The 144,179-nt window shown below is 43.4% G+C and overlaps 1 protein-coding gene and 1 pseudogene across 2 annotated transcripts; one reads left to right on the top strand and one right to left on the bottom strand.

Annotated features, from left to right (window-relative positions):
* Window positions 1-10,893: 10,893 nt before the first annotated feature.
* On the top strand, window positions 10,894-10,998 carry LOC129700633 (U2 spliceosomal RNA; annotated as a pseudogene).
* A 23,227-nt stretch (window positions 10,999-34,225) lies between these two features.
* Window positions 34,226-87,836, bottom strand: egln3 (egl-9 family hypoxia-inducible factor 3). Of its 2 annotated transcripts, none has more exons than XM_055640565.1 (5): window positions 86,400-87,836; window positions 40,911-41,030; window positions 39,327-39,463; window positions 35,265-35,338; window positions 34,226-35,173 (listed from the first exon to the last, which is right to left on the bottom strand). In XM_055640565.1, exons 1-5 carry the CDS (start codon window positions 87,663-87,665, stop codon window positions 35,136-35,138), a joined length of 1,635 nt encoding a protein of 544 aa, XP_055496540.1. In that variant the 5' UTR covers window positions 87,666-87,836; the 3' UTR covers window positions 34,226-35,135. The 2 variants fall into 2 exon arrangements, with proteins under 2 accessions (XP_055496540.1, XP_055496541.1); XM_055640566.1 differs by lacking the exon at window positions 86,400-87,836 and adding an exon at window positions 65,815-66,437.
* Window positions 87,837-144,179: the final 56,343 nt, after the last annotated feature.

Raw genomic sequence — 144,179 nt, 5'->3', positions numbered from 1 at the left:
TAGGCATGAACTGAATCTTCTCGGCTGTGGCCGGCGGTGCTGAGAGTAGCCACCAGCCATCAGCAATAGGTGTGGATGTAGCAGTCCGAGACATGCCGATAGGGGGAGCAGCCAGCCAATTTACGCCGCGGCTGGGCAGCGCTCACTACCAAAGATCCTATAGCGGAGGCTGCAAAGCGATAGGATCTTTGCTCACTACCCCCCTCCTTCCCACAGAACTGAGCCCCCATAGTCCACCCTGAGAATGGGATATCCCGTTCACTGCATGGGAATCCATGGTGTGCAGTAAAGCACATCCAGCAAGATCCCACATCTGCAACAGGGAGAGCGCGAGTACTGATGTTGGGCACAGGAGGAATCCCAGCAATTCGGAACACAGTGTGTAGGAAGGTACTGCAGATGCTGGTTTACCGAAGATAGACACAAAATGCTGGAGTAACTCGGCAGGTCGGGCAGCATCTCTGGAGAAAAGGTATGGGTGATGTTCCGGTTGGGAACCCCTCTTAAAACTGAAAGGGGAGGGAGGGGGCTGGAGGCGAGAAAGGGCCAGAACTTATACCTCGATTCCATCCTATTTCCCCCCCCCCCCCCCCCCCTTGTCCAATTCCTTCCCACCTATATCCAAGACACCTCACAAGACCTTTGACTCTAATAACGTTTGGTTTCCAGGCCCCGTTCCCTCATCTTTACCTTAAGGACCCTGTTTCTTCCTTGACCGCGGACCCAGCCAATTTCCCTCTACGAACACTCTCTTCTGCCTCCCAGAATTGGTCTTCACCCTTAACAACTTCTCCTTCGAATCCTCCCACTTCCTCCAGTTGCAACTTTGGTCACTCGCATGGACCTCAGCAATGCCTGCCTTTTTGTTGGGTTACATTGAACAGTTCCTGTTCCAGGCGTACACTGGCCCTATCCCCAACTCTATCTCTGCTACATTGATGGGTGGTGCATAGTCCCTAATGTGTCGGACAGGGCTAGTATACGGTGATTGCTGGACGGCACGGCCTCAGTGGGCCGAAGGGCCTGTGTGTCTAAACTAAACTAAGTTTTTATGTCCAAGTGTGTAGGAAGAAACTGCAAATGCTGGTTTACACTGCAGATATACACAAAATGCTGGTGTAACTCAGTGGGACAGGCAGCATTCCTTCCTACTCTCCAGAGATGCTGCCTGTCCGGCTGAGTTACTCCAGCATTCTGTGCCAATCTTTATTGTGCAAGTGGTCCAGTGCAGACTGGAGAGCCAGTGAGAACGCATCCTCCGTTGACCTGTTGTGGCGCGAGGCAAATTGTAGTGGGTCCAGGTTCTCCAGAGTTATAAGGCAGCAGCTGTTCCCCACTGTGCCACCAATGGTATTAGCTACAAGCAGAGCTTGGACAAACTTGGATTGTTTTCACTGGACGTTGAGAGAACAATCAAGTGCATAATGAGAGACATTAATAGGGTAGACAGAACCAATTTCCCAGGGTGAAAATGACAAATGCTATGTCAAAGGGCAGCTCTGTGGAGCAGCTAATGGAGTTGCTGCCTCATAGCGCCAGAGACCCAGGTTTGATACTGACCTTGGCTGCCGTCTGTGTGGAGTCTGCACGTTCTTCCTGTGACCACGTGAGTTTCCTCCAGATACTCGGGTTTTCTCTGACATCCCAAAGAGGTGCGTGTTTGTAGGTTAATGGACCTCTGTAAAATTGCCCATTTTGTGTGGGGAGTGGATGTAAAGGTGGGATAACATACAACTTGTATGAACAGTGATGGAAGGTCAGCGAGGGCTCAGTGGGCCAAACAGTCTTTTGCCATGGTATATCTCTAAACTAGAGAACAAGCTTTAAGATGAGAAGGGCAAAGGTTAAATATAAAACATAGGACAGTACAGCACAAAAATTGGCCCTTTTGCCCACAATATCTGTGCCAAACATAATGCCAAGGCCATCACTTGTCTACCTGCACATATCCCATATTATTCCTTTCCCTGCATATCCATATACCTATCCAAGCATCTTTTAAATACCACTATCGTATCTGTTCAACCACACCCCCGGCAGGGAGATCAGCACACTGTGTAAAAAAACACTAACCTCTGTGTAAAAAAAAAAAAAAACTTGCCTTGTACATCATACATACAAACATACAATCCAAGCTCTTCCAACCTCCCTGTAGCAAATACCCTCTAATCCAGGCATCATTCTGGGGAAGGGTCTTAACCCGAGGCATCACCCGTTCCTTCTCTCCAGGGATGCTGCCTGTTCCGCTGAGTTACTCCAGCTATTTGTATCATTCTGGTAAACTTCCTTTGCACCCTGCCCTAACCCTCCACATCCTTCATGTAATAGGGTGACCAGAACTGTACACATTACTCCAAATGTGGCCTATCCAAAGTCCTCCAAAGCTGCATCAAGACTTCATGATTCCTATACTCAATGCCCATATGCTTTCTTTACCACTACTTGTATTGCCACTTGCAGGGATTTATGGACTTGGACCCCACCATCCGTCTGTACATCAATGCTCTTAAAGATCATGCCATTAATTGTATATTTTCCCAGTACATTTGACTTCCCAAAGTAGAAAACACCTCACACTCGCTTGGATTAAACTCCATCTGCCATTTCTCCGTCCATTTCTGTAGCTGATCCATATCTGGCTGTATATTTTGACAGCCTTTCTCATAGTCTATGACCCCAACAATCTTGGTGTCATCTGCAAATTTACTAACCAACCTTTCCTCGGTTTATGTCCTAGTCATTTATATAAATCACAAAAGGCCGTGATCCCAGCACACCATCCCTCCATTCCCTTCTCGTCCAGAACTTGAACTACTGGTCATAGATCTCCCCCTCAGTCCTGAATATGTGTTTGAATCTTCCCTATTCTCACCCACATCAACCCCCTCTCATAATTTTAAAGACCTCTATCAAGTCCCCCCTCAACCTTCTGCGCTCCAGAGAATAAAGACCTAACTTATTCAACCTATCTCTGTAACTTAGTTAACTTCTATTAGGAAGCCAGTTCAGAATCCATACACTGTTAATCCCGTGCATCTTAATCTTCTGGATCATTTTACCATGGGGGACTTTTTCAAAAACCTTACTAAAATCCATGTAGATAACATTCACCGCCCCACCCTCATCAATCATCTTTTGTCACCTCCTCGAAAGACACAATCAAGTTATTAAGATGTACAAATACATGCTGACTGTCCCTAAGTAACCCATTCTCTTTCAAATGGGAGTAAATACTGTCCTGAATAATCCTCTCCAATAATTTCCCAACCACTGTTATGAGGCTCACCTGCCTATAATTCCCTCGATTCTTTCTCCCTCCCTTCTTAAATAAAGGAACAGCAAAAGCTACTCTCCAGTCCCCTTTGACCTCACCCCTGGCTAGAAAAGATACAAAGATCTTTGTCAAGACTTCTGCAATTTCCTCTAATGCCTCTCCTTTACACAGAGCCTAGAATTTGCTGCCAGTGGTAGTGGTGATTTAGTTTAGAGATACAGTGTTGAAACAGGCCCACCGGGTCCGCGCCGGCTAGCAATGCCCGTACATTAACACTACCTTCACGTGGTCCGCCCTGTTTCAACTAATGCAATCAACCTGGCGTGTACAATCAAATAAGATCAAATAGAACATGTTGTCCTACAATTTAGGCTGTGTACGCCATATGCACAAGAAGAACACTATCCAACACCCACTAGGGACAATTTTTACATTTACCAAGCCAATTAACCTACAAACCTGTATGTATTTGGAGTGTGGGAGGAATTCGAAGATCTCTGAGAAAACCCACTCAGGTCACGGGGACAACGTGGGGACAACATACAAACTCCGTACAGACAGCACCCGTAGTCGGGATTGAACCTGGGTCTCCAGCGCTGCATTCGCTGTAAGGCAGCAACTCTACCTCTGTGCCACTGTGACCACCGATCTATGCTCAATGCTCCTGCAAGCGCAATCCCAAAGCTATTTCTCTTGCAGTTATCTTGCAATTACACCACCTATCTTTACTGAGCAATTAGAAGTTTTGCAGCGGTCAAAGGATGGAGTACAACAGGCCTATAGAACCATCTAAATAGTTTTCTCCTCCACTTGACTGAAAACTGCATGTGATGTGATGTCAAAGGTTATCATTGTATGTGCTATTGATGCAGTGTTGGCACTTTGGTTCAGTTGTATTTTAAGAGGGGAAAATGTTAATAATTTGCCAGCTTGATGGCTGGGTCTGAGTATTGCACCACCGGGATTGTCCCGCATGTTCCCTGGACCAGTGCGAGGTTGGATGACTTAAACTGACCGGGGCCACTGGCAAAAGAGGTCAATGATCAGGGACCCTCAGTATTTGGTGGTGCTGCTGGCTTTGCAAAAATAATTTAAATCTCCACCCATCTGTATACTACACATCTCATCAAAACTTACCATGATAATTTTATGTCCGTTTGATGGCCATTCTATTGCCCATCGGCCATTTGTATGGATTGGTAGTAACTACCCGCTTATTATTTTTTTAGATAATATGTACAGCTTATCATTACTCTGTCCAGAGGGACAAAGTTCTTTTTGTTTCGAGGTTCGTTATACAGCAAACCAAGAACTGGTTTCCCTACTGCTCTATTTCTACACTCCCATTAACAGAGCTAGCAGCAAATTAATGATAACTTGGAAAGGCTCGTTACAATAAACAAAATCATCATTTTGTGTCACAAGGTTCATTGCTAATAGGCACGAGGAGAAGCAAAGCCCTCGTATCTAAACCTACCTGCTGCTTATATGAAGGTACACAAAATTGCTGGAGAAACTCAGCGGGTGCAGCAGCATCTATGGAGCGAAGAAAATAGGCGACGTTTCGGGCAGAAACCCTTCTTCAGACTGATATTATATGATATTGCTGCACAACATTTTATACCTTATACCACAATGCAATTCTGACAACAAACTAAATTACATTTACTGCAACGAATCGTGCCTATTGTAAAGGTACACAGAGTCCTGACTTAGGCACAGTTTGAATTGCTGTGAGTTTTCCTGTCAGTGATTGAACAATACTTCCATCCAGTGTCCTTACTGTCTCTCTTCCTTTAGCCCACTGCTAACCCCCTCCCCACCCAAATTCCTGCTCTCGAAACCCCATCTCCATTTCTTTCTTCCCTCATTCACCCTTTATACCATGTACACCCTTGCCGTGCTTCCCATTCCTCCGCTTTCCATCTGCTCCCATTCTCCCTCTACAAGGCATGCCCTCTTCCTTCCACATTCACCCACTCTCCTTCCCCCTCTTTACTGCTGCTCCTCTAACCTCAACATTGCCCTGCTTCTGACATTTCCTCTTTTCAATACCATCACACACTCTTCCTCTCAGACTTTCAATATTTCCTTTTGAACTCCTCAAAAATATTTCTAATTCTATTATTTCCGGAGGGACCTATGTTGAAACCTCTGTTGTTTGTATTAATGACTTGGACATAAATGTAGACAGTTAGTAAGGTTGCAGGCGACAGCAAAATTGGTGGAGTTGAGGACAGTGAGGAAGGCTGTCAAATTTTACAGCAGTATATAGATCAGCTACAGAAATGGACAGAGAAGTGGCAGATGGGGTTAAATTTGAACAAGTGTGATGTGTTTCACTTTAGGAGGTCAAATGTCAGGGGAAAGTAGACAATTAATGGTAAGACCCTTAACAGCATTGATGTACTGATGGGGTCATAGCTCCTTGAAAGTGGAACACAAGTAGATAGGCATATGGTATGCTTACCTTCATTGGTCGGGGCTATTTGTATCTATGTATGGCATATCTGATCTGTTCGGTTAGCATGCAAAACAAAGCTTTTCACTATACCATAGTACATGTGATAACTAAACCTAATTGCAGATTCTAATGTTAAATGATGCTAAATAATAACAGTGGGTCACTGTAGATCAACCATATTAATCTCTGTCAATATAACCTTCACATATATTATGCATGATACACATTCCACCATGTAATCCAGTCCGGGATTTGAGTAAGGAATGCAGTTACTGATAACAACCTGCTCGTCCCTAGCTCGGCAGTCTGTAAGATGATGCAACGAGTGCAGCAGTATGTATTATTCTCTCTGCAAAGATTTTAATAAATGCGTTGTAGTTCACCTAATACTTTGTAATAGTTTGATTACAAAATATGGTGTCAGAAGATTTGGACCACTTCTCCAGTTCATTTGCCTGAATTTATTTTAGTATGTTTTTTTGTACCGCCTTCTTACCATGGCTGGAGCCTTTCGTAAACCTGACCCGCTAGTGTTTGATGGTGACCTTGCTGAACGTTGGCGCAGCTTTGAAGTAGAATATGGAGTGTTCATCCACGTGGCACACTGTGATGCACCCGCTGACGTACAAGCTTCCATTCTCCTCAACGTGGCGGGCATTAGACCATGAATCCTCCATGTTGACCACGTTCGGCACACCTTTCGGACGCTACAGAATTTTACGCATGCCATTTGGAATAAACTCGGCTAGTGAGGTCTTCCAATGCACTATGGAGCAGTTATTTGCTGGATACCCATGTGCTATCATAGTAGATGACATCCTAGTCGGCTACAATGATAGCAAGATGCAAACTTAAAGCTGGTTCTGGACTGTGCCAGAACAATCAACCTCAAGTTTAACCTCACAAATTGCAGGTTCCGGGTCAATGAAGTGAACTATGTGGGTCATGTATTCACCAGTGACAGTCTCAAACCAGACCCGTCGAAAACCATTGCTATCAACGAGCTGCCAGTGCCCACGAACGTGACTGCATTACAATGGTTTCCTGGTTCGGTAAAGTTCTTCCCAAACTTCAGTAAACTCTCAGCCCCACTAAGGCAACTAACTCATAATGACACAGACTGGTCTTGGCACGACCACCAGCAGAGGGCGTCTTAAGCAACAGATGTCCTGCGTTCCAACACTCGCTTACTTCAATGTCAAGCTACCTGTCACTTTAACTTGCGACGCCTCCCAATACGGACTGGGAGCAGCCTGTCTCCAGAACGATGGCAGAGGCCACAGACCCATTGCATATGCCTCCCGCACCATGACTGACACAGAACAGCGTTACGCACAGATTGAGAAGGAACTGCTAGTTGTGGTCTTTGCCTGCAGGAAATTCAATTACTTTATTTTCGACAACCCTGTCATTGTTGAAACTGACCACCAGCCGCTGGTCAGCATTCTGAACAAGCCGCCCCTACGCTCCTTCGATGTATGATGATGGTATTAGAAAAGTACGACATTAGACTGGTTTACAAACGCGGAAAGGATATGCACTTAGCTGACACTCTGTCATGGGCTCTGCGCAACACCTGCGAGAAACACCTGTCGGACGATGTTGTTATGATGGTCTCCTACCTCCCATCCTCGTGTCTGGACGATCTGGCAGCACAAACAGCTGCAGACGACACTCTACAGTCACTCTCCTTGGTCATCCGACGCGAATGGCCAGACAAGCAATACAGGCTACCGCCCCTGATTCGCCCATCTTACGCTGTTTTCATGATGAACTTGTAGTTCAGGATGGCATCGTGGTGAAAGGACACACGATAGTTGTTCCTGCATCTCTGCAAAACAAGTATTACGATGCCATCCACAGGGGGTCATCCCGGTGTGGAGGCAACCGTTCTGAGGGCAAAGAGTATGTTCTTATGGCCTGGAATGGCGGACTTTGTGGGTGAGAAAGTCGAGTCCTGTGCGGTGTGCAACAGCCTTACGCCGCACCAACCCAAACAGCCCCTTCTCTCACACCCCACACCCGACTTGCTATGGTCTACAGTTACAACTGACATTTTCGAGTGGCATCGCAATCAATGCCTGGTCCTAGCCGACTCATATTCCGGATGGTTCGAGATCGACCCACTCCGCAGTCCAACCTCAGCCATGGTTGTTGAAAAGCTGGCACGCCACTTTTCTGTCCACGGGGCTCCCATTCATCTTCTCTCCGACAATAGCAGCCAATTCACCAATCAGCATTTCAAGAACTTCGCTAAACGCTGGGATTTTCGGCACATTACCAGCAGCCCCGAGTACCCACAGTCCAATGATTTGGCTGAACGTGCGGTGAGAAGTACCAAACAAGTGATGGAACGGTCCCATTGGGCCTGTTCCGACATCTATCTCAACTTGCGCAATTTACGGAACATTTCTCGTGATCCGATTCTGGGTTCCCCTGCCCAGCACCTTATGTCAAAGCAGACTCGCACTACGCTACCTATAGCGAAACAGATGTTGCAACCACAAATTCGTGCCCCAGCGGTGATCCAGGCAAAAATTCCACAGCGACGCGATACCCAGAAAAAAATACTATGACAAGTCAAGCACACCGCTTCCACCTCTGACCAAGGGACAGGTTGTCCTCTTGCAAATGCCAAAAGGCTACGACTGGCTGGGGACGTCATTCAAGGCACTGCTCCTGAGCCGCGCTCTTACCTGGTCAGTGTTGATGATGCCACCTACAGATGTGTACCTGACAACACCTTCGTCCGGTCAATGAGCCAGTGCCGCCTCAACACTATCCTGACTACACAGCTGTGTCTCCTCCACCGTCCAACGGTTCCAATCCCATGGTCCCACAACTGCCTGCTGACCCCGGACCAGGTGCTTTTCCTGCCGATTCGCCTCCCCGGCCACTGCCAAGTTCTCCATCCTCACCCTCAAAACCAGTCAGACCTGCGGTATAACTCCCTTCTATTTAATCTCCGGTGAAGGGGAAAACGGTGGATACCGTACATGCACAGGTTGCGTCTGCAGGCCGAATCCGAAATACAAGGACTGTGTTAAGTAAAGTGCACACCCCTCATATTGCTGTTTTTCTATATACTCCACTATATGCTTGTTTAACATACAGCCCCGATAACCCATCATTTCCTTCAGTTAAATATTGGGAAGGTAGCACTATTGTCATTTGCCACTCAACTATTAAATTTGTTTACCTCACTGACTATTTCTACCCTCCCACAATTCCTTTGACAGGTTGAATAGAAATGCCCCCAATCTTGTTGTTTTATTAATTGAACACATAGATGAACATCCTCAAGGAGTGAAAGCAGATGGAAACTGATTCAGAGGCGATGTTTAAGAGCTTGTTCAAAGAAGGAGCATATTTTAAAGGAGTGACAGAGATATTTGCAGGGGATTGTGTGAGGAGATTATTTGTCTTTAGTTTTAGCTTGAACCAGGACATCTGAAGATTCAAAGTTTAATACAGTAATTGTGCTGATACTGACTAACCAACCACATAATGAATATCATCCATTCTGGAGATTTTATTTGTCTGATGCCATTTAAACTTCAATTGGATTTCAATCACTTCAATATAAAAGTAATTGGGAATGGGGAGCATTGGAACAAACATTTGCCCTCGGTACATATTAACTAATATAATAATGTATGCAGGTTGGTAGGTGCAATCAAAACAAAGATCTTTTTATCATTGTTGTGTTATGAGCACCACAGAAAATATTATGTACTCTCAAGATCACATTAAATAGAATATTATTGCTTAAATATATATTGTTATTGGAGTTTGCTTTTCGGAAAAGTCCCAGCTGAGAGGAAGACAGTGAAATACTGAAAATATTGGGGGGTGAAAATGACTTCAGGCAGTTTGTTAAGAAAATGAAGGAAATGGTAACAGAATACATACAGCTGAGTGAGTATAATTTTACAGATGAGAAATTGTGTTCAACCAATTGATGACTTCTTTGACAAAATAACTAGCATGTTGGATTACAAGGAAGCCAATGGATGTAGCAAATTTTACTTCGGAGTCACGTGAGTGACTTCGTGAAGAAGAACCCCGCTTCCACGCATGCGTGTCATATCGCTACACGCATTGCAACGAGTCACACAGGGGGGAACGACTTTCCCCAAGCGGGAGAATTTGAAAGTCGGGAACAGCAGGTAAGAGACTCTGCGTTCCTTTTTTCTACTTACCATTTAGGAGGCTGCGGAAAGCTGGCGGGGAGACCCGTGGAGTGCGAGCAGCCGGCAGCAGCAACAGCACGAGTTTCCCTGGAGGGGAAAAACCTGTGCCCGACTTCGCTCCCGCACCGGCAAAATTCACTTCTCCGCCGGGCGGGAAGCAAAGCAAAGAGGTCCCGTATGCCAGTCTCAAGCGAGACTGGCTTGGGAGCAGTCGCTAGCGGCCAGCGCGGAGGCAGCAGGACAGAGAGCACGGACCAGCGCTGTAAGTACCCGGGGTACACAGCAGGGCTGGAAACGCTCAGCGAGTGCAGCGGCACTAATGGAGCTAAGGAACTGGGGACGTTCGGGCCGAAAACCTTCTTCAAAAGGTAAGCACCGGGGTTGGTCCAAGGGGTCCCTAGGAACAGCCGGATTTTACCGGCTGCGGATCTGCCACGAAGGACCAGGCCCGTGAACACCGGGGTCGGTCCGAGCGGCTCGAAACCGACACGCAGGGAACGACGTTCACCAGCGGGAGAATGAAAAGTCGGGAACAGCAGGTAAGAGACTCTGCGTTTCCTTCCACTTACCCGTTAGGTGCAGACATGGACCGGGTCCATGTAAGCTGCAGAAAGCCGGCGGGAGAACCGCGGAGTGCAGGCAGCCGGCAGCAGGAGAGCAGTAACGGCAGCCGGCAGCGGCAGCGGCAGCAGCAGCGGCAGCGGCAGGAGCAGCAGCGGCAGGAGCAGCAGCGGCAGCCGGCAGCGGCAGGAGCAGCATGGGCACATCGATTCCCGGAGGGGAAAAACACCTGTGCCCAACTTCGCTCCAGCACGATGGGAAAATTCATTTCTCGGCAGCAGCACTAACGGCCAGCGCCGAGGCCAAGGACTTTGCAGTGCAGTTGACTGACTGCAACCGACCGCGAGGGACCAGTAATGTGAGTACCGGGGTCGGTCCCAGCGGGTTTTTTAGTTACAGATATCGCTTCTTAGGTCTTTTGACTAAGATCAACTATAGTAGCTGTTATTATCAGTTTTAATATCTTATATGTCCCTTATCTAAGGACCATATAAGTAGGAGTGCCCAGAATTGAGGGCATTAGAGTGGAGTTGACCGGCTGCAACGACCGCAAGGGACCAGTACCGTCAGTACGGTGGTCGGTCCCAGGGGTCTGAGATAAAGGAGCAGCCAGGAGCGCTGAGAGCGTTGGAGCCGGGTTAAAGAAATGGAATAGATGGAATCAGCTGTGCCAGATGTCCTCCACACCGGCCATATCCACTCCACGGAAGGAAGGACAAAGCTGGAGAAGGAGGACCGTGGAACAGCGGGCAGCCAGCAGCAGCCAGCGGCACTTGGATCAACCGTAGTGGGATCAGCTGTGCCCGATGTCGGCCCCGCACGGGCCAGATCCATGCGGCCGAGCGGTAAGGCTAGACACAAATCAAACAAGGTAGTGGACTCAGAAGGGTCCGACTTTGCATAACCGCCGGCAACCAGCGCCCGAGAGCGCTGGAGCAGGGAGAAGCGGTGTATGGAGCCTTGCTCCAACGTGATAAACCCACAGCAGTACCTCTTTGAGGGCTGCACAATGCTTCTATCCCATCAGAGGGGAGCACTGTGGGTCAGTTCTGGGCTGACCTGCAAGAGGGGTCCGCAGAACAAAAGACAAGTGGGCAGCAGTTAAGCCCCACATGGGTACCCCATGCGGGACCCTAGAGATCTCTAACTCTAAAAAAGAGTAGGCAGGACCCTGATGTGCCAGAGCCTGGTAATACAGCATCCCATGATCCTAACACAGCAGGGACTCTGCTGGACATGGTGGCTGATTACTTTAACCAAGTCAAACATGGGTAGACTTGGATCCAGGATGGCAATAGTATTACTATATGCCTGGCCACAAACGCCAACAAGAAATATTTACAGAGACTGGCCAGACATCTGCCACCTGGCAACGGTGAGGCATTACAGGTGCCCAGTGTAAACCAATGCATTTGGCAGCATATGGGGACGAACATCAGGAACCAGGACCTCAAGATCCAGAGAACCTTAAAGGAATTGACGGAAGGCATCATAGCATACACCCGCACCCTGGACTAAACGTAGGTAACCAAAGACCATCAAGACGCACTAGCTCTGTTTAGTAATATGCAATATGACCTGAACTACATGTGGAAGGCTGCCATTCAGCCAGCACTGGGACCCCAAAAATGCTACCATTTGCAAACAAAGAACCATGTGTGGACGAAGCCAAGACACTGGGGCTCATCAAGGCCAGCGCAAGGGCCTATTTTGGAGCACGATACCAGCCACAGGCAAGGCCATAAAAAATGTGGCTAATACCAGTGGCAGTGCCAGAAATCAATATAACCCGCAGTATCCTTTTTTAGGGTATGGCCAGGGCGGCCACCCGGGAAGATGCGGAAGCCTCAACCTCCCACACAACCCCGGACAAGAGATATCAAACCAGAACCTCCTTTTCAAAAAACCAAGGAAATAACACAACCACCGGTAACCATGGAGATAGGTGGGTGTGGTTTTCTTCTGTTAAAAAAGGGACCTACGATGGTGGGGGAGGGGAGGTTGCAACACTACAGTTATGTATGGTATATAATCACTACAGATTCATATAATCTCAGCAGTATTCAGGGTTATCTGATAGGATTTACTCATCCCAATAACCACAGTACAACATACACCAGAATGGCATTTTGTACTTACATAAACCAAACAATCTAAAAACCCACATGGTGCTACAAAAATTGTACACAAAAGGAGCATACTTTTCATGGAACATTAGAATTTGTATCAAACATATTTATTAAAAATAAAATGGAGTGGGGTTGCAGGATTATCATTGATTTTCAACCCTAAACACATTCATTTCGTTGTCTCTGTACTGTACACTGACAATGACAATTAAAATTGAATCTGAATCTGATTCGTTCAAGATATTCATTTTAAGATGGATACTCTTATTACTGATAAAGACTTGGTGTCAGCTGGGTTTTTCTATATGGCAGGCATTGACTCAAAAGAGGAACTTTGGTAATATAGAGCTTACAAAAGGGGCAATCATCAGCCCCAATATTATTTACTAAAATTCTAAAACCAGCTTGGCATTGTTATGTAAACAAAGCCATAGGGTGATGTATTTCCCCCGTTCGGCACCATCAATGGGGTACTAGGGAAAATTCAACTACACTCGGCATCTGGAATTCTCAGAGTACCCGACTGACCTACTAAATCATGGTATTCGGTCATACAGGGGATGGTGTTAGAACCATGTTCCCTAATGAACATAGCCAAAAATTATTAATTTATCCAGTGACTGGAGGCAGTCATCCATGCCATAAGACTATGGATTTATTGATTTGTAGAGTCTAAAAGACCCACTACACGGCATTGGGCTGTCAGACAGGACGATGAATCTCATCTCATCTGCACTAAGACTGTCAACACGGAAGCAGTACCTTGGACACATCAAGAAATGGGGCATATACTGCTTGGACAACAACCTCGACCAAAAGGCCAAGAACATTCTGGCCGTATTGGAATTTTAACAAGCCTCCATTATGATAATCGATGGAGCTACAGTGCCATCAATAGTGCCACAAGTGCACTCTCCAATTACCTATCACAAGGAACGGAGCGGCACGCGGTGGGAACGCACCCCTGGTAAGAAAACCAGGTACTCCGAAATCTGGGACGTGGGTGTCGTTTCTCAACATGCTGAGGAGCTTGTAGCTCATAACAGCATTGTCACTTCAGCAACGGACCAGGAAGATGGTTATGCTCATGGTGTTATTTACCGCACAACGAGTCCAGCCATTAAGCAAACTGAGCCTGGACTCCCTGATCATCTCACCCGAGAAACTGGTGTTTGTCATACAGGATTTAATAAAAGAAAACAGACCAGGTTCATCGGGTCAAGTGTTTGAATTTATGGTATACCCATATGACAAACGACTGTGTATAGCAAGACACATCTAACAATACATAGAATATACTAAGAGCATTCGAGGTCAGAGAATGGCATTGTTTATCTCTTACAAGAAACCGCATGAAAGGGTCACGACTCAAACTATATCAAGGTGGCTCAAATATGTCCTAAAGATGGCAGGAATAGACACTAATGTTTTTTAACTCTCATTCCACCAGGGCTGCAGCAACATCCGCAGCAAAAATTGTACAGGTACCCACAGACCAAATCCTCAGAATCGCAGGATGGTCATCCAAAAAGGGTTTTCCACAGGTTTTATAATAAACCAGTTATTTTTTGGAGCCATCATTGTATTCAGAAAACATTTTACGTTCAACAAAATAATTTGCCCGAAAGGTTACAGGGCTATGATTCTCAAATTTTTAAAAATTCTATATATTTTTTCGTTATACCACACAACTCTTTGTATAATTGTGTTTTAAAATTACTAATGATGCTCTCTCCCAACACCCAAGGCAGTTGTGAAGCATGGACTCGTTCCACGGCATGAGGTCACAGAGCTTTGAAATCTTCACGAAGTCACTCACGTGACTCCGAAGTAAAATAGTAAGATTAAACGAGAACTTACCGGTTTGAGGTTTGATCTGTATTTTATGAGGAGTTACGATGAGGGATTTCGTGCCCTCCGCTCCCACCCTCTTATGATCATATCAAAAACTGGTATCTCTTTGATAATCTTACTATGTTAGATCATTATAGGTTCCTGTGACCTCACACCGCTGCTTTGAAGAATGACACGCATGCGTGGAAGCGGGGTTCTTCACGAAATCCCTCATCGTAACTCCTCATAAAATACAGATCAAACCTCAAACTGGTAAGTTCTCGTTTAATCTTACTATTTTGTTACACATAAAAGATTACCGCATTAGATAAGCACCTGTGGACTTGAACGTAATAGGTTAAGTCCAGGGGGTCAGATATGGGGCTTTATGTGTAGGCCAGATATATTGTCAGTGCAGAGGGGCTAGGAGCAAGGCCAAGTGTGCGTCCAGAGTCAAGGTATGGAATAGTATTAGGTGTGCAGTCAAAGCTGGTACAATGGGAGTGTTCAGCACTGGGAACCTAAGCAGGTAAGCAGCTTTGATCAGGGCAGAATAGGGGGCCAGATGTAAGGCTGGACTCAGTCAGGAATGATGAGAAGGTATGCAACTGGAGTCAGGGTCAGGAGTAGTACCAGGTGTGCAGTGAGACCCAGGTTGGTCAACATGGGCCAAGTGCCTGATTATAATCTGATTTCCATACATGAATACACTAAGATCATTCATGTGCTGCACCTGTTGATTAGAGCCTGGCTCTACTGTGGAATGTAATTAGGAATGTAATTTAGCCTAACCTTATTCATAGCTAATCCAATTTAAAGCATAAATATTGCATTCAAGTGTATGTTAAAAGACTCGCTACAGTATGTACCAGATTGAACAATATCAAGCTGAAAAATGCAAAAGCTCCGTACCAATGGGAGGGGTGCACTCCCCTCCCACACCCTCCACCCCGTCCCCCCCTTGGTCGCTACGCTCCCTCGGGCTTGGTCTCTCACAATTTCTCACTCCCAACTCTCACCAAATGTTGGCAGCCCTGCATCATATCATGTTTAATACACTGAGATTGTATATTCAGTATTCGAACAATTTCAGATCAGATCAGAATGCTTTATTGTCATTGCATGTGTCACATACAACGAGATTACTGTGTCTCTCCATTTAAAAGAACTTCAAACATTCACATACTCATACTTTTTACACTCCCTCCCTCCCCAAATCCACCCATGGATTCACATTTACATAAATCAACACTGTCTCCCACCCCCCCCCCCCCCCCCCCCCCCTCTTCCCCCATAACCCGCTCCCGAAACAGAGTTCAGTTCCAAGATTGCTGATGGGTAAAAGCTGTTCTTGAGTCTGGCAGTGCGTGACTTTAGCGACCTGTACCTATTTCCTGAGGGCAGCAGTGTGAAAAGGTGGTGACAAGGATGTGTAATGTCTTTCACGATATTACAGGTCCTGCTGCGGCATCTGGAGTGGTAAATGTCTTCCAGAGGGGACAGGGGGAGTCCAATGATACCCTGGGCAGTTTTTATCACCCTCTGAAGAGCTGCTCTGTCAGTTGCTGAACAGTTCCCAAACCAATTTCAAATTGATATGCAACATTTTTGGATTGTTTATTATGAAAATACATTGATGCTCTAATATTTTGAAAATGATGAGATTATACAAATAGGTTTGCCACTTTACTGGATGACTGATCTCTATTAGTTTAATTTAAAAGCAACTTATATTAATTTACTTTTATTTTACATTATCTGTAGATATAAACTGTTGGTCATAAATATCTGAAAAATTGCAATAGAATAATTCTGACCTGTATGATTTGTGAATATTTAGTGAGTACGCTTTCACTGTTAGGGTCCAAGAACAATAAAGAAAAATAAAGTACAGGGGAAATCTGATTCCGTGGCTAACTTAAATATGAAGGCTACAACGAATATAAGTGCATTTCATTGGATAATAAATGCCTCTTCAGTCGTGACTGTGGTAAATTAATGGGTTTTTTTCAATTAATGAACCTGGAAGTGTCAATCAAATGTGCAGGGAAAAAAGCTAGGTCAGTTTAACTGACATGCTTGGGTTACTTAAAAGCTTCCCATCCTGAAGATGGAATAGCCAGAGACTCATCTCATGAACCTTTTTCATTCTGAGGATTCGTGGCAACCAACGTCATGAATTTCAGGGTTAAAAGTCTCCACCACAATATGTGTGTCTCCAATGAAGAAAATATTTTCCCTTTTTGTCTTATTTCTGATCAACTCTGCTGCTGTATGGGGTCTTGCAGCATTAACTTCTCATTAAACCTGACTCTTTTAACACTCCAAAATTTACAGTGCATTCAGAAAGTATGCAGACCCCTTCACTTTTTCCACATTTTGTTATGTTACAGCCTTAAAAGCGAAATCAGGTGTTTAGACATTTTTGCAAAGTAATTAAAAAGTAATAACTGAAATATCACATTTACATAAGTATTCAGACCCTTTACTCAGTACTTTGTTGAGGCATCTTTGGCAGAGATTACAGCCTCAAGTCTTCTTGGGTATGACGCTACAAGCTTGGCACACCTGTATTTGGGTAATTTCTCCCATTCTTCTCTGCAAATCCTCTGTCAGGTCGGATGGGGAGCGTCGATGCAAGTCCCTCCAGAGATGTTCGATCGTGTTCAAGTCCGGGCTCTGGCTGGGCCACTCGAGGACATTCACAGACTTGTCAGGAAGCCACTCCTGCGTCGTCTTGGCTGTGTGCTTAGGGTCGTTTGTCCTGTTGGAAGGTGAACCTCCGCCCCAGTCTGAGGTCCAGAACGCTCTGGAGCAGGTTTTCATCAAGGATCTCTCTGTACTTTGCTCCGTTTATCTTTTCCTCAATCCTGACTAGTCTCCCAGTTCCTGCCGCTGAAAAACATCCCCACACATGATGCTCCCACCACCATGCTTCACCGTAGGTGTGGTATTGGCCAGGTGATGAGCAGTCCCTGGTTTCCTCCAGACGTGACACTTGGCATTCAGGCTAAAGAGTTCAATCTTGGTTTCATCAGACCAGAGAATCTTGTTTTTCATGCCTTTTGGCAAACTCCAAGCAGGCTGTCATGTGCCTTTCACTGAGAAGTGGTTTCCGTCTGACCACTACCATAAAGGCCTGATTGGTGGAGTGCTGCAGATATAGTTGTCCTTGTGGAAGGTTCTCCCATCTCCACAGAGGAACTCTGCTGCTCTGTCAGAGTGACCATCTGGTTCTTGGTCACCTCCCTGACCAAGGCCCTTCTTCCCCGATTGCTCAGTTTGGCCGGGCGGCCTGCTCTATGAAGAGTCCTGGTGGTTCCAAAGTTCTTCCATTTAAGAATGACGGAGGCCACTGTTCTCTTCAGGACATGCAATGCTGCAGAAATTGTTTTATACCCTTCCCCAGATCTGTGCCTCGACACAATCCTGTCTCGGAGGTCTACGAACAATTCCTTTGTCTTCATGGCTTGGTTTTTGCTGTGACGTGCACTGTCAACTGTGGGACCTTATATAGACAGGTGTGTACCTTTCCAAATCATATCCAATCAATTTATTTTACCACTGGTGGACTCTAATCAAGTTGTGGAAACATCTCAAGGATAATCAATGGAAACCGGTGCACCTAAGCTCAATTTTGAATGTCATAGCAAAGGGTCTGAATACTTATGTAAATGTGATATTTCAGTTATTTCTTTTTAATTACTTTGCAAACATTTTTAAACACCTGTTTTTGCTTTTTTATTATGGGGTATTGTGTGCAGATTGATGATTAAAAAAAAAAGAATTGAATCCATTTTAGAATAAGGCTGTAACGTAACAAAATGTGGAAAAAGTGAAGGAGTCTGAATACTTTCTTAATGCACTGTAGGTGCTCGAACATATTGGCCATGTTAACATGCAGTGGATCTGATTACATGTGTAGGAAGGAACTGCAGATGCTGGTTCAAACCGAAGACAGACACAAAATGCTGGAGTAACTCAGCGGGTCAGGGAGCATTGCTGTAGAAAGGGAATAGGTGATGTTTCGGGCCGAGATCCTTCTTCAGAATACATGGTTTATCTTTTATTTTCCCCTCCCCCCTCCCCTTTCATTTCCCAATTTGCTCCTCTCCTCTCCCTGCCTTACAGCCTCTTGCCTTCTTTTCTTGTCTGCCCTTTGTCCACCAATCTGCCAATAAAACCCTTCCTCACATGTATCCATCTATAACTTGCCAGGCTTTGGCCTGCCACCACCCCTTTTATCAGCTTTCTCCTCCCCTACAATTAGCCTTAAGAAGGGTCCTGAACTGAAACATCGCCTATCCATATCTTCCAGAGATGCTGCCTGACCAGCTGCGTTACTCTAGCACTCTGTGTCTTTATTTGTGAACCAGCATTCGCAGTCCCTTGTGTCCACATCTTCTGAACTTTAACTCTGTTTCTCTCCACAGATGCTGCCTGAATATTTCCCATGTTTCCTGCTTCTCTAATCCTTAATACATTTCTACATTGGAAACCACCAGTTGGTTAGAGATAGTTTGTATACTATAGAAAACACTTCTCTGAAATTGGTATGTGCACCAACTGCACTTTCCCTCCATTATCCAACTCCCTAAACATCTCTTTCAAATACAATTTGCTGTTCATAATGGCAGGTTAAAGGTGATGATTAAATGAACACCTGGGTAATATGATGTTCTGCTCTCGCGCTCCCTCCCAGATGCAACATGTAGAGTCCCCTGGGTCTCTCCTTACAGCCCACCAGCCACTGTGTCCAACACATCATGATCTGACATTTCCGTCACCTCCAACGTGATCCCACCACCAGTCATATCTTCCCAACTCTATCCCTTTTCACCTTCTGCAGAGATCGCTCCCTCCACAATTCCTTGATACACTCATCCCTTCCCATCCAAAGCACCCCTCCCCAGGTACTTTCCCCTGCAACACATGTCCCGAGACATCCTCCCTCGCTTCCAGGGATGACAGTAGACCTTCAGTGACACAGAGGTTCACGTGCACCTCCTCTAACCTCATCCACTGCATCTAGTGTTCTTGATGTGGCCTCCTGTACATCGGTGATACCAAGTGTAGACTCAGTGATTGTTTCGCCGAACACGTGCTCAGTCCACCAAGGCTTACCTAATTGCTAACCATTTCAACTCCCCTTTCCATGCCCATAGTGACCTTTCTATGCTGGGCCTCCTCCATTTCCAAGATGAGGCCACACGCAAACTGAATAACCTTATGTTCCGCTTGGGTAGCTTACAACCCAATGGTATGAACATTGAATTCTCCAATTTTTGTTTTAGGGAACCTCTAACAACACCACCCCCTCCCCTTTCTTTCCCAACCCCTCCCCTTTCTTTCCCAACCCTCTCCCCCTTTCTTCCTCAACTCCCTCCCCCTTTCTTTCCCAACCCCTCCCCCTTTCTTCCCCAGCCCCCTCCCCTGTGCCCCACCTGGGCTCACACCTATTTCTCCCCTCCCTCTCCACCTACACTTCTTACTCTGCCTTCACAATTCCCAACTGCTATTTTTTGACAATATTATTGTAAGACTTAAAGAAAGAGGTTTATAAAAGTACTCAACCAGCCATGCAGGAAACCCCCGGTCATAAATGCTGACTCATCTGTGCAGAATATTAAAAAACACATTTTGAAAAATAATACCATTGAAATGACAAACATTTGTGTTATTTTGTACACTATATTCAATATAATTTAATATGTTTTAAATTGAAATGATCTCTGACTGTCAACAAATTATTACTGATACCACTGAGTCTACGGCCTGCTTATTTCACGGTCTAATACCAATTTATTTTGCCTTCATGAAAATGCGATTTTTATACTTAGACTAAATTCTGCAGATGCTGCAGAAGCAATCCAATACCTTCATGTATTTCTACATCTATTCTTCAATATTTTTCATCCTCGTACGCACGCCAATTTTGTTTTAAACCACTTGGTGGAGACACTGTAACACTAAATTGTACTTAGATTATAAGCACTGTTTTATAAATTGACAAAATATCAACACCGTTAGGTACATTTAAAGTACATCTTTTTGTGATTTTTCCTGGTATATTGAAAAGCTAAATTGTTAAGAGCAAGTGCATGTAATGCCTGATCTGTGTTGGGCCATTTGCTTGTTAAGCATTGAGCTAAACATTCCTGCAGAGTGGAGCTAGAAACTGAGCACTCAGAATACTTTGATAGCCGAAGAAAGGTCTTGACCCTAAACGTCACCTATTCCTTCGCTCCATAGATGCTGCCTCCATCGCTGAGTTTCTCCAGCTTTTTTGTCTACCTTCGATTTTTCCAGCATTTGCAGTTCTTTCTTAAACACTCAGAATAATATGATAGCTCCAGGCCATGTTTTAGGGCAATGGTTTGGGTTGAGGGGAAGGTACATAGGTACCATGTGGTGATCCAAGTTGTGTTGGGAGACATTGTGGGTGATGGTGGTGATGGTGATGGGTGGATGGATGGATGGGAGGAAGGCTCCTCCTCCTGAGCTCATACTTAAACGAAGAGTGCTGGAATGAATATGCTTTTGTGCCTTCATTCATTTAAAGTACCCTTATTTGTTTAAAATTATTTTACACAACAGACTTCATGGTCATGGAGTCATAGAGCTGTACAGAATTGAAACAGCCTTTCTACCCATGCTGACTTAGTTGGAATACTGGACTAGTCCAATTTGGCAGTTTTTGATCCATAGACATATATAGCATGGAAATAGTCCTTTCTGCCCAACTCATCCATGCTGGGCAATATACTCATATTTGTGAGTCTCTTGTTTATATTGCACATGTAAATATGAAAGTAGTTCTGCCTGAAGAATATATATTTATAGATATACATATTGTTTAATTAATGAATGCTGTTCCACCACTCCAGAGGTTTACTGAAAGACAAGGATTGAAATTAGTCTGGTTTTTTTTTGGTTGATCACAATGGGCAACACAATGTGGGATTCTGTGGCATACAATCTCCTAGCAAAAAGAAAATCAAAATGCAGTAGATGTCTTATTGATTTTGGCTATGGACTGGTATTATTGGACAGCGCTTAACTATGTTAATAAACATCTGCAAACTGTTTTGCAAATTAGTAGTGCCTGAAATGTGGACATTCAAACCCTTGCAGCAACTCATGGTTTAATGAAGTCTTCAAAAATTATATTTTAATCTGGTTCTCAAGTCATTAAAGTATGTCAAATTTGCGGATGACACTACGGTGGTGGGACTCATCTCCTGCTCCTCAACACCTTAAAGACAAAGGAAGTAATAATAGACTTCAGGAAGAACAAAACGGACATGGTACCATTGACTATCAGAGGGGACTGTGTAGAGAGGGTGGCGGATTTCCGCTTCCTGGGAATCCATATTGAGGAGGACCTGACGTGGAGCGTGAACACCACTGCGCTGCTGAAAAAGGTCCAGCAGAGACTGCACTTCCTGAGGGTGCTCAGGAAGAATAACATCACTCAGAGACTGCTGCTGTCCTTTTATCGGTGCTCCATTGAGAGCATACTAACATACTGTGTATGCGTGTGGTACACCAGCTGCACAGCGGCTCAGAGGAAAGCGCTCCAGAGGGCCATTGACAACGCCCAGAGGATTGTCGGCTGCCCTCTCCTTACCTTGGAGGACTTACACAGTTCCCGCTGCACCAAAAAATCCCAGAATATCATAAAGGACATTTCCCACCCCCCGGACACTGGTTTTAACTGTTGCCGTCAGGCAGCGGTACAGATCTAAAGGACAAGGACAAATGTTTTTTTACCCCATGCTATAAAAGCACTAAATGTAGCCGCCAAGGAACGCAGGGGCGATACAGAAAGGGACTGTGGTAACTGTGGAATCGAAGAAGGATTTGGGTGTGTATGCGTGAAATGTTCGTGACATTCTTTAAATTTTGCATGTATCTTAGCTTTTAGAAATGAGGTCTTCAAAGACATTTTAAATTTTAATCTGGTTCTGTTACAATGACATTAAAGTATTCTATTCTATTCTATGTTCCTGGATTTAAATTTCAAGATGATGTATGGTCGTGGTTTAGACTGTTGGGGAAAATCTTGATGTGATACCTTGCCAGAACTGATGAACAAGATTTGTTTGTTTTCAATCATTTCCTGTAGAATTATCAAGGGGTATATTGTTCAGGCTCCTAAATTGTTTCTAAGCCCATGGCTTTTCAAATTCAACACACTGGAAGGAGGATGTTTAACTATGTATTTTAAATGCATTAGATAGCATAGAGGTCTCTCCGTTGCCGGGCCAGCAGGTTCAGGAACAGCTTCTTCCCTGCGGCTGTTACACAACTTAACTCTGCACCAGAAAAATTGTACTACTGGTACTGTATGTACATATATATATTTTACTGTTCCATTGTTTTATGTTCGCTCTTCTGGGTGAGATGCTAACTGCATTGCGTTGTCTCTGTACTGTACCCTGCACAATGACAATAAAGATTGAATATGAATCTGAATCTGAGGAGCAGAAGGTAGTGCTGCTATCTCTCAGTTCCATTGATGCAGGTTCAATCCTGAGGTTCATGTGATCTCCGAGGAATTTGTGTGTGTTTTGCCTGTGACCATGTGCGCTGTTGTTGCTTCCATCACATGCCTGAAGGAGAATTTTAATTTTCTCCTGTATGCTGAGTTCTGGAACCAATAGTTCTGCCGAGCTCCATAAATCAGTTTTCAGTCAATTTTTTGTTTCAGGGGTCACGGTACTGATCAAGAATGTCTGATGGGGTCGTGGGGCCAAAAAGGTTAAGAACCACAGTTGTAGTGGGTGAGTTTAAATTCCCAATATTGACTGGCACTTACACAGGATTAGTTGGGGCATAATTTGCTAGTTACATGCAATGAGGTTTCCTTAAACACTATGTGGAGAGCCCGACTCGAGGAGGGACCATACTGGATCTTGTATTGGGAAATGTGACTGGTCGGGTGACTGGTGTTGCGGTGCAAGAGGAATTTGGGGATAGTGATCACAACTCTGTAAATTCTCAGATTATTTTGAATCGGGACGGGTCTGGATGTTGAAGGAAAATATTTAATTGGGGCAAGCAAGATTACAATGTCATTTGACAGGAGCTATGCATTGTAAAGTGGGATCTTGATATTGGGTAAGTCCACACAGGACATTTGGGAGTAGTTTAAAGGCCAGCTGCTCAAAATGCAAGATCAGCATATTCCAATAAAGAGGAAGAATAAGGATGCCAAGGTAAGATAACGGTGGATAACCAAAGAGGTTGTAAACGTTGCCACGAAGATAAGGGAAGCATGTGTCAGGATTAAGAAGGTGGCATCAGATGGGGCTTATGAAGAATATAAAGCAAATTGGAAAGAACTCAAGTCGACGATTAGAAGGGCCAGAAGGAGTCGATTAAGGAAAATCCCAAGGCCTTTCATATGTACGTTAAAAATAAGCGGGTAACTGGGGAGAAGGCAGTGGCATTCTAAAGGAGGAGATCTATGCCTGGAGTCAGGTGTATGTGAGGTACTAAACAAGTACTTTGCATCATAGAGTCATACAGTGTGGAAACCGGCCCTTCGACCCAACTTGCCCACAATGGCCAACATATCGCAGTCACACCTGCCTGCGCTTGGTCCATTTCCCTCCAAACCTGTCATATCCATGTACCTGTCTAACTGTTTCTTAAACGTTGGGATAGTCCCAGCCTCAACTACCTCATCTGGCAGCTTGTTCCATACACCCACCTTCCTTTGTGTGAAAAGGTTACCCCTCAGATTCTTATTAAATCTTTTCCTCTTCGCCTTGAACCTGTCGTCTGGTCCTAGATTCCCCAACTCTGGGCAAGAGACTCTCTGCATCTACCCGATCTATTCCTCTCTTGATTTTGTACACCTCTATAAGATCACCCCTCATTCTCCTGCGCTCCAAGGAATAGAGACCCAGCCTACTCAACCTTTCTCTATAGCTCACACCCTCTAGTCCTGGCAACATCCTCATAAATCTTCTCTGAACCCTTTCAAGCTTGACAATATCTATCCTATAACATGGTGCCCAGAAATGAACACAATATTCTACATGCGGTCTCGCCAATGGCTTGTACAACTGCAACATGACCTCCCGACTTCTATACTCTTTACTCTGACTGATGAGCCTTTTTGACCACCTTATCTACCCGTGACTCGACCTTCAAGGAACCATGCAACTGCACTCCTAGATCCCTCTGCTCTACAACACTCCCCAGAGGCCTACCTTCCCTTATTCGACATCCCAAAATGCAACACCGCATCATTCTCTGTATTAAATTTCATCAACCATTCCTCCGTCCACCTGACCAATGGATCCAGATCCTGCTGCAATCTTTCACAACCATCTTCATTATCTGCAAAACCACCCACTTTTGTATCATCAGCAAACTTGCTAATCTTGCCCTGTAGGTTCTCATCCAAATCATTGATGTAGATGACAAACAGTAACGGGCCCAGCACCGAAGCCTGAGGGACACCACTAGTCACAGGCCTCCAGTCCAAGAAGCAACCTTCCACCATCACCCTCTGCTTCCTTCCATTGAGCCAATTTGCTATCCATTCAGATCTCTCGGATCCTATGTGATCTAACCTTCTAGAGCAGCCTACCATGCGAAACCTTGTCAAATGCTTTACTGAAATTCATGTATACAACATCTACAGCTCTGCCCACATTGACCTTTTTGGTCACGTCTTCAAAAAACTCAATCAGATTTGTGAAACATGACCTCCCACGTACAAAACCATGCTGACTATCCCCTATCAGCCCTTGCCCGTCCAAATGCCTGTATAACCTATCCCTCAGAATACTCTCCAGTAACTTATCAATTACAGATGTTAAGCTCTGACCTATAGTTCCCAGCATTTTCCCTGCAGCCCTTTCTTGAAAAGAGGCACAGAATTTGCCACCCTCCAGTCTTCCGGCACCTCTCCTGTATTTAACGACAACTCATAAATTTCAACCAGGGCTCCCGCAATTTCCTCTCTGGTTTCCCATAATGTCCTCGAATATATTTGATCAGGCCCTGGAGATTTGTCTACCTTAATACACGATAGTACCTTCAGTACTTCTTTGACGGTAACACTGGCTGCTCTCAAGACACTTCCATTGACTGCCTCATGTTCCTCCGTCCTATTGTCCATCTCCTCAGTAAAGAGGAGAAATACTCATTGAAGGCCTTGCCCATCTCCTGTGGCTCCACACAGTGGTGACCACTTTGATTCCTGAGAGGTCCCACTCTCTCTCTAGTTACCCCTTTCCCCCTTATGTGTTCATAAAATATTTTGGGATTATCCTTAATGCTACCCGCCAGAGCTATTCCTAGCCCTTTTGCCCTTCTGATCTCGATGGCAGCCTCGCCAGCTGCCTGTGTGTCATTTCAACTTTTTTGTTATTTTTAGTGTGTCTTAAATGTATGTTTTAATGTTTCTCGGTATGTTTTATGTGGGGGGTGGGGGAAAAGGGGTAATCCTTTTTCAGTCACTTACCTCGATGCGATTTTTCTCCGTGTTGCATCTCCGTCCCCGTCCCCCCCCCCCCCCCCCCCCCCCGCTCCCCCGCGACCTAACAACTTGAATTGGTGTGGCCTTTTCTGGAGACCGACTCAGAGCTTCAAGCCGCTAGCGCGGCGCGGACTTGCAACCGCGGAGCCGGGGATCTTTTGCCGAGGATCGCTGTGGAAGTGCTTCGACCGCAGGGCCTGTGGACTTTAACACCGTGAAGCTGCGGTCTCCAGTAAGATGAGGCCGACTCGGGAGCTCTTTGCTGCAGAGTGTTCTGATCCATCCCGACACCGGAGTTACCATCATCCTGACAAGAAGGCTTGAACAGCGGACGGTCGGCAACGGCAGTGTTGAGGGTTCAAAAGCCCCGACCACCACGGGTGAACAAAGGAGGACGATGACAACTTCATTACCTTCCATCACAGTGAGGAATGTTGATTCCACTGTGGTGGATGTTTATGTTAAATCTATCGTGTATTGTGTTCTTTCTTACTTGTACAGCTGGATGGTAACTCAAATATCATTGTACTTCAATTGGTGCATGTGACAATAAATGTGAACTTGAACTTTTTCAGTTTACTCCTTAATTCCCGAAACTCCTCCAGGGATGCGCTTGATCCCAGGCGCCTTACCTGCCCCATGCATCCTTCTTGTTTTAGACCAATTCCTCAATTTCCCTCCTCAGCCAAGCTTTCTTACGTTTGCCTGCTTTGCCCTTCACTCTAACGAGGACCTGCGTATCCTGTGCTTTTGTCAGCACACTTTTAAAATCACCCCTCTTGGCTGATGTTTCTTTCCCCTCAAATAACCTGCTCCAATCAACTTGAGCGAGTACTTCTCTCATACCCTCAAAGTTGGCCTTACCCCAGTTGAGCATTTTAACAAGTGGGCCCTTCTCTGTCCCTTTCCATAACTATCTTAAACCTAATCGAACTGTGGTCACTAGGTCAAAAAGACTCCTCCACAAACACTTCATAAACTTGCCCTTCCCATTTTCCCAGTACTCGATCCAGTGTTGCCCTCTCATGTGTGGGGCCCTCTACATTCTGCTTGAGAAAACTCTCCTGAACACTTGTGAGGAATTGCACTCTATTTAAACTCTTCACACTATGATTTTCCCAGTCAATATAGGGAAAGTTAAAATCCCTTACTACAACAACCTTATTTGACCTGCAGCTGACTGCAATCTCCTGGCATATTTGTTCTTCTAATTCCTGTTGACTATTCGGAGGTCTGCGGTAGACCCCCAACAAGGTGATCTTCTCTTTCTTGTTCCTCAGCTCCACCCATATAGATTCACTAGACAAACCATCCATAATGTCACCTCTGACCACAGCCGTGACATCCTCCTTAACCAATAATGCAACCCCCCCTCCTCGTTTTGCCTCACCCTGACTCTCCTGAAGCTCCTGTACCCCAGAACATTGAGCTGCTAGTCTTGCCCTTCCCTTAACCAGGTTTCAGTAATGGCTACAACGTCCCAGTCACTCGTACCTATCCATGCCCGAAGCTCATCTGCCTTACCCGTCAGGCCCCTTGCATTAAAATATGTGCAGTTCAAACCAACCCTCCTTCCTCGCTCTCAACCTTTCACCTGCCTATTCTGTCCACTAACCTTTCCCTCACCACCCTCCATACCAACTTCTAACCTCTGTGTCCTGTGTGAGATCCCACCCCCTGCATCAGTAATCACTGAGGAGGACAGCAACGTCAGTGTGGCAAATACAAATATGCTAAGGCACTTTGAGATCAAGGAGATGTACCCGAAGCTCTTGAAAGAACATTAAAGGGCCTGATGGGAAATATCTCAGGTTATTGAGTGAGTCAAGAAAGGAGATTGCGGGGACTTTGATTAGGATCTTTGTTGAAACTATTGGAGAGAATCCTTTGAGATAGGATTTACTCCCATTTGGAAGGAGAATGGGCTAACTAGATTGTCTGCATGGCAGGGCATGTCTCACTAACTTTTTTTGAGGAGTTGACAAAGGAAATTGATGAAGATAGGCCGGTAATAGTATAATATTCGGTTTGGGGCGCTGCGAGTCGGCTGCCCTGCCAGCAGCGTGTTCGTTATTTCGACTTTTTTTGTTTTTTTTAGTAATGCCAAATGTTTGTTTCAGTGTCTCTCGGTATGCCTTATGTGGGGAGTGGTGGGGGATAAAAGGGGGAAAACCGTTTTTCAGTCACTTCCTCGATGGAGAGGCAACTTTTTACATATCGCTTCTCCGCCTTCCTCGTGGCCTAACAGTTTGGATTGGAGCGGCCTTTCCCGGAGTCGAGCCCAGAGCTTCAACAGCGAGCGCAGCGAGGACTTTTCCATCGCGGAGCGGGGCGAACCCTTGCCGGGGGTCGCCAGAAAGGAGCGCTCCGATCAGCAGCGGCTGGATAGGGACGAGACGGAGGTCTGCACCCATGCAGCGGCACAGCCGCCGCGAGTGTTTAACCCCAACGACCTATGACCTGTGCATGCAGTCGGAATACCGAACTGGCTTATTTGCCATGCAGCGATGCAATTGAAAAAAGAACACTCAATACACAATAGAATTTAACATAAACATCCACCTCAGCATTCTTCACTATGGTGGAAGGCAATAAAGTTCAGTTAGTCCTCCTTTGTACATCCATGGTCAGGGCTATGAGCCCTTCATAGTCATCGTTATGGACGGCCAGATGTACAGGCCCTCTCGTCGGTATGATCGAAACTCTGACGTTGGGACGGTCAAACACACTCCACGGCTTGGAGTGCCTGAATCGACCACTTTCTTACCGGAGCTTTAGGCTGTTATAGGCCGCAGGCCGGCGGTCGGAGCTCTTCTCCGGCGATCCCCGGCAAGGGATCTCAGGCTCCGGATGGTAAGTCCACGCAACGCCCGCGGCTAGAAGCTCCGCAGATCATAGCCTCATGATGCCAAAGTCACCAGGCCAGCGCCTCCTCTCCTCAATGTCTGTGGGCCTGGGCAGACACTCCCGTCCGCGGGCCACTGGTTAGAATACCCTCTCTCAGACATCCTTCACATTAGACTTTTGCGACGTGGTTGGGATGGATGGGAGCGGGGATTTCCACGAACACAAGAAACAAATTACCTAAATTTTGCTTTGAGTGAACTAAGTGTTCTTAACGTTTGTCGTACACCGGCGTTTTGTGAAAGTGGTTGGATCCCAGCTTCAGATTAACCAACGTCGCTCATGTTACCCGGACAGGCAGCAGGGGATCAGGAGCTGATGTGAGGCATTGGCGATGCTCTGGAATCCTAGTCAGCCCCTGCCGAGCAGCGGGGTTGAGGAGGCAGTGCCCGACCCGGGGAGTAGAGGTGTCAGTTCTTCCAGTGGCTTGCAGAGAGGCACCAGCTACCGCGGGCCGTTCACCTGTCGGACCCTGACTCCTCGATCCCGGGATCCAACCACTCTCACAAAACGCCGGTGTACGACGAGGACGGTAAGAACACTCACACGCAATGCAAACTTTAGGTCATTTGTTCCTTGCGCCCGCGGAAATCTCCAGCGCGGTCAAGACAAGGGGATTCTGAAGTACCATTCTCTCGATTGAGGACATTTTCTTGACTCTCCTAGAAGCAGCGAGCCATGGCTTTACCAGTGGTTGTCTGTCTAACTGAAACCTCTCTTCCCCCACCTCTCACTGTCTCCCACTCGCATCACCCCCCTCTCTCGCTGTTACACCCCGCTCTCCCCTGCTACCAGGCACCCTGTTCGCTTTTTTTATTCTCGAATGACCTTTGAAAAATCCCATGATTCCTTGCGTTTTTCAGAATGCCGAACTGGCTTATTCATTTCACTGTACTTAGTTGGTGCATGTGACAAATAAATTTGAACTTTGACATGAATTTTGCTAAAGCTTTTGATAAGGTAGGCTGTATTTGGAGTGTTTGGTAGGCTGATCCGGATTCACGCTGACTTGGTGGTATGGATTCAGAACAGGCTTATTCATAGAAGACAGAGGGTTATGGTGGAAGGTAGATATTCTAGCTGGATGTCTGACCAGTGGAGTTTTGTAGAGATCTGTGTTGTGACCTCTACTGTTTATGATATATATAAATGATCGACGTAAATGTAGATGGGTTGGCGAGTACGTTTGCTGACACCACCAAAATCGGAGTAGTTTTAGACAGCGAGGAAGGCTGTCAGAAGATACAGTAAGATATACTGTAGATCAGCAGAAATGGCAGATGGTGTTTACAAGGTGGGAGGTTGAATGTAAGGAGAGAGTATAGTTAATGGCAAGACTTTTAACAATGTTGATGTAGAGAGATCTCAGTGTCCAAGTTTATAGCTCACTGAAGGTGGCAACACAAGAAGATAGGGTGATAAAGAAGGCATGTGGTATGCTTGCCTTCATTGCTAGGGGTATTGAATATAAGAGTCAGGAAGTCATGATGCACCTCTATAGGACTTTGGTTAGGCTGTACAAATACAGCGTTGTGTGCATTCTGTTCGGCCCATTACAAGAAAGATGGTGAGGGTGCAGAGGAGGATTACAGAATTCTGCTTGGATTAGAGGGTTTCGGCAGGGAGAGAGGTTGGATAGACGTGGATTGTTTTCTCTGACACGTCGGAGGTTGAAGAAAAAAGATACAATAGTGCAGTTTAAGAGTCTTTTGGATAGGCACATGGAAATGCAGTGAATAGATGGATATGGACCATGTGCAAGCAGATGAGATCAGTTCAGTTAGGCATCATTTTCAACACAAACATTGTGGGCCGAAGAGCTCATTCTCATGCTGCCGTGTTCTAAAGTAAGATCTAGGTTATCCTTGCAAAACATTGGTGATTAAGTGATGTCATTATTGATACCATCTTCCATACATTGATAACCAAGAGAAAACGAAATAAGTGCTATTTTGTTGGATTGTATTTGTCCTATCTTGTTATGGATTGGACAAATCGGCCCAATTGTCAATACTGTCAAAAAGCTGTGAGGGCTCTCATCGTACTGGAACAGCTCAGTTGGAACTGTAGCTAATTCTGAAAGTCATTTTGGTGTCTGATGCAGTGTTCTTAGCCTTGATATCCCATTGAATAAAGTAAAATTAGTAAATTAGTTAAAAACAGGCCTCTGATGAGAATCTGATATATATCATCTAGTTGGCGCTCGTGGATGGAGATGTTTTCAAACTCTTTGTCCTTGTCTTTGGCACTGAACGATAGGCCTAGTCTTCATTTGAGCATTGGTTTAGGAGTGGCTCAATTGACACTGCTGACCATTGATGGATGTAGCTATCGTTAAGTGCTTTGAGCTTATTCACTGGTTGTGGGATCATTTGGAAGTCTATTCTATGCTACATTTGTTTCTCAGCTTGAGTATAGGCCTTTGTTGCAGCTTCACCCATTTGCAATTAATTTTTTATGAAATTTGTTGCTACACCCAGCATATACTCAGTGACGAACTATTGGTTCCTGGCTTTATAGTAATGGTAGTGCGAAGGATGGTCTAACTATGAGTTTGAGCAAGAAGACCATTCTTCAGACCGTCACCTATTCCTTCCCTCCTGTGTCTATCTAACCAGCGTCTGCAGTTCCTTCTTACACAAGAAGTTGTGAATCTATCCTAATTACTACATTGATCATGACGCAAGGGGCAGCCTTGAGTTTAAATGGTACCATCTCAGAAACGATGCAATGATTACTTCTACTAATATTGTTTGGAATGTTGAGAACAAACTCTCAAGTAGGTTTAAAATTCGAGTCGGTTCTCTTGTATTAACAAAATAGATAGGCCAAACTAGCAGGAATTAATGCGTTCATTGTGTATTAGCAAAAGAAATGGTGTAAGGTGCAAATATTTTCCATGATCATAGTCATAGAGCATGGAAACGGGCCCTTTGGCCCACCTTGCCCACGACAACTAAAATCCCCCATCTATACGTTCTACCTGCCTGCGTTTGACCCATTTTCTCCTAGCTTTTCCTAACCCTATACCCATCCAAGTGGCTTTCTAATGTTGCTACAGTACCTGCCTCAACTACCTCCACCGGCAGCTCGTTCCTTATACCCACCACTCTTTGTGTTGAGAAAGTTGCTTCCCAGCTTCCTATTAAATCTTTCCTCTCACCTTATGTGCGTTGACTGTGCGTGATGGCAGAGACATTGAAGGTTGCTGAGATATCATTGATTAAAAAGATAGACAAACCACTGACAGATAAATATTGGGAAAAATTCAGATTTTTTAGTTTAGAGATACAGCACTGGAAACAAGCCCTTTGGCCCACCGAGTCCGTGCCAGCCAGCAATCACCGTACACTAGTTCTATCCTACACACTCGGGGCAATTTACGGAAGCCAATTAACCTACAAACCTGCATGTTTTTGGAAGACGGACTCTATAAATCATCATTTAGAGAGGCAATGTTTACTCCAGGGGAGTCAGTACAATTTTTCAGAGAATTAAGACCAAGAACCAAGACGAGAAATCTCAATGATGCAGCATGTTTGATGGAGTTAACTTTTATTCTAGAAGGATATTTAACTAAAAAACTGATATGGTAAATTGATTAATATTAAATAAAGATATATATATGGGAGTGTGGGGAGAAATCAAAGGATAAAAGTGGAATGGAGTTTTACTATAGAAATCTGTATTGAAGTGAAGTTCTGCAAAGGTCAGCCTTATGTTATTGAAGTCCTCCCATTTTAAGACCTTGACACTAGGTCCAATCTTATATTTTTCAGTGACTATCTTAAATTTACAGAAAGTTTGCAAATGATTTATGCAATAAATATAAAGCAGATGGGAGAATGCCACCACTCTTCTAAATGTAATATTTCAAAAACTCAAGTTTTGAATGAACTAAGTCTACTAGCCACACAAAATCTCGATCGACTAAACATCTGACTTATGCATATATGCCCTAAAGGAGATTGTAAACAAATATAGAGGCAAAAACTCTTCAATCCTTATGTGCTTTATTGATGCTTCCAAAGCCTTTGACCGTGTTAATCACAGAGAGCTGTTGGGTAAAATGAGTCAAAGAGAGGTGCCTGAATACATTGTTAGAATTCTGGCCTACTGGTATGCCCACCAGACTATGCAAATAAAATGGGGCAATAGGGTCTCAGCCCCATTTGAGGTTAGCAATGGTGTTAGACAAGGGGGAATTTTGTCCCCAGTCCTTTTTAATAAGTATATTGATGATCTGTCTAAACAATTGAAAGCCTGTAAAACTGGGTGCGTGATTGGTAATATTTTAGCGAACCATATTATGTATGCAGATGATCTTGTGGTCTTTAGTCCATCTAGCGCTGGTCTCCAGCAGCTCCTTACTATATGTTCCGTGTATGGTGTGGAACATGACATTAAATATAATGCTAGTAAGAGTGCTGTTATGGTCTGTAGAACCAAAGAGGATAAATGCCTAGAATATCCTGTTTTTAAATTGTCTGACAACAATCTTAGTGTCTGTAATAAGATAAAATATCTAGGGCATATTATTACAGAACAAATGACAGATGATGAGGATATTTATAGGCAACGATGCATGCTGTATGTACAGGCAAATATCCTCTTGCGTAAATTTGGTGCGTGTGCAGATGTGGTGAAGATGTTGCTATTTAGACCATACTGCACACCCCTCTACACTGCGCACCTGTGGTTGAACTATTTAAAGACAAGTATGCAGAGACTAAAGGTGGCATATAACGATGCCACGAGAACACTGCTAAGGCAACCTAGATGGTGTAGTGCCAGTAATATGTTTGAGGCTGCAGGAGTCAGTACTTTAGAAGCTATCCTAAGACACCACATGTATAAATTCATTTGCAGGATAAATGACTCTAAAAATGTGCTTATTGTGGCCTTGACAACCATAAGGGTTAGCACTACACGCTACGAATCCCAGTTGTGGAGACACTGGTATCGTTGTCTCGTTGTAGGAAATTGATCATCTTTTAATCTGGATTTTTAACAAGCATTGTGGGTTTTTGTTAAATATAAATTATATGATGTTTTTATGTGATATACCATGATTTTATATATATTAATGATATTTGATATGCAATGCATTTTTAATGTAATGTTGCCCCTTGTCTGGACCTTGAGTCCGTAATAAAGTTTATTATTATTATTTGTTTCAAATTGTTAATAGTGGAAGCAATATTATTCTTGGTAAGATTCAGAACCTTTTTTATGAATTTGAGTGATAATCTGAGAATTAGTAGTTATAATTACCCGACGATAATATAGATTATTGTCTAAATCATTTAATAATGGTGCAATGAGAGCATAAAATCGAGTAAAGCAAACAAAATGCAAACAACCATATATGTGTAAAATATCATCTTTGTCTTGACGACACAGAGCACTTTATTATCTAAAGCCAACAAAGTCTGGAGATAAAATTCATAGCTTTTTCAAAGCTACTCTGCAACACATGTTTACTGCTTCTGCTGGATTGCTAAACTGTTGACCAGCAAACATGGCAGCATCCAGCTTAAATATAGTAAATTTGAAGCTTACATTCAATTTAATTTATGAACCCATGGAACAATGTTTCATATGAAAGGCAGTAGCAGAAAGTATTTCACATCATAGTGTAGTCTTCAGACAAAATTATCACAAGTTCAATTTAGTTTCTCAAAAATATTCCATACGATTTATGTGCAGAGATAAGGTTTACTAACATTAATCACAATGAAGTGCAATAAAGATTATTCATTGTAACTTTAGAAATGCATTGTTTTGCACAGTGATATTCAGTTTTCACATAAATAGAGAAAATTCAAACAAAGCTGAAGGTACCAGTTTCATTTAGCCCAAAAATTGTGGAACGAATCAGTAGATGTCAAATCTTCAAATGTTGACAGGAAGAAACTGCCATAAATGATCATAAACAGTTTTTAAATAAGGGTGAAAAGGGCATTCAAATGGATGATACGACACCATTTCAATCTGGAATAAGGTGCAATATTAGATTTAACAAACATAATATTTAAACACTAAATCAATCCTGTGAGAAACACAGGAATAGATTTTGAGTTTAAGAAAGTTGGTGCAGAATTTTTTGTACAATTCTGCTTTGCAGATTAATTCTATTTGTATCATTTTTGCTGAAAAGTAGATACAAGTCAACACAAAGATCATTCAAAAGCAGTTTCAAATCACATTTTGGAGAAGGCATACATCTTTGGAGCTGCTGAAAACATCAGATGCTTGGATCACTGGTTCACCTTGCTTACTGTCGTGAAGAAAAGGTTGTGGCTTCTTCAGAAGCTGAAGTACAAAAATTGTAAATTAATAATGTAAAGGATTATATAAAACTACAAATGTTCAGATTTTGTTTATTTATTATTTATAATTATACCTGCTCGATTCCGATACCTGGTTCTTGCTTCCGCCCTCTCCTCAGCATCAAAGTACCACACAGTTATGGCATATCTAGAATTCAATGAATTTAATCATAATGCGATTCAGCATGAAAACAGGCCCTTCGGCTCAAATTGTCCATGCCAATCAAGTTGGCACATCTATGCTACTCCCACCTGCCTGCGTTTGGCCCATAATTCTCCAAACCTTTCTTATTCATGTACCTGTCCAAATATCTTTTACATTTTGGTACTGTATCTGCCTCAACTATCTCCTCTGGCAGCTCATTCCGTATTCCCACCACCCCATGTATGAGAACGTTGCCCCTCAGGTTCCTATTAAATCTTTCCCCACTCACCTTCAGAGTATGTACTCTGTTTTTTTATTTCCCCAACTGTGGGTAAAAGACTGCAATCACGATGTATTCCCCTTATGATTTTACACATCCCTATAAGATCACCCCTCAGTCTCCTACGCTCCAAGAAATAAAGTTCCAACCTGCCCAACCTCTCCCTGTAGCTCAGGCTCTCGTGTCTTGAGAACATCCTCGTAAACATTCTCTGCACTCTTTCCAGCTTAGCGACATGCTTCCTAAACTACAGTCACCAAAACTGAACAAAAGCGGCCCCACAAACCTCTTGTAAAATTATAACATAACATCCCAACTTCTATAATCAGGCCAATGTACCAAAAGCCTTCTTGACCACCCTATCTACCCATGATGCCACTTTCAGGGATCTATGTATCTTGACTGCTAGATCCCTCTGCTCTATAACACTCTCCCGTCCTGGTTTGACTTCCCAAAATACAACACTTCACACTCAACTGCAATAGATAACCATTCCACAGATACTGTTCTGTATCTTGCTCAATCCTGCTTTATTTTTTGATATCTATCGAGATTATTTATGATACCACCTTCTTTAGTATCATCTGCAAAATTACTAATCACGCATTGTACATTTGCATCCAAATCGTCGATCACAAACAGCAATGGTCCAGCACCAGTCCCTGCGGCATGCCACCAATCACATGCCTTTTGTCTGAAAAACAACTTTTTCTCCATCACAGTCTGCTTCCTTCCGTGAAGCCAATTCATTATGCAGTCCGCTAACTCTCCCTGGATCCCATGTGGTCTAGAAGATTTCAAAATTTGTTTGAATTTGTTTATAACTACCGTTTTGTTTTGATCCTTTGTGCCCCTTTCAAATGCAAGTAATATTTTCATATCAGGTAATGGTCAACAGGCCTTAATGGAAGTAAAACACATGCTTGGTTTTTTGTCCCATCAGCATTTAATTTATTAATGGACTGGGTCGCCATTAGCCTTCTGCTCCTACTTTATATCTATAGGGTGACACAATGGCATAGTTGGTACAGGTGCACAACCTTTTATCCGGTGTTCCAGAAACCGAAAAGCTCCGAAAACCGGCCATTTTTTCCAGATGTCGTCTGCGCACCAAAGCTCGCGTTTGGCGCCAAACCTGACCCAAAACGACCCACGGTCAACCCAGGTCTGTACTACTGTAGCGGCTGCCTCCTCCCTGGAGACCGGGAGACGCTTAAACATCTGTAAATCATTGCTTAAATGTTAGTCAGTTAGTTCGGAGGGCTTTTATGTGAAGGGGGGTGAAGGGGTAAACTTTAATTATTAGTCCCCTACCTGGTCGGAGAGGCGGGGAGCGGTCAATGCCTTACCGGGTCGCTGTGCAGTAAGCTCAGCAGCGCTGTGGCCGGTGGGGCAGCGGGCGGTGCCGGTTGTAGCCCCGACCCCGGCAACTCTACCCCTGGCTGCGAGGCGCTCCAAATCCAGCGCGGCCCGCGGCCGGACGCCCCAGCTCCGCACCAGCGGGGAGCGGGCAATGCCTTACCGGGTCGCCGTGCGGCAAGCTCCGGAGCGCTGTGGCCGCCGACACACAACATCGCGGAGCGTCGCTGGATTTGGAGCCGCGCAGCCAGGGGTAGAGTTGCCGGGGTCGGAGCTCCAACCGGCGCCGCCCGCGGCCGGTGGTGCCCCCAGCTCCGCGGCTCCAAATCCAGCGACGCTCCGCGATGTTGGAAGAAGGCGGCCACAGCGCTCCGGAGCTTGCCGCACGGCGACCCGGTAAGGCATTGCCCGCACCCCGCTGGTGCGGAGCTGGGGCGTCCGGCCGCGGGCGGCGCTGGATTTGGAGCGCCTCGCAGCCAGGGGTAGAGTTGCCGGGGTCGGAGCTACAACCGGCGCCGCCCGCGGCCGGACGGAGCCCCCAGCTCCGCGAGGTTGGGAGTCGCCGACCAGGTAGGTAGGGGACTAAGAATTAAAGTTTCCCCCTTCACCCCCACACCACCACCACCACATAAAATCCCTCCAAACTAACTGACTAACATTTATGCAATGATTCTCCCGGTCTCTGGGGAGGAGGCAGCTGCTCCAGACTTTTCAAGCCGCCCGCGCTACCTACCTAATCTACGCTAAAAATCTTCCATTCTGAAATCCGAAAATGTCCGAAATCCGACAAGTGTCTGGTCCCAAGGCTTTCGGATAAAAGGTTGTGCACCTGTAGAGCTGCTGTCTCACAGCGCCAGAGACCAGAATTTGATCCTGACCTCGGGGGCTGTCTGTGTTCAGTTTGCATGTTCTCACTGTGAACTTGTGGGTTTCCTCCAGGTGCTCCGGATCCTCCCACATCCCAAAGATGTATGTAGAGTTATTGGCGTGCAGAGAGTGGATGTGAATGCAAGATAACAAACTCGTGTGAATGGGTGATGGATGATTGGCATGGATTTGTGGGCCGTGAGGCTAATTTCGACGCTGTGTCTCGAAACTAAACATGTGGTAGTACTTAACAATTAAATTAGGAATTCCAGATCTCAAATATCACATCTGTAAGTAGGGAAATGTACAATACTGAAGTATGCCTGCAATATCAAATGCAATTTCCTTCATCATTTTAACGTTTCATACTATTACAAAAACATTATTAAAAAAGAAAGGTTATAGTCTGAGTATTCTGAACAGAATCTTATCAGTATTCTCAACAGAATCTTCATTAACATTTATTTATTTATTTATTGTTTTGTTTATTTGTACATAACATAAGATGAAATATTATTTAATTTTCTGCAACGTTGCCGTGTGCAAATTGGATGCCATGTTTACTTATTTAACAGTGACTATACTTTTAAATCACTTTGTTGCATGTGAATTATATGAATGGGCAATACCAAAGCAAATCCATTGCAGAGTTGCTGAAGATCGACAATTAATTTTGAATTTTAATTGAGTAAAAAGTTGAAAATTCAGAGAAATGTTGCCCAGGATTCTGGTTGAAGTGACTACTTCAGATTTAAGATATAGCATTTCTGAACTTATGAGTGATGTTTAGTTTAGTTGTCTGGAAATAGGTCCTTAGCCCACCGAGTCCACACTGACCAGCAATCATCTGTACACGTTCTGTTCTACACGCTATGGACAATTTACAGAAGCCAATTAACCTACAAAACTGCACGCCTTTGGAATGTGAGAGGAAACCAGAGCACCCGGAGAAAACCAGCGTGGTCACAGGGAGAACGTAGTAACTCCGTACTGAGAGCATATTCAGGATCAAACCCTGGTCTCTGCCGCTGTAAGACAGCACATCTACCGCGACGCCACCGTTACTTTCATTTTTATGCCTCCTTCTGTCAGATCATTGAGATATGTAAATTTGGTCAATATCAGTTAATATTTAAGGGTGTAGCTGTTCAGGAATCCTTGTGTCAAAATTCTTCCAGTGTTCAAAGCTTGAGCAAGTGTTGGTATTTTTGTACAGTGCAGAAATTTCATCTCTGACAAAACTGAATCGCTAAATGATACTCTTTAACAAAATTATTGGCCTGGACATGCAAGCTAGATTGTCAGTTATTAATCAGTCACAACTATAATGTTACTGCATTAAAGCTCTGGTTCAAGTCTGCAAAATAATTTACAACTTCTTGAGCTGAAAACAATTGAACGATTGTCGTCAGCGAGCGAAAATTACATTAAGGAATCTTTGTACGGCTCGTTTGCTAGCTGTAGGGATTCCAACTTGGAACATACCTGACAGAATATGTTGGCTGTACTTCATGCGGATTTCTTCGGTCAGACCAGAACAACAATAATCTATCAAAGATCGGCTCGACGTCAACTACATAGGACTTTCCTTCTGGAGCTATTCGAAGAATACCACCGTCAACCTAAAAAGTGTGTTTCAACAGACATACTAAGAACCATGTAATCTGGGAAGAAAATTATGCTCTATTTTATGTTTTGGTGTGAACTTTTATTATGATCACTGTTCCAACATATATCATGGTGTAAAGTCGACAATGGTTAAGTTATTTAGCTATTATGACACCCCCCTCCCCCCCCCCTCATCGCTACGCTCCCTCCGGCTTGGTCTCTCACAATTTCTCACTCCCAACTCTCACCCAATGTTGGCAGCCCTGCAGTCAGAAGCATATAGCAAATCACCATCTGGTTCTTGATTCCCCTACTCTAGGTAAAAGACTACCCTATCTATTCCCCTCATACACCTGATCTCATGCTCCAAGGGACAAAGTCCTAGCCTGCCCAACCTCTCCCTATAGCTCCGGCCCTCACTTTCAGGTAACATGCTTGTAAATCTTTTCCACTCTTCCCATCTTAAAAACATCTTTCCTGTAGCAGAGTAACAAAACTGTACACAAAACTCCAAATGTGGCTTCACAATTGTCTTGTACAACTATAACAAAACATCTTAACTTCTATACTCGAAAGCCTTCTTGACCACCCAATCAACCTGTGATGCCATTTTAACAAAACTATGTAATGCACTCCTAGATTCCTTTGCTCCACAACACTTCCCAGAGCCCTGCCACTCACTGTGATGGTCCTGAACTGCAAAGTTAGCAATGTTTTCAGCAGAGAGAAGACTGAAGAGAATGTAGATGCTGGATTCTAACAAAAGCAATGGGGGTGGATGCTGAAGGGAGGCAAGTATGAGGAGCCAGTTAAAAGAACTTTCTCGGACCATAGAATTATTCAGCATGGAAACAGGCCCTTCAGCCCAACTCATCCATGCCAACCAAGTGGTGTGTCTGAACAAGTCCCATTTGTCTGCATTTGCCAATTATCGCTCAAAACCGTTTCTATCTGTATGCCTGTCTAAATGTCTTTTGAACAATGTATTTACAAATTTACCAACCATGCAGACTATATTCTCATCCAAATCATTAATAAACGTAGTCATAGAGAACATCTAATACTCCATGCATGTTTTACATAGTTCAATTTGAAAGTTACAATTAAATATGAGCACAGGGCCTTAATCTGCACAGTTAAAAATGTTATCCAATTATTCTGGGCAGTTGCAAGTCATCTTCCAAGTTGATTCATGTCAGCAAATTAGTGCATCTGCTCATCCTCAATTTTTAACTACCAATGAAGCGTTTGGCAAATGAGAGAAGGATGGTCAGCACTTAAGTCTCTCTGTGCGCCATTCCATGTCTTTTCAAAATCACCATAAAACACTACCATGTCTATGATACATTAAATTTGGTGGAACGGAGATATTTTTGTATGGGAGTGGATAAGAAATGTCAAACGAGTTTTTAAAAATCCACAAGTGTGCTATCACTGTAACTAATTTAAACAAGTTCATACCTTAGCATCCCAGTTTTTATTCAGGTAATAAATACACGTCACACAACGTCCATCACCAGTTGGATTATCAACATGTCGGACATAACCTGTTCCATGCCCTGGGTAGCAGGCTACCATAGCCTGAATAGAAAGGAAAATATTAGTTGCAACAGTTATTATTGATTTTAGCTTCACAGATAACAGTGAGAATGGAAAGCACGCATCATTAAATTACTGAACCAATAATCCAGAGGACTTGGAATAATGATTTGGAGACATAACTTCAAATGCCATTAAAACCAGGGGAAACTAAATTCAATTAATTAAAGCATGTTAAAAAGCTAGCACCATGAGACTACCAGATTGCCATAAACATCCACCGGATGTATTTTAGAGATATTTACCATGTGGCATATGTGTTTTCATACCCAAAGATCTGTGCTTGGTTTTAACTGCCACAGTCTGGGCAAGAGGCTGTACGTCTACCCAATCTATTCCTCTCATGATTTAAACACCTCTATAAGATCACCTCACTATAATACCCATCTATGAAGCTCTCATTCTCCCGTATGATCCCAAGGTCGTCCAGCTGCAGCTCCAGTTCCCTAATGTGGCGTGTCAGGAGGTGCACCTGGACACAATTCCCACAGGTGTAGTTATCATGGACACCAGCAGTTTCCCTGACTTCCCGCATCCTGCAGGAGGAAAAGGTATTGTTCTATCTGTCATCAATACTGCACTAAAAACCACGAGAAAAGAAATCACAACAATCACACACAACAAACAGCAGATTGTACCTTTACCTCCTATAATGAAGAAGTAATACAATCACAACCAGGAGAATAATTTTATCGAAAAATAATCTGAATACAGTCATTTATTTTATTGTATTACTACTGTTGTTCAGGACTGAGCAAACAGGCAAATCAAACCTAACAGAGATCATAAAACGTTGATAAAGGCAGTTGCAACATTAGTTGATTAAATACAGCAATATAAATAAGATGGTATTTTTAATTTCATCCTACACATAGTTACGTTTGGCTGCCTATCAATAGTTAACAAGAGGTATTCATGCAATAAAAACATATTTTGGTCAGAAAGCCGTCAACGAAATACTACAGAAATTTTGTTTTTAAATTTCGTAACTCAGACCAAAGTTATGAAAGGCATATAAAAATGCCATTAAATGCTATTTAATTAGACTACAAGATCGTTTTCTTCAGTGTTCCAAGGTGGTTGTAAGGTTATCATTCCAAAATATTATTCATACTTCCTGCAAATAATTTAAGTGCTGCGCAAATAAAATCAGTATGTTTTTTTATATATAGCTTGTGCTACAATCAGATCTCCCTATAACAAAGAACAGCTTCTGTTTTTTGTCAAGCAAACTGAATAAAATGAGGTCAGTGTTAGCATGGATCTGCAAATATTTTATTCCTTACGTAAAGTGCCCTCCACAATGTTTGGGACAAAGACCCATCACTTATTTATATGCCTCTGTATTGCACAATTTGATATTTGTAATCGAAAAAAATCACACGTGGTTAAAGTGCACTGTCAGAATTTTTATCCATTTTGGTTTCACCATGTAGAAATTACAGCAGTGTTTTTTACAGCATAGTATCCCCATTTCAGGGCACCATAATGTTTGGGACACAGCAATGTCATGTAAATGAAAATAGTCATGTTTAGTGTTTTGTTGCATATCCTTTGCATGCAATGACTGCTTGAAGTCTTTGATTCATGGACATCACCAGTTGCTGGGTGTCTTCTCTGGTGATGCTCTGCCAGGTCTGCATTGCAGCCATCTTTAACATGCTTGTTTTGGGGGCTAGTCCTCTTCAGTTTTCTCTTCAGCATATAAAAGGCATGCTTATTTGGGTTCAGATCAGGTGATTGGCTTGGCCACTCAAGAATTGACCATTTTTTAGCTTTGAAAAAGTCATTTGTTGCTTTGGCAGTATGTTTGGGATCATGGTCTTGCTGTAGAATGAACCGCTGGCCATTGAGTTTTGAGGCATTTGTTTGAACTTGAGCAGATAGGATGTGTCTATACACTTCAGAATTCAATATGCTACTACCATCAGCAGTTGGATCATCAATGAAGATAATTGAGCCAGTACCTCCAGCAGCCATACATGCCCAGGTCATAACACCCCCACCATCGTGTTTCACAGATGAGGTGGTATGCTTTGGATCTTGGGTAATTCCTGCTCGCCTGCATACTTTGCGCTTGCCATCACTCTGATACGTTAATCTTCGTCTCTGTGGAAATTTTTTTTTTCGCAGTCTCATCTGTCCATGACCTTTTTTCAGAACTGTGGTTGCTCTTTTAAGTGCTTCTTGGCAAACTGTAACCCGGCCATCCTATTTTTTCGGCTAACCAGTGGTTTGCATCTTGCAGTGTAGCCTCTGTATTTCTGTTCATGAAGTCTTCAGCGGACAGTGGTTATTGACAAATCCACACCTGACTCCTGAAGAGTGTTTCTGATCTGTCGGACAGGTGTTTGGGTTTTTTTAATTTATTATATAGAGAATTCTTCTGTCATCAGCTGTGGAGGTCTTCCTTGGGCTGCCAGTCCCTTTGCGATTAGTAAGCTCACCAGTGCTCTCTTTCTTCTTAATGATGTTCCAAACAGTTAATTTTGGTAAGCCTAAGGTTTGGTTGATGTCTCTAAAGGGCCTGTCCCCCTTACATGATTTTTTCGGCGACTGGCACAGTCATAGCAGGACGCCGAAAAAGCGGCGGCTGCACCCCCTCTACGACAATGTCTACGACAAGCTACCACAACCTACCACCTCGTCGATGTTAAGCTAAGGCAAGCTACCGACAACCGGCGACCCATTAGGACGCCCACCTACGACCACACCTACGACCACACAGATGACAACCTATGACAACAAAAATCAACCTACGTCCACCTGCAACAAGCTACGACAACTGAAGACAATTCAGTCGCCGGTACCTGTCGCCGGTTGACGTAGGTAGTCGCCAATGGAATTCACCTAAGTCGGCACCCGGCGACAACCAACGTCACCTAGCGACAACCTGCGTCATCCTGGCAACAGCCTATGATAGCACCTAGGACAGGAGAAGACAAGCTACGTCAAGCCCACAGTCAGCGAAAAGTTTTGAACATTCCAAAATCCAGTGGTGACCAGAAAAACGTTACTAATCTTTAGGCGACTTGAGGAGATTGCTCACGACCATACAGGCGTCACCCTGCGACCATGTGGCGACAGCCTAGTCGCCTGTAGTCGCCGAAAAAAATCGCCTAAGTGGGACAGGGGCTTAACAGTTTTATTCTTGTTTCACATCTCACAATGGCTTCTTTGACTTTCATTGGCACAACTTTGGTCCTCATGTTGATAAACAGCGTTAAAAGTTTCCAAAGGTGATGGAAAGACTAGGTGCTGAGAGCTCTCTTATACCTGCATTAAGGAGGCAATTAAACACACCTGAGCAATTACAAACATCTGTGATGCCATGTGTCCCAAACATTATGGTGCCCTGAAACGGGGAACTATATATAAACACAGCTGTAATGTCTACATGGTGAAACCAAAATGTATAAAAATGGCCTTTATTAAAATCTGACAATGTGCACTTTAACCACATGCGATTTTTTTTGTATTACAAATCTCAAATTGTGGAGTACAGAGGCAAATAAATAAATTATGGGTCTTTGTCCCAAACATTATGGAGGGCACTGTACGTGCTAACAGTCATGAACTGAAAGCCACAACAGTTGTAAACTATTGATTTCATTCCAATACTTCATATTACAGTTTGGCTTTGCAAAGGCAGCACAGTTCAGGAACCAAAACATTACCATTTTATTCAGTCTTTACTAATCTTGGTTTGACATAGCAAATGTTCAAAAGACAAGAACCACCATGCTACTGGAGAAGCACTCAGTAATAACTACCTGTTGGAAAAGATCTGACAACACATCAGTTTGCCGCTTACATCGTAATCATGGTTTCAACTAAAGGCTACTCAGAATTTATCCACAACATTTCAATATAATCCTTCCACTTATACCCAAAAACTTAAAACAAAATTACTTTAACCACTTCCAGCATAGCAGTTTTAATATAGTCAATTAGCAATTAAGTGTGAAAGATGAGGTATTGTTGAAATTTATTATTTGCAATGCCTAATATTTATGCGCTATTAACAATTGCAAGTAACATTAGATTCAGATTCTAAGCCAAACAGGTATAAAAATGTAGTGGCCATACTACTTGTTTCATAAACTAGTGTTTTAATTTGGTGGCCGAATCCTACTGTGGCAGCCTGAGACTTAAATTTTGTTCAGCAAATTATCTGGAGGCAAAACCAAAAAAGGTTAATATAACTAAAATGTAATCATTTGGCTGTTGTATTTTTTTGGAAAAACCAATCTGATTCACTATCATAATTTTCTCGTCAGACTAAATTCATCTCCATTCCCAATCAAAACGTTAAAAAAAGAATTATGAAGCCACTCATCGTATAGTTGGGCAATATCACTGGTTTGCCTGTGATCCCCATATTTCATCCATGAATTAAAAAAAACAAAGATTGCATTATATTGTATTAACTTCTCTCCAAAGAATCTACATTAAACATGCATAAAGCACTCCATCAATTTTACACCAGAGCCAGAGGACTATGAGTGATTTGATGGATTGTGCAGATATTACTTTACATGATGCATTAATGTTACAAGGAAATGTCTTGATTAACTTAAGTCAATTTTATTTTAATTTACTAATTCTGGAGCTGACCATAACATAGGCAAGGGATATTAAGAATATGATAAAATAAAAAAGACTACATCTTGCATAACAGGAGATTTGCTAAAGAACCAGATCTGTATTGTTGTATGTGCTAAATGCAATCCTAGGCAATCACTCAGGTTTGAGAATGAATTTCTTCCATTATGATTTTGTGAAGTTTAAGAGAGCAAGTGAAGAAAATAGGAAAAAGAAAAGAAAATGGCAGCTAACACAAAAAAGAACCAAAAATCATTTTATAGCCATGTATACAGTATAAAGGTAGCAAGGACAAATTGGGAATAAAGGTAATTTGTGTTTTGTGTGCAGGGCAAGGCCACAATACTTAATGAAAAAGAGCATACTCATGCAATTGAACTGAAGCGGAGATGGTAGAGGAAAATGTGAGTGAACATCATTGATAGGATGTCCTGAAAAAGCTGACATTGCTAAAGAGTAACACATTGACTGGGGCAGATAGCTTGCATCCCTGGTCGCGAAGGGAACTGGAATAAAAGATCTTCTAATCTTCCTTAGATGTGGAGGAGATGCCAGAAGATTGGAAAATCACAAATATTAAAGGGCATAAAAGGACATCCCTAGAGTGATCAGTTAAAAAAAAACAGTGGCAGGTACGCTTATAGAAACAACAAAAAAAATAGGCAGATTGTGATTGGCTAACCTACTTGGATTTTTTGTGTAATAATTGAAAATGTTGAAGAGAATGCAATGGACATTGTATAGATTTTATGGAAGTGCACGATGAAGTATGAGGATAGTTGTGAGACCTCACACTCATGAAACTGTCAGGTCTCTGCCAGCTTCAGTAAAAAATGGTTGAAGAATAAAAAATGAGTCAGGGTGGCAGTTCAGAATGAAGGGTGGTAAATGGTGTTCCTCAAATAGCAGTGCTGGTGCTATTGTTTTTATTTTTGTTTTTGTATTCCAATATTCAAATAATTCCTAAACATCCAGTGTAAAATTTCAAAATCTGGTGATAATACCAAACATGCAGGAGCGGTAAACAGTAATGATAATACCAACTGACTGCAATAGCATGTAGGCAGGCAGAATATGCGAGATGTTGCATTTTTACAGAGGTAAGACAAGCATTATAGACTTAAATGGCACAGTTCTAATGTGCATATAAGAACTAAGGGATCTAAGAGTACACCTGCACAGAAATTTATGGAATCTCGGGCCTCATAAAAAAGTATTTAATACAAAAGCAAGAAAGTTATGCTGAGCTTTACACAGTTGTTGTTAAGCCAGAGTGTTGCATCTAGTTCTGGTCACATTTTGGAAATAGTGTGAAGTGGCGGCTCTGCCCAAGCAGCTGCGGCTCGCCTGCAATCCGTCTGTCTTTTCCTTTTTTTGTTGTTTTCTTTTGTCTTGTTAGATGTATGTTTAGTTTATTTTTAGTTGTGTATGTGTGGGGGGGTGGGAGAAACTTGTTTTTAGTCTCTTCCTTTGGGGGGGATGCAACCTTTTCTTTGTCGTATCCCCGTCTCCGTCTGCGCTGAGGCCTAATCGCGGAGCTGGCGGCCTCCAACTGGGACCAACCTCGAGGCTCCGGAGGCAGAGCCAGGACTTACTTACCATCGCAAAGCTGGCCGACTTCGGGGCTGTGGTGGCGCGGCAGTTACGGCCCGACTTCGAAGCCTCGGAGGCTTCAGCCGCGGGCCCAGTGGACGACAACGTCGGGAGCTCGCAGGTCCCAGGTTGGTGACCGATTCTCCAGAGCTCCCGCAACAACAGCTTCGTCCGCTGGACTGGAGAGTGGCAGCTTCGTCCGCCCCGGTCCGCGGAGTTTGAACCGGCCCGTTCGCGGAGCTCGGATTCGGTCGCGGGACTTACCATCACCCGGCGGGGGGCCCAACATCGAAAGCCTGGATCGCCTCAATGCAGAGGGAGAACAAGGAAGGAGAGACAAGGACTTTAGGACTTTTGCCTTCCATCACAGTGAGGAGGTGCCTGGTAGACTCACTGTGGTGGATGTTAAACTGTGTTCATTGTGTGTTCTGTTATTTTATTTTTTTGTTATGACTGCAAGGTGTGCAATTTTGTTCAAACTGGAGACAGTTTGAATGACAATATAGGATATTTATACTTTAAAAAGATCCATGGGAGAGTTTTGGTTCCATAATGTTTCCAGGGATGAGATTTTGGCAAAAAGAATAGAAGTAAACCAGAATATCATAGGTTTAGAAAAAGGTGGACAAAGAAAATCTGTTATCATCAGCTTGTTGGACTGAAAAGCATCGATTTAAGAATTTAGGCAGAAGGGGGAATGTGAAGAAAATTGTTTACTAATGAGGAAATGCATGGATGGGTGTGCTCCATAAAAACCACCTGTGTTCCCCAAAGGAATAGAGTGGCAGTTTGGGAATAACTGAATTACTATACGGAGAATGGGTTCCATGGGCTGAATTCTGAAGGACTCCTATGCCATTATGACTATGCCAAAACATGCTAATCACATTAAGAGCCCTGGTAGAATGGCATTTATTTAATGGTATTAGGTAAGAAGAGCTTAGCAAAAGGCAAAATCTCCATTGTCACAGACAGCTTGTGTTCTTCCTGCAGCATTCGACCACGAGATCAAGCCAATGGAACATGCAATTAGAGGGCTTTGCATCTGTTCAATACCACTTTTACAAAATTCAATTTGGCATGATCTCTGCTGGTCACTATTCATTCACCTGCCAACTGCACCTATCCTCTCCTCTCTCCAAGGAACTCAATGTGACTTACTGATGAGTAAGTAATGATGAGTGAGAATATAGGAGGGAAATGGATCGTCTGAATGGTGCCAGAACAACAACCTTGCTCGCAACAAAGTTAAGACCAAGGAGCATGTTGTTAATTGTTAACTGTGGAAGAGGAAGGCCGAGAATCCATGAACCTGTCTGCTTTGGAGGGTCATAGGTGGTCAATAACTTCAAGATCATGGACATGCATATCTCTGAAGATCAATCCTGGAACCAGAACATTGGTAAACCATTAAAAAAAAAAACAACTTCCTTAAAAGATTAAGGAAATTCGATATGTTGATGAATACTCACCTGAACATCAACAGGCATATGGTAGAGAGCATATTGACTGGTTGCCTCAAGGCCTGGTTTGGCAACTGGATCACCCAGGAACAAAGGAGATTACAAAAAATGGTGGACACCACCTCGCCCATCACAAATACTGACCTCCCCACCATCAAAGGGATCTATAGGAGGCAGCCAGCATAATCAAGGATTTTGGCCGCACTCTTCATTTCACCACTGCTATCAGGAAGAAGGTATAGGAGTTTGAAAACCATGACATCCTGATTCAGGAACAGCCTCTTCTCAACAAACATCAAGGTATTGAACACCACAAACACCAACTAAGTTTCAAACTACGAACGGCCTTGGTTACGCGAAGAAGAATGGGGTTTGTATTGTTTTCCACTAATATTGTTTTTTTTATTGAATTTATTGTTGTTTGTTTTTATTATGTTATCTATTGCGTACTATATTTACTGTCCTGTTATAGATTCAGATTCAGATTCAATTTTAATTGTCATTGTCAGTGTACAGTACAGAGACAACGAAATGCATTTAGCATCTCCCTTGAAGAGCGACATAGCAAACGATTTGAATAAAAAAAAAAAATAAAAAGAAGTGCGCGGTGGGGGGGGGGGGGTGGTGATTGGCAGTCACCGAGGTACGTTGTTTAGTAGAGTGACAGCCGCCGGAAAGAAGCTGTTCCTCGACCTGCTGGTTCGGCAACGGAGAGACCTGTAGCGCCTCCCGGATGGTAGGAGGGTAAACAGTCCATGGTTGGGGTGAGAGCAGTCCTTGGCGATGCTGAGCGCCCTCCGCAGACAGCGCTTGCTTTGGACAGACTCAATGGAGGGGAGCGTGGAACCGGTGATGCGTTGGGCAATTTTCACCACCCTCTGCAATGCCTTCCGGTCGGAGACAGAGCAGTTGCCATACCATACTGTGATGCAGTATACCACTGGAAGTGAGAATATCATTGTCCCGTTTCGGTACATATGACAATTAATCACTCTTGACTCGTACACTTAAAAATTAGGTAGCCAGAGGCCAATCTATTAAAAATCCTAATTAAAACAAAAGGTTTCTTATACCACGGCCGATGATATACATGTGATCTACTTCACTTATTTTGCAGCTTTCAGCTATTAGGAAGAGTGAAATGGAAAAGGCAAAGTTATTTGAATAAATTACAAAATAAAGGAATAAAAGATTGGGAAATTACAGACTGGTGCTGAGTCAACTAAACTTGCCTAGAAGTTCTGCAATTACTTTCAGTATCATGTTCCAGTCACAAGCAACGACCAACATTTCACATTCAACAGCTCTCCAGAGATCCATATTGAAAAACACATGCGTGTTCTGAGCTAGGATAACCCATTGCATGGGACTGATGATTGAAGTCGACCAATGAGTGTCCTTAATCACATCTCCAACTCTTCTTATAGAAGATGATACATAAAACAATACAAGTCATTTTGACAAACAACAGGCTCCATACCAGAGAAGTCAAACTTCCCAGAAGAAATAAACAACAAGCTCAAGAATAATAATAATAATAATAAATTTTATTTATGGGTGCCTTTCAAGAGTCTCAAGGACACCTTACAAAAATTTAGCAGGTAGAGGAAAAACATGTTAGGGGAATGATATAAATAGTAGAGACATGACTAGTACACAAAGTAAACACAGAATTCAATTCAAAACACAATATGAGGCAATTAATGCACAGATGAAAAGGGAGGGGGACGTGGGGCTAAGGATAGGCAGAGGTGAAGAGATGGGTGTTGAGGCGGGAATGGAAGATGGTGAGGGACACGGAATTGCGGATCAGTTGGGGGAGGGAGTTCCAGAGCCTGGGAGCTGCCCTGGAGAAGGCTCTGTCCCCAAAACTGCGGAGGTTGGACTTGTGGATGGAGAGGAGACCGGCTGATGTGGATCTGAGGGACCGTGAGGGTTGGTAGGGGGAGAGGAGGTCAGTGAGATATGGGGGGGGCAGATGGTGGAGGGCTTTGTAGGTGAGGATAAGGAATTTGTAGGTGATCCGGTGGGAGATGGGAAGCTGTTTGAGGACTGGAGTGATGTGATGCCAGGATTTGGTGTGGGTGATGAGTCGGGCGGCTGCGTTCTGGACCAGTTGGAGTCGGTTGATATAGCTGGAGCTGATGCCAAGGAGAAGTGAGTTGCAATAGTCCAGTCGGGAGGAGATGTAGGCATGGATGAGTCTTTCAACAGCGGGAGGTGTGGGAGAGGGTCTGAGTTTGGCAATGTTGCGGAGATGAACGAAAGAGGTTTTAATGACATGGCAGATGTGAGGCTCGAGGGAGAGGGTGGAATCAAAGATCACGCCAAGGTTGCGGGCCTGGGGAGATGGCAAGACAGTGGTGCCGTCGATGGTGAGTGGGGTTATTGATTTTTCTGAGTGTGGCTTTGGAGCCTATGAGAAGGAATTCTGTCTTATCGCTGTTGAGTTTGAGGAAGTTATGTTGCATCCAGGTTTTTATAGCTGACAAACAGGAGTTGATATGGGAGAGGGGGACCCAGAATGAGACCCAAGAATGAGACCCAGTCAGCATTAGATTGGGGTGGGTGAAGGCTGTTGCCCAGTCAGTCTGAGAATACTTGGGTATAAACCTAAAAAGTACTATTAGGAAATTGAATAAAGAATTAAAAAATCTGGAAGTATTAATTTAGGTAACTTGGATGCTATTGGGAAATAATTATCTGGTTGTAATTTGCAACATATAATCTATAATGCAATCACGAACAGTAATGTTTGAGAGCAGGATAGCTGTTTCCTGCAAGGTTTGGCTCTCAGCCCAGCTGCTTGATGGTTTAATGGCAGTGTTACGTGCAGAACGTGGATGCACTGATAGTCAAACTCCAATGAACTAAGTTATTGTACAAGTAAACACCTCAATCAAAGCAGAACTTGATAGGGCAGTGCTGTAAATTAATTGTATTTATTCCTTGACTAGTTAACAGTAATTTTCAAGAATTCAAGAAAAAGTCTTTCCCCAGCACCACCTCATTCCCCTTTTAAATAAGTTTACAAACTGCAACATGAACATAGTTTTTAATTTAATTTTTAGCAGCCAATTAGACTATGTTTTAGACTAACGCAAAAAAAAATTGAGGATTAGCTATATTTGATGACATTAATTGAAATGGAAATTCTAATACCGATTTGCCAACCAATGCCTCATACAAGTATAATGCCATACCAGAACCATTTTTCTTGTTCCATGATTGTGCTAATCTTTAACAATTTAACAAATAATACTGCCAGAATTTACTTCCAGTGGTGAGATACTCACACACCATGCTGTTGTTCATAGTTACTACTTATTTATCTTTTGTGGAGGTACCACTATTAACTTGCTGTCATACATGGTTCATGTCCCAAGCCTTGCACGATAAAACATTGTATCTGGGCAGGCTAGTACAAGCCAAATCCACAAATCAGCTGAATCAATTTCCATCTGTCAAGTCAATGACATTCAAAAGTATTATAAAGATCAATAATACAAATGACAAATTCTTGACATGACTCAATTAAAAACGTTAATTAACCAGGAGTTGTTCTTTCAGCTATTCCTTTCTGTGGAAAGGAGAGGACATTCTGTGGCTGCATTAATGCTTATTTAGCTTATAAATTCCATAGCATAACTGCTAGAAAACTGCAGTAAGTTTGTGCTCTGCCACTGGAGTACAACTTCAAAGTGCAGTCAGCGATGAGCAGCCGATATATTTAGTTTTGTTTATTATTGACACATATACCGAGGTACAGTGAAAATCTGTTTTGTTGCGTGCTATCCAGTCAGCGAAAAGGCTATACGTGGTTACAATAAAGCTATCCCGTAGACGGATACAGGATAAAGAGTACTACATTTAATGCAAGATAAAATCCACTAAATTTCGATTAACTATAGTTCAAAGGTCTCCAAGGAGTAGCTGGGAAGTCAGGACTGCTTTCTAGTTGGTGAGAGGACGGTCCAGTTGCCTGATAACTGCTGGGAAGGAACTGTCCCTGAATCTGGAAATATGCATTTCCAAAACTTCTATACTTCTTGCCTGATGGGAGAGGGGGGAATAGGGAATGAGTGGGGCAAGACCAATCCTTGATTATACTGGTGGCCTTGCCAAGGCAGCATGAAGTGTAGATGGAGTCAATGGAAGGGAGGTTGGTTTGCATGATGGACTGAGTTTCGTCTACAACTCTCTGCAATTTCTTGTGGTCTTGCATGGAGCTGTTCCCAAACCAAGCTGCAATGCATCCTGATAAAATGCTTTCCACGGTGCATCGGTAGAGGTTGGCGAGGCGTGTTGGGGACATGCCAAACTTCATAAGCCTTCTAAGGAAGTAGAGTTATTTGGGTGCTTTATTGGCCATTGTTTCGATGTGGCTGGTCCTGGGAAAATTGCTGGTGATATTTATTTCTAAGACCCTGAAGCTATCAACCATCTCTACTTCGCTGCTATCAATGTATTCCAGGGTATATGTGCTGCTTTGCTTCTCGAAGTTGATCACAATCTCCTTTGTCTTGATGACATTGAGGGAAAGGTTGACTTGGTACCAGGGTACGAGGTTCTCAATCTCCTTCCTGTACTCTGTCTCGTCATTATTTGATATCTGGCCCACTACAGTTGTGTCCTCTTCAAATATGTAAATTGAGTTGGATTGGTATTTGGCTGCACAGTCAAGAGTGTGTAAGGAGTATTGATTGTGGTCTATTCATCAGGAAGTCAAAGATCCAGTTGCAGAGATGAGTGCTGACTCCACGTTTCACGAGTTTGGATATTAGCTTGGATGGGACAATGGTATGAATGCGGAGCTGGAGTCTATGAGTAGGGGTCTGACGTAGGTGCCCAGGGCCTTCTGCCAGGATTCCAGGGATGAGTACACGGCCAGGCCGATGGCATCAGCCATGGATGGGTTCTGGCGGTAGACGAACTGCAGTGGATAAAGGTTGATTGGTAAGCTGAATTTAATATATTGCATAACCAGCTTCTCAAAGCACTTCATGATGGTGGATGTCAAGAACACTGGACAGTAGGCATGAATTTTTGCTTTTCTTTAGCACTGATGATAGTGGTCTTCATGAAACCAATGGGTACCCCAGAACAGAGTAGGTAGAGATTAAAGATGTCCATGAACACTCCCGCTAGTTGATCCGCACGGCTCTTAAGGATGTGGCCAGGGACTCCGTCCAAGCCAGTTGCTTTCAATGGTTCACCATCAGGAAAGCCGATTTAACTTCTGCAAAAGAGACCCTGGGGAAAGGCACACGCGAGTCTGACAGGATGAATGTCATGGCCCTGTTGGCCTTCTGCTCAGAGTAAGCATAGGTCATAAGTTATAGGAGTAGAATTAGGCCATTTAGCCCATCAAGCCTACCCTGCCATTGAATCATGGCTGATCTATCGCTCCCTCCTAACCCCATTCTCCTGCCGTCTCCCCATAACCTCTGACACCTGTACTAATCAAGAATCTATCTCTGCCTTAAGAATATCCACTTACTTGGCCACCACAGCCTTCTGTGGCAAGGAATTCCACAGATTCACCACCCTCTGACTAAAGAAATGTCTCCACATCTCCTTCCGAAAAGAATGTCCTTTAATTCTGAGGCTATGACCTCTAGTCCTAGACTCCCACCAATGGAAACATCCTCTTCACTATCCAAGCCTTTCACTATTCTGCATGTTTCAATGAGGTCCCCCCTCATTCATCTAAACTCAAGCGAGTACTGACCCAGTGCCGACAAACCCTCATCATAGGTTAATCTACTCATTCCTGTGATCATTCTTGTAAACCTCCTCTGGACCCTCATCAGAGCCAGCACATCATTCCTCAGATATGGTGCCCAAAATTGCTCACAATATTCCAAATGCGGCCTTACCAGCAACTTATAGAGCCTAAGCACTGCATCCCTGTTTTTGTATACAAGCCCTCTTGAAATAAATGAGTTTGCTTTCTTTACTACCGATTCAACTTGCAGATTAACTTTTTGGGAATCCTGCACCAGCACTCCTAAGTCCCTTTGCACCTCCGATTTCTGGATTCTCTCATAGAGTGCATTAAAATTGATCAGGGAGTGCCGCAGGATCACCAACGATGCTGCCTGACTTTGCCTTGCAGCCAGTTATAGTATTCGGGCCTTCCCACAGTCTGCGGACATCCAAATGATTATACTGGGACTCAAGCTAGTATACCAGTATGACCATACTAGTATTTTGGCATGAAATTGCTGCTGTTTTTTTAGCACATTCCCTTCCAATGAAATACAAGTCTTTCTTTAGCACATTTAAGATAAAAATCAATAATTCAGCTCAATAAAGATTATATTTTTTGGGGCTGCTGGTTTTATGTGTAATACAAACAATTTCAAAACTGAAAAATGAAATTCATTAGATATTGGAAATCTGAAATTAAAAAACAGTAAACATTGTAGATAGACACAAAATGCTTGAGTAACTCAGCTGGATGGACAGACAGCATCTCTGGAGAGAAGGAATGGGTGACATTTCAGGTCAATACCGTTCTTCACACACAAAACTTCGCCAATTCCTTCTCTCCAGAGATGCTGCCTGTCCCGCTGAGTTACTCCAGCATTTTATGTCTATATTTGGTGTAAACCAGCATCTGCAGTTCATTCCTAAACACTGCAAATACTCAGACAACATCTGGAAAGTGAGAGGATCAGAATGATAAAAAAATAAATGTAAGCTGACTTTGAATGCAGAATATAAAGAAAGTAACACAGTCCACTCCCACAATATAGGCATTTGGGTAATGGAAAGTCACCCTTACAGAATTCACAAACCATTACCAAATGCTTAGAATAACAAAATAAAATTCACTCTCACTGAATTTACCTAACAAAAAGGAAATAAATAAAATAATGACTTATTCCTACTGGTAAAATTTGACACGTAAACAACATGGCTTTGAATTACAGAAAATCCCGATAGTTTACTAAGATTACAACACCCTCACCTGAAACATGAGGGTCACCTGTAGTGTTAGAACTGGAGCTGTTACTCATCAAAACTTCCACTGTCAAACATTTTAAAATATTTTCCATTGGAAAACCAGAACTTCGTTTGGAAGGTGGAATTGAATCCTATTTAATATGTTTTTGTAATTTCGTATATCTTGAAAAAAATACTATAAAGATTCAGAAGTTAAAGCAATATACTCAACACATTTCCAGACAAGAATCCATTTATTAAAAATATTTAAAAAGATGAAAATAACGCCTTATGAACAAATAAAATTAACTCTGCCAGTGTTAAACCAAGTGAAGTCCATGTGAAAGAACTATACAGTTAAATGAAATTGTACAGTTGCCTTCAGTCATTTTGAGTTGTCTTCTGTCCTTTTTGTGAAAATATTTACAGTTGAATTTTTAATATAATAACAGATTTCCAACTTGATACCTACCAAACTGATTGGAGACTAAACGGTACCACTTTTATATAATCTGGCTCATCTATCTAGAAATAAACATTGTATCCAGGAGAAAGCAAGAACCGATTGATATACTGGCTCACTTTATATTCAAACCAAGTGGCTTTGAATCATCATTTTCCCCAGTTAGATTTCAACTCAAAATTTACACTGCCAGTCTTGTGCCTAACTACACAATATATTTTTCTTTTTTTTATCACTTAAATTTTTATTGGTTTTTAAGAGATATTTTCAAAACATTGCAACACCATCACCATAAATAAAACAAAGTAAGAAAAACAACAATCAAAATAAAAAAAATAAGTAGATGGGAGGGAAAAAACAAAAAGAAGTAAATAAATTAAAAAAATTGGAATAAGACCGTGTGGTTCACTTACCAAATTAACTATGTCCAGATTAGTTAACTGGAGATAATTCAACATTCATACAAACATACCATCTATATAACGCAATTTTCCCATATCTAGCTCGGCATTTATCTAATTGGTGTCATGGCTCAAATAAACGGTCCATTTTTCCCAGATCTTCTCAAATGAATTCTCCTTGACTCTCAAGGAATATGTCAATTCTCCATATTAAAGATGTCTCGCACAATTTCTAACCACTGTTCCTGTTTTGGACTTTTTTCATTAAGCCACTGCCTGGTAATGGCCTTCATACTTGCTGCAAGCAAAACTTTAATCAAATATGTATCTTCTATTTTTACACTATCTTTAATATGCCCCAGATACATCACAGGGCAGGTATTTGGGATTTTATAACCCAAGATATTATTTACAGCTGCATTAACATTTTCCCAGTATGGCCTTATCTTTACACAGTTCCAGAAAATATGCGAGTGGTCTGCCTCCGTACTCCCACACAGCCTCCAACAATGTTGTTGGACAGCAAGTTGTCTGCTTTTTATTTTGGGTGTTATAAAAAAGCGAGATAGATTCTTCCAGCAAAATTCTCTCCATACTAGTGAGCTTGTGGATGAACATTGTGTTTCACACATTTGATACCATTCTTCTTCTGTTATTTGAATCTTTAATTCTGCTTCCTATTTTGTTTTTATGTAGAGCGTTGATTCTCCCCCGCTTTCCACCAGAGCTTGGTAAAAAGCAGAGATGACCCGAGACCCCTTCTGTTTGTACGCATCCACAATGACCTTGATCACATTATTTGAAGTTTCATCTAGTTCTGGCCTTATCTCTTTTATAAAGTAGTCTCTTAATTGCAAGTATCTAAAAAAATCTTTGTTTTCGAGACCATACTTTGACTTTAAATCTTGGAAGCTCATAAACTCGCAATTTTCTGAAACTGTATACATTGCTGTGATGCCTTTTTGTGCCCATTCTTTGAATTTTGAATCATACACCCCTGGCTTAAACTTTGAGTCATATACGAACCACTTCAATGCGTGAACCCCTCTTTTTAATTTGTATTTTTCCACTATAACATTCCATATTTCTAACGTAAATGTTACTATTGGATCCATAGCATGTCTCAAAGCCCCTCTCAGATATTTGTCTCACACCAAAATCTGGGTCTGGTAACCCTGTATCTCCCTTTCCATCGAGATTCATAATTAGGTCTACACCAACAAGCCAGAGGTCTGAGTTGAGCTGCATAAAAGTATTTCTTCAGATTTGGTAAAGCCATTCACCCTTGCTTTTCGGCAGTTGAAGTTTTTTTAATTTTATTCTTGGTTTTTTGCTATTCCAAATGAATCTAGAGATCATTTTATCCCAGGCTATGAATTTATCTCGGGGAACATTAATTGGAAGAGAATGGAATAAAGATAGTAGTTTAGGTAGGATATTCATTTTTACCGTTTGTATTCTGGCACTGAAATCTAGAGGAAGGGTCGACCACCTCTCAACATCCTTTTTGATGTTTTCTTCAATTTTGTTATAATTAGTTTCAAACAAGTTGGAAATTGTTTTGGTTATAGTTACACCAAGATACTGCATTGTTTTAGAGTTCCATTCAGATTATATGCATCTCTGATTTGTTGGGATGGAGAATAATTGAATGAAAGAATTTGTGTTTTGTTATATTCAATATATACCCTGAGTAGTATCCATATGTTTCAAATAGGTTCATTAGATTTGGGAGACATATATCTGGTATACACAATATATTTTTCAATTTATTTATGACATGATGTGGGCATTTCTGACAAGACCTGGATTTATGCTAATCACTAACTGATATAGAGATGATGGTGGTCCTCCATGCCTCAAGAATTATCCTCTTTGCAATTTCATTTTATTGTGTAGGCCTCTGTAGTTTAAGAATTACTTAGTTAATGTTATTTGTTCATTACTTCTATTTCATTATTTAATAATATTTTAAACAATTTTTGCCTGCCTTGCAATATTGCTTTTAATTCCAAATATTTTTTAATACAATCTGCCTCAGAGGGCAGTGGATGCAGGTTCTCTGGGTGCTTTCAAGAGAGAGCTAGATAGGGCTCTTAAATATAGCAGTCAGGGGATATGGGGAGAAGGCAGGAACAGGGAACTGATTAGGGATGATCAGACATGATCACATTGAATGGCTGGCTCGAAGGGCCGAATGGCCTACTCCTGCACCTATTGTCTATTGTCTAATAGTTTTACCACAATGAGATACGAAAATTGCAAACATATGTTGCAAATAAATTCTCAGTCAGGATGGTATGCGACTAATGGGCCTATCCCACTTGGCGATTTTTTAGGCAACTGCTGGGGCTATCATAGACGTAGCAGGTCGCTGAAAGCCGGCGACAACCTACGTCATCCTGGCGACAGCCTACGCCAGCACCTACATCAGGAGAAGTCAAGCTACGCTCATTAGCGTCAAACTCACTGTTGACAAAAAAATGTTCAACATGTTGAAAATTTAGCAGCGACCAGAAAGACGTTACGACTTTTTGCGCAACTGAGGAGACTACTCCCGGCGACCACCAACGAACATGTGGCGACAAATTAGTCGCATGTAGTGCCTAAAAAAATGCCTAAGTGGGATAGGCCCATTAGGAAGGAATTTGCAGGTGTTATTGTGCCCATGGACTTACTGCCTTTGTCTTTGGTGGGAAAGGTTGAGTTTGGGAGGTGTAGCGCAGGTGAACAACTGGTGCTTTTTGTAAATGGTACATACTACACCCAGTTTATGATGGTGGCGGAGAGAATTCATGTTTAGGATGGTCGATGAGGCTCCAATCAACAGCTTGCTCTTTCCTGCATTGTGTCAAACTTTTTTAGAGGCAGTTTGGGGCTGCATACATTGATATAAGTGGAGAATATTGCATCAAACACCTAATTTGTTCCTTGTAGTGATGGTGGAAATGCCTTGGGTGTATCAAGAGGTCAACCACTCTATCTGCAGGATACCCAATCTTAGACCTGCTATTGTAATCCCATGGTAATTGTGTGACTGTACCGGTTCAGTTCCTGGTCAATGGTGGCATCCCAGAATGGTGGGGAGGTCAGTGATGATAATATCAATAAACATAAAGGGCAAGTGGTTAGGTTCTCTCTTGTTTGAAATGCTTAGCATTTTAGTAGAACACAATTTAATTGCCACTTACAGCCCACGTTAACGAGTACAATTTAATTGCCATTTACTGTTGTCTGGGTCTTGCAGCATGTAGGAATGAGCTGCATAACATTGGGGTTAGTGGAGATAGATAGATCAGCCACGATTGAATGGCAGAGTAGACTTGATGGGCTGAATGGCCTAATTCTGCCCCTATCAGTTATGAGTTTATGCCCTTATAATAATTTGCTGAGAAGTTGTGAACGGAATTAAACATTGCACAATCATTTGCAAATGCCCCACTTCTCATTTTACTGATGTAGCAGCTATAAGCACACTGATGCAAATATAAAGAAGGCACATCAGCGCCTCTACTTCCTGAGAAGATTACGGAGAGTCGGTATGTCAAAGTATGTCAAAGAGGACTCTCTCGAACTTTAACAGGTGCACAGTAGAGAGCATACCAACTGGCTGCATCGTGGCCTGGTTCGGCAACTTGAACGTCCAAGAGCGGAAAAGACCACAGAAAATTGTGACCAGTCCATCACCGGCTCTGACCTCCCCACCATCGATGGGATCTATCACAGTCGCAGCTTCAAAAAGGCTGCCAAATCATCAAAGATCCACACCATCTTGGTCACACACTCATTTCACCGTTGCCATCGGGAAGAAGGTACAGGAGCCTGAAATCTGTAACATCCAGGTTCTGGAACAGCTTCTTCCCCACAGTCATCAGGCTATTAAATAAATCAAATAAGCTCTGAACAATAACAGTCTATTATTATTATTATTATTATTATTGCACTACATCTGTTTATTTATTGTGTATATATGGTCTATGGTCTATAGACACACTGAACTTTTATCTTCCGTTTTGTATTATGTTTACATATTCTGTTGTGCTGCAGCAAGTAAGAATTTCAATGTCCTATCTGGGACACATGACATTAAAACTCTCTTGACTCTTGATGTCTTCGGGCTAACGGAATCATGGGATATGGGGAGAAAGCAGGAACGGGGTACTGATTTTGGATGATCAGCCATGATCATATTGAATGGCGGCGCAGGGTCGAAGGGCCGAATGGCCTCCTCCTGCACCTATTGCCTATGTTTCTATGTCCCACCTACACTAGTCCCAAGCATTTGACAAGGTTCCACATAGTGGACTGATCTATAACGACAAATGTGATCCGCAGCGTGTTGGTAAATTGGATACAAAATTGGTTTGGTCATGGCGCCAGAGGATAGTGGTGTCAGTATTCAATTTACTTTAATGTCATTTTAACTGAGTACTTATATACACAGAAGAAACGAAAAAAAATTCTCAATCAGTTCCCGTCAATGCAGTTAATAAAAACAGAATAATTACACACAATATCCGTTATCAGGATCGAACCCGGGTCTCTGGTGCTGTATGGCAGCAAAGCTAATGCTGCGCCATCGTGCTGCCCTGTTGTTTTATTCACATTCAAGATCATTAATTGAATTTAAAATCCACAGCCATGGGGTGATATGAATTTGGGTCTCAAGATTAGTACTCCACGTCTCAGGATTATCAATTCAGTAGCCCGAATGTGACTGGTTAGGGAATGTTGCGTTGGGTTCGGAGGCTGGGGGGAATGAAAGATGACGACCACGCAAACTCTATCCTTGTTCTATCTGGGAGGAGGGGGTAGGAGGAGACGTGGGTGAGTGCTCCATCCACAACAGCAGAAGGGAAAACCATGTTTACTGAAGAGAGGGCCTCAGCCTGGAGGTAGATGGAGCTGAGATGGAGATATTGAGGTAAAGGAATAAGGTCTAGAAAGCAACTGGGTGGGAGGAGATATAGTCAAGGTAACTGCGGGAGTCAGTGGGTTTGTAGTAGACATCAGTTGATTGTCTGTCCCCTGTAATGGAGACAGAGAGATCAAGAAAGGGCAATAGATATAAGAGATGATAGTTCATGTGCATTAGTGGGCAGCATGGAGTTAATGGTAAAGTAGGTGAAATCAACAATTTCTGAAGAAGTGTAGGAAATAACTGCAGATACTGGTTTAAATCAAAGATAGACACAAAATGTTGGAGTAACTCAGCGGAACAGGCAGCATCTCTGGAGAGAAGGAATGGGTGACATTTCGGGTCGAGACCCTTCTTCAGACTCTGAATAGGTGCAGGAGGCAGGTCTGATGCAATCATTGATGTGGCAGATATAGTGTTGGTGATTGGTGCCGGGGTATGTTTGGAACAAGGAGTGATCAGTATAACGAACACAGTGACAGGCCTAGGTGGGGCCCATGCTAGTGCCTTTGACTTGAAGAGCATGAGGAGTCAAAAGAAAAGCTGTTAAGAAGAGAAGATCTGCCAGGCGGAGGAGAGTTAATTAAGGGGAATTGATTGGTTTTCTATTCAAGGAAGAACTGGAGAGCCCCAAGTCTTCCTGCTTAGGAATAAGTTATAAAGAGACCGAACATCCATGGTAAAGATGTGGCCAATGAATTGAAAGTTATTAAAGTGGTGCGAAGCAGGTGGGAAGGGACAGGACAAGGGAGGGGCATAATAGAATCAAGGCAATTGGAGATAAGTTCAGTGAGGCATGAGCAGTCAGAAACGATGGATTTTGAGAAGGAGATGGAAAAGAGCAGTAAGGGATAACGTTGGAGGCCGGGGAGGGAAGTTTGCTAGAGGCGGTAAGATCACTCTCTATGGAATGCAGGAATAGGTAGGGACAGGAAGATGTGACTGGTGGTGGGGTAATATTGCCTAAACGGAAATCAGAAAGGAGTGGAACTGGGTAGATGTGACTGGTGATGGAATCCTGTTCACTATGGAAAGCGAAGACGGATGAGGACAGGGTTCTGGGATAACGTTGCAGTAAATGATATCACATAACTATATAATAGTTGGCAGTACCATGATCTAGTCATATAATGCTAAAGGTATTTTGTTTTGGAAGAGATGCATAGCAACTAAATTGTTTGCAAGATTGCAAGCTGCACGATGTACTGGTGCGGCCACAGTTGCAGTATTCTGTTGTTTTGGTCACTGCTATAGAAAAAAGTTGTTAAACTGGAAAGATTGCAGAGAAGATTTCAGAGGATGTTGCCAGGACTGAAGGGATTGAGCTATAGGGAGATGTTAGGCAGGCTAGGACTGTATTCCTTGAAGCCCAGGAGGATGAGAGCTGATCTTCTAGAGGTATGTATATACAATTGATATATCAACACAATTGATATTTAGTCACAAAAGGTCACCTAACCTATCCTTTCCATGTACCTGTCCAAATGTTTTTTAAACGTTGTGATAGTACCTGCCTCAACTACCTCCTCTGGCAGCTCATTCCATATAAGTACCACCCTTTCTGTAAAATAAGTTGCCCTTCAGGTTCCTATTAAATCTTTCCACCTTAAACCCATGCCCTATGGGTCTTGTTTCCCTCGCTCTGGGTAAAACACTCTGCATTTACCCTATCTATTCCTCTCATGATGTTATACACCTTTATAAAATCACTCCTCATCCTCCTGTGACCCACGCAATAAAGTCCTAGTCTCCCTATAGCTGAGGCACCTCGAGTCCTGGCAACATCCTCGGAAATTTTCTCTGCACCTTTTCCAGCTTAACAATATCTTTCTTATAAAAGGGTGACAACAACTGAACACAACTGGTCACCAATGTCTTGTATAACTGTAACATAACCTGCCAACTTGCATAGTCAATACCCTGACCGATAAAGGCCAATGTACCAAAAGCCGCCTTGGCCTCCCTATCTACCTGTGATGCCACTTTCAAGGAACTATGTAGTTGCACTCTTAGATCCTTCTGCTCTACAGAGCCATGGTTAGAATTCCCAAAATGCAACACCTCGCACTTCTGTATTATATTCCATCAACCATTCCTCAGCCCACCTGCCCAACCGATCAAGATCCTATTTTTGACAACCGTCTTCGCTATCTACAATACCCCCCACTTTCGTGTCATCTGCAATCTTACTAGTCATGCCTGGTACGTTCTCATCCTAATCATTGATATAGATGACATCTGCAGTGGGCACACCACTGTTTACTGACCTCCAGTCTGAAACAGACCTACCACCATCACCCCCTGTTTTCTTCCATGAAGCCAATTTTCTATCCAGTCGGCTAGCTCTCCGAGGTCACGACCCGTACTGTTGCTACGCAACGCCTTCTGGAGTACACCCGGTGGGCCGGTCTTCTGTCCCAGTATCCGGACTACACCCTGACTGGTTCCAAACTCGCGGAACCCGGGCAGTTTGGCCCCACGACTGGGGGGGGGGGGGGGGGGGGGGGGGGGGGGGGGGGGGGGGGGGGGGGGGGGGGGGGGGGGGGTGGGGAGTTCGGGGGGTGCCGGTGCAGTGTGGTCAGTGACTCTGGGTGGGCGGAGGGACCAGACTGACGGGAACGTGGCCGGGATTTCGTCCCCGTGTGTCCGCTGCCCGGAGCCGCAGCCCCGCTCCACCCGGCCCCATGTGTGGGTGCTGCTGACCCACAGCCCATGACAGTGCGGCCCACAGGGGGGACGGGGCAGAGGTCGGCCGTGGTTGGACAGCGCTGACCACGGGGGGTGAGTGGGGGCTGTCCAGAGGGATGCGCTCCTTCAGCCGCTTACACCTTGGTTCAGAGCAAAGATATTAGAGTATTTGGCTCAGAGCGCTCAGTCACCCTCGACAATTATTTACAGCGCATAAATTGACCATTTCGGCGTTTTTTAACAGGTAAGAAAGTACGCGTTTCGTGAGTTATTTGTGTATGCGGGAGGCTGCCATGTCCTCCAGAACGATTGAGCTGCTCCGTGCATCACGCCCTTTGACCCGATGACCTTACGTGCAACCTCCCTATAAGATCATGAGAATAAATAGGGCAGATGCATAGTCTTCCAGGGGAATCAAGAACCAGAGAAGAAGGTTTAAGATGAAAGGGAAAAGATTTAATAAATGGGTATATGGAATAAGCTGTCAGATGAGGTAGTTGAGACAGAAGCTGTATTGGGAGGTTACACAAAAAAAAGCTGGAGAAACTCAGCGGGTGCAGCAGCATCTATGGAGCGAAGGAAATAGGCAACGTTTTGGGTCTGAAGAAGGGTTTCGGCCCGAAACGTTGCCTATTTCCTTCGCTCCATAGATGCTGCTGCATCCGCTGAGTTTCTCCAGCTTTTTTGTGTAACCTTCGATTCTCCAACATCTGCAGTTCCTTCTTAAACAGCTGTATAGGGAGGTTGCATAGCAGTCGGATCATGACCCATGAACCGTACTGTTGCTACGCTACGCCAACTAAAGTACACGCGATGAACTGCAGGTAAGCACTAACTATTGTTTCCAGCGTAGCGGGCCCGTTAAAACCCGCCGAAATGATCAATTTTTGCGCTGTAAATAATTATGGAAATCGGGATAAGCGTGAGATATTTATCCTACTTCAGAATTCCAAAAGTTAGGAGAAATGACGGTAGATAGAAGCGAGAGCTGAAGCAACAACAGCCAAAGTGCTTGGCAAACATTGGCTGTTTGCTCACTGTAGTTCATCAACAGTAAGGCATTATTTGTGTTTTTTCTAGATTCCTTTGGCATCTAAAAAGTTTCAGAAGTGATAAATCTGGCTGTAAAATGTTAAAATCGCCATGGTTCAAAAAGTGGGTTTTTACATACAAAAAGAAAACAACTCTGAAGCAAAATTTTCTGCCAGATTTATCACTTCTGAGACTTTTTAGATACCAAAGGAATCAAGAAAAAACACAAATAATGCTTTACTGTTGATGAAATGCAGTGAGCAAACGCGATAATTCCCGATATCTGCACGCCAATGTTCGCCAAGCACTTTAGCTGTTGTTGTCCCTTCAGCTCTCGCTTCTACCTACCGTCATTTCGCTTCACTTTTGGAATTCTGAAGCTGGGTAAATGTCTCTCACGCTTACCCCGATTTCCACAATTTTTTACAGCTCAACAAATCAAAATTTTGGCGTGTTTTAACAGGTACGCGTTTCGTACATTAACAACATATACCGGAAGCTGCGATGTTCTCCAGATGGATTGATTGGCTCTGTGCGCCAAGCCCTATGACCCAGTGACCTGACGTGCAACCCCCCTATTAAATTATTCAAACTAAATGAAGCAAATTCGAACAAAGTGGAAATTATCTAATGCTAAATGACGATAACTTACCTGGGATCTGTTTTTTATGCTATAATGTCCCAACTTTTCTCCACAAAGCATTATAAGTTTATCAAGTGATGAAAGAAGGAACTCCATTGCATTGCAATTGTCTTTGATGCCTCTGATCCAAACGATCTGGTCTCCCCGCAGATGTCTTTTCGAATAACTAGTTCTCCGACCCGCTAACTGCCCATCATGAAACTCTCCAACAAAATGCAAATTACGAACTTCTTCAAAGATGCAATCGCCAATTACAGTTCCCAAAAAATTGTCAATGTAATAATAACCATGTTCATTCAAATGAGGCACGATGGACTCTCTCGCTAATTTCTCAAGATCTGAAAGCATCTTGCTATTGTGTAAATCTGTTCTCAGTTGAGGATCCAGTGATGCTATATTTCTCGAACGTGCCACCAGTTTGGGTAAACTTTTGAATAGGGAGATTCCGCCGGATATCTCACAAACCCGCTTCTTACTCGCAGGAACTCGGTCGCAGAAAGCCCAAGCAAAATGTACTTCACTGCGAACCTATCGGGTCCAGCGCCGCGGGGATTCAAGATTGCTACCAAAGATCCTATAGCAGAGCATAGGATCTTTGATTGCTACAAACCGAAGGAACAGGCGATGTGCCATTACTCACTGGAGGCGACGTGCCGAACGTGCGTGGGGGAGGAGCCAGGAATCTCTTGTGAGTTGGCCCAGCGCTCGGTGCCATTGAGGAATCCCTGGGCGGCATGTAGGCAATGTGTTGTCGTGCGGCATAGACGGGGGGAAGGGGGAGAAGGGGGCACGCCGGGCGGGGCACGCAATGCAATACCACTAGGGTTGCCAACTTTCACTCCCAAATAAGGGACAAAAGGTCAAAATACGGGACGAATTCCTTTTCGAATATGTAAGATTTAATTTGTGATGTTTATGAGAATTTATTCAATGAGTTGTGTATAGGTTTATTGTTCATTTCATTTTATTGTTATTTTGTTGTTTTTAATTTTTTTTGTTTTACATGTTCGAAATAAAATATATACTACAACTATACTATACGGGACAGTTGGCAACCCTAAATACCACCCAGTCTCCCTTGACCCACAAATTTCTCATATTTGGCAGTTCTATCAAAATAAGCAAATTATTGAATGAAAATGCCCTGTTTCACATGGTTGTTGTGACTGACGCTGAATGATGAAGAAAAAGCATATATGTTTTAGCAAAAATATGTTTCAAGAGTTCAACATCGTAATCTGAATAATTATGAAAAGGTTTTGTGAAATAAATAATTAGATTCCAAACAATCATCTTAAAACGTAGATTGCTGGGATTACTCAGATGGTCAAGCAGTATCTATGGAGAGTCAAAGAACTGCCGATGTTAGTTTACGAAAAAGGCACAAAGTGCCGGAGTAACTCAACAGAGTCTGGAAAAAGGGTCCCGACATGAAACGTCAGCTATCCAAATTCTCCAGAGATGTTGTCGGACCCGCAGAGTTACTCCCGCGCTTCATGTCTTTTTTTTAATTCACAGAGAGTAGCAGATTTAAAGTTTAAAGGAACAGAGAGTTTATCAGAACTTTAAAACAAAAACAAACGACAAAGGGAAGGGGAAAAGGGAAAGTTTTATGGTGTTGCCAGAAGGCAGAAAAAATAAAATGATGAAATAGGCATTGGTGTAAAGTGGCAGGAAATAGTAACAAGATGTAATGGAGCTGAGGTCAAAATGGAGATAAGTAAATACAAAATAATTATCTGAATTTACCAGTGCTAGATTGGATGGTTGTTGGAAATTTTTAAATATAAATCGGACTGTTACTTGAGTGTCTCAACGACATAAAGGCCTGGATGGCTCTGAACTTTTTAAAATTTAATGATAAAAAGACGGAAGTAATGGTTTTTGGTGGCACCATGGTGACCCCCCTGTAGATCTGGGCTCCCTGGCCCAGTATATCAAACCAAGCATCACAAACCTAGGGGTTAAAGTGGACCCTGAGCTTAAATTTGACAGTCAGATCAAGGCTGTTGTTAAATCAAGTTTTTTCCAATTGAGGCAGCTGGCCAAAATAAAGCCAATTCTGTCAAGGCAGCACTTTTGAGATGGTAATCCACGCCTTTGTTACCATTCGGCTGAATTACTGCAATGCACTGTATGTGGGGGTTAGTGGGTCCTCCATCGCCCGTCTCCAGATGGTACAGAATGCAGCTGTACGTCTTTTAACTGGCACCCGTAAACATGAGCACATTTCGCACATTTTATCCTCACTCCACTGGTTGCCTATTCAGTTTAGGATCCATTTCAAAATTATTTTATTTACTTTTAAATCCCTAAATGGTCTTGCCCCGCCCTACCTATCTGAGCTTCTACACCCTTATACAATAGCCCGCTCTCTCAGGTCAGATAATCAGCTGCTCCTGAGTGGGCCTAAAACGGAAGCTCAGAGGGGACCGTGCCTTTGCTGTGTCGGCACCCAAATTATGGAACGATCTGCCTCTCCACATTAAACAGGCCTCTTTTCTGTCTGTTTTTAAATCACTTCTTAAAACCCATCTCTTCTCCGTGGCCTTTGATACCCAGTAAGATGTCGACTTTATTTACTTGATTTAATTTCTTATTTTGATTGCTTTATTGTGTGGTTATTATTTTTACTCATGTTTTATGTCTTTAATTTATTGTTGTATTTCATATGTAATTTTTGCGCTTTATGTGAGCTGTTATGTTATGTTCTGTTATGTTGTCTGTTTATGATGTCTTGTTTATTCTTCTGTACAGCTCTTTGGTCAACATTGGTTGTCTTAAAGTGCTTAACAAATAAAGTTGGATTGGATAAATGTAAAGATTAAAATTGGGAATGACTCTCAAGCCCGTAAGGTGTCTGGTGTCAGAAAAAATTGCACTATCATGCGGTCACTGCTATATAAAGTTACTGCAATTAAATATACAAGACCTTGCTGAAACTGCACCCAGAGTTTTTGTTTCCTTACCCAAGAGAGAAAGCACTGAGCAAATGTCTTCACGTGGCGGGTGGTGAGTCTTCTGAATAACCTTCCCTGGAATAATGGCCCAGACAGGATGGATGCAAGCAGAATGTTACCCCAGTACCAGGTAATCTCAAAATAAGGAGTTGACAATTTAGGGTCATAGAGTGATACAGTGTGGAAAAAGGTCCAACTCATCCACACCGGCCAACTATGTCCCAGCTACTCTAGTCTCACTCGCCTGCGTTTGGCCCATATCCCTCCAAACCTGTCTTATCCATGTACCTCTCTAACTGTTTCTTAAACGATGGGATAGTCCCAGACTCAACTACCTCCTCTGGCAGCTTGTTCCATGCACCCACAGATTCCTATTAAATCTTTTCCCCTTCACCTTTAACCTATGTCCTCCGGTCCTCGATTCCCCTACTCTGGGCAAAACTCTGTGCATCTACCCGATCTATTCCGCTCATGATTTTGTATACCTCTATAAGATCTCCCTCATCCTGCTGCGCTCCATGGAATAGAGACCCAGCCTACTCAACCTCTCCCTATAGCTCACACCCTCTAGTCCTGGCAACATCCTCGGTAATCTTTTCTGAACCTTTTCATGTTTGACAATATCTTTCCTATAACATGGTGCCCAGAACTGAACACAATATTCTAAATGCAGTCTCACCAACGTCTTATACAACTACAACATGACTTCCCAACTTCTATACTCAATACTCTGCTTACAATAAAAATACATTTCTTCACTCAAAGGGCAGTGAATCTTTAGAGTTCTCTAACCATATAACCATATAACAATTACAGCACGGAAACAGGCCATCTCGGCCCTACAAGTCCGTGCCGAACAAATTTTTTTCCCCTTAGTCCCACCTGCCTGCACTCATACCACAACCCTCCATTCACTTCTCATCCATATGCCTATCCAATTTATTTTTAAATGATACCAATGAACCTGCCTCCACCACTTCCACTGGAAGCTCATTCCACACCGCTACCACTCTCTGAGTAAAGAAGTTCCCCCTCATATTACCCCTAACATGGAGTGTTATAGTGTTCCTTTGTTGAGTTCATTTTCAAAATAGATATTGATACATTTCTAGATAGTAAAGGAATCAAGAGATATGGAGACAGTACAGGAAAGAGGAGCTGAAGTCTCATGATCCCAATTGAATGGCAGAGTAGGTTTGAAGAGCTGGACACAGTACTCCTGCTCTTATTTCTTATATTTTTATGTTTTTAAATCCTAATTCGGCTTTGTCTTTACATTTGTTTTGAACATTTTTATTCAGAATGTCATGTTTTAGCTGTGAAAGCAGAAATGGGTTTAGGTTGTACTACTAAAGAAAAAGAAAAAGCAATTGAATAAGAATGGTTCTGCAACAGGAGTACCGCCAACATTTAAAAATACGCATTCTGGTACTAAGTACTATTTGAAAAACAGCAGGTTGAATGGATTAAATGATATGAAAGAACAAGATTATTTGATAATCATAGAAACATAGAAAATAGGTGCAGGAGTAGGCCATTCGGCCCTTCGAGCCTTCAATAATCATCCAATTCAGTATCCTGTACCTGCCTTCTCTCCATACCCCCTGATCCCTTTAGCCACAAGGGCCACATCTAACTTCCTCTTAAATATAGCGAATGAACTGGCCTCAACTACCTTCTGAGGCAGAGAGTTCCAGAGATTCACCACTCGCGGTGTGAAAAATGTTTTTCTCATCTCAGTCCTAAAGTATTTCCCCTTTATCCTTAAACTGTGACCCTTTGTCCTGGACTTCCCCAATATCGGAAACAATCTTCCTGCATCTAGCCTGTCCAACCCCTTAAGAATTTTGTAAGTTTCTATAAGATTCCTCCTCAATCTTCTAAATTCTAACGAGTACAAGCCGAGTCTATCCAGTCGTTCTTCACATGAAAGTCCAGACATCTTTGCCTCCAATTATGTGAGGTAAGGGAAACAAGTAGAGTAGCTATGGAAACTATGAGGATCAAAGAAGCGGAAGTACTGACACTTTTGAGAAATATAAAAGTGGATAAGTCTCCAGGTCCAGACAGGATATTCCCTAGGACATTGAGGGAAGTTAGTGTAGAAATAGCAGGGGCTATGACAGAAATATTTCAAATGTCATTAGAAACGAGAATAGTGCCAGAGGATTGGCGTACTGCGCATGTTGTTCCATTGTTTAAAAAGGGGTCTTAGAGTAAACCTAGCAATTATAGACCTGTTAGTTTGACGTCAGTGGTGGGCAAATTAATGGAAAGGATACTTAGAGATAATATATATAAGCATCTGGATAAACAGGGTCTGATTAGGAACAGTCAACATGGATTTGTGCCTGGAAGGTCACGTTTGACTAATCTTCTTGAATCTTTTGAAGAGGTTACTCGGGAAATTGATGAGGGTAAAGCAGTGGATGTTGTATACATGGACTTCAGTAGGGCCTTTGACAAGGTTCCTCGTGGAAGGTTGGTTAAGAAGGTTCAATGGTTGGGGATTAATGGAGGAGTAGCAAGATGGATTCAACAGTGGCTGAATGGGAGATGCCAGAGAGTAATGGTGGATGGTTGTTTGTCAGGTTGGAGGCCAGTGACTAGTGGGGTGCCACTGGGATCTGTGTTGGGTCCACTGTTGTTTGTCATGTACATCAATGATCTGGATGATGGTGTGGTAAATTGGATTAGTAAGTATGCAGATGATACTAAGATAGGTGGGGTTGTGCATAATTAAGTAGATTTTCAAAGTCTACAGAGAGATTTATGCCAGTTGGAAGAGTGGGCTGAAAGATGGCAGATTGAGTTTAATGCTTATAAGTGTGAGGTGCTACATCTTGGCAGGACAAATCAAAATAGGACGTACATGGTAAATGGTAGGGAATTGAAGAATGCAGGTGAACAGAGGGATCTGGGAATAACTGTGCACAGTTCCCTGAAAGTGGAATATCATGTAGATAGGGTGGTAAAGAAAGCTTTTGGTGTGCTGGCCTTTATAAATCAGAGCATTGAGTATAGAAGTTGGGATGTGATGTTAAAATTGTACAAGGCATTGGTGAGGCCAATTTTGGAGTATGGTGTACAATTTTGGTCGCCTAATTATAGGAAGGATGTCAACAAAATAGAGAGAGTACAGAGGAGATTTACTAGAATGTTGCCTGCTTTTCAGCAACTAAGTTACAGAGAAAGGTTGAACAAGTTAGGGCTTTATTCTTTGGAGCGCAGAAGGATAAGGGGGGACTTGATAGAGGTCTTTAAAATGATGAGAGGGATAGACAGAGTTGATGTGGATAAGCTTTTCCCACTGAGAGTAGGGAAGATTCAAACAAGAGGACATGACTTCAGAATTAAGGGACAGAAGTTTAGGGGTAACATGAGGGAGAACTTCTTTACTCAGAGAGGGTTGGCTGTGTGGAATGAGCTTCCAGTGAAGGTGGTGGAGGCAGGTTCATTTTTATCATTTAAAAATAAATTGGATAGTTATATGGACGGGAAAGCTATGAAGGGTTATGGTTTGAATGCAGGTGTATGGGACTAGGGGAGATTATGTGTTCGGCACGGACTAGAAGAGTCGAGATGGCCTGTTTCCGTGCTGTAATTGTTATATGGTTATATGGTTATCCCAGGAATCAGTCTGGTGAACCTTCTCTGTACTCCCTCTATGGCTCTGGTTAGACTTCCCAATGCAACACCTCAGACTTCTCTGTATTAAACTTCATCAACCTTTCTTCAGCCTACCTGCCCAACCAATTTTTGACTGTAACATCTTTGCTATCTACAATACCATCCAATTTAGTGTCATCTGCAAACTAATAGCCCTGTCCCACGGTACGAGTTCATTCCAAGAGCTCTCCCGAGTTAAAAAAAAAAGCAAACTCGTGGTAAGCACGGAGAATGAACATAGCAGGTACGGCGGAGCTCAGGGATGTCTCTTAGCGGCTCGTAACGCTAACGGCAGGTAATCGGGAACACTTGCTAATGGCAGGTAAGCACGGGAAGACTTCCTAATTTGAGGAAGGACATCCTTGCTATTGAGGCAGTGCAGCGTAGGATCACGAGGTTAATCCCCGGGATGGCGGGACTGTCATATGAGGAAATATTGGAAAGAGTGGGCTTGTATTCACTGGAATTTAGAAGGATGAGAGGGTCTCTTATAGAAACGCATAAAATTATAAATGGACTGGACAAGCTAGATGCAGGAAAAAAATTCACAATGATGGGGGTCTAGAACCAGGGGCCACAGTCTAAGAATAAAGGGAAAGCCATTTAAAACTGAGATGAGAAAAAATGTTTTCACCCAGAGAGTTGTGAATTTATGGAATTCTCTGCTACAGAAGGCAGTAGAGGCCAATTCACTGGATGAATTTAAAAGAGTGTTGGATAGAGCTCTAGGGGCTAGCGGAATCAAGAGATATGGGGAGAAGGCTGGCACGGGTTACTGATTGTGGATGATCAGTCATGATCACAATGAATGGCGGTGCAGGCTCGAAGGACCAAATGGCCTCCTCCTGCACCTATTTTCTATGTTTCTATGTAATTTTAACATCAGTATTAACTCACTGATGTATATTCCATCCTTCTCTACCCATCTTCAAATAAACCCCAAAGACTGCAGATGCCAGAAACTTTCCCTTTACCTCCTCCCACTTCTCCATCTAGGGACCCCAGCAATCCTTCCAGGTGAGACAGAGGTTCATGGACACCTCGTATAACCTATCCTATTGCATCCAGTGTTCCCAGTGTGGCTCCTGTGCAACAGTGGGATCTCTGTAACCTTCCAAAACCCTGGATATGGAACATGAGGTCCTTGGGATTCAACCACTTTCAAACTCACCAATATCTCTAATATTTTTTTGACATACTTATTTCCTTAAATTCCTTATTTTTGACACACCTTGTTTTTCAGTATTTCTGAAATTATTGTGTCTTTTATGAAGATAATTCTTCCACAATTTCCTTATTCTCCATTATAAATTTGCTTGTTTTTTTCTGTAAGAGATCTGCATTTGTTCTCCCGAGACGTTTCTTTTTTACATTCCTCTCTAAGCTCTTACACTCTATTTTTATGTGGTACATTATCATCTGAGATCTTTCCCTTTCTTTAAATACATTTCATGATCCTCCTTTGCTAAGTTTAAAATGTTCCCAACTCTCAGTCCATTAACATAATTGGACATTAAAAAAATAATTATATTAATTTTTAATATTTTGGTCTAAAAAACTAGCACCGTATTGGTAAAACGTCTTTTACCAATATGGTGCAGGAGGAGCAGGAGTAGACCATTTGGCCCTTTGGACCTGCTTTGTCCTACTTATCATTTCTTACAATTCACAGTTCTCTCTCATTCTAGGCTCTGGCACATATCTGGAGCACACCAAAAATCTGTCCGAACTTCTCATCTAAATGTTGTCCATTTATATATAATTCCTAGTGTCACACAGCACGGAAATTGGTCCTTTAGCCGTTTGAGTCAACAGTAACCATTACGCACCCATTAATCCTACGCTAATCTGATTTTATTTTCCCATATTCATATATCCCATAACAGTAGTTGTGCTGCAATGCTGCAGATTGACCACACAAAGTTCTAGCTCATCTCTCCTTTCCAGAGGATGTTATGCATTTGATTTATCATGCTGCCCTTGATGATTTACATTGTGTCCCATTCAGCAAGACTTCAAATCTTTCAGCTTTTCAAATCTATCCCCTTCTTGCATCCACAGCACTCCTCTGCATGCAAGAGGAGCCCGGCTATATTTGGGCAACAGTCATTAGCACTGTCTCCTCTCAGCTTCAGTGACATGGGTTTGATCCTAACCTAGGGTACTCCTTTATGTCATTTGCACGTTCTCCCTGTGTGTTAATGCATTTCTGCCAGGTACTTTGGTTTGCTCCCACAAGTGGGCTATTAAGTTAATTAGCCACTGTAAATTATCCTTTCTTGTAGCCATGAGGCAAATAAATCAAAGTGCAGTTATTGACCATGTGTGAGAGAATAATTTGCAGGGAAATAAAAGGGGGCAGGGGGGTATGATTGCTGGGGTTGCTATGCTGGGAGCCGACATGGACCAAAGAGGCTGAATAATCCTAGAGCTGTGTTAATTCTGTACCATCCAATTCAGATACAGCTCTGAGAATTATGGTTCGGTCTCTTATGTATCTTTGCATTGCTTCACCTCACAATTTGAGCTCACTTTCAGCTGCCAAGACTATGGAATTCCTTCTCCTTTAACCTCTTTGTCATTTTTCCCTCTTCCTTTACAACACTCCTCAAAATGGACCTCTTTGACCAAATACGCAACTCAATAAAAATAATTTCACTGATAATGCTCTGTGAAGCATCTTGAGATGTTAACAAGATTAGTAGCTATTGTTGTAATCTCCCCCCTTGTTCAGTTTATGATTGCACTCTTCCCTCCCAATTTATGCTGAATCACATACACCAGTTTATTTCACACATCATGACAGTAGTTTACATCCCCTATTCTCAATTCCTGCTGAGACTTTTCATCCCATCTCCTTCAGTCTTCACTGAAAATTATCATCACTCTTCATCTGATGAAGGATCATTGCAACATTAATTCCAATTTTTTCTCCTTGAATGCTGCCTGGCATGCTGGTGATTTCCAGCTTTTCCTAATTTATTTCTGATTTCCAACATTTTCTATATTCTGAGTGCATCATTACTCAGTAAATGACGGAATTCTCTCACCCTCTCCCTCATGATTCTTGTTACTCTGGAGACGAAATACTGCTCAGAGATGTGGAATTAATATAATATATTTTGCAAGGTAGGCATTTCTATTTTTTAAATATTATTGTGGGATTTCTCACCCATGACCTTGTTTCGAGAAGGGATAAAAGAGTACGGTCAGGGCCAATTGCGAGCGGTGCGAGCGGGGACGTGAATACAGAGGTCAAAGTGTTGTACATGTATGCGCGAAGTATAAGAAATAAAGTGGACGAGCTTGAGGCTCAGTTAGAAATTGGCAAGTATGATGTCGTGAGAATTACAGAGACATGGCTGCAAGAGGGCCAGGGCTGGGAACTGAATATCCAAGGGTATACCTCCTATCGAAAAGACATCAAGTGGGCAGAGGGGGTGGGGTAGCTCTGTTGGTGAGGAATGAAATTCAGTCCCTTGCAAGGGGTGACATTGAAACAGGAGATGTGGAGTCAGTATGGATAGAACTAAGGAATTGTAAGGGTAAAAAGACCCTAATGAGACTTATCTACAGGCCCCCAAGCAATAGCCTGGACATAGGGTACGTTGAATCAGGAGTTAAAATTGGCATGTAGCAAAGGTAATGCTGTGGTTGTTATGGAAGATTTCAACATGCAGGTAGACTGGGAAAATCAGGTTGGTACTGGACCCCAAGAAAGGGACTTTGGAGAGTGCCTTCGTGAAGGTTTGTAAGAGCAGCTTGTATTGGCGCCTACCAGGGAGAAGGCAATTCTGGATTTAGTGTTTTGTAATGAACCGGATTTGATAAAGAAACCTGAGGTGAATGAGCCATTAGGAGGTGGTGGCCATAATATGGTCGGGTTTAATCTACAATTGGAGAGGAAGAATGGTAGATCGGAGGTGTCACTGTTACACTTGAATAAAGGGGACTATGGGGCCATGAGGGAGGAGCTGGCCAAAGTTGACTGGAAAGATACCCTAGCATGGATGACAGTGGAACAACAATGTTCATTCCTAGGAGGAAGAAATATTCCAAGGGGAGTAAGGGGCTGACAAGGGACATCAGGGACAGTGTAAAAATAAAAGAGAAGTACAACGTAGCAAAGATGAGCGGGAAGCAAGAGGATTGGGTAATGTTTAAAGAGCAACAGAAGATAACTAAAAAAACAATACGGGGAGAAAAGATGAGGTACGAACATAAGCTAGGCAAGAATATAAAGGAGGAGAGTAAAAGCTTCTTTAGGTATGTGAAGAGGAAAAAAATAGTTAAGACCAAAGTTGGACCCTTGAAGACCGAAAAAGGTCAATTTATTATGGGGAACAAGAAAATGGCAGATGAGTTGAACAGGTACTTTGGATCGGTCTTCACTAAGGAGGACACAAACAATCTTCCTGATATAGTAGTGGCCAGAGGATCTAGGGTGACGGAGGAACTGAAGGAAATCCACATTAGGCAGGAAATGGTGTTGGGTAGACTGTTGGGACTGATGGTCTGCATCCCAGGGTATTTAAGGAAGTGGCTCTAGAAATCGTGGATGCATTGGTGATAATTTTCCAATGTTCTATAGACTCAGGATCAGTTCCTGTGGATTGGAGGGTAGCTAATGTTATCCCACTTTTTAAGAAAGGCGGGAGAGAGAAAACAGGGAATTATAGACCAGTTAGCCTGACATCGGTGGTGGGGAAGATGCTGGAGTCAATTATAAAAGATGAAATAGCCGCACATTTGGATAGCAGGAACAGGATCGGTCCGAGTCAGCATGGATTTACGAAGGGGAAATCATGCTTGACTAATCTTCTGGAATTTTTTGAGGATGTAACTAGGAAAATGGACAAGGGAGATCGTTTCGCCGAACACCTCCGCTCGGTCCGCAATAACCAAGCTGACCTCCCGGTGGCTCAGCACTTCAACTCCCCCTCCCACTCCATCTCCGACCTCTCTGTCCTGGGTCTCCTCCATGGCCACAGCGAGCAGCACCGGAAATTGGAGAAACAGCACCTCATATTCTGTTTGGGGAGTCTGCATCCTGGGGGCATGAACATCGAATTCTCCCGATTTTGTTAGTCCTTGCTGTCTCCTCCCCTTCCTCAGTCCCCCTGCTGTCTCCTCCCATCCCCCAGCCTTCGGGCTCCTCCTCCTTTTTCCTTTCTTGTCCCCGCCCCCGATCAATCTGAAGAAGGGTTTCGGCCCGAAACGTTGCCTATTTCCTTCACTCCATAGATGCTGCTGCACCCGCTGAGTTTCTCCAGCTTTTTTGTGTACCTTCGATTCTCCAGCATCTGCAGTTCCTTCTTAAAAACAGTAGGGATTAACAGGTCCCTCTCAGAATTGCAGGCAGTGACTAGTGGGGTACCGCAAGGCTCAGTGCTGGGACGGCAGCTATTTACAATATACATCAATGATTTGGATGAAGGAATTCAAAGTAACATTAGCAAATTTGCAGATGACACTAAGCTGGGTGACAGTGTGAACTGTGAGGAGGATGCTATGAGAATGCAGGGTGACTTGGACAGGTTGGGGGAGTGGGCAGATGCATGGCAGATGAAGTTTAATGTGAGGTTATCCACTTTGGTATCAAAAACAGGAAGGCAGATGAGAAAAACATTTTTCACACAGAGAGTGGTGAATCTCTGGAATTCTCTGCCACAGAAGGTAGTTGAGGCCAGTTCATGAGCTATATTTAAGAGGGAGTTAGATGTGGCCCTTGTGGCTAATGGGATCGGGGGGTATGGAGAGAAGGCAGGTACGGGATACTGAGTTGGATGATCAGCCATGATCATATTGAAAGGCGGTGCAGGCTCGAAGGGCTGAATGGCCTACTCCTGCACCTAATTTCTATGTTTCTATCTAAATGGCGTCAAGTTGGGATAAGGGGAAGTACAACGGGATCTGGGGGTCCTTGTTCATCAGTCTATGAAAGTAAGCATGCAGGTACAGCAGGCAGTGAAGAAAGCGAATGGCATGTTGGCCTTTATAACAGGAGGAGTCAAGTATAGGAGCAAAGAGGTCATTCTGCAGTTGTACAGAGCCCTAGTGAGACCACACCTGGAGTATTGTGTGCAGTTTTGGTCCCTAATTTGAGGAAGGACATTCTTGCTATTGAGGGAGTGCAGCGTCGGTTTACAAGGTTAATTCCCGGGATGGCGGAACTGTCATATGCTGAGAGAATGGAGCGGCTGGGCTTGTACACTCTGGAGTTTAGAAGGATGAGAGACTATCTTATTGAAACATATAAGATTGTTAAGGGTTTAAACACGCTAGAGGTAGGAAACATGTTCCCGATGTTGGGGGAGTCCAGAACCAGGGTCCACAGTTTAAGAATAAGGGGCAAGCCATTTAGAACGGAGACGAGGAAACACTTTTTCTCACAGAGAGTTGTGAGTCTGTGGAATCCTCTGCCTTTACTTTACTTTACTTTACTTTACTTTAACAATAAATACTGGGGAGTGTGGGCGGTGGAGGCCGGTTCTCTGGATACTTTTAAGAGAGAGCTAGATAGGGCTCTTAAAGATAGCGGAGTCAGGGGATATGGGGAGAAGGCAGGAACGGGATACTGATTGGGGATGATCAGCCATGGTCACATTGAATGGCGGTGCTGGCTCGAAGGGCCGTATGGCCTACTCCTGTGCCTATTGTCTATTGTTTTGTTCCTGGAATAGCACATCAAATTGCAGAGATAAAATGAGCATACAAATTGCCGCCCTCTTTAATTCACATGTGAATGTCATGTTGAAGGAGCTAAAACCAATTCAATGCTTGACGGGCCTTCTGCATGTTGAGGAATGGGTATGATTTGGGTCTCGTATGATAACTTTATAGTTTACATACGTTTTCTGGTTTGGCAATTAACTGTCCACTGGAACTAATAAATAATTTTATTAGATTTAATAGGCAAAAGTGTGATGCAATAATACAAAATACAATACAATCAGTTTTATTCGTCACATTGCACATAAAGTGCAAGTCAAATTAATTTGCCAACAGCGGTACAATGAAAAAGAACACACAAAAACACACTAAAAATTTAACACAAACATCCACCACGGCATTCATCACTGTGGTGGAAGGCACAAAAATTGGCCAGTCCTTCTCCAGTTTCCCCCTTGGTCAGGACCTCAACCCTCCGCAGCCGCTGCTGCGGGCGTCCAGATGTGCAGACAAGGTAAAAAGTCCAGGTAAAGACCTGAAACGGTGCCTCCCCCACCGGAGACCGAGGCTTCAAGTTGGTGTAGGTCACAGGCCGGCGGTCGGAGATTTAAAGTTCGCGCCGCAGCCAGAAGCACCGCATACCGCAGGGCCGGCAGTCGAAGCTCCCCTCCAGGGATCCCCGGCGAGGGACCCCGCTCCTGATGGTAAGTCCAGGCCGGTAGAAGTTGACCGCGGGCCGGCAGTCAGAGATTCTTCGTCTCCCCGGGTCCCCCACAAGGGATCCCAGGCTGCGGACGCCGCGCAGGTAGGAGCTCTGCAGACCGCGGCTTCAGGCTGCCGCGGGCCAGCGAAACGGAGCGCTCCCCTCGAGCGAGGGCTCGCCCGCTCCACACCGAGAGTCCGCGCTGCGCCCGCTGCTGAAGGAAGAGGCGACCAAAACGGTTCCCCCCTTACCCCCCCCCCCCCCACACCACCACAAGATACACAAAGAAACATTAAAACACATACATTAAAACACACAAAAAAAAAAAAAAAAAGTTGAAAAGACTAACACGCTGCTGACAGGGCTGCCGGCTTGCAGTGCCCCCTCCGACCAAATAATATCACTTTTATTATATTATGATGACTGTATAATTGAAACAGAATTTGTTGATTTTAAAAGATGTCATTCAATGCCTTCACACTGGATTTAATTTTATTGATACAGAACAGCACAGCTCAGGAACAGGTCCTTCCGCCTACAATGTGCATGCCAAACATGATGCCGAGTTAAACTAAACCCCTCTGCAAATATGTGATCAATACCCCCATTATCTGCATATCCATGTGTCAATCCAAATCTATATCTATACTAGCCTAAGTGGGACCCGTTGGGTCCCAGCATCACACGGGACGGCTGGTCACCAACGCAATATTCCACCTCTCCACCAATTCCAATACTGCTCGCCTTTGTGGGGGGCTGTCTGTTGCGCTAATATGGCTGTTGCGGGCTGAAGGTACTGGTTTCCAGAGGGCTAGTATAGACATTGTGCGCCGTATGGATGCTTGGGCAGGCATCCAATTGTTGCAGCGATTTTAAAAGCCAAGCCAAGCCAAGGCAAACAATTGGGCTGCAGACGCCCGACAACCAAAATTCATTTTGTGAACACAAACTTGTTAAAAAAGGTGAGGCAAACAATTGGGCCGCAAATAACCCGACAACCAAAATTCATTTTGTGAACACAAACTTATTAAAAAAGGCGAGGCAAACAATTGGGCTGCAGACACCCAACAACCAAAATTCATTTTGTGAACACAAACTTGTTAAAAAGGGCTGCAGCCACTTTACAGCCGCATCGTGGGGACTCACCGTGGAGTAGACGTGCGTTCAGTGTTATTCGCAGCTCAGAGAGCCGTGACCTTCTTGCTTCCTGGTCTGGCAGAGACTGAATGAGGCACGACACTTCCTGGTTTTATAGTCCCTCCCCCTGCCGCCAGCGGGGGGCAGCAGAGAGAATGGGGAATTTTGTAAAAACATTAATATCTCTCTAATTTTTCATCGACGGAAAAAATCCTCCGCACTCATACGGCGAAGGGGGGCTCTGAGCGAGGTGGCCAAAAATGACGGCCGTAGGTGGCGGCGTTCTCTCGGAAATCGCAGCAGTCGGCCAAAAGCGGTCAAGATCAGAGATTTAGTAATATAGATATATCTATCTAGATATATCTATCTATATATTAAAACTGTGTGTGTGTGTGTGTGTGTGTGTGTGTGTGTGTGTGTGTGTGTGTGTGTGTGTGTGTGTGTGTGTGTGTGTGTGTGTGTGTGTGTGTGTGTGTGTGTGTGTGTGTGTGTGTGTGTGTGTGTGTGTGTGTGTGTGTGTGTGTATGTCAGTGTGTCCATTTTCAGATATTTTCAGATATTTTTTTTGCCTTTGATTCCTTGGTCGGCCGAAACCACATCCTCAAATCTCGTCATTTTTTCCATTTCGGTAGAGATTTCACCTTTACATTCTCTGTTTCACTCTTCATTAAATTTTGTCGCGTTTAAGTACACATTATTAATAAAATCCTTCCCCCCCTCACTCACTCATTTTAAAATCTCAACCGGACTCACGAGCTGCTTGACGTCACAATGCCACATGCCGACCTATCCAGGCCCCTCCCCCCCGCCGCTGGGGATTAAAGGCGACTTCTCACGCGCTGAACCTTATCATCACTGTTGGCGCAGCTCGTGAAGCCTTGCGCTCTCATTCCAGCTGTGGGTTTACAGAGTCAGAAGCCGCTTCTCTCTCCCTCTTCATTTGGCAGCCCGGCTCCCCTCCACCCCCTCACACCCCGCTGCCTGCGCCATGTCAAGTAAGCTCGCGCCACACCTCCCGCAGCTCGACTCCAGCCCGCCCGCTCCAACCCCCCCCCTCCCCCCACCACCTCTCTCTCCCCCAAATCCTCCCCCTTCACTCCCACTTTACCTCTCTTCCCCAACCTCAAGATCCGCTCCTCGTTACACCTCTGCACTTAGGATGCTGATGTCGTTTGGTTGATGCGTGCTCGGCTGCCCGATCGCTTCCTCCTCTCCCCCTCCTCCTAATCTACACACCCCCTTCTCCTATCCCCCCCGGGCCTGGAGCCTGGAGGTAGGTCCCACCCCCTCCCTCCTGCTGCCAGTCGCGTCGCTCGCGCAAGGCCTTTGAAAAGGCACCCCCTCTCAGCCCCACCCCCCTCTGTGTCCCCCCCTCCCCTCGGCCCCCCCCCTCCTCCCTGGCCCCCCCTCCCCCTCCCCCCGCCCTCCTTCCCCCTCCATCTCCCCCTCCTCTCTACCCCCCCTTCCTCCCCCCTCTCCCCTCTCCCCCCTCCCTTCCTCCCTCCCTCCCTCTCCCTCCCTCTCTACCCCCCCTCCCTCCCTCTCCTCCCCCCCCCCCCCCCTCTCTACCCACACGTTCGGGAACAGACCCAACGGGTCTGCATTTGGTCTAATATATAACTAAAACTCTCATCTTGTTTGTGTGTATGTATATGTATATGTATGTGTCATATGGGCACAATCTGCTTGATTCTTATTTCCTTCCAAACGCTAACCACAGCCTTCTCATTTTCACACATTCTACTCACATTTTCCCCTGGAGGCGATAAATGTCTTCCCGTCGCATTCCCACCTATATTTCCGAACTTTATAATCCTTTAAAGTTTTAAAAACAGCCCGAAAACTCACTTGTTTCGGAAAAAAAACCTCGAGTGACGTCACAATGCTCTCGCAAGGCAGGACGGGGCACTCCGGGAGGGAGGGGCACTCCAGCGCATTCACGTGGCGGCCGTTGCTGGCACCCGGCATCTGGTGGCGAGGGTGGAGCCGAGCCTGTGCTCGTGCTGGAGTGAGAGCCGTGCCCGGAGCTTGGGATGAGGCTGTGACCGCCAATGCCCGACACCTGGTGGTGAGGGTGGAGCCGTGGGCCCTGGCTGGAGCCGTGCCTGGTGCTCAAGCCATGACTGGGGCCGATAAAGAAGCTGCCACTGGAACCAAGACAAGCCTGTGTCAGTGGTCAGGGACGAGCCTGGAGATGAAGTCATAGCCTGCACTATAGCCCAGGCTGCAGCCGATCTGATGGCTGGAGTCTGGAGATGGTCATAACCTGCACTATAGACCAGGCAGCGGCCGAGCTGACGGCTGAACTCCACAGCCAGGGCCGGGCCGAGTACGAGAACCAGGCCGAGTTCCAGGCCCTGGCGCTGCTCTATGACCTGGGTAGGACCTGGGGCAGGGAATGGGAGTGAGGAGAGATGAGGGAAATAACGAGGAGGGAGATGGGGTGGGGAGTGGGGTGGTAAAGGGAGATGGGGGGGAGGGGTGGAGAAGGGAGATGCCCCCTCCCTATTTACCCTCACTCCCACCCTCTCTACCCCCCCCCTTCCTCTCTACCCCCCTTCCTCTCTACCCTCCCTTCCACTCAACCACTCTGCCACCCTCCCTCCCCACTCCCTCTCTACCCCTCTCTACCCTTCTCTGCCCCTCTCCCTCTCTACGCCATCCCCTCCCTCTACCCTCCATCTCTACTCCCCTCCCTCTCCCTCTCTATCCCTCCCTCTCCCTCTCTACCCCCTCCCCCTCTTTCCCCCCCCTCTCTCCACCCTCCCTCTCTCCCTCCTCCCTCTCTCTACCTCCTCCCTCACCACCCCCCTTCCTTTCCATCCCTCCCCCTCATCCCCTCTCCCCCCTTCCTCTCCCTCTCTACCCCTCCCTCTCCCTCTCTAACCCCCATCCCCCTCTCCCTCTCTACCCCTTTCCTCTCCCTCTCTACCCCATCATCCTCTCTACCCCATCCCCCCCTCCCTCTCTACCCCCACCCCCCCCCCCCCCTCTCTGCCCCCTCTCTCTACCGCCCTCCCTCTCTACCGTCCCCTCCCTCTCTACCACCCCTACCACTTTACCACCCCTCACTCTCTACCCCCCTCCCTCTCTAGGGATTGAAGAAGGAGGGTGAAAAGGAAGAGGAGGGAGTGCTGGCACAATTATTATTTTTTGTTGTTGCTCGACCTCCAAAAACTGGGGGATAATACAAGCCATCCCCCAATTCAAAAAGTGGGGGGGATATATCCCCCATTCCCCCCTCCCCTCTCTCTCTCTCTCCCTCTCGGGGCCGACTCTCTCTTGGTGCCCACCCTCCTTCCCTTCCGCTCGGCGGCTTATTACAGCGCTTCGTTCACTGCCCCATATCTCGACTGTGAACCGCGGTGTGATTGGCTGTTGAGCTGAGGGGAGGGAGGGTTTTGGTTTCCACCACGGCTGGTCGCGGAGCTCAGCTCTATGATCTTTGGTTTTGCCGCGCTCACTGTGCACTTGTTCTGAGATTCTGGATGTTGGATGTCCTCAAAAGAAGCGAAAAATACGCCTGTGGGATGGATAATTTCGGGTTATGAAGCATGTCTCGCCAAAAAAGTGGAGGGGCTGCAGCCCCCAGCTACCCCCGTCAGTTCCGCAACCCATGTTATAGGTATGTTACAATACTTACCTTCAGCGGCGCTGCAATTCTGCCACTGGCCGTGTGCACGATTTTGGCGCCTTTGAGGGGGGGCGGGGTTAAATCGCATTTTATTTCCTACCTTGTCCTGGATTATATTTGGTTGGAGTGCAAGCTTTTGCTGAAGAATCGTCCCGACGGACGTTCTGTGTATTTTTGTTTTTAATCGCCCGACTCGTTCAGCGCTGGAGTCATTTTAAAATCAGCTTCTAAAACCGTCAACGCCGACAACGGGGACGGATTTCATGTAGGTGACAGGTAAAAGAAAGCTGTTTATTTTTATGTATAAAAGTGGTCCTTAAGATGCCTTTAGTTCACATTTTAAGTTACGAAACGGTGATTTAGTGCCCATACCAACCGGCAGTGTTTTTCATGCCGATATGGGGGTCTAAACCACTGCAAACCGCAACGTTCCAAATGGTCGCATTCCAGAAAAACCCACTCGCAAGATTTAAATGGCCATTTATTTACAGGTATTAAACATTAAATTCCTTCCATTTGGCCTATAAATCCATGACAATGAGATTTTAAAATTATGTTATATTATGAATTCTTGTGTGAATGTTATTTGGACATTTAGGCAATTAAAAAATGTTAATCTATTCTTAAGAAATTGATGGATGTTTAGATCTTGTAATTGAATTTTGTAATTAGCTACAATTAGATAACTAACTAATTATATGCTTTAATTTCAAGTCATCTAAGTAAGATTGTTTCATGTTTGTTTCAGAATGCTTCAATCTATAATAACTGAAAATTTATTTTAGTTCTCTTAATTTTTAAGAAAGTTATGGCCATTTGACTGTCCACGATCACAGCTTTTGTGTTAAGTCAATGGAAAAGCAATAGGGAACAAGATGCTAATTTCCGAGTATGAAAATGGTCATAACTTTTTTTAATACTGAAGATATGAAAGTGAATTAGGTGACAAATTAAACTTTTATGCTTTATCTGATGGGATAAATTAGACTTGATTTTTAAAATCTCAAAATTTTGTAACATTGCTACATGTTATACTTTCTCCTGCAGCACCTCACACTTACACGGATTAAACTCCATCTTCCATTTCTCTGCCCATTTTTGTAGCTGATCTATATCCCGCTGTATCTTGTCAGCGCTCCTCCTCCTCGCTGACTGACCCCATTGTCCCCCCTCGACTCCGTTCAAGGACCCAAGCAATCGTTCCAGGTGCGACAGAGGTTTACCTGCATTTCTTCCAACCTCATCTATTGCGTCCGCTGCTCTAGATGTCAGCAGATCTATATCGGTGAGACCAAGCGGAGGTTGGGCGATCGTTTCGCCGAACACCTCCGCTCGGTCCGCAATAACCAAGCTGACCTCCTGGTGGCTCAGCACTTCAACTCCCCCTCCCACTCCGTCTCCGACCTCTCTGTCCTGGGTCTCCTCCATGGCCACAGCGAGCAGCACCGGAAATTGGAGGAACAGCACCTCATATTCCGTTTGGGGAGTCTGCATCCTGGGGTCATGAACATCGAATTCTCCCAATTTTGTTAGTCCTTGCTGTCTCCTCCCCTTCCTCAGTCCCCCTGCTGTCTCCTCCCCATCCCCCAGCCTTCGGGCTCCTCCTCCTTTTCCCTTTCTTGTCCCCACCCACCCCCGATCAGTCTGAAGAAGGGTTTCGGCCCAAAAGTTGCCTATTTCCTTCGCTCCAGAGATGCTGCTGCACCCGCTGAGTTTCTCCAGCTTTTTTGTGTACCATAAAATTTGTTGGGCGCAAATTTACAAACCAACCCATATACATTTAATTTTATCTACACGTAATTTAATTTTTGCTACTAACCTTGTGTCTTCCTCTAATTTTGTAATGTCCAAGTTTCCCATCTGCATGCAAGATAAGTTTATCCATTCTCTGTAGGAGTTGGCCAATGGACGCACAGCCGGTTTCCGTCCCCTGCACCCACGTTATTTTGTCTCCACGAATAGTTTTATTGGTTGAAGCAGTTAATTCTTTATCTGAACTTGTACTCTGACCTGCCAGCACTCCATCCTCAAAATTGCCACTCTGATGAAGAGCGATGACTTCTTCCAAAATTTTGTCACCAATTTTGTGCCCCAAGAAGTTATCCACAAAGCATACGCCGTACTGATTCATACAAGGTACTATATGCTCTAACACCAGCCTTGATAAACCGATTCTCTTATTGCTCGTCGTTTTAGGGCAACGGTGTTTATTCAGGGTATCAGATACCACCCATGAATCACATTGTGCTTGGATATTCGACGTTTCCTTGGAACATTTTGGTAATTCATCCTCGATATCTCCATCGTTTTCCAGTTTGTCACTTTCTGAACTCTCTGTAAAAAGTTTATTCACGGGGTCCAAAGAAGAATCTGCATGTGGTGTTGGTATTTGGGTTGGCATCGGTGGAATCGTGCTGACATGTGGTGAGTTCGTGCGGTACGTGTCGGACAGCATGTCCGCATGTTTATTGACTGCTCGAGAACATAGGCGTTTTCGCGGCGGCTCCGCGCACTCGCAATCAGTCGGGGACGCGCTCTCGCTCTCGCCCTCGCGGCTGTCGGGCTCGCCGAACGGTCGAGCGCAGGGGTCTCGCCAACTGTCAGCAGTCCCCGAGCGCCCCGCGCGCTCACGCTCGGGCTGCAGAACCCCGTCACCTGGCGCGAACCGCTTAAGCCTCCTTGTGCCGCTCTGTGGATCCCCGACCAACCGCTTCAGTCGGCTAGTGCCGCCCGCGTCGTGAGCTGCGGCGTCGGGTTGCTTCTCCATGCCTTTCACTTCTGGGGCATGATAACAAGTCTCGGATAAAGTTGTTCGCTCCCTATCGCCCACTCGTTCGCTTTGTGCGGGTCCGCTCCCCCTGTCTAGCAAAGGGAGCGAAGGGTCCAACACGCAAAATTCGGGTAGATTCGTCTCGGTCTTCGAACAATCTCGACCCTGTGCTGCCTTCCCGGTCCTGGAGCTAGTGCGCGTGCACGCGGCCGCTTCCATCTCCGGGTGCCGCGAACTGTTGTCGGATCCCAGCCGCTCCTGCACGCGTCCGCCCCGTTGCTGCTGCTTTTTACAATCCTCGAACCCTGTCATCATATTTAACTGTTCCTGTCTGCTGGTTATAAAGTCCAGCACATTGTGCGGCTAATGCTTCACTGTATGTGCACGCACTTTCGAAACGTTTTTCTTATCAGTTTTTTCATTGGTCTGAAGGTTTCAAAATCATTTCTGCATTCCCGCTGCAGACAGCGATTTCATCGAGTTTTCAAGCTTATTGGAGAATACATCCTCAGTGACATACATATCAAAAAATGTATTACAGCGCCCAAGTTGTTCTTATTTATACTCGTAGCCATGTGACTAACTTATTTTGGGAAATGAGTAGTTGCACTTTTTAAAACTCATGTACGGGTTGGGTTGTGAAGTCACTGGCTAGATTGTGGGTTATTGTCCATCTCGGATTGTCATGAAAAGGTGATGAACAATCGTAATCTTAAACTGCTAAAATATGGGGATGAAACTACTCCCAGGGTGTTGTTAAGATGAGATTCCCTGAATCTGACCCAAATAGGAAGAAGTAGCAATGTTACAAAATTTTGAGATTTAAAAAGTCAAGTCTGTAATTTATCCCATCAGATAAAGCATAAAAAGAAGTTTAATTTGACACCTAATTCACTTTCATATCTCAAGTATTTAAAAAGTTATGGCCATTTTCATACTTGGAAATAAGCATTTGATTTTCTATGGACATAACAAAAAAGCTGTGATCGTGTGCAGTCAAAAGCCCATAACCTTCTTAAAAATTAAGAGAACTGAATGAAATTTTCAGTTATCGTAGATTGAACCATTCTGAAACAAATATAAAATAATCTTACTTGGATGACCTGAAATAAAAACATATAATTAGTTAGTTACCCAAGTGTAGCTAATTTCAAACGTCAATTACTAGATCTAAACATCTATCCATTTCTTAATAAATGATTAACATTTTTAAATAGCCTAAGTGTCCAAATAATATTCATAAATAATTAACCATAAAACATGATTTTTAAATCTCATTTGCATTAATTTATAGGCCAAATGGAAGGAATTTAGTGTTCAATTGCTGTAAATTAAAGTCCATTTTAAATCAGCTTTCTAGTGGGTTCCTATGAACGCGCTGGTTTAGAACATTCACATTGCAGTGGATTTGTGCCCTCAAATGCCCAGAAAAATACTGCGGGATATAATGGGGCCAAAATGAGCTACTCGCAATATTAAACTTTGTATAAAGGGATCTTAAGAAGCCCTTTTTAATGTAAAAATAAACTGCCTACCTTCTGTTGTCTGCTCTATGCGATCCTGACGGCTGACGGTGGTCGCGGGTTTAGAGATTGATTTTTAAACTACGATAACTATTATACAAGGCCTTTAAAACGAATAATAGCTTTTGCGACGGGGTCTTCCAGCGATTTTTCGTTAATAATGAACTAGGCTGAACATCTTCGATTGAAACAGCCTAGAGAAAATAGCGTTTTAAACCCGCCCCCCTCTAAACGTCGCCAAAATCGCGCACACGGGCTGGGACAGATTTTCAGCGACGCTTCAGGTAGGCTTTGCAACATACCTAGAAGAAGGCATGGTGATAGCTGTTCAAATCAGGATGGCATGTGACATAAAAATAAGCACGGTGTAGTGCGTGGGTCTCAAAATGAGGCAAGTAGTCCGCAGTTTGAGAAGCACTATACTTTATTTCCTCCCGGTTCAGGGGAAGACGAAACCAGGGAAAGATGGCACCCAAACCCTGCCTTTTATACCCTCCGGCTAAGGACCGCCTCCGGACTGCACCACTCCTGTGCCGAGGGGTTCGGCAGTATAATGGGACGACCCTTAGGAGCCGCCACAGGACCCCCCCCCCAGAACCAGAGGCACAAAAGGCACCGGCGGGCGCACGACCCGGCCGGCCCGCGTGCGGAAGTCAGCAGATCCCGGGGCTTGCGGGGGCGTAGGTGGAGGGACAGGTCGAGGGGCCGGCGGGAGGACAGGTGGAGTGACAGGTGGAGGGAGTCGTGAGGGGGGACGCCCTCGGGGCCGAGGTTGAGCAACCAGCACCGGCTGGTCAATGTCCAGGTGCGCCGGCTTTAAACGGTCTATCGACACGGCCTCCGGCCGGCCCCCCATATCCAGGACAAAAGTCGACTGCCCGTGTTCCAGCACCCGGAACAGGCCCTCGTACGGCCTCTGAAGTGGCGTCCGGTGGGCATCACGGCGCAGGAAGACGTATGGGCAGTCCGTGAGGGCCATTGGCACGTGTGGGCGAAATGTCCCATGGCGGGATGTCGGGACGGGTGCGAGCCTGCCAACTCGCTCGCGAAGGCGTTGAAGGGTGGAGGAGGGCGTTTCCTGCTGCTCCGGCGCCGACGGCTCCCAACCGTTGCTCGGGGCCGATTTTCTCCGGACGCGTTCCCTCATGGTGGACGTCGGGCGTCAGCGTTTGGTCCACGCCACTACAATGGAGCCGATCACGTTGCGCTTGGGTCAACCGGTGGGACGGCCACTGGCGTCCGTGGACTCCCGATACTCACGAATCTTGGCTGCGTTCCCGGACATTCTCACTCCGCAGTTTCATTCAGCAACCCCCAGCCACGGAGTTGTACATTATATCCCGACTACCGGCCCACCCCTCCATGCACGAGCACGACGACTGCCACCAGATAAACTGCGTCTGGCACGGCGGGAATTCCGCACGATGGAGGCCTTGGGGATCGTCCGCCCTTCGAGCAGCCCTTGGGCGTCCCCACTCCACATGGTCCCTAAGTCAAGTGGGGGCTGGCGACCTTGTGGGGATTACCGACGGCTGAACGCTGCAACAACAGCGGATCGATACCCCGTACCCCACATCCAGGACTTCACGGCCCATTTGGCTGGGGCCACATTTTTTTCAAAAGTGGATCTGGTGCGGGGTTATAACCAGATCCCGGTTCACCCGGATGACGTACCCAAGACGGCTATCATCACGTCGGGGTCACCAATGTAGTGCGTGGGTCTCAAAATGAGGCAAGTAGTCCGCAGTTTGAGAAGCACTATACTTTATTTCCTCCCGGTTCAGGGGAAGACGAAACCAGGGAAAGATGGCACCCAAACCCTGCCTTTTATACCCTCCGGCTAAGGACCGCCTCCGGACTGCACCACTCCTGTGCCGAGGGGTTCGGCAGTATAATGGGACGACCCTTAGGAGCCGCCACAACGGGAACACAGGCTTTGGACCAGTGTCCGTACCAAACATGATGCCAAGTTAACTAATCTCCTCTGCCTGCACGTGATTCATATCCCTCTAGGATCTACTGAATCCCACAACAGAAAGCAAAGAACAAACACTTAGCTGAGCCAGACACCTTGTGTCACGTTTATTCCAGAAGCCCCTTCTACCTACATTCTCACCAATCATAACCCGTGTGTAGATAAGGCCAATAAGCGAGTTCGGTATTCAGAAAAACGCAAGGAATCATGGGATTTGTCAAAGGTAATTCACCATAAAGAAAAAGCAAATGAAGCGCTGGCTGAAGAAACTGTATAAATTCTTATCTTTATTCATAGTTTATGTGTAAAAATATATTTAATCTGAGGAACGGGGGTGCCATGTGGTCACATTATAGGAAAATTAATGTATTCCAGACTGGAACACAACGAAAGTAGTTTCTGAGTCGAATTTCACTATTCTGCTAATTTCAAGGCAATGGGATTCTTCAGCCTCATCTATGAATACGAATGAGCAATGAAATTCTTGATTCCAGAGAGACTCCCATAAGTGGTCAACTCCTCATCCCCTCCAAAGGAACAGGTAGCGGGAGAGCGGGGTATAACAGTGAGAGAGGGCAGAAGCGAGTGGGAGACGGGAGAGCGCACACACAGAGCCGCGCCTCATCCGCAGCCGGGATCGAACCCAGGTCCCCGGCTCCGCAAGCGCTGCCGAACCGCCACTGGACCCCCCCCCCCCCCAAGTGTCCCATCCCCATCCGGGGAGCAACCAGAGAAGTCCGGGGCGACCTCGGATCAACGACATCAGCGACCCAAGGCCCACAGCCAGCGTGGAGAAGAAGCGGCAATTCCAGCTCAACTCTGCCTGTGCCACCGGGCCAACCGACAGCCCCGGACCGATTACACCAGCGACCCAAGGCCCACAGCCAGCACGGAGAAGAAGCACCAACCCCAGCCCAACTCCGCCTGTCCCACCGGGCCAACCGACAGACCCAGACTGACGACACCAGCCGACCCAGGCCCACAGCCAGCACCAGCGGCCACCAGCCAACACCCCCGGCGCCGGCGAAAGCCAAGCACCAGCCATCAACGGGGATACACACAAAGTGTTGCAGCAAATCAGTTGTCTTCCTGCGCCGGCTGCAAGCCTGGCGCAACACCACCGGCCGCCCCCGGATAGGGACGGGACACCCGGGAAGAGACGGGGATGAGAATTTCAATTCAACAATGCCCGCAGACCCGGGCCCAATCTCGACCATGAACGAGCACGATCTCGCTCACTCACCAAAGCATAAAGCAATAAAAATGACAAAATAATCTTAGCTTTTAACAAAAGAACAATAAAAGTCATAGTTTGAAAGCAGTATTTTCCTACCTAGAAGAATCAAAGCTGGAAAAAACGGAAGAAATAAAGGTGTATATGTACACAGCTCTACTGCTTTCCAGCAATGTTTATGCATAGTAACCTTTGACCTGGGTACACGCAGTCGGTATACCAAACTTGCTTATTAGTGCGTCTGACCTTGGAGTTGTTATTGAGCTCTTGTGGCTGACCTTGTGAGGCTGCTGGCGAGTCGCCAGCTGTAACTGGCTGTATGCAAAACCAGCGAGGGTGTGAAGGTGCCACAGTTCCCCCCTCAGCCACTGAGTCATGCAAGGTGGCAACCGCCTGGCTTTGTTCTGCCCCGTACTGATCTGGCGGGTAGATTTTACGGCCTGATCTTGTTTGGTACTGCAGTGTGGGAGGTCTTTGATAGGAAGTGTTGGGGTCTTATGACTTTGCCGGTTCGATGGGTGAGATAGTCGGTTTGTTCTCAACGTATGCTGGCTTTAATCTGTCGACAGATACGGTGTCAGTTTTTCCCTTCCAGTAGATCACAAAACTTTTGGGTAGGCATTGGATGACTTGGTTAGGGCCATCGTATGCTGGCTGAAGAGGTCAGCGGACGGCATTGTGTCGGACCAAAGCATGTGTGCAAAGTTGGTGATCAGCAGGCACGTAGGCCATTGCAAGCGTTCGCCGTGTCGGTGTTGGCCTGAGTAGCTGCAGCAACTATGAGAGAGGGGGGGTGCAGGGAGTACATCGTACCCAGGCCCACTTTTGTTCAATTTTGTCCGGAATGTCTGCAAAGTATTGATGTACCCTAATGCGATATAATAATACCTACGCATGCATATTATATATAATGGTCAAATACTACGTTACGTGCTTTTTTTAGATGAAATACTGCCTATAAATGCATTAATGAAAAATTAAAATGTTGCCTTTGAGTCTCAAGTCAAAAACAGTTGCCAAACATGCGATCAGCTGATGCGTGGCCACTCGTCTTAGCCGTCATGCCATCATGGCACGTAGGTAGACATGGACCTCTGTAAATATTTAACCCAAAGAAGTAGGCCAATATTTGCCCGGCGGGGTAGCCAAGTGTGTGAAACCGAGGGATTTGGGATTTTACTTCTGGCATGAAGGCAGAATTTGTAATCGTGTTTGATGCAGACAGCTAGTTTAGTACCAAGCGTGGGATTCACATCGGTAGAATGGTGTAGTGACTGGGGATCACAGATTTTCGACACTACATGACGAAATAGACAATTAGGAGGTATGTTACTTTTCCTCACCAGTAGGCATGTTTTATGGAATTTGGAATTTTACTCATAAGACACCGAATATTCCACGCCAGACTTGACAGTACTGGCCTTTTTAAAATGTCTGTTTTACTACCGACAATTCCAAGTGCCTGTTTGACACATAGGGTGGGCTGTATGGCGATGGTCATTTCACCTTGCAACTTAGCATAGTAGCCTTTGATTACCCCAAAATAAGTCAGGTCAATAGGATTTAGGCTCGGATAAAGACAAAAGGTAGTAGGAGGAGCAAAAAGGCAGCAAGTCTGCACAGAAACGCATCATAAAAATGGCATTTATTCCTTTTGAGTTACCCAATATTTTTCTGTGTTGCTATCCAACAAAATACTGCTGCTTTCTGGTGCCTGTTGTCACTGCCGTATAACTAACATAACAAATGTATTAACTGTAACCTATATTATACATTATTGCAACAGTTCATCTATAGAACTTTTGTGGCCTAATGATGATAACTATGATCGCCAGCTTGGCTAAGCCTATTCAAAAGATCAGGCATCACATGGAAATTACTACAAAACCTTATTGGTTGTTCTCTTCATGGTGTGTCTGAAATAAGATGGTCCGATCGTGTCATATGTCTAAAGCCTTTTGCAGCTCACTTGCCTGGCATTAAATTAGCACTGGAAGACCTCCTAGAACTAAATTTGATGGCCAAAACAAGAAATGAAGTCCATGGAGTTTTATTATACACGTTGTGTTCGCTCTAAGATAGCGGATTTAAGCACGGCGCATGGCGTCATTTCTTCAGGATTAAGGAGCACGTCCTCTACTTCCCATGCAATCGGCTCTGGAAGATGAGCTGCAAGGAACCCACATTTTGTCCTTTGGCTCATGACATTGAGGGAGTGAAATTCAGCTTCTAGTATTGAAAACCACGCTCTCGTGTTGGTTGTAAAAAGAGTTGGGACGTTGAGTTTTACTTCTTCGACTGACACCGTGTCACTTTTATTGTCATACATTTTGTGAGTAAGTGGAAGGTTACTGAATCTACAGAAAGCAAAGAACAAACGACATTTAGCTGAGCCAGACATCATGTGTCAGGTTTATTCCAGAAGCCCCTTTTACCTACATTCTCACCAATCATGACCCGTGTGCAGGGGGGGGAGCTAATTGACGGCAGGGTCTGCCAGGGTCAGTGTGTAGCGGTCTCCTCCTGTGAGAGTGACCCATGAACCTACCCCCTCCCTCTCTAGATGCGCCTGCGAGGTGGGGGTTGTGCGTCAGTGGATAGGGCGGGGATGGGGTAAAAGGAGCCAATGAATAATATTAATATAATATCAAGGGGGGTGGTTTGTGTGTGAGGGTGGTTAGTGTGTGTGTGGGGTGGGGTGGGGCTGGTTAGTGTGTGTAACGCCGCAGGCTGCCCCCCTCCCTAACCCGCAACCGCGCATTGACCAATGGGTCCCCCTTGGTCTAGTATATCATATCTATATACTTTTAACATATACTGTGTGTGTGTGTAGGTGTGCCTTTGAAATGTATATCTTCAAGGATATACGTTTTGCCTTTGAAACGTATATCCTCGAAAACCAGACGCAAAAACGTGGAGAATTTTACAATTTCGATAGGAATTTATGTTCAGAAATCCACTCCTCTCTAGATTTCGTCAATTATTTCCCCAGATTTTGAATAAAACATTTAAAAAAATTAAAATCAAACTGCTGCATGAGTCACAGTGCCACCTCACAGATGTCCAATCACAATGGATCTCATTTACATACGCCATCACAATGGGACAGGTGTGGGAGATTGGAACCTTCACGTGGTCCCACTAAAACCAAACTGCTGCATGAGTGCCATCTCACCGATGAACAATCACAATGGATCTCATTTACATATGATATCACAATGGGACAGGGATGGGAGATCTCTCCCCCTCCCCCCCCCTTCCACCCCTGTGCCTTTCCCCCCCTCCCCCCCCCCTCTCTCTCCCCCTCTCTCTCTCTCTCTCTCTCTCTCTCTCCCCCTCTCTCTCTCTCCCTCTCTCGCTCTCTCTCTCTCTCTCCCCCTCCCTCTCTCTCTCCCCTCCTCTCTCTCCCCTCCTCTCTCCCCTCCACCTCTCCCCTCCCCCTCTCTCCTCCTCCCCCCTCCCCCCCTCCCTCTCCCCCCCCCCCCCTCCCCCTCCCCACCCTCTCTCCCCTTCCCCCTCCCCTCTCCCCTACCCCCTTCCCCCCACCCCTCTCTACCCCCCTCACCCCATGCTCTCCCCCTCCCCCCTTCAACCACCCCCCCCCCCTACCCCTGTTTCCCCTTCACCCTCCCCACGCTCCTCCCCTCCCCCACCCATCCCCCTCTCTCTCCCTTCCCTCCCCTCCCCCTCCCAACTCTCTCCCCATCTCCCTCTCCCCTCCTCCCCCACTCTCCCCCCCTCACCCACCCATCCTCTCCTCCTCCCCTCCACACCCCTCTCCCTCTCTCTTGCCCTTCTGTCTCTGCCCCTCTCTTTCTGTCTACCCCCCCCCCCCTCTCTAGATGCGCCTGCGAGTTGGGGTTATGAATCGGTGGATAGGGTGGTTATGGGGTAAAAGGTGGGGAGGGCATGGGGTGGAGGGAAGAGGAGGGGGGAGGGGGTTTAGGGGAGGGAGGGTTGGGGAGGCAGGGGGGGGGGGGAGAGGAAGGGGAGAGAGGGGGGAGAGAGAGAGGGGGAGAGCAGGAGAGACAGAGAGAGGGAGAGAGAGAGAGATGGAGAGAGAGAGAGATGGGGAGAGAGAGAGAGGGGGAGAGACAGAGAGAGCGAAATGCAAACCGTGCGTCACGCGTTCAGAATGATCTGGAAATGAATGATGCGCGTCTCATGCACGAAAGCTGTCGGCAGCTCTATGGAATTCAGGGGAGTGGCCTGCCGCATCACACACACACTAACCACCCCTCCTCTAACTACCCCTCCTCCCTCTAACCTCACCCCCCCTAACCGCTCTTCCCTCCTCTCCCCCCCCCCCCTTTCCCCCCCCCCCCCCCCCATCCTCCCCCCCCCCCCCTCCCCCCCCTCCCAGCACTCCCAGCACTGAGACTTGCCACTAGTCACTGCCTGCCATTCTGAAAAGGACCCGTTTACTCCTACTCTTTGCTTCCTGTCTGCCAGTCTGTTCTGTATCCACATCAATACTGAACCCCCAATACTGTGTGCTTTAAGTTTGCATACTAATCTCTTATGTGGGACCTTGTCGATAGCCTTCTGAAAGTCCAGATATAACACATCCACTGGTTCTCCACACACAAGCCAGCATCACTAACTCCACCCCACTGTAACACTTATAATAACACTTGCTTCCAGCAAAGTTCAGTTCGAGCAGCTAGGATGTACTGACAACTAACCATCCTTTATGCTGTTAAAGTCTCAGTGCTGATTAAAGATGAACTTAAATCACATACTGTGTCTGGTGTATATCTACATGGTGTCAGAAGTGGGATCAGAATTCTTAACAGTAGCATGCTGTAACGAGTAAACAGTCGGATCCTCTTACAAGTTAATTGGGCTATGTTCGGGGGCGGATTCTAGCTGGTATTGAGGAGTGCGACTATTATTGTCTCGTTGCAAAAAATTGAGATTAGACTTGGAGTCGGCCGAATTCTTCCCACGGGCCCGACTTGCTGCCCGACATGCAGACGCAAAGTGTTTTTTTCCAGTACACATTCCAAGGTGGTTTTACACAGAGGAACCAGTACCTACCCTCTGTAAGCATGTAGAGTGGAGCTGTCCTTGATCGGTGGCTCGTTAATTTTGGTGTCAGAAGTGGTTTGATCCTACTGTATATCGGGTTTCTTTTATCATTTTTGTGAGTTTTTATTTTGCTTTATGATGGCCTCTTCTTGTCGAAAGACTGCCACCGTCCAAAAACGTCTCCAAGAGAAGCATGACATCCAGAAACGGTCATACGACAGATCCAGCAGACCACTTAAGCCTCTACTGCCGGGCCAGGTCGTCCGTCTACAAACCTCAACTGGACATTCCTGTCTGGGCACTGTTGTTAACCTGGCTGACGAACCACGATCTTACCTTGTGGACTGTGAGGGAGCGTTATACCGGAGAAGTCGACAACACCTGCTTGCTGTGCGGGAGCCACGTCCACCCCCAGCTGGTCCCTATGCTCCGCCGCTCCACTTCCAGCCACCTTTTGTCATGTCTCCCACCCGTCCCCGCATGCCTCACACCCCTCCACGTCCCTGGGTCTCCACTAACCAAGGGGCCTCACCTCCTGCATGCTTCCCCTTTTGGTCACCACAAGCCTCTCCCGCGCCATTCTCACCTCCAGGCTCTCCGTATCACCTTTCAGGAGAGGGAGGGGAGGGTTTGGTCCACACACGCTCGGGCCATGTTAGTAGACCACCAGACAGATATGGCAAGTATATTTAACTCCATGGCATGGGTGCCCTTCTACACTTAGTCTTTAGGGGGCAGGATGTAGATTGATGATGCATGTCAACCAATCACACATAAGCCAGCATCACTAACTCCACACCACTGTAACACTTATACTAACACTTGCTTCCAGCACAGTTCAGTTCGAGCCAAAGATCTTATAGCAGAGCACGATGGGTTACTCTCACGCAAACATGTAGTACGCTCATGGGTGTGCGCGGCCCGGGGAGAGGGAGTGTGCGGCCCGGGGAGAGGGAGTGTGTGGCCCGGGGAGAGGGAGTGCGCGGCCCGGGGCAGCGGGGAGAGGGGGTGCGCGGCACGGGGCAGCGGGAGAGGGGCATAGGAGGGGGCGAGACATTGTAGTGTGGGGGCAGGCGAGGGAGTGCCTGGGTGGGGATAAGGTCTAATGTGTGTGAAGTTGCGGGGAGGTTTACAATGTTTCTTATTTAATGTCCCTTGTCTAGTCTGAAATAAAGTTCATCATTGGATCAGAAGAAATATAATTGTGTGTGTTATATGATTATATACATTTATATCACATTCATGTATGTGTGTTTATAAACATTTTATTCTTTAACAAGAATTAACAGAATTATGAACTAACAGAATTATGAATCTAACCCTATATCACACACAAAAACTTCCCCCGCAATGTCAATTACCCTGCGAGTCGGGTCGGTTCCGGTTACTACAAAATCAACTCAAACACTGCTTGTGAGCCATTTAAAAAGAAATGATTTAAAAAACATTAAAAAAGACAATTACCAGAGTCAAATTTTATTCTTGACAAGAAGTATGAACTGACAGAATTATGAATCTAACCCTATAATCACACACACAAACTGTTGCCCCGCAACATTGATTACACTGCGAGTCGGGTCGGGTCAGGTAGGCTCCGGTTACTAAAATGGGCGGGGAAAAATGCCCAGGATCCCCTCCATAGCGTACTACACGTCAGCCCATTGTATTTCGCAGGAGTGGCCTATCTTGCTCTGCTCTAAGATCTTTGGTTCGAGCAGCTAGGATGTACTGACAACCAACCATCCTTTATGTTGTTAAAGTCTCAGTGCTGATTAAAGATTACTTAAATCACATACTGTGTCTGGTGTATATCTACACGTGCTTTTATCAGCAGTTTATCACCATGGCAGCTCTACCCTCACACAAACAGAGATATACCCTTTGTTCTATCTCAACCATGCTCTACATTACTTGAAACCAACTTGTTTTGTTTCTCTTTCACAATTCTAACGAAGGATCGTTTGCCTCCTAATGTTCTGTCCACAGATGCTGACTGTCTTGCTGAGTGCTTCCAGCACTTTCTGCTTTCATTGCATCAAACATATTTGTTTTTATAATATTATTATAATTTATCAGTTTTAATTTTATGAACGCACAAGTTTTTACTTGTCTCATGCAATTTTACATCAGCCTTTAATTTTGTACATAAGGGATGCTTATAGATTATATAATTCAATTGTTTAGAACAGTTAAACTTTAAAAGAATGGTGCTTCCATTCTTTTAAAGTGATTTACTAAGTGTCTTAAAAAGGAACATAAAATTGTATTTCGCTCATGTTAAACTATACCAAACAAAACATTTAATTCATATATCATTTCCAAATAAATTGTAATTTTAAAGTCTTTGCGAGACATTTATCATCAAAAATTGCTACATTGTTTAGTTGTTGCTTTCTATTTGGCCAGGAAACCGTTCTGCCTCATTACTAACCTCAATTATTCAAAGCAGAATGTATCAAAAAACAGACATAGTATCATTGAAGAAAAATGTATGTTTGTTTTACAAAGCACAGTTCGTGTATTTTGCACCAAAGCAAAATAGTACTTAAAATATTCAGTTGCTGCTTTTCTCCCTAAACAGGAAATATTAAAAAAATTACTGAAGTGAATAAAGATAAACTGATTTCATTCATGCATTTCACTTTAAACATCTGCTCGGCTCCCACTCAAACCTGCTCAGTGGTTAGTCATGTACTATGGATCTTAAAAATGCAGACATACAGTACGTGAGCCAATGCACACATAGCAACAAACAAAAGCCTGTTTAGTAAGACTGGCTGATAAAGAATCCAATTTTAGGGATTAAACGCCAACAAATATGTGTAAAGATCGGAAATGCATATGTCTAGGGATTGGATTCAATAGCACTTTTTTTTCAGTACAACAAAACTTAAAAATAATTTTTATCCGAAATAAATCACGCCAGTGGTCATTTCCAAGTGAAATCGTGCCAATCACGAAATTGGACTACGTTTTTGAGTTATGGTCCAAGTTAACACATCCAGTTTTTTCCCCAGTATCAAAAGCATATCAAATGCATCAGTCATTGTGCAATAAAATGGGAGCTCTTAGCTCCAGAAAATGACTATTACTGACAGACACAAGAAAGAAAAGAACATAATATGTTTTAAGTCAGTTGTGATTTAAAGGACCAACCTGACAATATCAGGACACCTTGTAAGGCAACTCCAAAACTGGCTACATATTATTGAAACATCTGTCAGAATCCCCAGATTATGTGTTCGAACAATATGTATTTGGCGGCGAAACCAAGTGCAGGTTCAGCGATCGTTTTGCTGAACACTTCCACTCAGTCCACCTAAACCTACGTGATCTCCAGGTTGCTAAACCCTTTAATTTAACTCCCCCTCCCATTCCCACACTGACCTTTCTGTACTGGGCCTCCTCCATTGTTAGAGTGAGGTCTAGTGCAAATTGGAGGAACATCACCTCATATTTCACATGGGCAGCTTATACCACAGCAGTTTAAACATTGACCTCTCTAACTTCAAGTAACCCTTGCTTTCCCTCCTCCTCAGTTCCACGACTGGTCTTACTGTCTCTGACTATATTTTATTTTTGTTACTTTGTTGTTAGCTTCTCCCAACTAACAATGATCTATTCTACTTTTTCCTTGATCTTCATTCCCTTTGTCCTGTTTTCACACCCATACACTTCCTTATCTATGTACTTCCGACTCCTCTGACATCAATCTGAAGAAGGGTCTCGACCCGAAATGTCTCTCCATTCCTTCTCTCCAGAGATGCTGCCTGTCCCGCTGAGTTGCTCCAGTATTTTGTGACTATCTTCGATTTAAATCAGCATCTGCAGTTCCTTCCTACACAAACTTTGTTTGGTGCAGCATGTAACTCATCATTAACAATCACTCGAAGTTGGGTATGATTGCCCTGGTGGGTTCTTTCTGTGGTCTTGAGATGGTTAAAGAGGCCATTCCTGGAGCCACAGACTTTGCAGGTGGTATGTCCCTCCAGCTGGAAGCTTGTGTGTGACGTTTTATCATAGGGAGATTGGTACACGGACAGCCACCACATATTCCTTGACAGTGACAGATCTGGATTCAAAGCCTTCTTCCTCCATAACAGCCATTGTGGTGTTCCGCCTACTGGCTAGCCACTAGCCTCCAGTCATTCCACAGTTGAGGGCTTTTTCTTGGTTCGGGGTTTGTCAGGAACCTCCCCCTCGATCTGCTCGCTATGGGTGACCCATCCAGGGCTTTGCTCCAGTCAGTTTAGCTCTCAGGATCTTCGGCACATATACGCTTCTCCACCAGGACAGGGTGGCAACCCTTGGAGAAAAGTATGAAACTATTGAGCAACTCATTCAATGGGTGTTTCTCTGGTCATACTGGCAGCACGTTACGAGTGGAAGTGACTCAGAAAAGATAGTGAATACAGGACACGATGCATAGAAATGCTTTGTTATTTCTAGAAGGTCTTTAATGATTTAAAGACCATGCTTAGACCTCTTCAATGTGGAAGGTGTGTGAAGGCTCCCTATTTTGACAGTGCCATTGTAAGTCCTTAAAGACAAACGGAAGAATCCTACCAAGATAGAAATGTATTTTCCTTTGATGGCTATGCTTATCATTGCCTAGAATAATACAACAGCTATGCCATGGGCCACACTTGCATTGTAATCATCACTATACTGCAATGAAGCAATTACTTTTACTTTGATAAGGATCTCTACCAGCAAGAAGCAGTCAAACATGACTTTAATCCAGTTGACCTGAAATCATGATGTTAGCATCCTTACTAATTGAAACTTCACCAGATAGGCAGGTGCTCCTATTGTTTCAGCCTCCTGACCCAAAGCTAAGCAGGCAGACAGGCCCAGGCTAATGAATGTCTGAGCCCAGCTGTCTTCATTGGAAACCGAGTTCCTGTGCAAATAGGACAGGACTCTGCTCAACCTGGAAAGATGGGTGAATGTTCGAGTTGTGGGTTGTTGTACTCTTTGCTCCTGCTGGAGATGTTCATATTTTTTCTTCATATTTATTTATAACATAGAAGGAGACCATTCGGTCTTATTAAGTTTGTACTATCCATTGGTCAGCTTCCACTTCCCTTTTGATTTTTTTCTATGATTTATTCTCTCCACATTCCCATCAACTCTCACCAGAATGTATCAATCATCTATACCTCAGGGACATCCTCATAACAGCCTCATGAGAAAGCTCATAATTCAAGCATCACGACCAGAAAGAGTGCTCGTCACTCGCAATGCCATCTGCGGCCACTCGGGGAATTTCAACTTGTAACTTAGTATGGATTATAGAGATGGGCAGAACATCAATTGCCGCAAAATTGTTCAACCTGTATTAATCATTTTTCATTATAATTTATCCGAATTGGGTGTTTTCAGATGTTATCATTTAGATGTCCAGGAGTAACTTTGGATATGGGTTTTATTCAAATCTATAGCAGAACAGGAAATATAACAATGAACAGTGAAAATAACAAGAGCTCAAGAAGTCATGGCATCAATTTATTGTTAAAATTAGTTGCTATTGAAGCACCACAAAAAATGATATTTCAAGGCTGAAATGATGCAAGAGGAGTTAGCAGGAAAACAGACCCAGATTACCTCATATCCATTTTGCAACACATCATATCTGCAATTTGATTGAGAAATGTATTTTTAAGGTTTACCGTAAACGGAACCATTCTGTAGATATGTACTAACAAATGCAAGGCAAAAGGTTAAAAAGGGTAGTAATTTCCGGATTACTCCCAGTTCCAATAAAAGTGCTATAAGGGTTGGAATAGGAGGGTAGGACTGATGAAACTGTAGCTGAGGAGTTACTGTGGAGGGCAGAAATTAAGATTTTTGGACCATTGGAATCTCTTCTGAGGCAGAGGTGACCTGTACAACAGGGACAGGAGGGGCTCAATATCCTTGCAGGAAGTTTAACTAGGAAGGACTAAAGCTAAGGGAAGTGGGATCCAGAGTAGAAAGTGAGCAAATGGAAAGACTGATTGGAAGGTCATGACCAGTATTCTCAAAGGAAGGTAGGGAGAGGTTAAGAGTATGGTGAGGGTAATGGGCAGCAATGTGTTTATTACAATGTAAGGAGTATTGTGTATTGCAAATGAATTTAGAGCCTCGATCAGTCCTTGGAGTTGTGTTATGGCCATAAGGAGATGCTGGAAAATCGAAAGTAGACAAAAATGCTGGAGAAACTCAGCGGGTGAGACGGCATCTATGGAGTGAAAGAAGTGCAGTGGGTGACTTTAACTTCCCTAATGTTGACTGGGACTTACATGGTACAAAATGCTTAAACTAGGACAGAATTTGTGAGGAGTATTCAAGAGGGTGAGAGGGTGAGAGAGTCATGAAACAGTATGTGGCTAGACCAACTCGAGGATTGACTATCCAGGACTAAGTACTGGAAAACAAGCCTAGCCATGTGACTGGCGTTTCAGTGGAAGAGTATTTTGGGAACCGTGTTCACAACTCCATAAGTGTTAAGATAGTTATGAATATGGTACTTACTTGTGGTTAGGCAAGTTACATTGTTATTACATTTTTTTTTTTTAATTAGAAGTACAGTAAATTACAATAATACACATCACATATATCTTATTACATTTGTTGTACCAATTCGTTTTTCGAGCTTTAAAAAAGGTAGAAATAAAAGAAGTAAGGAAAGTGAGCAAGAATTGTGAAGGTGCAGGAGAGTGTTGGGAAAAGAAAGCCCCTTAGGGAAGAAGTTAGAGAAGGAAGTAAAGAAAGGAAATAGACCCTAGAAAGAAAAGAAAAACAAAGGAAAAACAATCGCTCTATTATAACACAAAACTCTGCAAAAAAGGAGATACCAACCATGTTTTTTTTTATTTTACACCCCCGTTACCAGATCCTTGTACCATTTATATTTTAAATTACTATTGCACCTTATGCTTGTAATAGTTCCATAAATGCAGACCACGTCTTTTGGAAGTGGTCTGCTTTGCCTGCTAGAAGGAATCTCATCTCTTCCAGGTGTAGTGTTTCGAACATGTTTGAAATCCACATTTTTATTGTTGGTATTGGAGCATTTTTCCAAAATTTGAGTATAAGCTTTTTTCCCATTATTAGCCCGTAATTAAGTAAGTTCTTTTGAAACACGTTTAGTTCGGGGTTACCTTCCGATATTCCAAAAATGATCCATTCTGCTTTTGGTACAAGTTTTATTTTAAATAATTTTGTGAATATTTCAAATATTTCGTTCCAGAATTTTTGGATTTTTATACAAAAAATAAAAGAGTGCGCTATGGTAGCTTCTTGTGACTGACATTTATCACAAATGGGTGAGACATTGGGGAAAAGTTTATTTATTTTATTTTTTGAATAATATAGTCTATGTAATGTTTTAAATTGAATTAGAGTATGTCGTACGTTGATCGAGCATTTATGCACATATAGTGTTTATCCCAGCTCTCTTTTGAAATTTTTATAGCTAGTTCTTGTTCCCAGTCTCTTCTAATACCATCGGTTGTAGGTATTTCTATATTTAAAATAATGTTGTATAAGTATGATATTAGATTTGCTGATTCAGCCTTTGCCTTCATGGCTTCATCCAATAAGTCTGGGGGCATGTTATGATAGTCTTTTGTGTATTTTTTCAGATAGTCACGGATTTGAAGATATTTAAAATATTGATTATTTTTCAAATTATATTTCAGTTGTAATTGTTGAAATTATAATAATTTTCCTAATTCATACAAGTCTCCGAGCATTTTGATTCCCATTCTTTCCCATTGTGTAAACGATTTATCTATAATTGAAGGTTTAAACGACGGGTTATTGACTATTGGCATTAAAAGAGATAGATTTCTTAATTTTAGATTCTGTTTTATTTGTTTCCAAGTTCTAATTGTGCTATGTATCATTGGATTTTTATTATAATTTTTGTTATTCAGATTCATTGGTGAGAGGAGAGTCGCTCCTGTATTACACAGAGAGCAGTCCTCTCTCTCCATTACAATCCAGTCCACCTGCTGGGCAGAGTTGTCCAGCAGGTGAATCATATTTTTAATATTTACTGCCCAATTATAGTACATAAAGTTAGGGAGCGCTAGACCACCCATCTCTTTTGGTTTACTAAGGTGTGCTCTTTGTATTCTGTGGGATTTATAATCCCATATAAAATTTGTAATATTTGAGTAGTTTTTGAAAAACTTTTTTGGAAGATATATTGAAATATATTGATTGAAATAAATATAGGATTTGTGGTAAAAATATCATTTTTATAGCATTTATTCGACCTATTAAAGACATCGGGAGCGTTTTCCAGAATTTGATTAGATTATTTAGTTTCTTAAGTAAGGGGCTATAATTGGCATTAAACATAGCGTGATAGTTTCCAGTGATTTCAATTCCTAAATATTTAAATTTTTCTGTGGCTATTTTAAAGGGGGAATTTCAAGAGATGTGTTGAGTCTTTCGGTTTTATCAACATAATTTCACTTTTGTTCCAGTTTATTCTGTATCCTGAGAAAGATCCAAAGTCCTCAATTAGATTTAATATGTTTGGTATACTGATTTGGGGTTTTGTGATATACAGTAGTACATCGTCTGCGTGTAAGGATATTTTGTTATTTGAATATTTTGTATTATAACCGTAAATATCCGGGTGTGTTCTAATTTTTTTCAGCTAAAGGTTCAGTTACCAGAGCAAATAACAGCGGTGATAATGAACATCCTTGTCTATTGCCCCTTGTTAATTGGAATTTCGTAGATAGTATATTATTAGTTAATATTCTATTCTAGCCGTGGGTTTGTTATATAATAATTTTATCCATGCGATGAAGTTCTCTCCCATTTGAAATTTTTGCAATACTTTAATCATATAATCCCATTCTACTTGATCAAACGCTTTTTCTGCGTCCAATGAAATGATAGATAACACTTGTTCTTGAGGTTTGTGAGAGTGCATTATGTTAAGCAGACGTCTCAGGTTATTAAATGAATGTATCTTAGGTATAAATCCCGTTTGATCCTCATTTATTAATTTACTAACATATTGACAGTCTTCTAGCTAGTGTTTTCGCTAATATTTTTTGATCCGTATTTAACAAAGCAATAGCTCTATATGAGCCTGGTTCTTCTATATCTTTATCTTTTTTAAGTATTAATGTGATCGTTGATTCTGCTAGTGTTTCAGGTAAGATTTGTTCTTTAAAAGCGTATATGTATACATTTTCTGTAGACGTGGTGTAACTGTCGTAAAAACATTTATAAAATTCATTACTGAATCCGTCAGCTCCTTGTGTTTTTCCATTCTTAAGTGTGTTTATTATGTCTTCTATTTCCTTAGATGTAATTTGTGCTCCCAGTTCCACTTGTTCCTTCAGTTCTAGTTTTGGAAGGTTACAATTGTCCAAAAATTCTGAAACTTTATTATTGTCTATTAGCATTTTCGATGTGTATAAATTCTTGTAAAATTGAGCAAATCTTTTATTGATATCATTAGGTAGTTTAATAATTCCCCTCTATCGGATTTAATCTTTAAAATTGCATGATCTTTTTCCCGTTTTTTCAGTTGGCGTGCAAAATGTTTATGGGGTTTATCCCCAAATTCGAAATGTTCTTGTTTTGTAATTTGGAATAATCTTATAACATTCTCTGGCAATAATTTATTTAGCTTAAATTTCAGTGTTAAAATTTTATTATGTTTATCCATAGTTGGATCTTTAGCATTATCTATATCTAGTTGTCTGATTTGTTCTTCTAATTGTCTTTGTTCATTCTTATTTTTTTGTTTTGAAATGCTTGATACAAGATAATGACTCCTCTAATAAATGGTTTGAAGGATTCCCATAGTAAAGTGGGCGATATATCTGGTGTATAGTTTGTCTCAAAACATTTTTTTTGTTTTTTTTGTTTTTTTTTGTTATTACATTATTAATAGGCAGGAGCTAGGGAGAGTAATTTGGAAGCCTTTTTTATTGGGTAAGTCAAAATCTGAAATGTGGGAGTCATTTGAAGGTGAGCTGATCAGATTTCAGGACCGGGATGTTCCAGACAGGGGGAACATTTGGAACAACGGGTCCCACATGGTCTAGTCTAGTCTAGTCTATATACTTATAAAACTTTCATCTTGTCGTCTTCCAGTTTGTAATGTTTTTTAATTTGCGCAAAAACGGTATCCGATAGCGCAACAATTTTATGCCACCTTACTCGCCATTCTCCTGTGCTGCAAGTGCATCAAGTTTTGTTCCGATCGGTGAAATATTACAAAATATATTGGTCTTCTCTCCTGTCATTCGCCGGGACAGCAACGCCCCTTCCGGCACCCAATGTCAATCACCGGAGGTGAGAATAAAGCTGAAGGAGCGGAGTTAGCAGAGTGTGGGCGGGGGCTGTGCTCGCGGGCGGGAATTTTGTTTGCGGGTGGGAGCTGTGTTCGCGGATGGGCAGGAACTGTTTTCGCGGGTAGACTGGGTTCGTGGGAGGGCGGGGGCTGTGTTCCATGGGCGGGGCTGTGTCCGCGGGCGGCGGCGGAGACCACCACGGCGAGCCAGGAGCCGCTGAGTGCAGCTGGGACCGGGAGCTTCTGAGTGCGACAGGAGCCGGGGATGGGAGCCATTGAGTGTGTCCGGAGCCGGGTCCTGGAGCCGGTGAGTGCGGTCGGAAGCCGGGGCCGGGAGCCGCTGAGCCCACACACCCGCTTCCTCCCACTCCCAAACCCCCCCTCCCCTCCTACCACATACACCCCTCCCCCCTCCCACAACACCCCCTCCCCCACACACACCCCAGCCCACAAACCCCCCTACCCTCACATGCCTCCCGCCCACACACCCCATCCCCTCCCCCCACACACTGCTCCCACACACCCCCCTTTCCCACCCCCCCCCCTCTCCAACACTTCCCTCCCCCCCACACCCCCCTCCCCCATACAACCCCACCCCCACACCCCCCTCCCCGCAACACCATCCCCCAACACACCCCCTCCTACACAATATTGCGGGGAAGGGCAAGGGGCGGAGTGGGGGGTTGAGGGCTTGAGAGAGATCAGGGGCATCACAACACTGGCATCAGCCAATCATCCCTGTCCCGCCTGCAATTGGTTCAAAACGCCACAGCGAGACTTCTGACGGGTACCCATCCGTAAAGGAGACCACATCCCCCCAATTCTGATCTCTCTCCATTGGCTCCCAGTACGGTACAGAATCATCTTCAAGTTCCTCTTATTCATATACAAAGCCCTTAATGGGCTTGCCCCCCCCCCATATCAAAAAATTTCTAACCCCACCATTCTACCTCCAGGTCCCTCAAGTCGACCGACGGGGCTACTGACTATCCCGCGGTCTAGGTTTAAGATCAGGGGTGACCGCGCTTTTGTGGTTGCAGCACCTAGACTGTGGAACAGCATCCCTCTCCTCATCAGAACTGCCCCTTCCATCGACTCCTTTAAGTCGAGGCTCAAAACTTATTTCTACTCCCTAGTGTTTTTGAATCCTTCGGACAGGGCGCTGTAAACATACAAATAAAATTGATTGTTTATGCATGTATTGTTAGGTCTGTGTACCATTGTATCTGATGTTGATTGACATTGCACTGGTTGGTCAATTGTGAGTTGATTTGGTTGCCAAAATGGTTTGTTGGTTGTTTTGGGTTTTGGTTTTGGTTGAGCTGTACCTGCCAAAATGGAGGATTTCTGCTTTTGTGAAACCTGCTTGTCATCGTTTGCAAAAGCTGTAAAGACCATGAGGATCATGGCTCCAGAGAGTATGTGTCCTGGGAAGGGGTTGAATAGAGGTTGATGGCCAGATGGCCTTTAAATGGTATTATGTATTATTGTTGATGACAACGATTGACCATCCTTCAACCATTCTTGTGCATCAATAAGTGACCATGCAAATCCAGCTATATTGAATTCTTTAGTTGTATCTATAAATATCTTTAAAATGTAAACACAACCATGATAGAATTTGCAAATTATATCTTGACTGTGTTTCCATGTTGATTATATAATAGGCAATAAAGGAACAACCCATGAATGGTCCTCAGTCGGCAGTAAATTTGGAGCAGGTTGTTAGGCTACATTTTATAGCCTACATATTTGTGCAAGTACATGCACTTGACATAGAAAATGGTGCCATCCCTGGGACTTTTCCTGCCATCTTTTTGAAGGTGTGACAGTTTTGTATTTATTCTTATATAAAACATAATAAGATTTTGTATCCTTAATCTGTAATGACAACAGATTACAAATATCTCTAAGATATTCAGCATTCCCTGAACATCACTCTAATGTCATTTTGAGATGAATGTGTTTGCACATGCATGTTCTGACCTCTCCCCTCAGCATTCTGTGAAAGCAGTCCTGCTCCACTTTTTAATTTCATCCTCCATCTCTTCCAGTGCTGTAACAACATTTTGTTTTCTTGCCAGGTATTAGGGATTGCGTATTGAACACCTCTTGTACTAAAGCACACCTCCAGATCTCTCGTTCCTATCACATTCTACTGATACAAACTCTTTGCAGTTCCTTGCAGTGTTTTGTCTATCTGCTGTGACCTTTACTCTGACTAGTAATTGATTCTCAGTGGATGTCTAACCCTCATCGTTTTAGTTCCAACCTTAATAATATTGACATTCAGCTTTACTTCAGTGGCCATGCCTTTAATCAATACTCTTCTGTTTCTCTGTGGAGCACCTGGTTCTTGGTTTCTTGGTCCTCCAAAATATTCCAATCTGGCTTTGCACCTTCTTCCTGCGTCCCGGCAGATCCGCCAAAGACGATTATACCGAGCTGATCATGGGAGGCAAAGGAGTGACTTCATGACTGCTAGAACTCTAAGCAATGTTCAAGGACTCGACAACGGACCTGAACAAATGTGGCATTATTATTATTGGCTTCATAATGAAATGTGTGGAGGTGTGTGTTACTACCAAGACCATACAAATATTATCAGACTAGAAGCCTTGGCTGAACGAGGAGATTCACAAACTACTGACGGCTAGATCTGCAGCATTCAAGTCAGGCGATTCATAGTCATAGAACTTAGAACAATACACCACAGGAACAGACGCTTCACCCCATAATGTCTGTGCCGAATATAATGCCAAGACCAATCTTTGTCTGCCTGCACATTATTCGTATCCTGCCATTCCCTGTATATCCATGTGCTTATCCAGAAGTCAGAGAAGACTTCCAGGCAAATCTGTAAAAAAGCCATCAAGAATGCAAAGGGATGCTTCAGGACAAAGCTGTAGGCTCCGGCAAATGCAAAATTGTGTCAGCTCCTGCATAGCATCACTTTGTGGAGTAGATCTGGTGAGTCTGGCGCATCACTCCTGGTCAAGCACAATGCGTTCTCTGCTTGCTTTGAAAGGGAGAACAAAACTGTACCTTCACAGGCTCCCACAGCCTCCAAAGACCCAATAATCTCAGTCACTGAGGCTAACATAAGAAGATTGTTCTTGAAGGTAAACCCTTGGAAAACGTCCAATCCTGTTGGTGCAACTGGCCTCGTGCTCAAACCCTGCATGGACCAACTGGCTGGAGCTTTCACAAACATTCTTCAAATCGAGTTTCATGTAGTACACATGACAATAAAATACCTTTGAATCTTTGAACTGCTTACTACTACAGTATGAGGTTCTTACTTGGTTTAAAAGGACATCCATAAAACTGATGTCTAGAAGTGCAAGGTAACGGGCCTAAATGACTACCCGCCAGTGGCACTCACCTCTATTGTGATGCTCAGCCAAATTTATAATATTGTGGTCATTTTTGATTATCCCGTATAAAGGATGTCAATAAGCTGGAAGGTTTGCAGAGAACGGTGATGCAGCTGGCCGAGCCTTGACCATTTAATGTTGTGGTGTGTCAATATTCCCAAACATTTAGTTCATATAAAAAATATTGTTTAAAAATCAAAACATTTCAAAAACATTTTACCACTTAAAATACTAAAAAGCACTTGCAGCATTAACAAGCAATCAAAATCATTGACACTAACTGAGATAAATAATTTTAAAGAATACAATACGCCTTCCATTCACTTGAATGGAGACGGCTCCTTGTGCCAGATTTAACACAGGCCAGATTCAACAGGCATATTACCAAGCCTGAAATGAGGGAGATTTGCAGAAAATTGCACAATCAACGTCCACCAGGGCAGCACCAAGTCTGGAGCAGAGGGGTGTGTTCAGTGGTTTATGCAATGTCATCCTGGGCCAGTTCCACCACTAGCAGCCAGTACTGATAAGTATGACCTAACATTTGTGCGGGTGTCAGGACAGAAATGAAACTTCAATTTTAAGTTGTATTTCTGGTATTGGCATTTAAAAACATTTAATAACATTTAATAATTAACAAATACTATGAGTCAGACACAATGAGTGATGAAAGTGTATTGGAATTCACATAGTGGCATGACAGTGCAAGTTTCCAGCAACTGCATTCCTTTTATGTCTTTTTCCAAAGAAATACTCCAACAAAAAACAAGATATATGTGGCAATTATCTCATTTAATGTCTAAAAACAGAAGCACTTTTTTGAATTTGAAATCTTGCCAAAGTTTTGATCTACTGGTACTTAGTACAGAGGACAATATTTGTGTCACAGTAAATTAAATGTTGCTCTCCCAGCATAGAAAATTGTTCACATGTGTTAAGTCATGAAGATATTGAATAAAATATTAGCAAAAGCAGTGAAAGATGTGAAAGAAGCAGTCAAAATGGCAAGCCCATGTTTAAATTCAAATTCCATATAACCATATAACCATATAACAATTACAGCATGGAAACAGGCCATCTCGACCCTTTGAGTCCGTGCCGAACACATATTCTGCCCTAGTCCCATATACCTGCGCTCAGACCATAACCCTCCATTCCTTTCCCGTCCATATAACTACCCAATTTATTTTTAAATGATAAAAACGAACCTGCCTCCACCACCTTCACTGGAAGCTCATTCCACACAGCCACCACTCTCTGAGTAAAGAAGTTCCCCCTCATGTTACCCCTAAACTTCTGTCCCTTAATTCTGAAGTCATGTCCCCTTGTTTGAATCTTCCCTACTCTCAGTGGGAAAAGCGTATCCACGTCAACTCTGTCTATCCCTCTCATCATTTTAAAAACCTCTATTAAGTCCCCCCCTTAACCTTCTGCGCTCCAAAGAATAAAGCCCTAACTTGTTCAACCTTTCTCTGTAACTTAGTTGCTGAAGCCCAGGCAATTCTCGTATTTATTTACAACCTAGAGGAGATAAGTTAACCAGCCAAGTCTATACTGTCGTTTCAAGCATTCAATTTGGTCCCATCCTCCCACTTATTTCCTTCTCGCACATACGCATCCTCAGTAGTAAATTAACCTACCAATGTGTCTTTGGGAGGAAACCAAACTAAAACACCCATTCACTACAACATACTGTAGACCTGTACTGCCTTCACAGCAGTGTAAGAGCAACAGTGAGGACCTGAGGTACAGCTTGCTCCCTGCCTTTTCAAGGATAGAATAGCAGTACAGAGCTCAGATCAGTCAGAGATATAAAAGTAGGGAGCAAGCTATAATCAGATTGAGACTGGTAATGGGAAACACACAACGGCAGAAGTAAGAATTATGTAAAATTGAGATGACGATGAAACAGTTACAAAAATTGAACAAAACGTTATTAGCCATGTCACGTTTGCACTAGAAGAACTTGCATTTACATAGCAACTTTCACAACCCAAGATATCTCATATCCAATGAATGATTTTCAAGTCAAACTGAGTTTATTGTAATATACATATAGTAAGCTACAGGTACAATGAACATCCTGCTTGGAGTTGCCACACATGCACTTAGACTGAGACAAATACACAAAAATATAAATTTTACTTCGGAGTCACGGGAGTGACTACGTGAAGAACCCGCTCAGCACGCATGCGCGGCATTACATCCAAAATATTCGAGGGAGATGAAAAGCCTTGTGGGTCAGTCACAAAAAACCTTATGGTCAGGTAACGAGCCAAACCATTTCGAAATGGCTCAAGCAGGTGCTAAAAGCTGCTGGGATAAACACTAACATGTACAAATTTTATTCCACCAGGGCAGCATCCACGTCGACGGCTAAAATAATGGACGGGCTTATATACGATGAGGAATTACGTGCCCTCCGCTCCCACCCTCATTAATATGGGTCAAAATGTTAAACTGATGTCTCCTTTTCTTTACTATGTTTACTTCAATAACTGTGTCTATCTGTGATTCCACACCGCTGCTTTGAAGTATGCCGCGCATGCGTGCTGAGCGGGTTCTTCACGTAATCCCTCATCGTAACTCCTCATAAAATACAGATCAAACTTCAAACTGGTAAGTTTGTTTAATCTTACTATTATAATAAATTATGCCGAAAAATCCGCAAGGCAGTAAAATAAAAAAACTGCAAAAAAAAAGACATTAGTGCAAAACCCAATCAGAAATAGAAACAAGTTCTCTGTAATGGTCTATTGTCAAGGTAGGATTGCATGAACCCGATAGTTGTAGGAAAGTATTAGATATTAAACTTAGTAATGACTTCAGCCTTCTGTATCTCCTGCCCAATGGTAGCAGTGACCCAGATAGCGAGGATCCTTTATGGTAGACGACTCCTTCCTGATACAATGTCTCATATAGATGCTTCTGATGGAAGGAAGGGCTAGGCTAAATCCACCACTCTCTGCAGCCTCTTGCATTCATGTGTGTTGGAATTTTTATACCTGACGTAATCAGTCAGGGTAGTTTTTACAGTTTACCCACAGAGGTTTATTACTCTGTGACATGTCGGATCTCTTTAAACTTCTAAGAATGTAGAGGCGCTGGGGAGTTTTCTTCATGATTACATCTACATGCTGGACTCAGGACAGGTCATTAAAGATGTCAACGTCCGGAAATTTGAAGCTACCAACTCTCACCACCGGCAACCCGTTTTGAATGCGAACGTGGTGTAGCGGCACAATTCAACCAGAAAGAGTCATACAGCATGGAAACATGCCCTTTGACCCAACCAAGATGCCCCATCACAGCTAGTCCCTTTTGCCCGCGTTTGGCCTATATCCTTCTTTATCTTTACCTCTTCCCCTGAATGCTGACTCATTACCGCCTGTATTTGGCCAACCTCAATAGTGCCGTTGGCGACGACATTGAACCAATGCTCAGCTGCGCAGTCATGGGTGTGAACAGACTGGAGCAGGGGGTTGGCACACATCCTTGAGGCGCACCTGTGTTGATGGTCAGTGAGGAGGTGATGTTGGTATCAATCCACACTGCTTAGTTTATTATTACATATACCGAGGTACAGTGAAAAGCTTTTTTGTTGCATGCTATCCAGTCAGCGGAATGAGTGTACATAATAATCAAGCCATCCACAGTGTAGAGATACAGAATAAAGGGAATAACGTTGACTACAAGATAAAGTCCAATTAAAGATAGTCCAGTGTAGATGGAGTCAATGGAAGTTAGGTTGGTCTGGGCTGCGTCTACAATTCTCTCCAATTTCTTGCGGTCTTGGCTGTTCCCAAACCATGCTGTGATGCATCCCGATAAAATGCTTTCCATTGCGCATCTGTAGAATTGGTGAGAGTTGTTGGGGACATGCCAACTTCCTAAACATTGGTCTGTGCTTTCTTGGGTGGTCAAAGGACAACTCATTGCCAATGTATGCGTATCATTTTGTTTCCTAAAGTCAATCACAATCTCTTGTCTTGCTGGCACTAAGCGCAAAGTTGTTGCCCTGACACCAGGTTACAAGGTTCTGAATCCCCTTCCTGTTCTCCGGCCCACTACGCTGGTGTCATCTGTGAATTTGTAAATTAAGTTGGATTTGGATTTGGCTGCAGTGTCGTGGGTATGTAAGGAGTAAAGAAGGTGAGAATGCATCTTTGCCGGGCACCAGTGTTGAGGATTACAGCAAGGGATTATTTGTCACCTATCCTCACTGAACGTGGTCTGTTGGTCAGGAAGCCAAGGATCTAGTTGCAAATGTGAGTCCTGACTTCAAGTTTCGTAAGCTTGGAGATGAGCTTGAATGGCATAATGGTATTTAACGCAGAGCTGTAGTCTCTGTATAGAAGTTTGATGTAGGCGTCTCTCTCATCCAGGTGTTCCAGGGATGAGTGTAGGGCCAGGGAGATGGTATCAGCTGTGGACCTGTTATGGCGGTAGGCGAACTGCAATGGGGCAAAGTTGCTTGGTAGACTGGATTTATTGCATTCCATAACCAGCCTCTAAATGCACTTCATGATGGCGGATGTCAAGGCCACTGAACATTAATTGTTAAGCTGTGAGATCTTGCTTTTCTTCGGCACTGGGATAGCGGTCTTCTCACCTCAGAATGTAGGTATGTTACAATACTTACATTCAGCGGCGCTGCAGTTCTGCCACTGGCCATATGCGCGACTTTGGCGCCTTTGAGGGGGTGGGGGGGTGTGGGATTAAAATGCCGTTTTACCCTGCCTGTCCGAGATATATTTACTCGGCCTGCCAGCTGCTGCAGAATAATCGTTCCAACTTTCGTTCTCGGAAGTTTTAAAAAAGAATCGCGGGACAATTTAATCGCTGGAGTAAAATAAAAAAGCGACTTCTAACGCCGTCAAAGTCGACAACGGGACGGATCTCATGTAGGGGACAAAATATAATGTAAGTCGTGTATTTTACATATAAACTTGCATCTTAGGATGACTATAATCAACATTTCCTTGACGAAAATGTGATTTTGGCCCCATACAAACCGGCAGTGTTTTTCATGCCAATATGGGGTTTAAATTCACTGCAACGTTCCAATCGATCGCGTTCCACAAAAACCCACTCGCAAGATGATTAAAATGGCCATTAATTTACGGGAATTAAACAATAAATTCCTTCCATTTGGCCTATAATTTCATGACAATGAGATTTAAAAATCATGTTATATTGTGAATTCTTGTGTGAGCGTTATTTGGACACTTAGGCTATTTAAAAATGTTAACCTTTTCTTAAGAAATGGATAGATGTTTAGCTCTGGTAATTGAATTTTGTAATTAGCTACAATTAGGTAACTAACTAATTCTATGCTTTAATTTCAGGTCATCCAAGTAAGATTGTTTCATATTTCTTTCAGAATGCTTCAATCTATAATAACTGAAAATGTCTTGCAGTTCTCTTAATTTTTAAGAAAGTTATGGGCTTTTGACTGTCCTCGATATAGTAAGTGCTTTATATGTAGGCAGTAAGCCCTACTGCAAGCATAAAATAAGACACATAACAAAATGTAGTCAGAGACAGTAAGACTGGTCAGAAAACTGGGAAGAGGATGGGATGGAGTGTGAGGGAAAGCAAGGGTTAATTAAAGTCAATGTTCATACCCCTGGGGTGTAAGCTGCCCAAGCGAAATACTGTAGGAGGTGCTGTTCCTCCAATTTGTGTTGGGCCTCACTCTAACAATGGAGGAGGCACAGGGCAGAAAGGTCAGTTGGGAATGTGAGGGGGAGTTAACGTGTTTGGCACGGTAGGTTTAAGCGGACTGAGCGGAGGTGTTCAGCAAAACGATCGCCGAGCCTGCGCTTGGTGTCGCCGATATACAGTTGCCTGGATAGAGAACTGGCTTCATGGAAGGATGCAGAGGGTGGTGGTAAAATATTGTTTTTCAGACTGGAGGTCTGTGACTAGTGGTGGGCCTCAGGGATTGGTGCTAGACCCATTGCTGTTAGTGTTTATATTGATGATTTAAACAAGAATGTGCAAGGCATGATAAGTCAGTTTGCAGCTGACACTAAAATAGATGGTATCATGGTCAGTGAAGTGGGCTACCAGAAATTACAGCAGGATCTTGATCAAGTGGGCAAGTGCTGAAGAATGGCTAATGAAAATTGCAGATAAGTGTGAGGTGTTACACGTTGGGAAGTCAAACTAGGGCAGGACCTATGCAGTGAATGGTAAGGTCCTGGGAAGTGTTGTAGAGCAGAGGCTTTTAGTACATTGGCCTTCATCAGTCACGATATTGAGTATAAATATATAAAAGTTGGGATGTTCTGTTACAGTTGTATAAGATATTTATGAGGCCGTATTTAAAGTACTGTGTTCAGTTTTGGCCTCCCTGCTATAAGAAACATAGAAACATAGAAACATAGAAATTAGGTGCAGGAGTAGGCTATTCGGCCCTTCGAGCCTGCACCGCCATTCAATATGATCATGGCTGATCATCCAACTCAGTATCCCGTACCTGCCTTCTCTCCATACCCCCCTGATCCCTCTTAGCCACAAGGGCCACATCTAACTCCCTCTTAAATATAGCCAATGAACTGGCCTCGACTACCCTCTGTGGCAGAGAGTTCCAGAGATTCACCACTCTGTGTGAAAAAAGTTCTTCTCATCTCGGTTTTAAAGGATTTCCCCCTTATCCTTAAGCTGTGACCCCTTGTCCTGGACTTCCCCAACATCGGCAACAATCTTCCTGCATCTAGCCTGTCCAACCCCTTAAGATGTCATTAAGCTGGAAAGTGCAGAGAAGATTTGCAAGGATGTTCCCAGAACTCAAGGACCTGAGCTATAGGGAGAGGTTGGCAGGCTAGGTCTTTATTCCCTGGAACGCAGAAGACTAAGGGCTGATCATATAGAGATGTATAAAATCATGAGGGGAATTGATAGGGAGAATGCACAGAGTCCTTAAAGTAAGTAAGTAAGTAAGTAAGTTTATTGGCCAAGTATTCACATACAAGGAATTTGCCTTGGTGCTCTGCCCACAAGTAACAATATGACACACAGTGATAGTTATGAATGACTCAGAAAACACTAAACATTAATAATAATAAAACATTAATGATAAAACACCATTGATCAAGCATGTGAACCAACAAAATACTAGTTCAAAGGGAGGTTACAGATTTTTGGCTGTTGAGTAGAGCAAATACTCGTGGATAAAAACAGTTTTTATGTCTGGCAGTGGCAGCTTTGACAATCCGGAGTCGCCTTCCAGAGGGAAGTGATTCAAAGAGTTTGTGGCCAGGGTGAGAGGGGTCAGAGATGATCTTGCCCACTCGCTTCCTGGCCCTTGCAGTGTACAGTTCATCAATGGAGGGAAGGTTGCAGCCAATAACCTTCTCTGCTGATCGGACGGTTCGCTGCAGCCTCCAGGTGTCGTGCTTGGTGGCTGAGCCAAACTAGACCATGATGGAGAAGGTGAGAACAGACTCTACGATGGCCGTGTAGAATTGGACCATCATTACCTGTGGCAGATTGTGCTTCCTCAGCTGCCGTAGGAATAAAATCCTTTGTTGTGCCTTTTTGACTGTGGAGTCGATGGTAGCCCCCCACTTAAGGTCCTTGGAGATGATGGTTCCCAGGAACTTAAAAGACTCCACAGATGTGACTGTGGTGTTGTTGATGGTGAGTGGGGTGAAGGGAGGGGAGGCTCTCCTAAAGTCTACAATCAATTCCACTGTCTTAAGAGCATCGAGCTCTAGGTTGTTGCTGCGGCACCAGGACGCCAGCTGTGTCACTTCCTGTCTGTAGGCAGATTCCTCCCCATCCTGGATCAGTCCAATCAGGGTTGTGTCGTCCGCAAACTTGAGAAGCTTGACAGAGGAGTCTGTGGAGGTGCAGTCATTGGTGTAGAGAGATTAGAGGAGAGGAGAGAGTACGCAGCTTTGCGGTGCTCGTTTGCTGAGCGTTTGCGGGTCCCAGCCTCACATGCTGCTTCCTGTCTGTCAGGGAGCTGGTGATCCACCGACAGAGTGGTTCAGGCACAGTCAACTCGGAAAGTTTGGAGTGTAGGAGCTCTGGCACAATGGTGTTGAATGCAGATCTAAAATCAACAAACAAAATCCTCGCATAGGTCCCCTGGCGGTCTAGGTGATGTAGGATGAAGTGCAGGCCCAGGTTGACTCCATCATCCACAGATCCACATCCACAAATCCTATTTAATAGGATTAATTGGAATTTGAGGGGCAACTATTTCACTCTGAAGATGGTGGTTATGTGGAATGAGCTGCCAGAGGAGCTAGTTGAGGCAGGTACAGTAACAACATTTAAGAGACACTTGGACAGGTACATGGATAAGAAAGGTTTGCAGGAATATGGACCTAATGCGTGGAAATGAGACCAGCTTAGATGGGATACATTGGTGGGCATGGACAAGTAGGGACAAAGGCCCTGTTTCCGTGGTATATGGCTTTATGACTTTAACACAAATCTTTTGGCAATAAAGGCCAACTATATTTGCTTACACATGCACATTATACTTGCACATTATACTTCAGTGAGCGAAAAACATAAACTCCTGTAGTAACTCAGTGGGTCATGGACTCTCTGGAAAACATGGATAGACACCGTTTCAGATCGAGACCGCACTTCAGACAGTGATTTGTGTAAAGGAACATTTAGGTCCCTTTGAACACCTGCACTTTCAATCCCTTGTCATATTAAACGTATCTTCTTTTATCATTTTTCCACCTAAGTGGATAATCATATATTTTTCAACATATTACAACCATGTCCTCACTCATTCACATCATTGCCTTCACACTGTCAACCAGATTTGTATTATCAGCAAACCTGGATATATTATACATACTAGTAATCCCCTCATCGAAATCAGATGCACAGATGTATGCAGATGGCAGCATATCCCTAGATTTAGGTACAATTTGACATTAGCACATTCACTGTCACTAATACTAACTGAATAATTTGATGCATAAATGTAATTTGCTGCTGAATTCTCATGCATGCAGGATGCACATCTTTAATAACTTTCTACCTTAAACACTTAAAGTCTGTATTATAAATGCATGAGGAAAAAGTGGCTATATTCAAGAATTAAATTTGTTGGAGATTTTATTGTTGGAGGATTATTGATATTGTAAGGCATGTTCTATCTGCATGCAAACATGTGTACAATATAATGATAGATGTATAATTAATTATGCCTTTATGATAAGATATGATTTAATAGTTCATATTTCACTGTGAATGTATTGCAAAATGATAAACTACAGTCTATCTTTCCAGTGATTGCAGTGCTCTTGATAAAAAGTTGAAGTTATTGCTGCCATAGTGTTGATAGTTTAGAAAAGTTGAAAAATTGTTGAATAATCTATAACTGCTCTCTTCTTGTGGATTATATTGACAACAATCCCATAAGTCGCTGTTTTCCGGTTTCTGTTCCGAAGGAAAACAGAGTCATAATGTTAGATAGGCTTCAAGATATAACATTTTAAACAAAATACTTAAAGTAATTCATGAAAACATGATGCTTAGAAGAATGCCAATATTGCTTGGCAATGTTCTGATACAGCATGCAGTCTTGGCCCGAGTGATGCATTTCTAATCCACCATCTGTTGTGATTTACGTATCTGTCACCACAGAAAATGTCTCTGGTTCACCTCCTTTCTATTGCATTGAACATCAGCAATGACATCATACTTTGATGTGAGTTTATGTGTTGATTTGATTTTGTCCTTCTTGTGTTGACAGAATATATATATATGATTTAGACCAGGCTGATAAACCTAGACTGCAGTTAAGCTTGAGGTTACTCATCAGTTTTGACTATCTCACCAAACAATAAGATCAACATATTATTATACAATGAGCTGGTGTGGTAAACACCAAAGCTGCTCAGTTACATGAACAGTATTTGAAGCAAATCATTTGAATACATTTGACAAATTTTTTATTGCCTCAGCACTCACATTGTGTTATGCTGAGACTATTAGTTAGCCATATCTGGTTCTGAAAAATGTAGGATTTACTTCTATCTATTTTAACGAGCAAACAATTCTAATTTTCATGTGGTTGAACAATTATTTGTAATTAATAAAATAAGAATGTTTTTTTTAGTTCATTATGCAGGACCTTTTCCCCAAGGTGGAAATGTCAAAGACAGAGGCCATAGCTTAAAGATGAGAGGGGCAAAGTTTAAAAGAGGTGTGTGAGGAAAGTTTGTTACACGCAGTGTGGTGGATGCCTGGACTCACTGGACAGGGATGGTGGTGGAGTTGGTTACATTATTGACATTTACAGACTTTTGGATGGGCACAAGGATGTACACCGAATAAGACCATAAGACATAGGAGCAGAGCTAGGCCATTTGGCCCATTGAGTCTTCTCCACCATTCCATCATGTCTGATCTATTCTTACCTCAAAACCCCTTTCTCCTGCCTTCTCCCCATAATCTTTGACTCCTCTTACTAATCAAAAACCTACCAATGACTAAAAGTACTCAATGAATGGAGGGATATGGATCACATGCAGGCAGAGGAGATTAGTATAACTTGCTATCCTGTTCAGCATGGGTATTGTGGGCCAGAATGCCTTGTCCTGTACTATTCTGTCCTATGCTCTAAAACTCTGATAATTGCTCATCCTCAAGACTGGATTGTGCTGGACTTACAAATTATCTGGATCATTGGATGTCATTATATCATTCCCAAATAAAACCATAACACACTTTTATTTCACTTTTTTATATTACACAAAGTATGTGTATAATTTTTTTCAATTAAGTCAGTGAGTGTAAAGGGAGCAGAATACTGAGTTTTGATGAATTTGTAAGGAGTGCAGGAAATCAAAGCTGGTGAGCTTCAATTTATGTGCTCAGTGTTTTAACGTGTAAAACAATGTGAAGCACAGAAGTACACTGGACTCTGTATCTCGTCTCCATCCCTGACTGGACACTTGACTCCTATTCTGGACTGATGGGTGCGCCAAATGCCAAACTGTTAGGATTTCCAAAAAAAATTGGAAAGTAGATTATCAGAGTTTTACTATATCTTGAATCAACAGTCACTGCTTAAAAGATACTTCACTGGAAAAAATTAAGTAAAAGTATATAGAAACAACAAACACTTCAGCATAAAATGCATGTCAAATTTTGCTACAATTATATATGTTTTATATCGACAACAGGAAGCAATAGCTTTCATGAACATCAGCTAAGGAATTCCAAAACATTAAAAACATTAAAGGAGCAGGGTGGCTTTGCTTTCCTTTAAGTTCTAACTAAATACTACAAGGTCAGCTGCTAACTATAGCCTCAGCTACAGGCTTGCAACAGAACTGCTTTCCCTGGTAAGGTCAAACTTACTATCAGCCTTAGCTTCCTAGCCTCAGGATCTTTTCATATAGCTGAGGCTAATCTATGTTATAGCCCACCCCCCCAAACTTCCCTGCTTATTGCATGCAGCACAGCAGGGGTCACAGATGCTCTGGGAGAATTTACAATCCAGTTTTCCTGCAACACAAAACCTGAGGTAGAGTAGCTATGGGGATTTGTCATCTTTTCTGGTGGCCTTATGTGCCTGTCCCACTTAGGCAACTTTATAGGCGACTGCGGGAGAATCTGCGCTCGCCACATGGTCGCCACATGCTCGCTGGTGGTCTCTGGTGAGTCTCCTTCATGATCCCGAGGAGTTCCCGCATTCTGAGAAATAGTCACTGCCTCATTATGGTTGCCGTAAATTTTTCAACATGTTGAAAATTTTTTGCGACCAAAAATTGGACACCATGGAGATCATGGGCGGAAAACCCGGGGGAGCCAGAGGGGACACGTCCCCCCCATGTTTTGAGAGGTGGGGGACATCCCCCCCCAAGGTTTTGTGATCCCGATTTTTAAATCGCCATTTTTAGCGCTGGATTGAGCCTCCGAAGCCTCGCGCGTGTGTGTGAGTGTGCGCATGCGTGCGTGGCCGCCAAAAAATTGTGTCCCCCGTCCCCTCCATGTTTTGATAGTGAGTTCCGTTCTTGATGAAGATTATCGAGAACCCTGGAGTCGTAGGTGCAGTTGTAGTGGGGTCGCCATGTAGTTGTAGGAAGTCAATGTAGTCGTAGGTAGTTTTAGTTAATCACCTTTGCTGACCGGTCATTTTCATTGGCTCATTGCAAAAAAAAAGGATATGTAAACAGCTGCATGTGGTGCGCAGTCATTCCAGTGTGCGGTCACACACAAACGCAAGGAAGAAATGCACTGTATTTAAAGTCTGACTCTTTACATTTATTTTGATGAAGAAAACAAACACAAGCACTTCAAATGCATTGCATTTAAAAGGATATTATTTTTATACATTTTGATGAATCTAACACTAAAACAAGCAATTCACTGAATTTAAAAGAATATTATTTTTATACATTTTGATGAATCTAAAAATAAAAAAAGCACAAGCAATGCACTTTTTAAAAGAATATTATTTTTATACTTTTTGATTAATCTAACAAACAATAAAACACAAGCATTGCACTGGATTTAAGTATTATTTTTATACATTTTGATGAATGTAACAATAAAACAAGCAATGCACTACATTTAAAGTAGTATTATTTTTATTCTTTTTGATGAATCTAACACTAAAACACAAGCAATGCACTGCATTTTCAGGCCAAATCTTTTTATATGTTTTGATGAAAAAACAGAAACAAGCAATGCTTTTCAAAGAATTTTTTTTTTTAAAATATGTTTTCATTAATCAAACAAACACAAAGGCAAGCAATGCACTGCATTTAGAACAAATATTTTAATATTTTTTTTTAACTTTAAGAAACACAAACTCAAGAAGTCCACCTTTTAAAATTAAACTATTTCGGCAGGATGTGGATGTACCTGAAAAGGGAATTATCTTGTGGTCTGCAGTGGGCTCTCCTCCTGGAGTGGTGGACTTCTGTTTGTGGTGTGGGATGTTTGCTACCTAGTTTTGAGTTGTAGTAAGAGCAGAGATGGTCTCTACTCCTTGGCACTCTTTTTGTCGGTGTTTCCTGGTAATCTCTTCAGGGGCACCATAGGTGCAGCCTGTACTCCAATTCTCCATGAACCTGGTGTGATGTTTCCTGTCTTGCCCACTCGATCACCCTCCTCCATGGCTGCTGATGCACCTCTGGCACGAATCAGGTTGTGGAGGACACATGCTGCGTGTACAATTGCCTCCACATTCTTGGGCTCCTGCTCCATCGCAGTCAGCAAGCATCTAAATCTGCTGGCGAGGATGCCAAAGGCATTTTCCACGACCCTCCCAGCCCTGGACAGCCTGTAATTGAAGATCCTTTGCTCCCTTGACATCCGCCTGTGAGGGTATGGTTTCATCATCCATGACCTGAGTGGGAAGGCATCATCAGCAACCAGTGTGTAGTGGATTGTTTTCTCCTGGCAGAGGTTCTGAATCAGGAAAGCCTGGTGTTCCTTCTTCTAGTGCTTTCCCAATGGTGGTCCCTTTTCAGATCCTACCATCTGCGACACTGCCAGTTGTGCCCACATCCACAAACAGGAAGTTTTAGTTAGCATCCACCACAGCTAGGAGTACGATTGAATGGAACTTCTTGTAATTGAAGTATATTGTACCTCCCTTGGGCGGACACCGGATGGCCACATGTTTGCCGTCCACTGCCCCACATGTGTGCTTGAAAGCCCTGCACCACTCTCTTCCACTCATCTGGTGTACTAGGGCAGTCCATGACTTCATCTTCATAAGCATTGATGATGGCCTCACAGGTCTCTTGGACAATCTTGCTGATGGTGTAGTGGGCCACAAGAAAATTGTAGGAGAGGCTCTTGTACAAGTCTCCTGATGCCAGGTAGCGGAGGGTGATGGCTAGGCGCAGGCCTGGTTCCAGTGGCTTCCTCATATAGGTCTCCTTTTTTTCCAGGAGAGGGCCACCATTGCCTTCAGCTCCTGAAGCAGCTCAGGGGGGTATTCTAGTAAAGTTTTTGAAAGCAGCCAAATCTTCTTCCTGTAGCACATTTATCAGGTTTTCATGCAGGCCCAACCTGCACCTCCTTTGGAAAATGGGGCTTCATCCACTGAGACCTCTTCTTGGGCTTCTTCTTCACCCTTGTTCTTGTCCTTCTGCCTTCCGGCTGTACAAGCAAAAGGGCTGCTGTATTGAGTTTTGTATTGTATTTGTATTGAGCGCAATTTCTCCATGAGTTCCTCCCTTGCATTCATAGCTCTGAATGATTTTAAACCCCACCCTGCAACTCATTTTATAGTAAAATATCATTATAAAGTGACGTCATTGTTTTGGTAGTGATTCTTATGCCCACAGAGTGGTAGCTTGATGCCTACATTGATATAGCTTGAATTCTGTCATAGTTTGAATTCTGTGGTCATGGGCGGAGTCATCTGTGAGTCGTAGGTGGTCGTCTTCAGTCCCCACTATTGGGTCGCCAGTTGTCACGAGCGTATAGGCAATTAAGTCGTAGATTGTTGTAGGTTGTCGTAGGTTGTCTTAGACATAGTTGTAGGATGAGGTTGATACATTCAATTTTCGGCAATCCAACAAGACTACGACAGTCGCCGATAGTCCTCTAAAAAGTCGCCTAAGTGGGACAGGCCTATTAATATTCACATTGGGTTAGAGATTGCATTCTAGTAGTGCGCTGAGCTCCCCTTTGAAATCCTGTGCCCTCACAAGTCTTCCACAAAAATTGGCGGTGCCCCTGGTGCCTAGTTGAATTCCTGTGTTTTTTAACGATTAGGCCAGCCAATAGCAGCTAATTGGAACCAACTTTTACTAATGTCGCTGGGGATTATCCTCTCCAGGCCTGTCAGCCAGTTAAAGGGGTCAAAGCAACATCCAAGGGAGAGGTTGGGGAGGACAGCCACAGACATATTGTGCTTGCAACATTGAGGGATTTCTTAATATTAAGAAATTGGCTGAGGCATTCAGTACAAATGAGTTAAATGGGCAATGTGTAATAGTACATCTGTACTAAATGGAATTTAAGTTACTCTCTTAATTGAACGTGAAATGTCATAATATGGGTTATTTCTCTCTCTAGGGAAAGAATGAATGGAGATATGTTTCACTGGTAATCTTGCAACAGTATTAACTCCGTAACAGAGGACTGTTCCCAGGGACACATTCGGGGATGAACATCAAGTGTTGCTGGAAGGTCATCAACTCGGTGAAAGACGCTCTTTGGTCTGCCCGAAACATTGATATCGCAGCAGAACGAGATGTCCGCCAGGAAATGTTGCCAGCTGGCCCATTCCAGGCTGCAGAAGTACGTGCTGAGGGGACACACTGAAGCTTGGTGCAGCCAGCGCAAAGGCTCTGTGGGGAGGACCACAGTCTAGGGTTCTTCTGCTGCTGCACATTGGGGGGCAGGGTCTGGTGGGGAGAACCCCCCTCAAACAAAGAAAGGGGTATCACCCCAGGGGGTCACATGAGTGGCAAGGGTGCTTGGTATAATGATAGTTTTGTGAACGCTAGCAAATTTTTACACTAATTGTATCTTCCTCAACCACTAACCCTGGCAGCACATTTTAGGCACTTATCATCCTTTGTGTAAGAAAGTTGCCCTGCATATCTCCTATAAACTTTGCCCCTCTCTCCTTAAAGCTATCTCCTCTAGTATTTGACAATTGGTATTAAATTAGGCATTACTAATTTTAAGATGGATATGCCCAAAAGTAATTGATTTCATGGTAATTTCATGGTTACCCTTAATGAGGTAACGGATGCTTGCTTGGATAAAAATCATTGAGTAACATCTAAATGGGATTAACCATTGCCGATTTACGTTAATTTGAATTGACACAATGAACATAAACAAAAATAAATCTTGACTGTAGGATTTAAATAATATATTGATTCATTAATCTCAAAATATGTTGTTCTTAGGTGATTTACAGTATAAGGCTTTTAAATGTTCGATATAGATGAAACATAAAATGAAGCAGCACATTTCTTCACTTCAGCATCACAGCTGAACCCCCCCCCCCCATAAATATGCATTGTACATTTGTATTGAAAGTAATGATGAATATGTTTACACTTCAAAAATACGTATTTCTGGAGGATGGTGATACAGTTTTGCTTAGAAAAGGAATGACTCCATCATTCAATTTGTCAGTTTTTCAAAGAATTAGATAGAGAAGCTTAATGTACTGCACCTTTTAAATGCAAAACTTGTTATCATGCTGACAAGGTCATATAATAGTGAGAATTTATCATTCGGTACCTCTAAGAAATAAGTCGACAGGGGGAGTTAGAGATTGTCCAGCAATGCAATTATCATTAATCTTGAATAGCATTTTATTCTTTTAATTGCATCTTTTGACCTTCGATCAGATTGGTTCACTGAGTTAATTGCTAATGCCTACATAAATGTAAATAGAGATTTCCTGTAAAATGGACAAGGTAATTACGCATTGCATATTTGAGACTATATTTAGCTAAACACCATTTTCCTGGAAACTTTCTTCTAATCTTTACAGCCCCAATTATTTTATGGGACAGAAATGGGCCATTTGGCTCTCCAATCCTGTCCCCTTATTTCATTAAAATATGGTTGCTCTATTTCTCAATTTACACACAAAGAAATGCATATATTTGCATTGTTATTATCAGTTTAAAAATATGTCAATTGGCTCAAAGAATGTAATATTGAGTCAATCTTAAAATTTGATCTCAATCAAATTCCAAGTTAAAAATGTGTCTCCAAATTAGTCATGGAGATCTTGCACATTTCATGGTTTATCGTTTGGGGACCTCACTGAACTTTCTGTTTAACAGCTATCACAGAACATTCACCGCATAGTGAGTCAGATAAAAAGTGGAGCAGGAGTAAGCCAATTAATCCATTGAAAACGCTCAGCTAATGAGTAAGATCACAACTGATCCATTCTGGGTCTCAACATCAAAATATACAGCCCAACAAGTGGAACTGATAACAGCACAGGAAGAGTGTGTGATGAGATTAAGGGCTGCCGTAAATGTAAATTCTATATGCATGAAGCTAGATGAATAAGGAAATGGAAACCGAGAGAGAAAATAACATCTAAATCTACATGAGAGGAAGCGGTCTCCAAACATACATACTCCAAAGCATTTCCAGTTGTTATCAAAAAGAAACTGAAAATCGAGATTATAAGACTCTTGGCAACAGATACCATAACACCAGTGGGTATGAAGCTTGGTGTGTGTAGATAAACCTATTAAGCTGCAGTTATGCTGAGACAAATATGTTCTTCAGAAGGAACTGAATAGGAACCATTCTCTGTTGAGCTCAGCAAACGTTTTCCATGGAAGAATATATAGTTCAACTGTGGGTTTTGTTCATCTTTGGTTATCTTCAGCAAACCATTTGGGAGATGTCAAGAGTTGTCAGAATATATGTTGGTGCCCGAAAATGCCTTTTAAGATCAGCAATAAACCGAAGCATTTTGGTCAAGTTTGAATCAGAAGTTTCATGCACTTGCTGGAGTAAAGATCACAATGCTTGATATTTTTGCCTTTTGAGAAATATGGGGCAAAGATGGACAATAAGAGGAAGCCAAAATCCTCAATGAACAGATGGGAGAGATGCAATTGATGCACAGCATACAGAAACTAAAGGTCAATCCGGAGGAAGCTTTCTTCATAGGTCATGTGGTCATCATAAAGAGGCCCAAACAATGTCTAGCAAAAGGAATGATGGAAATAGAAAATCCGATGTAATGCTGGGAAACAACCTTTCCTGGAATTTGTTAACTATTAACAGACATTCCTTCCCCATCTAAGTCAGACATGTGAACCACTGAGATAGCTAACAAGGAAAGACAGAGACACAAATAACTGAAAATGCTGTTTTACAAAAAAGGCACAAAGTGCTGGAGTAACTCAGTGGATTAACATCTCTGGAGAACATGAATAAGACAGCACGATGATTAGTGAGGCACAGTGATGCAGCGGTAGAGGTGCTGTCTGCACAAAGTTTGTACAATCTCCCTGTGGGTTTTCTTTGAGTGTTCCAGTCAGCGTGGACGCGATGGGCTGGAGGCCATGTTCTCACGTTGTATCTCTGAACTAAAAATTAAAATAGGTGATATTTTGTGTTGGAATTGTTCCTCAGACTGGTTGTGGTGGTGATGGGGGGGAGAAATCTGGAAGAGAAGTGGGCGACAGGGCAAAATTTTGCAGGTGAAAGGTGGATACAGGTAAGGGGGAGTCTTGATTGGCAGATGGTTGCACAAAGGCCAGAGATGAGAAAATGAGACACAAGTTGTGAAGCTCGAGGAAGGAATATAGGTGGAAAGGGATGGGGTCAGGGGGGGATGGGTGAATTGGGTCTGAAGGTGGAGCACAGGTAAAAGAGAGGGGGGAAAGTGGGTGGAGTGGAGAAAGGGGGTATTGTCTGTAGGTTAGTTAGCTAAAATTAGAGTATTCAATGTTTATACCATTAGATTGTAAGCTACCTAAGCAGAAAATTAGGTGCTGTTCCTCTAGTTTGCACGTGGCCTTACTCTGGCAATGGAGGAGGTACAGGACAGTAAGGTCAATACGGGAATGGGAAGGGGAGTTAAATTGATTAGCAGATCTCGTAGACATTGGTGGATTAAATGCAAGTGTTCAGCGAAACAATCGCTTAGTCTATGCTTGGTTGCAGAAGAAAGTACTTGGGGTGGGGTGATTTAGGTAGGAAAGGAGGAGTGAACTAAGGAATTGTGGATGAAGCTGTCTCTGTAGAAGGTGGAAAGGGATGGGGCTGAGAAGATTTGACTGGTGGTGAGATTACGCTGAACACGGTGGAAATCTTGGGGAATTATGTGTTGGATGCAGAAGCAGGTGGGGTAAAACATGAGGATACGGGGAACTCTGGGGGAGGCAACCCCAATGCAGTCATTGATGCAGCAGAGAAAGAGTTGGGGGATGGTGCCAGTGTATATTTGGAACAGGGACTGTTCGTTATGGCTAACAAAAGGGCAGGCATAGCTGAACCCTACATGAATGCCCTTGGCTACACCTTTCACCTGAAGAAAGCAAGAGGGGTCAAAAGAGAAGTTGTTGGGGGTAAGAACAGGTTCAACCAGATGGGGGAGAATGTTGGAGTTGGAAACTGATTGGGTCTCAAGGAAAGATGTCAGATGGTGCCAGATGGACAACCCTGAGCAAATAGTTCAATGGGTCAAAGAGATGCTCATATCAAGGTTAGTGATACTCCACGTAAATGATAGAAAAGAGCTGATATGTCAAGCTGATGTCTCAGTAAGGTCTTGGAGTGGCTTTTATATAAGATAACTGACCAATATTGTACACAAGCAAAACTCTGACAGAGTCTGCTATATAATTTGCAACATATTTTATGCTTACAGACAAATAATAGACAGATTGCCTACATCAGGAAGATCTGTATCATGCTGCAGCATGTATATCTTAAAGAAACAAAATTTAATTTTAGCAGTCAAAAGCTGAAAATCCGGTTGAATTATGATAGGCTGTATGCAATAGTTCACAATTTGCTGCAGTGATTCTGAAATCTGTGGAGACCTGTTTCACCATTTCTATGGCTGGATGATTTCAAGTTTGGCCATCCCTTTGCTAAAAATGTATTATTTTTTAGTTCTAAAATCCTTTAACATTATTGCTAGACAATGTAGTAGGCTGAAAAATAGAAGATCAATACTTCTCGTAACCAAATATGTGGCCACAATTTGCCGCAGACGAATGTGCAAATTTTGCAGCTGTTCAAATTCAATAATAATATAAAGGCAGGATGATGCTGCACAAACAGCCAAAAGCCTTCTGAGAGAGGCAAAGGAAAAATACACAGATGCTTACCTCAATCTCCAGTTACATCGATGTATGTTGATACCAATGTTTATTTTTAGTCCAAATTATGCCAACCTGGCCTCGTGTCCTGAATGATAAACTTCCAGAACCATGCTTCTATCTAGAAGATGCTGAAATCCAAAATTCCAAGTGGCATGATCAAGAGGAAGGACAGGGTGGAAAACAAACATTTTAGCACAGCAGGACAGCTGAGGAAATGCCCTCCCTTCAAACAGGTGACGTGATAAGAATTCAACTACTACCAGCACAGCAAAGGTAGTAGTCATCAATACTTGTCATCATGTACATCTTACGTGGTGAAAACAAGGAAGGTGTAACAATAGGAAAAGCTGCCACCTAGTGTTGGGGAAGAGGTTGGCACAGTGGTTGGCACATAATCATATTGAATGGCACAGCAGGATTGAAGAGTCTGGTGGCTACTCCTGCTCCTTGTTTTCTTGTGTTCAAGGAGGATGTATCGTGATCCCTGTTACAGAACAAAATCACTGTAGCTTAACCAAACCCAAAGGAACAACAAACAGTAACACCAGATCTGGGAAAACATCCGACTGATCAAAACATCTCATAGATTTGATTAGAGTGTAAACGTTATTGGATTGGAAACTTATGTAACAAATGTTATGTTGACTATAGACCAATTTAACAAAATAAAGCAGCTTAAACTACATGAGCACTAAAAGAATATAAACTAATTTGGTTTTATTGGAAGGTAGGAATATAGACTACCTATTGTTTTGAATCTTGAAATCAGAATACATTTAAAACAAACTAGACTAAGTGGGACCCGTTGGGTCCCTGTCACATGGGAGGCCTGGTCCCCCAATGCAACCCATTTCCAAATGCAATGTTCCACCACTCACCCGTTCCCCCAATGCAACACGTTCCCCCAACACAATATTCCACCACTCACCCATAGCCCCCTACTGCGCAGGCACGACTCATTTCCCCTCATCCCTACAACTCTCTCACCCTCCTCTTCATCCTCCCTCTTCTTTCCCCTCTCCTCCTCCCCTCCCCCAATTCCTTCCTCACCTCCACCTCCCTCTCCCTTCCCCCTACCCTCAGTCACCTCCTCCCTCCCTCCCTCCCTCCCTATATCCTCTCCCCTCCCTACCCCCTCCTATCCTGCTGCTATCCCCGACCTCCCCATTCCTCACCTCCTATCCCACCCACTATCTCTCCTGACCTCCCCCACAGCCCTCCTGTCACTCCTGTCACTCTATTCCCCACTCACTACCTCCCCCACTCCTCTCCTCTCTATCTATTTCCCTCCTCCCCCGGCACTCCCCCCCTCCTCTTCAGCCCCCTCTTCTTTTTCCTCTCCCCAAATCCCCAAATCCTCCTCTCCAGCCTCGGTGTGGGCCATGTCCTCTGGCAGCTGTGGCTGTGCCCTCCGGCAACTGTGACAATCCCTCCGGCCGCTGCTGACCGACTGAAGTGCCGGGCAACGCCGGCCGCCTCCTTTCCCTTTCACGTTGGAATATTCTCGCTGCAGGCCACATCCTCCGGAAGCTGTGGCTGTGGCCGTGCAACGCTGGGTGAGACGGGCGCTGCCTTTCTCCTCATTGCGAGTCACATCCAGTGGCTGCGGCTGTGTCTGTGGCTGTGGCAGTGCAACGGCAGGCGCCGCCGGTGACAGACAGCGGACGCGGCCAATCAGTGTGGCAATGTTGCAGGAAGGGGGTCGCCGTCCCTGCCATGGAGGTGACTGATAGTAGAGGAGACCAATCTGAATTTTAAAGATTTTTAAACCTTAATAACTTTTAAAATATACCATTGATCGGAAGAAAACTATTGCACTTGCAGCACAGGAGAATGATGAGTAGGGTGGCGAAAAATCATAGCGTTATTGTGTACCGTTTTAGTTATATATACTAGACCAAATGCAGACTCGTTGGGTCTGCTCCCCCAACGCAACCATTCCCTACCCTTAGCCCCCACTGGAGGCATGGTCCTCCAACTCAAGCCATTCCCAAATGTAAGATTCCAGCACTCCCCTGCCTCCCTCAGCAGTGGGCTTTAAAAAAAATTGGCATTTTTAAAGCTTTAATTGCGAATAACGTGAAATATAGGATGAAATCTTCATTGAAGCTGATCATTGCTAGCAGAGCCATTGTGACATCATCAGTTGAAACTGGTCATTTTAAATTCAAAGTCTTTTGATTTTTTTTAAACTTTAATCAGTAATAAGTCGAGAAATAAAGCATAAAATGTTCAGGGAAGCTGTTCTCTGCCTAGAGGGGGAAAATGTGAATCAGAATTTGTAAAAATCTTGTGGAAGTTGGCATTTTTAAAGCCTTAATCGCGAATAACTTATCAAATATAGGATGAAATCTTCAGTGAAGATGATCACTACTAGCCGAGCCATTGTGACTGTAAAGAGCGTGTGAGGAGCACGTACGATCGGGGTGACCGTTTGGTCAACAATGATCTTATATATTGTAGATAGTTTGCCGGGTTTGTCGTCAAACAAGTCTTTATAATTGGATAGCATCTGTTTCATTGGTTCCTCTGTCAGACAGAGTTTGTGGACAGCATGCCCTCAAAATCAGCCAGTGGTGCTACAGTCTCAGCCATCCGACAAGCATGAATTGCTAGCTCCAAAGTCAGTTCAGCGTTCCTCAGCAGTTCTGGTCGTAGCTTTTGCTTGGGTAGTCTACACCCCAGCAGAATGAACATTGACCTCCAATTTCAGGTAGTCCTTGCTTCTCCCTCTTTCCCATCCCCTTCCCACAACCCACTGCCTCCACCTCTTCCTTCTTTTTCACCTTCTCCCTTTCCCCCCCCCCCCCCCCCCCCCCCCCCCCCCCCCCCCCCCCCCCACGGATACAATGATCGGGGTTTACTCTCGAGAAGTGTGGTCTTCTTTTCAACCTATTGGCTGGAAATAATGATGAAGGACTTCAAAACATTACAATAATAGATTTGTGACAAATGTATGACAATGAAAAGTCCAGGTGCAGGAAGGTAAAAAAGATTTCCACAGATTGCTGACGCAACAATTCATTTTCTGACGCTTTACAGATATACAAAAATACCTTGGAGTGTTACAGTAAAGAATTTTCCAGAATGCATTAAAAAGCTAACTTGCCCTTTGGGGAAAATGCATGTAAAATCACAAATTAACCAATACAAGGATCAAAAACGTTCTGTTGTAGTGCAATTGATTTCGCACATTACAGCACCACCTTCAGGTCGTATATTACGTATGTTTCTATGATGTTTGTGGTATTTGTGTAGCTTTAATTTAAATTTAGTTTTAATTTAAATAATTATATTAATATATTTGAATCCAATTCTTCAACATTCTCATTTGAAGAAACTATTTTGCATGCAACTAATTAATTAAATAACGCAGTTACCAAATCTGTTACCTGCAATAATCACAAAGGAGAAAGCAACGTGGAAAAAGTACAATAATAATGACATATTCCACACAATATCTTTAAATAGGAAAAATAACTGGCAATGTAATTACACATACATTTTACAGGAATCTATTCAATCATATTTTGACACCATGATTGCAAGACCAAAATCTTGCCAATGAGATCAATTTTATGAAACAAAGAAGGAAAAAGTCAGGAATATTTTAGGAGAGAATTCCTGAGATTGCTGCCTGCTGGTGGTGGACTGATTAAGTTCAGAATGATAGAAAGACCAGCATTGGAAGAGCGTAGATATTTCTGAAGGTTGTCAAGAGCAATGATAGGGAAGGACAAAACAGCAGATGGATTTAAGAATATAGAAGAGTATATTAAAAATCAAGGCATTATTTAGCATGAGTCTTTGTAGGTCATCTAGCATTGAAGTGACAGATGAATGGGACTTAAAACTGAAATCCGGACAACAGCAGCAGAGTTCTGGATTATCTCAAGTTAATGGAGAGTGGCAAATTCATTGTTCATCGTAATTAATAAACACAATCTAATTTCTTTCATAAAGAATTATAAAAATGCAATTACAAAATAGTTTAAAAATAAATCATGAAGACCATAACAGAACTTGTTAATAGAATGTTAAGGTCTTGTAGCATTTGGTCAAATAAAATTTCATATTGTCATGGATTTAATCAGAGTCTGGGTTTTAATGTTGATTAACAAGGAAGTCATCGGAAAAACATCCCCACAGCATGATGCTGTCACCACTAAGCTTCACCATAGGTATGGTATTGGGCAGGTGATGAGCGGTGCCTGGTTTCGTCCAGACATAACGCTTGGCATTCAGGCCAAAGATTTCAATCTTGGCTTCATCAGACTAGAGAATCGTGTTTGGGTGCCTTTTGGCAAACCCCAAGCAGGCTGTCATGTGCCTTTTACTGAGCAATGGCTTCCGTCTGTCCACTCCACCATAAAGGCCTGATTGGTGGAGCGCTGCAGATATAGTTGTCCTTCTGGAAGGTTCTCCCATCTCCACTGAGGAACGAGCTCTGTCAGAGTGACCATCGGGTTCTTGCTCACCTCCCTGGCCAAGGCCCTTCTACCCTGATTGCTCAGTTTGGCTGGGCAGCCAGCTTTATGAAGAGTCCTGGTGGTTCCAAAGTTCTTCAATTTAAGGATGGCGCAGGCCACTGTGCTTTTCGGGACCTGCAATGCTGCAGAAATTGTTTTATACCCTTCCCTGGATTTGTGTCTTGACAAAATCCTGTCTCAGAGGTCTACGGACAATTCTTTCGTTTTCATGGCTTGGTTTTTGCTCTGACATGCACTGTCAACTGTGGGATCTTATATGGACAGGTGTGTACCTTTCTGAATCACGTCCAATAAATGTAATTTACCACTGGTGGACTCCAATCAATTTGTAGAAACATCTCAAGGATAATCAATGGAAAAAGGATGCACCTAAGCTCAATTATGTGTGTCAGAGCAAAGGATCTGAATATTTATGTAAATGTGATATTTCAGTTATTTATTTTTAATTACTTTGAAAAAATTACTTATTTTTAATTACTTTGCAAAAACACCTGCTTTCATAGAAACATAGAAACATAGAAATTAGGTGCAGGAGTAGGCCATTCGGCCCTTTGAGCCTGCAACGCCATTCAATATGATCATGGCTGATCATCCAACTCAGTATCCCGTACCTGCCTTCTCTCCATACCCTCTGATCCCCTTAGCCACAAGGGCCACATCTAACTCCCTCTTAAATATAGCCAAAATTTATTATGGGGTATTGTGTGTAGATTGATGATATGGCTGTAAAAATAACTGTGGAAAAAAGTGAATCCATTTTCTGAATATGGCTTGAACCCTTCTATTAGCCACGTTTTTGTAACAAACTGTGGTAATAAAAACCAATCCAAGTCTGGGGTCTATGAATACTTTAGCTGAATGAACTGGGCATGTTTAATTACATTGGTGGAATATGCTGAGCTGCCAGAGTCGGAGGCTCCAACCTTCTATGGAGCCATGTATTTTCAGGGCTCCTGGTTATAGTGTACAGCACCGCCCCGCGCGGCTATCCACAAACCAACATCCAGACCCGGTGTGCATCGCACCACCCGGCGTGGCTTTAATGGCCGCGGGACAATCGCCATCGCCACCTGTTTCTATGCTGCATTGACTCCAAAATAATCTTTAGCTAAATGAATTGTTCTCCGGGCATGTTTCTTCGTTTTCTTACATTGCTTTGGATGATGCTTGAATGAAGAGCAGCCTGTTCTGCTATGATTGTAAGCTTAAAGCAAAAGTTTGAAAGTTTCAATTTCTTTCTCAAAAAAAGCTTTTTGTGTAATTACTAAAGAAGTTGTAGTTACTAAGGAATTGGTAGTTGACAATCAAATTTTTAGTGAATGGCAATTGACTTAAAGTGGGAAGGAAAGCAGGATATGCAGCAGTGAAAGGTTGTTGACAGAGAGGAAAATAACTGAATGGGCAGGTGCCTGCTCTAAGAAAAGAAGCAAGATGATCCTGAGGAATAAACAATATTATATTTCCAGATTAACTGGTGATACAAAACTAGATGGGATCATGAGTATGGAGAAGGTTGTGAAATTTCATGCATGTAAACAAGCTGAGTTATTGGCCTAGAACGTGGGAGGTGCAATTTAATGTAAAAAATATGGCGTCATCTATATTGGTGCACAAAAAAATCAGACTACTTTTAAATAGTGCAAGATTGGATTCAAAGGATCCTTGGTGTGCTTGTATACGTCAGTGGAAAACAAACGCAAGTGCAGGAAATGATTAGGAAGGCAGCGGATATAATGGCAGATTATTATATCGTTCAAGGATTTTTTTCCCTCTAGCCACTATGTTGAAGACAAGGGGGGTAAGGAGATAGTGTGGTTATGCATGGGAGCTCTCCACGAGACATTCAAAGCCGTCCAAATATAAATCTTCAAAACACAGTCTCTTGATTAATAGTTTCTTTATTGTCGAAGTAAAACGGTGAAATATTCATCCAAACTTCTTCTTGTTTAAATACATTTTAATCTTACTCGTAGTCAAACTCCGGCAACTGGCTCCGAAATGGTAGAAAGCCCTGACATGGTCAAAAACTATGCCATCCATCCATGCTTCTTCACCTTCACCTTCTAGAAGCAAGCATAACTTGGTTATTGGTCTTATTGAAACATTGTTCTTAGTTTGAAGGCATACTGTGCGCACAAAACCCTTAACATCAGGCATGACACCCAGTATATTGTCCCAATCTGAGGAAAGACCTTCTTGCCATAGAGGGAGTACAGAGAAGGTTCACCAGACTGATTCCTGGGATGTCAGGACTTTCATATGAAGAAAGACTGGATAGACTCGGCTTGTACTCGCTAGAATTTAGAAGATTGAGAGGGATCTTATACAAACTTACAAAATTCTTAAGGGGTTGGACAGGCTAGATGCAGGAAGATTGTTCCCGATGTTGGGGAAGTCCAGAACAAGGGGTCACACTTTAAGGATAAGGGGAAAATCTTTTAGGACCGAGATGAGAAAAACATTTTTCACACGGAGAGTGGTGAATCTCTGGAATTCTCTGCCACAGAAGGTAATTGAGGCCAGTTCATTGACTATTTAAGAGGGAGTTAGATGTGACCCTAGTGGCTAAAGGTATCAGGGGGTATGGAGAGAAGGCAGGTACAGGATACTGAGTTGGATGATGAGCCATGATCATATTGAATGGCGGTGCAAGCTCGAAGGGCCGAATGGCCTACTCCTGCACCTATTTTCTATGTTTCTAAACCATATATTGTGCTTTTGTATGTAATTTATTGCTCTTTTGTATGCCATTTATTCTATGTAATGTCTTCTCTTTTAACTGGACCTTGAGTCTGTAATAAAAAGTAAGTAAGTAAGTAAGTAAAGCCCACTAATTAATTTCACTAAAAATAGAGATTGATAGATATCGGGGCATTAAAGGAAACAAACTATTTGAGCATGCAGGAAAATGACACAAAGGTAGAAAGTTAGCCTTGATCTTGACGAATGGCTGTCTCAATGGGCTGGATTGCCTTCTCCTACTTCTTATATCCTTAAACAAAAATCTGATAAAAATGTGATACTAATCAAAAAACTGAAGATCCACAGAAAATATTTGGGGAGTTTCATGACAGAAGTGATAGGAGTTAATTAACATGATATGAAAACTATTATAGAATTGGTTTTCACCATCGGCTCATTCTCTGTCCTGACTTGGATATCATGGATTTCTGGGGAAATTCCAAAACTCCCTTGTGCTTTTTGAGGAGAATTGTCTCAGAATTATGCCAACTTGTATCTTCCTTGATGCAATGCGGGGCAGTGATGGCAGTCTGCACCTGTTTGGCACCTGATGCACTATGCAATCCTCAACTGGAATGTCATTCTTCTCTGTATCTACACTACACAGCTAACACCAGATTGTATGTATATAATATATCTGCTGTGTGTAGTGGAAGCAGAATTCTGGATCCGTCTTCTGATCAAATCATCAGCTCCCAATTTTATTTGTTAGTGCCTGACTGAAAATTGAAACAGAGAGTGGTCTGTTTTGATAAAAATATTTAAAGCAGTTTGTGGTTTTGACCCATTTTTAGATCATCTGGTAAGAATTCATTTTAAACTCTGTTTAAGAGGAAATGAGAGAGAGAGAAAAAACAGATACACTTGGTGCTATCTCCGTGAGCAGCTGCAAACAAATCCATTGAGCTAAATGTGAGAAGAATTATAATGATCCAGTGATTTCAAGAAATCTTACGACTGGATAATGTTTTAGGGTTTTTACCAGGGAGAATTTTAAAATCCAAAAGTTCAATCTGAGAAGATTGTAAAAAAAATCATAATCCTTATTATTAATTGACTCCTATAATCCTATATAGCCATGTTGTGATCAAATTGCAATTGGTTGACTTATTTTAATTAATGTACTTGATAATGCTTTGCTTTAATTGGATTATATTTAATTGGAACTACAAACTAATATCATTTTCAGTAAAATAACATATCCTACCCTCCAGCACTTTATCTCCAATATTAAAAAGGTCAAGGTCTATTTAACCAAATTCTCGGGAAATTCATGTGCTGCATGAAAACTTTCCAATGGCATATTTCATTGGCCAGTATCACTTGTGTACTTTTGCTGCTACATACTCAGAACGTCTAAATATTTACTTTCAGAGGGAATAGGGGGTGAGATCATGTTTGGCTATTCACATGTCCACAACACGGAAATCGCATGGTGTGGTTTACATTCTGATTTAATTTAATTAAAACTCCACGAATACCCAAACTGGGAGAATCAAGAACCGGAGGACTTGGTGTTTAAGGTGAGAGAGGAAAGATTTAATAGGAAACTGAAGGCAACTTTTTCCACACAGAGGGTGGTGGATGTAAGGAATGAACTGCCAGAGGAGGTTGTTGAGACAGGTACTATGAAAGGATTCAAGAGGAACTGTGGCAGGTAAATGGATAAGAAAAGTTTAGAGGATTATAATAACAAAACGCAAGCAGGTGGGACTAGCTTAGACAGAATATCTTGGTCTGCATGGGAAAATTGGGCCAAAGGGCCTGTTTCCATGCTGTAAGACTTAATGATTCTATGACTCCATTACTCAATTACAAATTCCTGGAAATGACAATGGAACTTACTGGAAAAGGAATCATACCGCAATAACATTCCTTTCTCCTGATTACTCTGCTTCTTGAGCAACACTTTAACTTCAGAACTTGTAATGACTGGAAATGATTTGCATACACATTGTCCTTTTAAAATGCGTAACAGAGTGAGTCTTTGCCCGCATTATTTCCCAGCTGAGTACATGACATGATTGAATCTGGATATGTGCCAGATTTCTTTTCAGCGCAAACTGTTTCCTGAGTCACTTGGTTTCTTACTGTGAAATGTAGGAGGAATGCAGCTGGGGCTGTGAATACAAAATGTGCAATACCAATTAGAATATAAATAATGAAAGCAATTCAATAGACAACGGGCACGTTGGCCCAACACGCCCAACATTCTGCAAAAAAAATGCCTCTAGTGTGTAGTATAGAACTAGTGTATGGGTGATCAATGGGTGGTGCCTGTTACCACATTGCATCTCTAAAACTAAAATTTTCCAGGTCATGATTGAAATCTTGCAAGGAGTGGATCAAAACTTGCACTACCAAGTTGATCTGTTGATTGCCATGAGCACAGAAGAAGAAATTTGATTGAATTTAGAGAAATAATTCAAAGGTTTACATGAGAATAATGCAAAGAAGAAGCAAAGCAAATGCACATTTTGAAATGAGAAATAGTGTAGTTTAGTGTGAAGGTTGATGTCAAAGACTTCCAATTGGTGAAGGAGAAAGTAAAGGGTAGTTCTGTTGGTGAGTGGGGTAGCTCTGTTGGTGGAGAATGAAATCCAGTCCCTTGCAAGGGGTGACATTGAAACAGGAGATGTGGAGACAGTATGGATAGAACTAAGGAATTGTAAGGGTAAAAATACCCTAATGGGACATCTACAGGTCCCCAAACAGTAGCCTGGATATAGGGTGCAAGTTGAATCAGGGGTTAAAATTGGCATGTAGTACAGTACCCTACAAATCTGGAATCAAGTGGTCAACCCTTAAACTGAGAAATGTATCTCTTCTCTCACCAATTGCCAACAACCTTTCGTTCAAGCCGTCTATTTTAGACAAAACGTTCATACATTGGGAAAGATTAGGAATTAAAAAACTCAGAGATCTTTATGAGATGGGAACTTTTCTCTCATTTCAAGAATTACAGTCGAAATATCATCTGAAAGGTAGTCAATATTTTAGATACCTTCAAATACGAGACTATCTGAGATCATATATCCAAGACTATCAATCTATGTTGCCAGACACACTAGACGAATGTATGAATAGAAACTCAGATTCAAACAAGTTAATATCATATCTGTATAACACCCTTTTAAATATAGAAATCCCATCGTCAGAAGTAATTAGAAGAGCTTGGGAAGATGAGCTTGGCTTAAAAATTTTAAAAGACAGATGGGAGGAAAACCTTCTATCTATACATAACTGTTCGATTAACGATAGGCATTCGTTAACTCAATTTAAAATACTGCACAGACTCTATTATTTAAAGTCTAAACTGAATAAGATCTTTCCAAATGTATCTCCTATTTGCAATAAATGCCTTCTTCAAGAAGCCCATATAACCCATTCCTTTGCCTCTTGTATAAAGTTACATAATTTCTGGAGAGGATTTTTTCAAAAACACTAAAAATAAAATTGGATCCTGCCACGGAACTGATCACTCTAGGTACTTCAGAAGCCTGTTCTGAGCTATCACTATTTCAAAGACGTTTCCTTAATTATGACCTGATAACGGCGAAAAAAGTAATACTTAAATTTTGGAAACATACATCAGTCCCTACTCTTAAGATGTGGATTATAAACATGTCCGAGAAGCTACATCTTGAAAATATTAGATTTGGCTTGGCAGAAAGACCAGATCATTTTTCCAAGACATGGACACCATTCGTTGATTTATTACAAGGATAGCATGGCGCAACACAACTTTGGATTTAAATCTAATTACAGGTTGGGTGAGGTGGGTGGGGAGGGATGAGAGGCTGGTATATCACCACTTTTTTCTCTCTTTTTCTTTTTGTCCTTTTATTTTTTTTCAATTCCTCTCTTCTTTCTTTCATTTATTCACTCTTTGGCTACACTACTTTGGTAGTCTAGGGGTTCTATCTTTGCACATCTCACTTTTTCTCTTTCTTGCTTTTTCTCCTTTCTTTTCTTCTAATTCAAAGCAAAAAAGTTAAAATTGAAGCTGTACAATAACTATAATTTTATATGCCATTGGTTCTATTTTTGTACATTTGCTAATAAATTTTAAAAAATTGCCATGTTGTAAAGGTAATGCTACGGTTGTAGACTGGGAAAATCAGGTTGGTACTGGACCACAAGAAAGGGAGTTTGTGTAGTGCCTCCGTTGCTTAGGGAAGCTTGTATTGGAGCCTACCAGAGAGAAGGCAATTTTGGATTTAGTGTTATGTAATGAACCGGATTTGATAAAGGAACTTGAGGTTAAGAAGCCATTAAGAGGTAGTGACCATAATATGGTCAAGTTTAATCTACAATTGGAGAGGGAGAAAGATAAATCGGAGGAGTCAGTGTTACAGTTGAATAAAAGGGACTAGGGAGCCATGAGGGAGGAGCTGGCCAAAGTTGACTGGAAAGATGCATTAGCAGGGATGATAGTGGAACAACAATGACAGGTATTTCTGGGAATAATACAGAAGGTGTAGGATCAGTTCATTCCAAAGAGGAAGAAAGATTCCAAGGGGAGTAAAGGGCGACCATGGCTAACAAGGGACGTCAGGGACAGTATAAAAATAAAAGAGAAGAAATACAACATAGGAAAGATGAGCGGGAATCAAGAGGATTGGGTGATGTTTAAAGAGCAACAGAAGATAACTAAAAAGACAATAAGGGGAGAATAGATGAGGTACGAAGGTAAGTTAGCCAAGAATATAAAGGAGGATAGTAAAAGCATCTTGAGGTATGTGAAGAGGCAAAAAATTAGTTAAGACCAAATTTGGACCCTTGCAGATTGAAAAAGGTGAATTTATTATGGGGAACAAGGAAATGGCAGATGAGTTGAACAGGTACTTTGGATCCGTCTTCACTAAGGAGGACACAATCAATCATCCTGATGTACTAGTGGCCAGAGGATCTGGGGTGATGGAGGAACTGAAGGAAATCCACATTAGGCAGGAAATGGTGTTTGGTAGACTGATGGGACTGATGGCCTGAGGATTCTCTCGACGCCGGAGCACCATCACCCGGCGAGAACAGCCTGGAACATCGGGCCTCCGTAAAGGCAACTGTGGAGGCCTCAATAGGCCTGACTATGGGTGGACATGGGATGGGGACTGGACATTGTGCCTCCCCTCATAATGAGAACCATTGAGGGGGGATGTTTTTGTGTTTAAATTTCTTTATTACTGTTATGTCTGGATTCTTTCTTTATGTGCTGCATTGGCAAGAAGCATTTCACTACACCTAGGTGTATGTGACCAATAAAATAACCTTTGAACCTTTGAGGCTGATAAATCCCCAGGGCCTGATGGTCTGCATCCCAGGGTACTTAAGGAAGTGGCTCTAGAAATCGTGGACGCATTGGTGATCATTTTCCAATGTTCTATAGATTCAGGATCAATTCCTGTGGATTGGAGGATAGCTAATATTATCCCACTTTTTAAGAAAGGGGGGAGAGAGAAAACAGGGAATTATAGGCCAGTTAGCCTGACATCGGTAGTGGGGAAGATGCTGGAGTCAATTATAAAAGATGAAATAGTGGCACATTTGGATAGCAGTAATAGGATCGGTCCGAGTCTGCTTGGATTTACGGATGGGAAATCATGCTTGACTAATCTTCTGGAATTTTTTGAGGATGTAACTAGGAAAATGGACAAGGGAGAGCTAGTGGTTGTAGTGTAAATGGACTTTCAGAAAGCATTTGATAAGGTCCCACATAGGAGATTAATGGGCAAAATTAGGGTACATGGTATTAGGGGTAGAGTGCTGTCACGGATAGAAAATTGGTTGGCAGACAGGAAACAAAGAGTAAGGATTAACGGGTCCCTTTCAGAATGGCAGGCAGTGACTAGTGGGGTACCGTAAGGCTCGGTGCTGGGACTGCTGCTATTTATAATATACATCAATGATTTAGATGAAGGGATTCAAAGTAACATTAGCAAATTTGCAGATGACACTAAGCTGGGTGGCAGTGTGAACTGTGAGGAGGATGGCAGCTGCAGTTTAATGTGGATAAATGTGAGGTTATCCACTTTGGTAGCAAAAACAGGAAGGCAGATTATTATTTAAATGGCGTCAAATTGGGAAAATGGGGAAGTACAACAGGATCTGGGGGTCCTTGTTCATCAGTCAATTAAAGTAAGCATGCAGGTACAGCAGGCAGTGAAGAAAGCAAATGGCATGTTGGCCTTCATAACAAGAGGAGTTGAGTATAGGAGCAAAGAGATCCTTCTGCAGTTGTATAGGGCCCTAGTGAGACCACACCTGGAGTATTGTGTGCAGTTTTGGTCCCCTAATTTGAGGATGGACATTGAGGGAGTGCAGCGTCGGTTTACAAGGTTAATTCCCGGGATGGCGG

The sequence above is a fragment of the Leucoraja erinacea genome, chromosome 9, assembly GCF_028641065.1.
Source record: "Leucoraja erinacea ecotype New England chromosome 9, Leri_hhj_1, whole genome shotgun sequence".
Lineage (NCBI taxonomy): Eukaryota > Metazoa > Chordata > Chondrichthyes > Rajiformes > Rajidae > Leucoraja > Leucoraja erinaceus.
This window is presented reverse-complemented; position numbering and strand designations above follow the sequence as displayed.

Bases quoted from the DNA above. Each gene is read 5' to 3' on its own strand.
- egln3 (XM_055640565.1), bottom strand. From the start codon at position 87,665: ATGATGACAGGGTTCGAGGATTGTAAAAAGCAGCAGCAACGGGGCGGA. The intron at 41,031-86,399 runs GTTAGTAGCAAA...CTTTCTATTCAG, and splicing joins AAATTAGAGGAAGACACAAG to GCTATGGTAGCCTGCTACCC. The intron at 39,464-40,910 runs GTATGAACTTGT...CACACTTTTTAG, and splicing joins ATAAAAACTGGGATGCTAAG to GTTGACGGTGGTATTCTTCG.